Source organism: Lynx canadensis, chromosome A1, assembly GCF_007474595.2.
Source record: "Lynx canadensis isolate LIC74 chromosome A1, mLynCan4.pri.v2, whole genome shotgun sequence".
NCBI classification, from domain to species: domain Eukaryota; kingdom Metazoa; phylum Chordata; class Mammalia; order Carnivora; family Felidae; genus Lynx; species Lynx canadensis.
The window spans coordinates 196,275,467-196,381,939 of NC_044303.2; the positions used below are offsets into that span (position 1 = coordinate 196,275,467).

Genomic DNA, 106,473 nt, shown 5'->3' on the forward strand with positions numbered 1-106,473 from the left:
TCCCCAATATGGGGAACTTGGAAGGAAGTTGTGGTAGCCATAGGCCCTGAGAGGAAAGGGGAATTGTCTCTGAACTAGAGGTTGGGAAGTTTCAGCCATAACTGGACTGAGGGTAATAGCAGAAGGTCTGGCCAAGTCCTGGGAGAAGAAAGAGGTGGGCAGGGAGGGCCCCGTGGATGGCAGCACAAACCACAAGGCTCTAAGGACAGGTCAACCAGCATCGAACTCCCCCGTGAGGGTTCGCCTAGAAATGATGAGAAATTCTGCTCTGGGAACCCCTTCCCCTTTGGCTAGTGGGGGAGGCAGCCTAAGTAGCTGGATACAGGGCGGGCTCTGGCATAACTGGAAGTTCTGTCTTGCCTTTGGAAGGATCCTACACCCATCCTCACACTGACCCTCTACCCTCTACCCTCACGTCATTGTTGTCTCCTTTCTTCCAGAGGCGCCGCAAACCAGATCAGCTACCCAGACCACAGCCACAGGAACTAGGTCCCCTCAATGGGGACACAGGTGAGTGGCCAGGCTATATATGCCCTCCCCACCATCCATGAGGTTCCTGCCTTATAACCAACAAAGGTGATATAGCTGTTTAATTATCTCATGAGACCTTAAGTCAGTACATTAATAGGAGTATCATGTCTAAAATGAGGGAGGTGGATAGTCCTGACCTGTACTGGCCTGTTCCTGGCTATTGATGCCATACCTAGAGTGCGGAGTTTATTTCTGGAAAGTACACTTTCAGAAGAATCCAGAAAAATTGGAGGGAGTACAGTGGAAGGCAGATCAGGCTGGTGAGGAATCTAGAAGCCACGGCCTATAAGGAGCAGTTAAAGGAGCAGAGGATGTTCTACCTGGAAAGAAGATACTGCAGTAAACACAACAGTTCTCTCCAAGTGTCTGAAGTGCCCTCACAGAGAAGAAAGATAAGCCTTGTTCAGTGTGACTCAGAGGTCAGTAGAAGGGCTTCAAGGCCGGCAGAAACAGGCAGGCAGAATTCAGCTCAATCTCAAAGGATTTTTTGTGTGATTGTTGTTTTAGAACCATCAGAGCTGCCTCGTAATGAAACGAGCTCTCGTCTCTGAAGTGTCCAGTTACAGGCTGAGACTGTCAGGGACATTATAGATGAAGTTTAAGTTCCAGATCAGCATGGGACCAGAATTCAGAGGTTCTGTAACCTGCCTGTGCCCAAGAATTACTTGGGGGAACATCAAAGATACAGATTCTGGGGCCCCGCCGCCCGACCAAGTAATTAAGAATCTCTGGGAGTGGGGCTGAAGACTATTGTTGGTGACGATATCTGTCTTATAAGCTTCTCCCTGGCTGGGGGCCAGGTTGTGGACCAAAGTCTGGGATGCTGAGCCAAATGGTTTGTTTTGAGTCTGGGGTTCTCTGTACTTGACCACTGCCATCCCCCAGGACTCAGGGCACTGACTCACTCCCCCAGTGCTGGCTTCCTGCCTGGAGCCCCATTCTCTCACCTTTCTCCCCGTGCCCTTTGCCACCCTGTCGATGGAGCTCTGTAATAATAATACTAACGTTAATAATAATACCCACCGCACCAGTAATGCCAGCCCTCTAATGCTTGTCATGAGCAATAATGAATATCCAGAGAACATTCCATAAACAATAAAGACATTTACTGAGCTACTTCTAAATGCCTGGCACTATGCTTCCTGCTCTTTGTGCATAAGCAGCAGGATAAGGTGGTAGTTAGGAGCGTTTGCCGTAGGGTCAGATGGTGTATTCACAGCCCTTCTCCCCGACTGTGAACTGGGTGATCCTAGACAAGTTGCATCACTTCTCTGTCTCTCAGTTTCCTCGTCTGTGAAATGGGGAGAGTGACAGTACCCACCACGTTTGGGTTGTTGCGGGGACTAGGCGAATAGTACCCATGAAGCACTTGGAACGGGACTGGCACATTCCCGGGCATGATATCTCTCCGTATTCCTTACCTTGCTACTAGTATTGCTGTTGCCATTGTTTCCTGATTTAATTATCTCAACAGCCCTGTGAGGTGGGTATTATTATTATCCTGATTTCACATATTGGGTACTGAGCACAGAGAGGATGGGTCATGCCCTAGGTCACACCCAGAGCCTACTGGACTCAGATCTGCGTGGGCAGGCGGGTTTTGGAGTTTCCCTAAGCAAGAGCGAAGCTTCCTGTTGGTGCCTCTTCCCCTCACGGCAGCCCCTCTGCCTCCAGCTGGGGGTGGGGCCTGCTAAAGGTCAGGGGTCACACACTCAGACACCTTCAGGCCCCAGCAGGTAAAGCAGGTGATGAGGCAGCCTCAGGAGAGAGAGGCAAGGCCTGGGGTAAATGGCAGAGCCACACCCCTGGACAAAGCAGGAGACAGGCCGGCCTCAGCTTCATACACTGCCAGTTCTCCTGCTCCTTGAAAACAAGTTGGACAGACATCTGTACATGAAGTAAAAGCTGCCCAGTTAGTAAACCTCAGCAACTAATTTTTTTAAAATGTTTATTTCCTTATTATTTTGAGAGAGAGGAGAGAGACAAGCGTGAGTGGGGAAGGGGCAGAGAGAGAGAGAGAGGGAGAGAGAGAGAATCCAAGCAGGCTCCGCATGGTCAGCACAGAGCTTGATGCAGGGGTTTGAACGCACGAACCACGAGATCATGACCTGAGCCGAAATCATGAGTCTGACGCTTACCCGACTAAAGCCGCCCAGGCACCCTGCAACTAATTATTTTTTAAATTTAGATATTAGCTAGAGCAAATTGCACCTTTACAGGGCTGAGTCTGGCCTGCAAGTTACCAGCTCTGCTGTAGATCCTAGAGGACAACAAAATGAGCCCACTGGCTCCTGCACTCAGGAGGGTCTCCCAGCCAGAGAGATGTGCGGGGTTGGGGGGCCTCTGGAGGTCGATCTCCCAACTGAAACCGTTCTTGAGGTGGACACTGGAGTTCTCATCCCTTAGCCCTGGCCTCCCACATCCTCTCTGCCGGACCCTGGCTTCTCCTCCGCTCTGTGCGCATTTTTTGCTTCCTCACTCACAGCCACAACTGTCCAGCTTGTGCGCATCTGAGGAGGCCGAGCGGTGCCAGAAGGATATAACCAGAATTCTCCAGCAACACGAAGAGGACAGGAAGAAATGGCACAACAGGTAAGTCCAGGTGACACAACCCCCCTGTGTTGAGCAGGAAACCTCCTGCTCAGCTAACCTTGCTAAGTCCCAGATTGAGGACCAACTTTGATTTGTTGTTGTAAGTATCTCTTACTCCATTACCAAGAAGGGAGTCCTTTATCTTTTGAATAAATATTTGTAACTGCTTGCATGTAAATTCATTATGTACATTATATGCAATGAAAGGTCGGGAAACACTCTGATGCAGTAGAAAGACTTCCTGCCTGGAGCGGGCATCAGGGTTGGAAGCCCCTACTTGCTTCCACCTAGACGGTTCTCTAGGAGCCCCCTTCCAAGCCCTAAAGAAGCAAGTCAGCCACATCTGCTGTGTCTTGGAGGCCTTGTGCCCTCTCTGAACTCAGATTGTCCCCATCACGTAGACGACAGGGTGGGACCTCTGATCACCAGCCTCTGCAAAGCTCCAGGGTTCCGGGAGTGGAATAAGCGAGGCTGTGCTGAACCTGCTCAATCTCACGCTGCTTACCACTTTCTGTCCCCAGGTGGAGAAGGAGAGGGAGCTGGAGCTTCGAGAGAAACTAGTATGAACAGCAAAGAGCCCTGGAGGGAGAGCATGAGGAGGCACTGCAAGGTAAGGATGGAAATGCTTCACTAGCATAGATGTAGAAGGGTCCTTCTTGCGCCCTCACCTCACCGAGTTCACAGGTGGTCTCCCACTGCCTCCTCCCTCCTGCCTCTAGCCCCTCCCCCCTGCCTGTAGCCCCTCCCTCCTGCCTATGGCCCCTCCCTTCTCTCACTGGCCCCTCCCTCCTGCCTCTGGTCCTTTCCTCCTACCTCTGGCTGTCCCCTCCTGCCTCTGGTCCACAAGCAGTTGGCTGCCTCCGCACTGGAGTCTTCAGGATCCTTGGACTTGTCCTTTCAGGAATGGCTTTAAAACTCTGACGCCATGCTTTGTTAACCTTAGTTGAGACGTTTTTTTTCCCTTAAAATTTTAAAAGCAATGCATATTCCTTAAAGGAAATTTGAAAAATCTAGACAAATAGGAGAATTTTTAAATATCCATATTCCTTCCCTACAATGATGACAGCTCTTAAATTTTATGGTTAGGTTATTTATATGGTTAGTTATTTTTTTCAAATAGCTTTCTTTCCTTTTATATGTGATGGTAACCATGATAGAAATTTAGAATCTATGGACTAAACAATACGATCTTATAGCATAGTGGTTAAGATCTCAGGCTCTGCAGCCACAGTCCCTGGGTTTGAATCCCAGCTTCCCCTCTTACTGGCTGTGCAACCTTGTAAGAATTTAGTTAATCTCATTCCTAGGGTGTTTATGAGAATTAAATGATTTGTTAGACAGATAGATGGATAGGTAAAATTTGAACAGTGCCTGATATTCATAAGATACTTAGCAAATAATGATTAGTACTTATTTATTATTGCAAAAATTAAAATTGTGTACAATTTCTACCCGAACCAGTCACTAGTCACTGTTACCCCCTTTAATATAGATCCCTTTCACTGTGTGTGTGTGTGTGTGTGTGTGTGTGTGTGTGTGTGTGTGTTTGTATACACCTGGGATATTCTTCTATACACACACACATACACTGGGGGGAGGAGATAAATTGATTTTTCTGTTTCAATGGTATTAACATCTTGTCATTTAACTTCTGTAATATAAGTTTTAGCAACTGCACAGCATTCCATGTGTACCCTTATTCATTGACTGAGCCCATTGGTTAGGCATTTAGGTAATTTCAAACTTTTGCCACTGTTTATAATAGCAATGATACTTACACAGTGAACTCTTTTGTAAATCTTTGCCACATTCATGATTTTATCTTTCAAAAAACATTCTGGTAGAGTTGGTGTGGCAAAGTATATATATATATATATATTATAATATATATATACACACACACACACACACACACATATATATACCCATATATATATATATATATGAGTAAAATACATACAAGACTTACCATTAGTGACATTTAGTACCTTCACAGTGCCCAGCAACCATCACCCCATCCCGTTCCATCCCGTTACCCTAAAAGTAAATCTCATACCCACCAAGCAGTCACTCCCTGCACCTCCCCAACCTCCTAGCCCCTGATCCACTGGCAGCCACTGAGCCACTCTCCGGTCATGGGTTTTGTCCATTCTAGATGCTCAATTAAATGGACATCATACCATCTCTGACCCCCATGTCTGGCTTTCTTCACCCAGCATAATGTCTCCGGGTGCATCCATGGTGCAACATTACATTTGCACTACATTTCTTTTTTCCCCTCCCATTTTAAAAGCTACTCCCTTCCTTTTATGGCTGAATAATATTCTATTATCATTGGCCTGGACACACCACATTTTGTTATCCATTCATTGGTTGACGCCCTTTGGCCACTGTGCATTGTGCCACTAGCAGACGCACCTGCTTGTACACCTGCTTTCAGTTTCCCTGGGTGTACGTCTGTCCAGAAGTAGAGTTAATGGGTCATACAGCACATCTATGCTTAACTTTTTGAGAAACCGCCAACCTGTTTTCCACAGCAGCTGCACCACTTTGCATTCCCACCAGCATTGCACGAGGGTTCCAATTGCACCACATCCTCGCCAACACTTGCTATTTTCCATTGTTGTTGCTGTTGTTATTATTGCTGTCCTAGTGAGGCGTGGAGTGGTATCTCATTGCGGTTTGATTTGCATTTCCCTAATGCCTAGTTTTGCTGAGCATCTTTACATGTGCTTTTGACCACTTGTGTATCTTCTTTGGCGAAGGTTGCGTGTATTTTTGACGCTATTGACACAGACCTAGAAAATGCTATACTGGTGTTTCTTTTATTCATCAGTATTTGCATGATCTTCCCCAGAACTCTCTTTAAAATACAGTTTAGGGGGCGCCTGGGTGCGCAGTCGGTTAAGCCTCTGAGTCTTGACCTCGGCTGAGGTCATGGTCTCACCGTTTTTGACTTCAAGCCCTGCATCAGGCTATGCACTGATATTGGGGTGCCTGGGTGGCTCAGTCAGTTAAGCGTTTGACTTCAGCTCAGGTCATGATCTCACAGTTTGTGGGTTTGAGCTCCACATTGGGCTCTGTGCTGACAGCTCAGAGCCTTGAGCCTGCTTTGGATTCTGTGTCTCTCTCTTTCTCTGCCCCTGCCCTGCTCATGCTCTCTGTCTCAAAAATAAATAAAGCATTAAAAAATACAGTTAGGATTATTTTGTATGTAAAATGTTAAGATCCTGTTCTTTCCATTTGACATTGTTTCCAGCATGTTTCCAATAATCATGGTGCTTCTAAACGTTTATAAAGGTTAGACCATGCATACATGGTTTTCCTTATTTCCCGTGAGTCTAGACATCTAGATTTTAACTACTGTAAGTAACACTGCACCAAAAGTCTTTTGCATAAATCTGTGCAGACATTTCATGTTATGTCCTTAGATTCCCAGAAATGGAATAACTAGAACAGAGGTCTGAACTTTTAAGATTCTTGAAACATATTGCAACATTAGCACAAAATGTTTTGAAATGGAATTGAAGCCCTCACCCTGGGAATTTGAAGAGTTATGTTTTAATTCCAATGTGCTATGTGACACTGGGCCTGTCACTCAACTTCAGTTCAGTTTCTACATCTCTAGAATCTACCTTGGATCTCAATTCATTTTCCATATCTCTACAGTGTACCTTCCCCACCTCATGGTGCTATTGTGGGAAAGCAGCTTTGCTGTCTGTGCATTGCTTTGATACTATTTTTTAGCATAATAGATAGGTTGATAAGAAAATGTTACTGTTGTAAAAACCCACAGAGGAGAAGGGACTGCCTATCTTGAATTCTTCCCATCAGTCAGAATTCTTTCTTAGTTATTTTCTAAATCACTTGGCTTATGTAAGGTGGTACATACATGTGTATCAAATGAATGAATAAAAGCATAGTGGGAGGGGAAATACAGGCATTCTATTTGTTTGGGGTGGGTATACAGATAACTGAGAGAAACAAGTGGTGTTTTTTTGTTTTTAATATTCTGTGTATATCTGAAGTTTTCTTTATTTTATTTTTATTTATTTTTAATGTTTTATTATTTGTTTGAGAAAGAGAGCAAGACAGAGTGCTGGAGCAGGGGAGGGGCAGAGAGAGGGAGACACAGAATCCGAAGCAGCTCCAAGCTCTGAGCTGTCAGCACAGAGTCCAATGCGGGGCTTGAAATCAGAACTGTGAGATCATGACCTGAGCTGAGTTGGATGCTTAACCGACTGAGCCACCTAGGTACCCCTGTTTTGTTTTGTTTTGTTTTGTTTTGTTTCATTTTCTTAACAATGTATGTTGCAAAGCAAAGCTTTTTAATTTTGATGAATTCCAATTTTCTTTTTCTGGTATTGATTATGCTTTTGGTGTTGTATCCTAAAATTCTATGCCAACCCCAGGTAACAAAGATCTTCTATGTTGTCTTCCAAAATATGTATGGTTTTTAAATTTTATGTTTAGATCTATGACCCCTATAATGGTGTTATTTTTCTTCTTTGGACTGTTAATATGGTGGATTACATTGATTTGAGTTTCTTTCTTTCTTTGGCTTTCTTTTGTCTTTCTTTCTTTCTTTCTTTCTTTCTTATCTTTCTTTCTCTCTTCCTTTCTTCCTTCCTTCCTTCAAAAGTGCACACACGTGAGTGGGGGAGGGGCAGAGAAAGAGAGAGAGAGAGGAGAGAGAGAGAGAGAGAGAGAATCTCAATCTCACAACTGTGAGCCGAAATCAGGAGTCAGACACTTTAACCAGCTGAGCCACCCAGGTGCCCCTGATTTGAGTTTCAAATATTGAACTAGCCTTGCCTTCCTGGCATAAGCCCTACTTGGTCATGCTGCTATTATTACTTTTTTATATGTTGCTGAATTTGATTTGCTATATTTTACTGAAGATGTTTGTGTCTGTGTACATGAGGGCAATTGTTCTGTACCATCTGCCCAGTTGAAGTTTTAAAGTATGACTTGCCTCATAGAATGAGTTATGTCCCATTTTCTTCCATTTATGGAAGAAATTATATAGAATTGGTATTATATCATTTTTAAATGTTCAGTCGAATTTGTGAATGAAATCATCTGTTCTCACACATTTGTTATCCAGAAAGTATTTAAGTACAAATTAAAATTCTTTAGCAGTAATAGGAATGCCCAGGTTATGCATTTTACCTTGGGTGAATTTTGGTAGTTTGTAGTTTTTTGGGGAATTGGTACATTTCATTTAAGTTGTCGAGTTTATATGCCTGGAATTGCTCGTAGTGGTCTCTTACTATTATTTTAAATATCTTCTGTGTCTTTGGTGGTATTCCCTCTTAATTTCTTGATATTGGTAGTTGTGTATTCTCTTTTTTCTTTGTCAGTCTTGCTTAAGGTTTATCAATTTATTAATCCTTTCCAGAAACCAGCTTTTGGGTTCATTGATTTCTTCCCCCTATTTTCAATTTCATTGATTTCTGTTTATTTCCTTCCTTTTTTTTTTTTTTTTTTTGCTTTATACTTAGCTCTTCTTTTTATGGTATCTTAAACTAAAAGCTTAGATTGTTGATTTGAGACCTTTCTCCTTTTCTAACATAAGGCTTTAGTGCTATAAATCACCCCCCACCCCAAGCACTGAATTATCTGCATCCCACAGATTGATGTTTTGTGTTTTTATTTTTGTTCAATTCAAAATATCTTCTGGTTTTCCTTGAGACTTCCTCTTTGGCTCATCAAAACTCATAAGTGTTTAGAGATTTATAGTCTCTTTCTGTGACTGATTTCCAGTTTGTTTTCATTATGGTCAGAGAACATGGTTTGTATTTTGCTCATTTGATAATTTGTTAAGGTTTGTTTTATGACTCGGGATATGGTCTATCTTGTGAATGTTTCATGTGCACTTGAATAAATGTGTATTCTGCTACTATCAGCTTGTAGTTTATAAATTAATTAAATCAGTGTGTTGACAGTGTTCAGTTCTTCTATATTGTTACTGATTTTATGCTTCTTTTTTCTAGTGAATACTGAAGAGCATAGAAGTCTCCAACTATAATTGTGTCTTTGTTGCTCATTTCAGTTCTGTTAGTTTTTGCTTCATATATTTCAAAGCTCCTTTGTTATGTATATAAACAGTTAGGATTACTATGCCTTCCTGGAGAATTGACCTCTTTATCATTATGTAATGACCTTCCTCATCCCTGTAATATTCCTTATTCTTACGTGTACTTCATCTGAAATGAATACAGCCACCGCAACTTTCCTTTGATTAATATTGCTTTTTCTACCTTTTACTTTTAATCTACCTATGACATATATTTAAAGTGGGTTTCTTTTAAATAGCACATAGTTGGGGGGAATTTTTTTTAAGATCCATTCTGACAATCCCTATCTTTTATTTAGGATGTTTAGATTATTTAGTTTAGTGTTGTTATTGATATGGTTGGATTTAGGTTGTCATTTTTGTATTTGTTTTCTGGTTGTTCTGTTTTTATCCTCTACTTTCCTTTCCCTGCTTTATTTTGGAGTATTCGAATGTTTTTAGTATTCCACTTTAACTTGTCTATGGTCTTTTAATTATATCTCCTGTATAGTTCTTTTTTTTTTAATTCTTTGCTCTAAGAATTACAAAATACTTAAGAGACAACTTAGAATTAATATTTTAAGATTTTTTAATTTTTATTTATTTTTGAGAGACAGAGAGAGCACAGGCAGGTGAAGGGCAGAGAGAGGGAGACAGAATCCAAAGCAGGCTCTAGGCTCTGAGCTGTCAGCACAGAGCCGGACGCAGGGCTTGAACCCATGAACCATGAGACCATGACTTGAGCAGAAGTCAAACGCTTAATCGACTGAGCCACCCAGGTGCCCCCAGAATTAATATTTTGCCATGTCGAGTGGAATGCAGAAAGTTTACTATTGCGTAAGTCCCAATCCTCTCTCCTTTTTGTTGTGTTTGTCTTAGGTATTACATCTGCATACACTGAATGCCCCACCAGATAATGTTACACTGTTTACATTGATTTACCACCAATAGTAGTTTAAAGAGCACAAGGAAGAAGAGGAAGAAGAATATTACCCAGGCGTTTACCACTTTGGTTGCTCTTCCTATAGTCCTGAAGTTTCAAGTTTTCCTCTGGTATCATTTGCTTTCTGTCTGAAGCATTTCCTTAAGCGATTCTTTTAGAAGGTCTGCAGGTGAGGAATTATTTTAGTATTTTTTCATCTGAGAATGTCTTTATTTCACCTTCTTTCCTGAGGATATTTTCACTGGCTATCAGTTCTTTTATTTCAGCCGTTTTTATTTCTTATTTACGTTCTTACTTTTTCTCCTCTCCAAGGTTTCTGATAAGAAATCCACAGTCATTCTCCCTGTTGTTTTCTCTAAGTAATGCACTGTTTTTCTCTGCTTCTGTTCCAGATTTTTTCTTGGTTATTAGTTTTCAAAAATGATGTGCCTGGGTGTGGATTACTTTCAGTTTGCTTTCTTTGGGGCTCAGGGAGTGTCTTCGATCTGTAGGTTTACATTTTGCCACATGTGGGAAGCACTCAAACCATCCTTTCTTCAAACACAGTTTGTGTACTACGCTCTCTCTCTTCTCTTTCTGAGACTCTGATGCACGAATGTTAGACATTTCCGGATTGTATTATGGGTCCCTGAGGCTTTGTTCATTGTTTTCCAATCGTTTTATCTCTCTGTTGTTCAGACTAGATAATCTCTATTGATCTATATTCAAGTTCACTGGCTTTTACCTATGTCATCTCTGTTCTGCTACTGAGCCCACCCAGGAAATTTTTAAATTTCATTTATCACATTTTTAGTTCTAAAATTTCCTTTTGGTTCTTTTTAATAGCTTCTATGTGTTTGCTCAGGCTTTCTATCTTTCCATGCTTTTCAAGACTATTCACCCTTACTTCATGAAGCATTTTTTTATATTAAAAAAAATTTTTTTTAATGTTTATTTTTGAGAGTGAGAGAGAGACAGAGTGTGAGAGGGGGAGGGGCAGAGAGAGAGGGAGACACAGAATCCAAAGCAGGCTCCGGGCTCTGAGCTGTCAGCACAGAGCCCGACACGGGGCTTGAACTCACGGACCGTGAGACCATACCTGAGCTGAAGACGGACGACCAACCGACTGAGCCACCCAGGCACCCAGATCATGAAGCATTTTTGTATCGGGTGCCTTAAAGTCTCTGTTAATAATTCCAACATCTGTAGCATCACAGTGTTGACATCTGCTGAATATCTTTCCTCAGCCAAGTTAAGATTTTCCTGCTTTTGCCGTTTGGATTCGTATGCTGAGTAATTTTGTATTATTCTGAAATGATGTGAATACATACGATTCTGAGTCTTGTTTCAGACTATCGGTTCCGTGGTACTTTGAATTCTGGTCTTCTTCCCCCCTCTGCCTGCTACCATTTACCTTTCGCAGTCTGCAAATAACTACTCTATTCAGTCTGTCTAGGTTTCATAGCTACATTCAGTGGGACAAACTATATGGAGTTTACATTTTCCATCTTACCTGGAATCAGAACCCGTCTTTTTTTTTTTAAGGTTTTTGGGTTTTTTTTTTAATTTTTTATTTATTTTTGAGACAGAGAGAGACAGAGCATGAATGGGGGAGGGACAGAGAGAGGGAGACACAGAATCGGAAGCAGGCTCCAGGCTCCGAGCCATCAGCCCAGAGCCTGACGCGGGGCTCAAACTCACGGACCGCGAGATCCTGACCTGAGCCAAAGTCGGACGCTTAACTGACTGAGCCACCCAGGTGCCCCCAGAACCCGTCTTAATAGGCAAATTAACAAATTAGGCCCATGATTTGGAAAAAGTTAGCCTGTAGGTTTCAAACAGCTGATCTTTTCCATTTTGACAGCTCTGACACATTTATGTCACTGAACACTGTTTTTGTGTGTGTGTCACTGCCCACTGTGATGCAGGCCCATGTATACCTGGGCCTTTGGTCATATGAAGCTCTTTTTTCCCTGTCCTCTCTGTCCTATTTCCCATCCCGCCCACTGGTTGGTCACTTCTCAGTTGTCTTCTTTCAGCGGAGACAAGGGTAGAATTTTCCATAAGGAGCTCTACAGAGGAGGAGGGATAATAAATACAACTATACTGGGGCACCTGGGTGGCTTAGTCTGACCAAGTCCAACTCTTGAGACCAGCTCAGGTCACAATCTCGTGAACCACGAGGTCACGCTCTGCACCTCCTGCTGACCACACCGGGCCTGCTTGGGGTTCTCTCTCCTCTCTTTCTCTGCTCGTCACACGCCTGCTCACACACGCATGCCACTCTCTAAATAAATAAATAAATAATAAATAAATAAAAACTATATTGATTTGGGGGAATCAATCAAGGGAAAGCCCTTGAGTGTCCTTTTCTCATGCCATCCTTCGGCCATCCCTTAGTGACAACTCACTTCACAGTTGAGGCAATGGGACTTTTAGGTATTCGAGGTGATCTTCGCAAGGTTTCTCAGTAGTGAAGAAGCAGAATCAGGGCAAGGTAGATTTCCTGGCCCCGGACCGAAAGGTACTGACTGCAGTTTTGTGCCAGTGGTTTGATGGGTGATGATTTAACGGTTTCAAAGTTTGGGTAACCCAGCTTGCAAAACATTGGCTCTGTGCACGGTCCATGGCGTGTGGTGAACAAAATGAACAAGGTGGCTGCAGGATCTTGGGGTCTTGGCCTCAGGAGGGCGTGGGTGGCGCCACAATCTGGTAGGGTTCACGGTTTCCTCTGAGGATATAATTTGTTTCCATTTCTATGAGCTTTTGTTAAATATCTCCTATATTTCTGGCACAGCTGCAGGCCAGTAACAAAGATGAATAAGGACCGTCCCCAGACCCCCGGCCCCTGGGGGCCCTGCTAATCACGGGGTTCTCCCGCCCTCATGGCACCTGCCAGAAAAGCTATAGGGTATCTGAGCTCACAGAGGTCTCCTTTCCCTGCAGTCCTCCGGGCCTCAACACGAGCAGGAGAAGGAAGCCCTCACCCACTCCTTCCAGGAGGCCAAGGCAACCCTGCAGGTGAGAAGAGCTGGCCATGGCAGACTCTGCCAGGGGAGGGGAGGGCCTGCGGGAAAACAGCACGGCCTCCACTTAAGGTGTGAGGGACAGGGACGAGTGTCTTCCGTGATATCCAGCCCCTCCATGTGGCGACTGGGCTATCAGCTCAAGAGGACTTGCTCTGAGATTAGGGTTGGCCTGTTTTTCTAAGGACTGTTGGAGGATCTTAGAGACCTCACGGACCGGGCACCCACAGTGTGACTGGGCTGGCAGGCGGAAGCACGAAGGAAGGTGTCTGAGCCAATTTGTCAGGTCAGGCACTTCCCAGAGGGATGAAATCTAGCTGGAACCTGAAGGATGGGTTGGAATTCTTCAAATGAAGAAGGGTAAGAAGGATGCCCTGGGCAGAAAACAAAACAAAACAAAACAAACAAACTGTGCTTAAAGACTTGGAGACGAGAGGGAAATATGGAGTACGTGTAGAACTGAAAGAAGTCCAAGATGCCTGGGGTGAAGGGTATGAGTGGGAGGGGAGCTGAGGTTGGACAGGAGGCGAGGGCCAAACTGTGGGGCCGGGGGCCATATCGAAGCCCTACTCTATCTGAAGGTAATGGGCAAGGTTGGGGTGCAGGAAACTCCTGACAAGGGAGAGTAGGAGGGCAGGAATGTACCCAGCAGCAGAAGGACTGGTGTGATGCCTGGCCGCAGGAGCAGCAAGAGGAAGACTGGGAAGTGCAGAGCCTGGTATGGTTGGGTTTTGAATGCCAAGCTAGCACAAGCCTCAAACACCGGGACATTGTCCCCAAGGGCATGGGGGAGCCATTAAGGCTCTATGACGAGAGATAGGCTGGCGTGTTTCAGGCAATGGTTGAAGCAAACCAAGCCTGCATTGTTGGGTAGGACAGAGTGAAGATAGATGGAAGAATCCTAAACTGACCCCTTTCCGGGATGCACAGAAGTCCACCTTCAGCCTTTATGAACCAGGCTTTGACCATCTCCCTCCCGCTCCCTTCTCCAGGAGACCATTGATGGACTGTCCTCACAGCTGGAGGTCTTCCAGGCCAAGATGAAGAGGGTAGAGAGAGTCCATTCTGAGCCGAGACTATAAGAAGCACATCCAGGTGGGTGGCAGAGAATACTTTTCCTTCTTGAATCTCCAGGGAGGTCAGGGTCTGGGCAGCAGGACAGGCCAGGCCTTCCTCAAGGCCAGGGCTCAGACCTGAGCCTGGAAGAAATAGGGTCCCCGTGTCACTGTGGGGAAAGAAAGACTTAGAGCACAGGGGGGATGGTAAAATGCTCAGTGTTCTGGATTCAGGAGGAACGAGGTGCAAAGAGCTGACCTACCACTTAGCGTGAGTGACTTACCCGCTCGGCATTGCGGTTCCTCAGCTGGGGTGGTAGTGGGGCCTGCCTCGAAGGGCATCATTAGGCTAGAATGAGATCACGTGTAGTAAGCACTTACCGTGAGCCAAGAGAAAGGAGGCGGCATGTGAGAGGCAAACAGTGATTTGGAGGCACAATGGGGGAAGAGGCAGTAGCCCCTGCCCCTCTCTCCCTGCTGGTCTGGTGAGATCACTTCGTGTCCCCATCTAGGATTACGGAAGCCCCAACCAGTTCTGGGAGCAGGAACTGGAGAGCTTACACTTTGTCATCGAGATGAAGAACGAGCGTATCCATGAGCTGGACAAGCGGCTGATCCTCATGGAAACAGTGGTGTGTGTGACTGAAGGGGGAGGGCTGGGAAGATACACCTCGGGCTTCTGTTTTCCGGGCATTTCCTCTGTAAAGTGTGTGGAGGGAATATAGTTTGAGGAGGCCCCAGCCTGGTCCACCCCAGCTTTGACCTGCCTTCCATGCTGGCCCTGGGGGACGGCTGTGGCCTGGTCTGTGGCCAGTATCGGGTCAAGCAGTGGCTCCTTCTCATAGGGCCTCCGTTGCTTTTCTTGACTTATTCATGTTTCTCTAGCTTGGGTGACACCAGGGCAGGTAACCTGGCTAATCAGGAGGGGCTGGCAGATGTCCCCTGTCAGGCAGGGGCCGGGGAAGAAGCCGAGGCTGAAAAAATCGGACCGAAGTAGGAGGCCACAGTGAGCGAGGACAGGCCTGGGGAGTGGTGGGCGTTGGGCACACAGATGGCTTTGTCTCCAGGAGAAGGGAGGCCTTGGGAACCCGGGGCTGAGTCCAAACAGGATGATGTTGCCTCTGAAGGAGTCCTCCCCACCCGCGCGTACCGCACAGCCTACATTCTAATCAGGCCCGTCTCAGAGAGTCCCTGGGAATTCTGTTCAACCACGCTTGTGGAATAGTATAACAGACACACGTAATTTTATTTATATAGATTATATCCTTTCTGACTTTGGGAAGAACCAAAAATATCCATTCTTCTTATGAACTGATGGAAATGTTATGTGGGAGTGGCTGTGTTCTTTTCCTACATCTCATGTGGCAAAATCGAAAGTTGGCAACCCTGTGTTCCCTCCTTAGTTACATACTTTTTTTTTAAGTAATCTGTTGTCTCACGAGATGTAACATCTAGTCCAGAATGAGTCGGTGTTTTCAGTGACCACAGATAAGAGGGGAGGTGACGAAACACACTGTGCCATGTGAGTCGGGTGGCTTTCTGAGCTCCTTCTGATGTGTTGCAGAAAGAAAAAATCTGATGTTGGAGGAAAAGATCACCACTTTGCAGCAGGAGAATGAGGAGCTCCAATGTCCGGGGCCGCAACCAGATGGGTATGTCAAGGTAAGCTGCCTCCCTGCCTCCTCTCCTCCCACCCCCACCCTTTTGGCCAAAATCTCTACTTAGGAGGGTCTCTGAGAAGCCTGGGAAATGGATTGGCAGGTAGGTCCAGGCCTTTCTGGGGAATGTCAAGAAATGGGAGTCAGAATCCCAAGGGGACCCAGCTCTGCCTAGAAACCTGTCTCAGTGCCCTGACTGCTATCCTGTCCCCATCCTGGCTGAGCAGGCTCCACGGCAAAGCCCAATACAGGAAGAGAGGACAGGAATTTCTAGCTGGAGGTGACCTAATGAATGAATGAATGTACATGAATGAATGAACTCATTCGAAAGGCTTAGAAAATGAGAGCCTGCCTCATGGGTCAGACATAATTCGTTGAATACTTTACATATGGTCTCACTAATCGTCATAATTACTCGAAGAGCTGAGTCCTCCTATGATCCAGTCCCATTGTACCCATGAGGACGCTGAAATTTGTCAAGAGTCAATAACTTGTCCAAGGTTACACAGCTAACTAGTGGGGCGGATCTGAACCAGAGCTGTCTGCCTGGGAGGGCCGGGCTCCACTGTCAGCCAATCGAATGAATGGCCTCCTGCACACAGGCAGACGACAGACGACAGGGCGGTGGGGGCCCTGGAGCGGGCTGGCGGCCCATCCGAGGAAGGCTCCAGAGGAATGGGTTGGTCTGTGCGGCAGCTGATGGGCTGCTTCCCCCTGGCGACGTCGGCCCATCTCATCCACAGGCAGCTCCGGAGGACCTGCTTCTCGCCCGCGAGGCCCTGGAGAAGGAGTGCCAGTTGCGGCGACAGCTCCAGCAGGAGAAGGAGGAGCTGCTATACCGGGTCCTCGGGGCCGATGCTTCCCCCGCCTTCCCTCTGTCCTCAGTCACCCCACCCGAGGTCTCCTTCCCTCGCCAGCTAGGACGCAGGGCCAGGACGCCTGTGGTCACAGCGCCCTCTTGAGGATTTACCAGAGAAGACAGCGGGGGCTCTCGTTCCATGCCCAGGAGGGGCGGAGGGCAGGAGCGAGAGGGCAGCCAGGGTGTGAGCCCAGGGAGCCTGAGGGCTTGGGCCGTGCAGGATACCCACCGGCTTTGAGGCCCCAGAAGCACCTCCCCTGAGTTGGCCAGGAAACAAGCAAGAGGAAGTCCTTCATCCCTCCCAGTTCTCTCCGTCCAAATCAGGGAAGTCCCGAGCTTTTCCCAGGGGCAGCCAGTGCCACTGAGGCCATCTGACGAAGAAGTGACAACCCACTGGTCCTGACTTGTCAGCTCCCCCCCTCCCCGAGATGTTCCCACCTCTGGTCGGGCCCTCCCTCAGCCTCAGGTTACCTCTCCTCTAAAACAGCCAGGGGAACCCAGCGAATGATACTTGAGTCACTACAGTGCCCCATTCTAGGATGGTGCGAGGCTCAGACCAGGGGCTGGGGGACTGGGAAGGAAGTGGCCCACACCCTGGGAATCAACAGGGAAAGGCGGGCCGCTGGTAAGGGGGTCACTGGAGGCCCTTGGGGCTGGGGCTGGGTATGGTGTGGGGCAGGCGACTGCTCCCGGTCCCGGAGTCTTGCTCAGCCCAGGGGTTAAGCCAGAGCAACTCCTCAGCCCTCCTGGTCCCTCAGTCTCAGTGACACCCGGGTACACGCAGAGCTGGGACCTCATCCCTATACCGACAAGGAAACCAAAGTGGGGAGTGGGGCCCCCAAAACAAGGACTAGGACCTCCTCGGTCATCCAGCTCTTCGTGTGTTGTGCTTGTTTTCTCCCCAGGCTCCGGAAGGATCAGATGTGTGACTTAGTCTTTCTCCTCTGACCTCTACCTGCCCCACTCACTTCCGGTCCCTCTCTTACTCCTCCCTATCTTGACTCCTTCTACCACCCCTAATGCCAGGCGCCAGGACCCCGGAATGTGGCCCTCAGCTTCCCCATCCGTGCAGAGGGGCAGCTAGAGTAACCAAACTCAGCATGCCTGTCCAGCCCAGACCGTCTGTGGGTTTACTGTTCTTCTCAGGAAGCTTCAGGTCATCTGGATGCCATCATGATAAGCCCTCCCCTGCACAGAGCATTTTAACTCAGTGCTCTCAGCTACACTTCCCTCCTCTCATCTGCCTAAGATTCTTGAAGCCGGTTCTCATCCCTCTTCAGCAGCAGAGCAAACAGATCACAGGAGCCAGAGGGCCTTGCCTGAGATCCCTCAGCAATAGCCCCACGCCCCAGGCCAGCAAGTAAGAAAAGACAATCCAGTAGAACGGAGGTTTCCTCCATCATCCCAGATCTCAGACTGCCTTCTTTATTCCCCTGGATATGGTCTGGTCTTTAGCCATGTGTAGTTCTGGGAGTTCAGATGCGACTGTTTCTCCATTCCTCCCCTAGTAGGGCTAGAGGAGTGCTGAGCTGTTTCTCCAGCCATAGGAAAACAAGTTATCTATCTGGGAGCCTTGGGAACAGCTCTGGAGAGAAGTGCACACATAGTTCTTCATGAAACTTTTCCCAAAGCTTGTCTGGGATACACTCATTCATTGCACATTAATAGGCATGACCAAGAAAAGAATCGATGGCCAAGTAATTTGAGAAACTCTAGATTCAGTCCAGTTAAACAGATCTGCAAAGTGCAGGACTTCTCAGAACCTTTAATATGGTAATGTGCACTACAAATTTCCAAGAAGGAAGCAGTGTCCAGCATTTTCTAAACCTCTGCGACCAATTTTCTACCCCAGCCTAAGCACTTCAGGCTGCAGAATGCACTTTAGAGAGCATGGTTTTAATTGAGAGGGGCCGGGCTGGAGAAGGGGCAAGTCATGGGGAGCAGGGTTTCCCTCAAGTAACCCATGGTGGATGCAAGGAGATAAACTGCAGTCATGGCCTCACACTGGGGCAGACAAGCCATGGAAATAATGGTATTGTGTTTATCTGGCCCCTGTGTTTTCCTGGAACGGGGAGGAGGTGGCTCCTCTCTAAGGACCTTTGCCAGTGGCAGGAATCATTGAGGAGTATGGTCTGGGCTTGGGTGACTCATCAGTGACTCTGTACTCCCTCCTGGACTTCTGGTACCCCACTGGCCCTAGCTTTGCCCAGCCTTGGAGTGGGGCCCGATGTTGGAGTGATAGCTGGCCATTAGAAGAGGTCATGGGTGGGCAGAGTCTCAGGGGTCAGTGCAAAGGCTCTTTCTGCTCTGCAGGGGACAACGGCTTGGCATAACAACACCAAGGTTCACACAGTTACCTACCCCTGTTTCTGCCCGCTGCTCCACACCAGGATGCCTGCAGCCAGGGACAGAGCTAGGAAGGGGCAGGGGACACATGAGAGCTTCTGGTTACACGGACGCGGGTGGTGGCAGTCCCCGTGCCCTGAAGGTTGGTAGCCCTGCAGGTGTAGATGCCAGAGTCCCCAGCCCGGGCCTCTTCCACATGCAGGGTACTCCCTGCCTCCTGCTGTACCTGGCCCTCTTGGCGAACGACACTGGCCCACTCGCTGACGTAGGGGGGTCGGCCCAGCTGCAGGGACAAAACATAACTGTCCATCAGCTACCCCAGGTGTCATCTCTGACTTAGGCACCAGCAGGCAAGTAAGAGGTACTGTGTCCCTTCAGGGAAAGGGAGAGTGACTCGCCCAAGGTCACACACATATATCAGAGCACCTGAAAGGCCAGGTTCTTTGTGGGAAATGTGGGCTTCTCAAGTCCCTGGGGAGAAGCTGGGGTCTCCTCTCCTACTCAAGGAGACACAGGAAGTGACTTGGCTGGGAGCAGCACCCCGCGGGTGGGTTTTGCGGCACTCTGGTTTTGTGGGGTTGTTAATGGGTGCTGCCTCCCCAGAGAAGGGGAGGTGGGGTTCTATTATGAAAATTGTTTTGAGAAACACTGAGTCAAGTAAAATTAAACTGGGGAGACTCCGGCCACTGAGTCTGTCACATGTGCATGTGAGTTTTGAATCTCCGAGGCAGGCGATGGTTATAAGAGGCAGTGTTTTCCTAAAAGCACTTTTTTGGGAGGTTGGGGCTGGACTTTCTGGTATGCTACCATTCCAAGGAACATGTTTGAGGAAATGCTAGCACAGTGAAGCCATGTCTCCCAACCATGAGTGTGTTCTTTACCGCTTGCTGGGTCTCAGTTTCCATTTTTGACAAATGGGAGGATTATCCCCCGTTCGTTCCCTCCTAAGGCCTCTGGGGAGCTCACCTTCACCTTGTCTTTGCTGGGTCCAGCCCACCCTCTGAGGCTCATGTCAAATCCCACTCTTCCAGGAAGGCTTTTTAAGAATTCCTGAAGTTTTCAGTGCTGGTGGATCTGCTTTTTGACCCAGGTGCTCCCCAGATGTTTGCAGGCTGTGGGGCTAAGTTCTCTGAGAGGAAGGAACATCACTATCACCTCTCCAACAACCCCTTAGGAAGGTCTGGCCCACGGCAGATGCCCAGGAGACAGTTGCTAATGTATTTTGTTCATCTCTTATTATACACACACTGGCCACAGGGACTGAGCACTTGCCTCGGCTCTGTTCTCATGAGATTTGGGCCAGTCTGGTCTCAACTCAAATGTCACCTCAGAGAAGACTCCTTGACTCTATCTTAAGGTGCTATCGCATCCGTCCTGTCGTATCCTCAGGGTAGCACTTAGTATTCTCTTGATGACCGTGTTCATTTGCCACTGTAAGCTTGCAGACAGCAGAAGCCATATCTCTTTTCGCCTCATCCTTGTGGTCTCAGCACTTAGCACAGTGTCTGGCCTGTGGTGGGTGCTCCGTAATTATTGGATAAATTAACAAAGGAACGAATTTTATACAGTAGCCTGAGAAGTAGCTCTATTTAACAAATGAGGAAATTGTGGCCCAGGAAAGGGAAGTGACTTGCCCAAGGTCACACAGAGAAGCAGTGTCAGGTTCCTCTGAATCTTAGTCAAGCAGTGGTTCCGCTCTGTCATGATCACTCCTGATCCTCCTCCTAATTCCTCACCCCCATGCTCCTGCCCAACACACCGTCAGCGCGCGCGCACATATGCACACACACACACACACACACACACACACGGCCTCCTCTTACCCTCGGCTTACCTTCTGCCCTGGATATTCCCAGATAAAGTCCACAGCAATGTCTGGCTCACCCAGAGCCGTGCAGGTCACACTGAAGTTCTCTCCCAGTTGGACTGATGTTGCTGAAGCTTGGATGGTGGGTTTGGGGGAGGATGACGGGTCTGCCATGGAGAAGACGGGAGAGAAATGGGAACAAACATGTTGAACTGATTGTTGGAACCACTGAATGAAATGAATGGGTGGAATGAGTAAGGTCCCAGAGGGGAATGGTTGGGGTGCTTGAATTGATAGGGGATGGGTAGATGATGGAACTGGTGATCTAATGGAGGATGGATGAATGGAATGGTTGGCTTGAGGGCAGATGGATGGATGGAATAGTGTGACATGATTGAGAATGAGTGGATGGACAGAAAGCCTGCACTGATGCAGTGTCGATCAATGGCTGGCTGACTGGCTGCCTGTCTGGACAAGATGGTTGACTACGTGGGGTGTTCTTGAAAGCTGGTTGGTTGTTCAGCGTTCCGTGATCCACAGAACTCAAATCTGAAGTCCCTAAGAGGTATCTCTCCCCATATCCTCCCTCGCCCCACCCACCCCAGCCCTAGGCCCACGCACACTTGATGTAGATCAGCATGTACTTGGTAGAGATTTGTCTCAAGCCACCCAGGCTGGCCAAGCAGAAGAGGGCTCCAGCCAAGGAAGCTCGGGGCCGGTGGATGGTGAAGCCCTTCTTACGTCAAAGGAGATTGTCTACTCCCATCCACTGGGACTTCCTCCGGGGGGAACTCCCGAGTGCAGTGTCACGTGGGCCAGAGGGTTGGTCACCTGGCAGGGAAGCAGGACTGGTTGATGGCTGTGCAACTGCACACTTATAATAATCCTCGGTGGGGACAAAGAGTTCCTCTGGGTCTGGGAAGGAAGGAGGGAGAGAGACGAATGAGCTTGGCACAGAGTAGTTGTTTCCTGATGCTCTACCACCGCCCATGAACATGAGGTCCGTCTCGGGGACTTCAAATCCCTCTTTCCCTGCCCATTCCTGCCCTGGGGTGCTTTTTCCTCTCTGGTAAGGGCTTCTAAGACTGACAGCTGAAGACCAGCCTGCTAGTTCCAGCTTTGTCATTTTGACTGACGTTCTTGGAGACCTGACTCCGGGGCACCTGTGAAGAAGATGAAGGTCTTTCCCTGGCGGGCCTCGCCTTCTGCGCCCTCGCCATCCTGGCAGTGCTGAGCCCAGCAGCTGTATTCCCCCGTGTCCGCGCCCGTGGAGTTGACCAGCTGCAGCTGGCTGTGACGGCTGAAGTGCTTGATTCTGAAAGACAGGTGTGGGGCTGGGCCAGGGTGAGGCAGGCAGGAGACAGGGATGGCCTGGGACACCTAGTGAGCAGCGTGGAGTCGTCTGAGAGTCCCCCTCCCCAGCTTTCATCACATGGCCCACTCAGTCTTCTCCCTTCCCCACTTAGGCTGTAAGGGTTTCTGATTGCTCGCCTGTCTCTCTGGCCTCATGCACATCTTCTGATTGGTCCATCTACCCCTCACAGACCTTGTCCTTGCGTCGCAAATGGCATCGCAAACGGCATCCCCCAAACTCCTTTGTTGTCCTTGGCTCCTTCCCTGTGTCTCGCTCTTCAGGCCAGTAAATGCCCTCTAAGCGACTCTACCCCCTAAAGGAGGCAGGGTTCCAGGAAATCTCACCCTAAGAGGCTGAATTGAGAGAAGGCGGACAAATCTCCTGAACCCTTTTATGTCCCAGCCTCTGCCTGATTTTCTTCTGGACCTGGGGTGAGCGATGCTGGTGGGGTCAACTCTGCCTTCATTTCTGCCTCCCCTATGATGTCGTCCCTGACATAAGGGCGTCTCAGCCCAACATTCCGGCACAGATAGGTCAGACAGCCTGTCCCCCGTACTACTGCCACCTTTCTCCCTGCAGGCACCATTTGCTGCCCCCAGAATTGACATCCCGGATTGTGGGAAGCCATGGCTCTCATTCTGTTAAACTGCTCCGCAACTGGTGGGTCTCGTGAGCCCATCTCACTGTTTCTTTCAGATGCCTGTAGTCAGAGGAGCTACTCCATCGCATACCTCAGGCGTTCCTTGCCCTCCTCTTCCAGGTATACAGGCACCCTCCAGTGGACCACCTTGCCCCGGCAGCGAAGCTCCAGGGGATCCCCAGCCCGCAGGCTGAGAGAGTCCCCCACCTTCTGGAAGCGGCCCCTCCCTAACACCAGGGTCAGAATGGAGGAGGCTGGGAGGCTTGGGGCTGCAGCCTCCATCTGTAGGGTCTTCTGGCTGAGGTCTGCTTTGGGTTTTTTCCCACCTGGGGCTCCTGGGGGCTTCACGTCTCCAGGGCTGGCTGCTTTGAAGGCTCTCTTTTTCTGAGCCTTGGGAGTTCTGCCATGCTCCTGGATTTCAGCTGTGGAGAGACAGGGTGGGTTTGGGGTCACCAGCCTTCACTGTTCATCGCAAATGGGGTCCTCTCCTCACCCCAGCAGTTGATAGAACCTCAGAGCTCTGTTACCCTTTATGCTTATTACTACTACAAAGGTAATCCTCACTCTGTGATAAAATACAGACAACCCTGAGAAACAGGGTTAAATTTGCCCCAAAACTTACCATCCAGAGATAACCACCATGAGTATTTAAAGCATAGTTTTCCAATTTTCCATTTTTAATGCACATATTTTGAAGAAATGGTCAAAAAATAGAATGGAACAGGATAACACATATTTTTAATAACCTACATTTTCACTTAGTAATATGTTGTGATTATCATTCCATGTCAATAAACATGTATACTAAAATATTCCAAACAATTTGCTTGGCATTTCATGGTAGGGATGTATGATGACTCATTTCTTCATTGTTGGGCATTTGGGGTTTTCTGCATTCTCAGCCAAAATAGTTCTGCAATAATCATCTTACACACCTTTGATCAGATTGCTTCCTTAGAATGAGTTCCTTCGAAATGGAACTGCGGGGAGTGGGGGGGCCATGGAGAGGAACTCACACACTTTCTTATCTAAGTGGCCACCAATATTTCAAACCCTTCTAGAGCATGCTCCAAAAGAGGTCACTTAATCCGCACTTAGGTATGTCTACTGATGGGGAGCTCAGTAGTTAGCATTATTAAATAATAAATAAATAAATAAATGCAGTCTGGCATCTAAAAACAAAGATTCCCTAGGGAGTTATGTAGGCCACTCCAGAGCTACCACTGATGGTGCCTGCAGTGTTTCTGGGATAGCACCTGTCCCTGTCTATATATATATTTTTTATTTCATCCTCTTAGTAAATGCAAAGTATTATTCTCATTTTACAGATGAGGACTTTGGGGCTCACAGAAGCTCACTTTCCCCCGGCACTGTGCCAAGGAGTGGAAGACCTGTAACTCTGACCCAGGTCAGTCTGGCTCCAGAACCCATGGTAGCTTCACCGGCAGCATATCTTTTTTTAAAAAAATTTTTTAATATGAAATTTATTGTCAAATTGGTTTCCATACAGCACCCAGTGCCCATCCCAACAGGTGCCTTCCTCAATGCCCATCACCCACTTTCCCCTCCCTCCCACTCCCCCTTAACATTTATTTATTATTGAGAGACAGAGACAGAGCATGAGCAGGGGAGGGGCAGAGAGAGGGGGAGACACAGAATCTGAAGCAGATTCCAGGCTCTGAGCTGTCAGCACAGAGTCCGACGCGGGGCTCGAACTCACGCACCGTGAGACCATGACCTGAGCTGAAATCGAACGAACGCTTGACCGACTGAGCCACCCAGGCACCCCCAGCAGCATATCTTAGGGCTGAATGGCTGTGACTGCTAAAAAGACCTTTCAGACCCACTATCTTCAGCTCTTACCACTGATCTAACTTTTCTTCCCTGTGGAAGAGGAAGCAGTCATGTCCTGTGCCTACCTTCTACCCCAGCACCCAACCATCTCTTCACACAGAGAGGGCTGTGCAATTCGTACCAAGTTCTGAGGCTCTTTACTCTCCGTCCTGATAGTTCCCAGACACAATCTCTCGTCGTGCCCACTGCTGTCACCACGCCGTCCAAATCCTGGTCAGACCTCATCTAGTCTGCTGATGTAGGAACCCAACCGGTCTTCTTGCTTCCAGTCTGACACACATCACACACCTCTTCTTAAACCATCACGGTCAGGGGCGCCTGGGCGGCTCAGCCGGGTAAGTGTCCAACTCTTGATTTCCGCTCAGGTCATGATCCCACACTTTGTGAGTTTGAGCCCTGCGTCAGGCTCTGTGCTGACAGTTCAGAGTCTACTGACCCGCTTGTGCTCTCTCTCTCTCTCTTTCTCTCAAAATAAATAAATAAACTTAAAAAACCTCCCACATGATGGGTTATTTCACCAGTTCCAAAAGCCTCAGGCTACCCCATCCATCATGGGGGAGCAGGGGACAGGGGCAAGTGGTGGATATAATGTTTGCACAGCAGCAACAGAGAAGATCCCAATGGAGTTTAGCGATTGTCTTTTTTTTTTTTTTTTTTTTTTTTTTTTTTTTTTTATGGCTCCAAACCACCATCATCAACACACACAGGTACCAATGGGTAAAAACAAGACAAGATAAAGAAAGAAACCAAACCACCACGTTTAAACCTGAGTCCTCTGTTTTTCACAACTGTTAAGAAAAAACTACACATCTCTTGTGTGTGTGTCATTTACGCTCACATGACTACCACACTCACAAGACTTCTGACACCAGATTGGGGGAGGGGGTTTCCACACCAAGCAGTTCTCCGAGACACCATCTGGGTATTGCACAACTTAACTCAGGTCTAACACTATTTGCCTGGAAAGAGCATCAGACCCCCCAGCTTAAGGTCCTCAAGACTGCCCTTCCCCCCGCATCAGATGCCAATCTCAAGTCCCAGGTTGTCACTCGTGCTTCTGACCAACCAGCTATAAGTCAGGGTGCCCACGACCCCCTTGGGGGTTTGATAATTTGCTACAATGGTTCACAGAACTCGGGGGAACACTTATGTTTACTGGTTTAATTATACAAGGGGATGACAAAGGGTAGAGATGAACATCCAGGTGGAAGGGGTTCGTAGGACAAGGGGTGCGGGAGGAGGCGTGGAGCTTTCATGGCCCCTCCCAGTGCACCAGTCTCCCAGAACCTCCACGTGTTCAGCAACCCGGAGGCTCTCCAAACCCCACCCTTTGGGGGTTTTTATGGAGGCTTCATCACAGAGGCACGATCCATCATCACCTCAGTTTCCAGACCCTCTCTCTCCCCCTTCTGGGGGATGCGAGGTGGCCCTGAAAGTTCCAAGCTTCTATTCATGGCTAGATCTTTCTGGTGTCCAGCCCCCACCCTGAAGCTCTCCAGGAGTCCACCGGCAGTCACCTCATTAGAACAAAAGCCATTCCTATCACCCAGGAAATTCCAACAGATTTAGGAACTCTGTGTCAGGAACCAGGGTCAAGGGCAAATATTAGAACAAAACATGTTCCTAGTGTTCTTACCACTTATGAAATTGCAAAGGTTTTAGGAGCCCTGTGCCAGGAACTAGGGGCGGAGATCAATATATTTATTTTCTATTATTTCACAACGATGTAAAAGGTCTCCCTGGTGGGAACATCTATCCTGGGGGCCTTGCCTGGCCCTGGAGGGATAGGGTACCGCAATGGTTTGGGGAAGTTGTGCTAGTTTGGCAGTAGGTTTATTCTTAATTTCTTACACGGGAGAGCACTTAGTTCACAGACAATTTTTCCAAGTCACTGTCTGGTTTAATCCTTGCTATAACCCAAAAAGTGTCCCCAGCAAGCATTATCATCCCCTTTTTACAGGTTGAGAAACTAAGCCTCAGAGAGAACAGCTAGGCTCAGTATATTAATGAGGTGACCTAGAACACTGCAGTCTGGCATCTAAAACAAAGATTCTCTAAGGAGTTATCTAGGCCACTCCAGACAAGGGGTGGGGAGCCTGGGTGAGTTCATAGAAGATGGACTTTAGAGCCAATGGTTTAGAGCTAGGCTTTGAATCTTTGCTCTACTACAAGCTAGCTGTGTGACCTTGGCCAAGTCATATAATTTCTCTGAGCCCCATTTTCTTCATTTAGGAAATGGGAACAAAAACACCTGCCTTGCAGGACTGTTATCATATTAAATGAGATAATATATGTGAAACACTGAGTGCAGTGCCTGGCTTATAACAGAAGCTCAATAAATTGCTGTTGTCAAGAATAGTGTATCATTTCCTATTGTCCCTGTAACAAATTACCACAGACTTAGTAGTTTAAAACAGCACAAATTTAGGGGCACCTGGGTGGCCTCAGACTGGGTGGCCTCAGTTGGTTATAACCAAAGCCTCAGACTTCAGCTCAGATCATGATCTCATGGTTTGTGAGTTCGAGCCCTGCATCAGGCGGTCTGCTGTCAGCACAGAACCCACTTCGGATCCTCTGTCGGTCTGTCTGTCTGTCTCTCTCTCTCCTCCTAGTCTGATCTCTCTCTCTCAAAAATAAATAAACATTTAAAAAAAAAAAACCCATCAATTTATCTATCGTCTTACGATTCTGAAGGTCAGAAGTCTAAAGTGGGTCTCGCTGGCTAAAATCAAGGTGTCTGCAGGATGCAGTCCTGCAGACTCTTAGAAAATCTGTTTCCTTGCCTTTTCTGGCTTCTAGAAGCTGCCCAGATTCCTTGGCTTATGGCCCCATTTATCCATCTTCAAAGCCAGCACTATTGGATGGAATCTTCCTCGAGCCAGCACCTCCGTGGCCCTGCCTCTTCCTCTGAGTTCCTCCTGTAGTTTCAAGGAAGCTTTTTTTTAAATTTTTTTTTTTTAATGTTTATTTATTTTTGAGACAGAGAGAGACACAGCATGAGGGGGAAGGGGCAGAGAGAGAGGGAGACACAGAATGTGAAGCAGGCTCCAGGCTCTGAGCTGTCAGCACAGAGCCCGACGCGGGGCTCGAACTCACGAACTGTGAGATCAGTGACCTGAGCCGAAGTCAGACGCTTAACTGACTGAGCCACCCAGGCGCCCCTTGGGATTACATTGGGCCACCTGAATGAATGGATAATCAGGACCACTTCCCTATTGTAAGGTCAATTGATTCGCAACCTTGATTCGGTTTCCAGCCTTAATGCCTCTTTGCCTTGTAAGGTTCTGGGGATAAGGACCGGAGACATCTCAGACATCTCGGGAGGCTGTTTTTTCTGCCTACCACAAATAGTAAACTTTTTCAAATGCGAATGTAAAGCCAAGGCTTTCAAAGCCAGACTTCCATAGATAGAGTCCTTCCAGGAAGCAGAAGCAAGCCAATCAGAGGGCAGGATAAGAGAGGGTGTGGGGTACCTGCTGGTTCTCTGATCTCCCTCATTGATAGGCTGTCGCTAGAGCAGCCGGCTGAGGTATCTCTGGGTTCTGTGTCTGGCATCCTATTTGATCTGGATGATCTGGAGTTGAAATCCAACCATGGGCTGGGTTAGAGTGCCCCCCGCCAGCTGGGGCTGTGCTGGCAGAATCAGGGCCCCAAAGGACCTCTGGGAGGGTGCTGCAAACACATCTTCCTCAGGAGAGGCTCCACCTCCCAGCATGAGCACCGCTGGGCTGTGGGGGAAGTGGCTCTCTGGGAGCCATCTAGACATCCTTAGCTTTGCAGCTTCTGGGTTTGCCAAGCCAACAAGTCACCCAGGAAAAGTCGTGAAGATGTCAAGTCTCATCTCGGGACCTGGGGGTGATGACAACGATCTGAGCTGAAAAGTAGCGGGCACCCGGGAGCTGTGCAGATTGTTTCCTGTAACTTAGGTCATGTAACACACAGGGGTGTGGAAGGGGTTTGCAAGATCACGCAGTCCATCCTTGTCATTGTGCAGATGGGGGAGCTGAGCTCAGAGAGGAGACCCTGCCGAGGTGGCACAGACAGCCCGTGGGATAAGCTGAGCTTAGGGGTTCCAGTGCTCACTGTCTCCGTCCCCACCATGCTGTGAACAGGGTACTCCTGGGAAAGGCAGAGACAAGGGGGGGGGGGGTCTCAGGACCCCTGGGGAATAAAAAGATTCGAGATTGATGTCCATACCTGAAATGACACAGATGAGCAGGCACCAGGACAGCCAGCAGCAGGCTCGGGGGACCATTGTGCAGAGAACTAGAGCCAAGGTGATTGTGGCACAGAGACTGCAGGGGAGAGACTGCTGGGGCCGTGTGAGCAGGGAAGTGGCCAGGGATGAGGGATGGGGGTGGGGGGGGCGGGGGGAGAAGCGAGGGGGCCTGATTTCAATGGTAAATCAAAGTCCTGGCTTCTCTAGGACTCCAAACAAAATTCCTTTCTCTGGGTTCCCCCGCCAAGGTGAATGGAGCTATTCAGAGCCCTGCTCAGGAAAAAAACAATTGTGCAGCCAGGAGGGGAGTGTCCTCAAGGGCAGACGGGGAGAGCTGGGAGGCAGCCGGAGGGGCCGCTGAAGGTCACAGAAGGGTCATGACAGGGCCTGAAGGACAGGACTACTTGAGGACACAGCAGGTGATGTGTGGCAAGGAGGGGGTGAGGCCTGAACCAGACCTAAAGCAGGGGCTGGCACGGCCAAAGCCGTGGGCTTGCAGCCCACTTCTCCACAGCCCTGAGCAAGAATGGCTTCACATTGAAAAAAATATACATATGGAACCCTTCACGAGTCCCAGTTTCAAGTGTACACGCAGCCAAAGTAGGCACTTCTCATTTTTAATGGCTGAAATCCATATTTGGCGATACACGGAAATGATATAAAAGTCAAATTTCAGTGTCCGTGAATCAAGCAGTATTGGAAAACGGCCACACTCACTCTGGTACGTACTGTCTGAGGCTGCTTTTACACCACCACCCAGCTGTGTACAGAGACGCGTGGCCCACAGAGCCCAAAATATTTACCACCTGGCCCGTTGCAGAAAACGTTGGTCAACTCTTGCTCTAAAGGTTGGTATTTATAAAAATAATTTTCTGGGGGCGTCTGGATGGCTTAGTCGGTTTATGCGTCCGACTTCGGCTCAGGTCATGATCTCACGGTCCGTGGGTTCGAGCCCCGCATCGGCTCTGTGCTGATGGCTCAGAGCCTGGAGCCTGCTTCAGATTCTGGTCTCCTTCTCTCTCTGCCCCTCCCCGGCTCGCACTCTGCCTCTCTCTCTCTCTCTCAAAAATTAATAAACATTAAAAAAATAATTTTCTGAACTAAATAAGATGTAAATAAGATTCATTCTCAAAAAATATTCCACGTGAGCCTAAGTTCCCTTTGACCCTCCTTCCCACTCCTCCCCCCCCCCCCCCGCTTTCCTCAGGGGTTACTGCCTGGGTGTGTGTTCTAGATCTTTTTCTGCATTGACATAAGCATATGTGTATCCACAGGGAAACAAAGGATTGTTTTGTGAATTTGTTTTTCTGTAGATGGTTTTACACCGCAAATAGTTTTCTTAAAATTGCTTTTTTCTGAACTCAACAATGTTCCGTGGCCACCTATATGGACCTACCTTTATACTTTTTAAAGCGCTACATAATATTCTATGGCTTGGCTCTCCTGTTTATTATTCCCTTAGGAGAGGACATGTAAACTGGTTCTATTTTTGCTGTTGGAAACAATGCTACAAAGAGCAAGAACTAGCCCTTCAAGGCTCAAATAGCTACATTTCCTTGAAGAAAATGCTTGTTAAATGAAAGAATGGTATGCAACGCAGGCATGTGACCGATGTACTCTCACTCATCCATGTTTGTGACTAAGTAAACACCACCAGGCAAGTCCCTCCAAATGTAGGCGTAAGCCTCTCGCTGAAGTTTTGTGTACCTGCTAATTACTGGTTGTAAGCAGGTGGAAAGCCTCCTGGCTTCTGGTTGAAACAGGATTCCCTCTGTACAAACTCAATGGGCATTCTTGGAAGGTAGTGTGATGGGTGGGAAGCAGCAGAGAATGGAGAGCCCGGGCACTTGCAGCCCCATTCTCACCTTGCCACTTGCTGTATGACCTTGATCAGCCTCTTCTCTTTGGGCCTCAGTTTCCCCATCCGTTTAAGGAAGGTGTTGGACCCTTGAGCTCTGGCCTCGCAGAGCCTAACCTCCTCTTTCAGTGACCGAGTACTTCAAGGAGTGGAAGGGTTCTGAGAAGTGATGGTGTTAGCTTCCAGCCACGTGGGCAGAGTGCTCTCAAGGGAGGTGTTGGGAGCAGGGCAGGGCCCCACCACTTTGAACCCAAGTTCTCACTGATTGTTCCCCAGGGGAGAGATTTCACAGAGTGTCCGTGCAGCCCAGCCCAAGGCCCTAGAGAATGCCCATGGCGGACTGGAACCCAACGTCCTGGGTTTGGACTGCTGGCTACCAGACGCTCTTGGAGCACCCCGTTCCCCTCTGTTCCACAGCACTTAACACAGGTTGTTATTTATGGGAATTTGTGTGATTGCGTCATGAATGTCTGGCTCCCACTCTGTAGGGCGAGAGCTCTGTGAAAGCTGGGACCAGGTCTGTATTGCTCAGCCCTTATCCCAGTCCCCTAGCACAGTGCCTGGTACTTTGTGGGCACTGGACAAACACCTGCTGAATGAATAAACGAGCTGCTCCAGCCTGGTTTCAGAAGCAGAGACAGCCTTCTCTTTAACCCAAGGGCCCAAAGGGGCAAATAAGGAGGAGTGGGGAGCAGAGGGGGCGCTGTGCAAACATGCCAGACAACATCACAGAATTAGAAAGGTCATTCCTTTCCTGGGTGTCAGCCCACCGGTGGGCTGGGGATGGGAGGTGGGGAGATTCTGGAATAGTAGGCCTTGGGGAATTGGTACTCACAGAAGCTCTGAACTGCAGTATTTATTCATTCATTCATCTGTTTCATCCATCAAATATTTACTGAGAATCTACTTTACCAAGCAATGGAGACAGATATTAGCCAAAATCACACAAATAATGATCTAACCACCAGTTAGGACAGTGTTGTGATGGGAAAGTAGGATCCTAGGAGAGATAATGGGGAGGGGTATATAAAGTGCACTGGAGGGGGTGCCTGGGTGGTTCAGTTGGCTGAACCTTGACTGTGCATCTGACTCTTGATTTTGGCTCAGGTCATGATCCCAGGGTGGTGGGATCAAGCCCCGCTTAGGGTTCTGAGCTGAGCACGGAGCCTGCTTAAGATCATTGCACCATCTCTCCCTCTGCCCCTCCCCTGCTTGTGCTCTCTCTCTCTAAAATAAATAAAAATAAATAAAATAAATAAATAAATAGAAAAGTGCTCTGGAGAAAGGATTAGGAAGGAATTTCTGAAGAAGTGCTATTTTAAGGAAAATCCACAAGAATAATGAGCTTCTATTAGTAAGCTTCCAGGCTTACAAGAAGAGCCTTCATTCCATGGAAATGGAATGTTTCAATAAAATTTTGAGTGAGTCACGGGATCTTGGAATCCTAGAAAGAGAATCTCAGAGTCACAGAATCTTAACCTCACAGAATCCTGAAACAAATACTTACAGATTCTTCAACAGTAAATGGAACCTTAGAATTCAATGTTAAAGACTCAGAATCTTCACATAGAAGAACAAAGGGAATCTTTTTTTTTGCAATTTTTTTTTTAATGTTTATTTCTTTTTGAGAGAGAGAGTATGAGCAGGAGAGAGGCAGAGAGAGAGAGAGGGAGGGAGACACAGAATCAGAAGCAGGATCCAGGCTCTGAGCTGTCAGCACAGAGCCCAACACGGGGCTCAAACCCACGAACCGTGAGATCATGACCTGAGCTGAAGTCACACGCTTATCCGACGGAGCCACCCAGGCGCCCCAAGAACAAAGGGAATCTTAAGAGATAATTTTACTTGCATCACCTTCTCTCTCCTATTGTACAGATAGTAACAGAACAAAACTAAAGAGTGCAGTCATAGAAGCCAGCCAGAACACTCACTTCTTATTATTAATAGATTAGGACTCCATACATTTAGTAAATAATAATAATAATAATAATAATAGCAACAATGGTTACATTTACTGTCTCATTACTATGTGCTAATTGCTGCTAAGTGATTTATATCCAACACCAAACTTGTGAAGTATATATTTTATAGTACCCACATATTATAACTAAGAAACAGAATCTCAGGGGAATAAAAATGGTTAATGGTCACTCAGCTAGAATGCGGTAGAAACAGAACCCTAGGGCGTTTTTGCTTATTTGCATTTTAATTAAAGACTGTGCTCTAATGCACGGTACTACACAGCTTTTTTTCTAATTACAGCTGTTTTCAAGCCTCTTCCCAGTGACCCCAGCTTTCCTGTAACTTTGCCCTTAGGAGTAAAAGTACTCTCTTGGCTTGAGTTTGCTGTGGGGTGATCAACTTCCTGGAAGATCTGTAATACACTCTCATGTCAAAGAAGCCTTCTGAAGACCTAAATGTGCTGTTAAGCCTAAAAGAAGTGAGTTTGTTTATGGGATCCAAGCGACAGTATGACATCAGGAAATTTAGTTCCCGTCTGAGGTCAGGCACTAAATAGCTATGTTTTGGCAGCTAAGTGATGGAGCCTCCCTAGGTCCCAGGTTCCACGTCTCTTAGATGAGCTTCTAGGGCCATGGAGAGATAATGCATGCAAACATGCTTTGTGACTTATGAAATAAATGTAAGGATCCTAAGGTTCAATGGTGTCTCTTCTACCTTGTGAGTGAGAGCGTGGTTGGATCTCCCTCAATGGAGGGCAATTTGGAAAGATGAGGAGCCTCAAAAAATATTCATTACTCTTTTATCTGGAATTCAAGTTTTAGGAAACAATCTCGGAGCCATGCTGAAAAATTCAGAATCAACCTAAATGTCTGACAAACAGGCGATTAGATAAATAACTTATACTATTACATATAATGGAATTTGATATAGTTACTTTAAATGTTTTGAAGAATATTTAATCACATAAAATATTGTTCATAACAAATTAAGGTATATCAGAGATAAAATAATATCAGAGTAAGTTCCAGGTTTTTACAAATGAAAGTATACATGAGTGGCACATAAGTGATCCATAAATGTTGCTATCATTATTATTATTGCTGTTGATGTTATGTAATAAAAGAATGATATTAATCATAGTGTTAATGTAGGCTGTCTTTGGATTATAGGATTATGGCTTTAAATTATTTTCATCTTTTGATGAACTATCTATCTTTTGATGAACTATCTATAATGAACGCCTAATATTTTTCCAGGAGAAAACAATAAAAATCATGAGGAAAAGTGATTCTGTGACTTTTAAGCCTATTTTTTGTTTGCACTCTATTTCTCTATCTCTCCACCCGCTAAGTGACCTCTGCCCCAAACTAAGTGTCCTCGCATCCCTGAGACCTATAGCCAAAAATAATCTGTTTTTGTGCCAAGTGGTTAGAAAGTCCTTGTGTCTTCCCCACACAGAGGGGCAATCCCCGTCTTTCGGGGGAATACCGGACACTGATATAGGCCTTCTCGTAGGGGAAGAGGGTTTTTTCTGGTGTTCATATGAACAGTCCCCCTGCCCTGGGACTCCTTCCTTTAACTAAACTTAAAGTGAACCCATCTTTGGGCACACTCTCTGATGGAGGCCGGCAGAACTGGAACCTGCCAGCAGGTGGCAGTATCTACCCACTTGCAGCTCTCCAGAGGGCCGCCCAGAGATTTTGAACTTTTCTCCTGAAATCAGAGAAACTACCGCCCAGAGAGAGGGGGAAGACGGTCTGAAATCCCAGTGCATTGTTCTACCCACATCTCCACACCACACTGTCTTCCTCTGTCACAAACATTTTGTAAGGACCACTCCATGTAGGAAGGGGCTTGGAACAGAACCAAAAAGATGAAGTCATGTCAGTGTGTTTCCTTCCCATATTTGCCTCCTTCCAGGCTTTGTTCCCACCAGTCAGTGACAGTGTGTGACATATGCTTACTTGCTTCCTCCACAGCCCCTGGATGTTTATGTTGTTTCCTTTCTGTGTTTAAAAAATATGGTGTAGGACCTAAAAAGCTTTCTCTGTAATTCAAATTATTTTTCTTAGGACTGATTCCTAGAAATAAGATGACCCGTCAAAGAAAATGAGCAGTATATTAGCCTTGTTTCTGCAGCTCAGGGAATAAGGCCCTGGGCCCAGGCAGTCAAGGGGACCAGCCTTTCAATCCTGCCTCAGTCATCTGGGCTGACTTTGGGCAAATGCTGTATTTTCTGAACTTCAGTAATCTTTACCCCAAATAAAGGATACTAAGAGCCCCTCCACTTGTATACTAGATACTATTCTCGCTCCAAATATCACTCCCCTCTCTCTTCCATTTCTTCACCCTCTATCTGGTCATTCCCATCAGCTCACAAATATGCTGTGATTTCACCAATCCTAAACAAAAAACAATCCAGAACTCTCCTTTTGATCCTCACCCCCCACCAGGGATGTCCCATTTCCTTTGCTGGCCTTTGTGACAAAACTCCTGGAATAAGTAGTTTGCACTTGTTATGCTAAGCCTGTTCCTCTAAGGCCCTTGTCCCCAACACTCTACAGAATCTGCTCTCCACGGGAAAAGTTGACCTTCATAATACTAAATACAGTGATGGATTCTTGGGTCTTGTCCTACTAGACCTAAGAGTAGCCTTTGGCACAACTGACCACTCCCTCCTCCTTGAAGCCCTTTCATTCACTTGGTTTCCAAAACACCACACTCCCTTGGGTTTCCTTGCACCTCACTGTGAGCTCTTTCCCAGATGCCTTTGCTGGTCCTTCTCCTCTTTCTGATTCTTACTGTAGGAGTGACCCTTGGTTCTCTTCCCCTTTGATGAGCTCATTGCTTCTCTGGCCTTGAACAGTATTTATATGCCTGTAACTTTCAAATTTGTATCCCCAGCCTGACCTCTTTCTTGAATGCCAGAGTTGTCTATCCAAATGGCTCTTAGACATCGCCTCTTGGATGTCTAATAGAAATCTTACCAAACTGAAGTCGATCTTTTTTCCCACTTTCACTCTCCAAATTTCTCCTCCTGCAATTTTGTACACCAGAGTTCAGAGTAACTCCATCCTTCCAGTGGCTCAGGCCAAGATCCTTGAAATCATTCCTGACTCTTTTTTTCTGTCACCTTATATCCAATCCTTCAGGAAATCATGTTAACTCCACCTTGAAATATATCCAGTCTCTAACCACTTCTCACCAACTCTATGCCATTTTGGCTGAGCCACCAGCATCTCTCACTCAGATTACTACACAAGCCTCCTAACAGATCCCCAGTGCCTACTCTTGCCCCCCCATTAGTATTCAGTATCCTTGACACAGAAATATATCAACTCCAGAATATATAAGAGCTCTTAAAACTGACCAGCAAAAAGACAACCCAATTAAAGACAAGCAAGGAAAAAAAAATTAAAATGGGCGAAGGACATGAATAGACATCTCTTCAAAGAGGATGTGTGTACAAATGGCCAATCAGCACACGAAAAGATGTTCAGCATCATTAGTCATTAGAGAAATGCAAATCAAATCATGAGATACCAAAAAAAGAAGGAAAAAAACAACTCAGGTACACTTCAGCTACAAAAAGAGAAAATAAAACCACAGATACCATTTCACACTGACTAGGACGGCATTAAACAAAAAATAAAAACCAGAAAATAACGAGGGTTGTCAAGGACATGGAGAACGCTTGTGCATTGCTGGTGGGGATATAAAGCGGTGCAGCTTCTGTGGAAACAGCTCAGCAGTTCCTCAAACAGTTAATACAGAATTACCATACGGACTAGCAATTCCACTCTTAGTAAATACATAAGAGGACTAAAAACAAGTACTCAAACAAGGGTTGGTACACAAATGTTTATAGCAGCACTACTCACAATGGCCGAAAAGAGGAAAAAAGCTAAATGCCCATCAGCTGATGAAAGGATAAGCAAAGTGTGATATATCCACACAATAAAATACTATTCAGCCATAAAAAGAATGAAGTGGGGCTACATGTTGCAGCATTTAGGAACCTCGAGGCCATTATTGTGATGGTTAGTTTTACATGTCAACTTGACTGGGCTAAGGGATGCCTGGAGAGCTGATAAAACATCACTTCTGGGTGTGTCTGTGATGGTTAGCAAATGAGTCACTGAGAGATTAGCATTTGGTGCAGTATACTGAGTAAGGAACTGCCCTCACCAATGTGGTCTGGTCGGGCATCATGCAGTCCATCGAGGGCCGAATGGAACAAATGACAAATGGCAAAGAAAAGGCAAATGCAGCTCTCTCTCTCTCTCTTAAGTTTATTTATTTTTGGAAGAGAGAGAGAGAGAGCAGAGGAGGGGCAGAGAGCACCCCAAGCAGGCTCTGTGTACTTTGCGCAGAGCCTGATGCAGGGCTCGAACTCAGGAACCGGGAGGGACGACCAGAGCCCAAATCAGGAGTTGGATGCCGAACCAACTGAGCCACCAGGCGCCCCGCAGCTCTCTTCTTGGGTTGGGACGTCTATCTTTTCCTGCCCTCAGACCACCCCTCCACCCCACCCCCATTCTCAGGCCTGCAGGCTCTAACTAAATCACACCACTGGCTTTTCTGGTTCTCCACTTTGCAGCCGGCAGTTTATGGGACTTGTCAGTTTCCACAACTGCCTGAGCCAATTCCTATAATAAACCTCCTCCTATATATATCTGTTTCTATATAGCCTGTTGGTTCTGTTTCTCTGGAGAACCCTAATACGATTCTGCTAAGTGAAAGAAGCCAGACACTAAAGGCCACACATAATACCATTCCGTTTATATGACCCACTCAGAATAGGCAAATCCATAGAGGCAGAAAGCAAACTGGTGGTTTCCAAGGATTGGGGGAGGGGACACTGGAGATTGTTTAACAGGTACGGGTTTTCTTTTAGGGGGATGAAACCGGCATGAAACTACGCAGAGCGGGTGGTTGCACAACAATGTGAAGGTACTAAATGTCACTAAATGGTTCCCTTTAAAATGGCTGATTTTATGATATGTGAATTTTACCTCCGAAGAAAGAAGAAAATAAACGTCCTGTCCCTCCTCTGTTCCACACCCTGCAACAGCTCCCCAAATGCCTCAGAGTAAAAGGCGAAGTCCTCACAAGGGCCCACAAGCCCCCTCCTCACCCCCATTTCATTGGGTCCCTCCTTATCTCTGCTCTCCTGATACTCCCCCTCCCCCTCCCTCCACTCCAGCCACACTGGCCTCCTTGCTGTTTCTGGAACATTCCAGGCCTACTGTTGCCTCCAAGCACTTGCTCCAGCTGTTTCCTCTGCCCGAAGACACTTTTCCTACAGCTTGGCTACCTTCCTTACCTCTTCCACGCTGTCGTTCACGCTGTTTGGCCCCTGCCGATATACCCTACAGAATACTGCAACTTCCTGTTATCCTGGGAACCTTCACCTGCTTTTCCTTCTTTTTGTCCACAGCACTTGTCACCCGCTAAGATACCGTCATGTCTGCTTATCGCGTATCTGTCTCCCCTCTGCTGGAACGCAGAGGCCAGGAGGGCAGAGATCTTCATTTTGTTTGCTGATAAAGCTCTGAAAATAGTACTTGGCCCATAGCAGGTGCTGAATGAGGATTTTCTAATGAATTGGGGAGATGAAATGTAACATCACAAGTAAAGCTCTTACAACACTGCCTGGCTCACCGAAAATGCTCAGTGAACGGCAGCTACTATTTATGATGCTTGAGGAACCCCAACCTCCACGCTGGGGCCAGCCCCTTTATAATCTGTCTAAGAAGGTATTGCCTCATCTACTAGAAGATCTGTTAAAAACAAAATCCAGACAGGTATATTTGAAGATCCAGTTGGCTTCATTAAATAACTCATGAATTGGGCAATGTCGCACGTAGGAGGCAGAGGGGAGCCTGGAAGAGTTGTACAAAATGGAAGGTTTTTATAGAAGGAGGGTGAGCAAGAAAGTTATTAGCAAAAGAAAAGGGGTGTTCCAGGCAAGGTGGCTTTTCCTTAGGGAGAAAAGCAAGGGGTCTTATCCTGTAGATCATCTCATCTTTCTTTGGGGGGTCTCCGTGGCAGATTCATTGGCACTGATTGAAAAATTCCTGACTGACCGGTGAAGCCTACATTTCTGGGGGAGGTTGAAACGGATTAGGTATTAATCCCCAAGCCATTGTTTGTGAATGTAGCCTCAATGACACCATGTTGGGCCTGTGGTTTTATTTTTAACAGATCTCATTATAAGGTAATTATTTTAATTTCTTCTTAGTCTCCCACGGGATTCTATTCATCTTTCTGGTCAACATCACTCTCACCTGGGTGCCTAGGTTGGGTCTATTTGCTGTGGGCCAGCATTGTATTTTATAGTTTACAGATCACAAGTGTCCAAACTTCTTTGTAACAATGACCTAACTGTCTTCTGTGAGAGTGGACGCTCCATGAGGGCAGGTCAGGGCCCCCACTTCCTATTTGCTCACTTCCATCTCCCAGCTCAGTACCTGGCATGCAGCAGGTACTCAATAAATGTTGTTGGGGGAACAAATATGTTGGGGAGGAAAAACATCCTCTGCCCTTCAAGATCCTTCTAGCTAGACTAAGAATCAAATTGACATGAGACAGATTAAAGGGAAAAAATCAAATTTAGTTTCATACATAAGGAATCCACATAAACATGGAAATCCCAAAGGCACTGAAGCTATGCAACACTTATATGAGCCTGTTATGAAGATAAGTTTCTTAGGCTAATTGGAATGTCTTGTTAAAAGCTCTCTTCTTGGTACAGGCTCTTTCCAGTGTAAATTTAGGCAGTTGAGGGGGAGGTGGAGAGCTTTCCTTGAATCTGCTGGGTATGGATTGCTTTTAACTCAAAATAATCTTTATGCCACAGTCACCCATCTTGGAGCAGCCTGCCCTTGGCGCCTACAAATAGATGGAAGGACATACTTTCCACCCAGGTCTCCTTGTAGAATTCTTAGAGGACTCTGAACTGGTGACAGATTGAGGACAACCATTGGAAAAAGCTTTTGGTCATCCTTATCTTTTGGATGAACAAATTGATTTTTAAAGCAATTACATGTCTTGTCCATGCAAACTCAGCAGGTGAGTGGGGAGCCCAGGGTTGCCATCTGTCCAATCTTTTCACCCAAGCAGAACTTTTTTTTCTTTTTAAAAATATTTTTTTAATGTTCATGTATTTTTGAGAGAGAGACAGAGTGTGAGCAGGAGAGGAGCAGAGAGAGAGGGAGACACAGAATCCGAAGCAGGCTCCAGACTCTGAGCTCTCAACATGGGGCTCGAACCCACGAACTGTGGGATCATGACCTGAGCTGAAGTGTGATGCATAACTGACTGAGCTACCCAGGCGCCCCCACCGAGGCAGATGTGTGGGGGATGGGAGATACTACTGAACTTTATTATAGGACCACCTCCTCCAGGAATTCTTTACAAATATCCTGGGGGAACAACATTCTCAATTTCCTCTGTATTCTCAGTTTATTGTTTTTTATGTTCTAGAATTTTCCACACAGCCCTGGATTTTAACAGCTGGTCTTTTTGCCTTTCCTGTGAACTATGCACTCCCCAGAGTCAAGCCCTAATAAATGTCCCTCTGGAGTCTCTGTGGCCACGTTCAAATCCCAGCTCCACAACTTACCGGCTGTGCCACGTTGGTCAAAGACCTGGACGTCTCTGGGCTCTCCTCCGAAAAGTGGGTAAGTAATGTCACGGGTATGATGGGGCTACTGAGGAATGTAATCTGACCAGGCAGATAAAGTGCATGGCCTCAATTTTGTCAAGTCTCAATGTTCGGTTTCTCAGCAAAGTTTTGGCAAGTAGTAGGCATTGGGGGGAGAAATATCCAGCTCAGGGAATCAGAAGCCCTGACTTCTGGCCTTGAGTAGCCTTGGCCAGATCCCCCTACTTTCTCCAGGTCTTCGCGGGGGTCTGAGCACTGACGTAGGTTCTCCGGGCTGTGGGGCTGGGCCGCTCGGGGCTGGTGACATTCTAAGATTCCAGGAGCGAATGAACTTGGGGGGTGGGGCTGGGGGAGAGGAGGCGGGGCGAGCCCGATTGGCCTTCGCGCGCCACGTGTCCTGCGGGGGAGCAGCCGCCCGCTGTCCTCCCGGCCCGCCCCGCGCTGCTGCTCCTGCTCGGCTAACGGGCTCCCACCCTGCGAGCTCCGCGTCGCGTCCGCGCGTCCGTCTCCCAGTCCGCTACAGGAAGCCTCCGCCGCGCGGTGAGTGGGTTGAGGCCGGAGAGGGGATCGCTTCGAGGGATTCCTCTTCCTGGGGGCTGCAGGGACGCGGGGACGAGCAATAAACGCCCAGTCATTGCTGACCTGTGCCTCCCGCGAGGCTCCTGGGAGGGGTGCGGGCAGGTGGAGGGCGCGGGCAGGTGGGGAGCGGCGGCGGGGCGGGAACGCGAGGGCGCGGTAACCCGGGAGGGTCGCGGGCTGAACGTGCCGGGGGGAACGCAGTGGAGCAAATTTAGAGCCTCGAGCGTAGAAGCAGAGGCGAAGGCGCTCTGGCTGGGGGAGGGGAGAGCAGGAGGGGAAAGGAGGGGAGGAGAGGGGCGGGCGGACCGACCTGCAGCGGGTGTGGTCCGGGGGCTGGGGGCAACCCGGCAGACGCAGAGCCGGGTGCTGGCCGCGCTTTGAGAGGGGGCGGGGGCTGGAGAGACTTAGAAGATCTAGGGTTGGGGACCGCTGGACGGGGGGTCTAAGGACCCGCAGGGAAGGGTGTGGCTGAGGCCAAATGGAGACTGAGGCTGCAGGAAGAGTCATATCGTCCAGCCGCTGGTGCAGCGGTTTGTGGGTGTTGTTGGAAAGAAGGCTCTGTGTGCAGACCGATGGGGGGGACTGGCTTGTTCACACCCCAGGGACCAGCCCGTCCCCTTTGGATCACCGCTGGCCTAAAGGAGACTTGGAGCCGGGCTCTAAGGACGGAGGCCCCACCCTTCTTTCTGCTCTCCGGAAGCCCATTTTAGGCCTAACCAAAGCTCTCGGGGCTTCAGATAACTCCCAAAATACCCGCATGGGACTGAAATACCCTGAATCCAATCCCAGCTTCACCATCAACTTTCAGTGTGACCTTGAATCCGTAGCTTTCCCTCTCTGAGCCTCAAGTTCCTTTTCCAACTCCAGAGCTGATAAACTCAGACCCTCTTGGTGGAAATGATGGCTATCGTTAAAATTGATTTGTCAGCTGCAAGGAATGATTGCAAGTTTGGGAAGTCTTGATTACAGGCTTGGGAAGCCTGGGCGACCCTTGTAAGCCCTGTAAGGGGAAGGGGTGGGGGTAGGGGTGGGGGCTTTTGCTAAGAGAATCCAGCCTTTGCTTCCTCCCTCCCCTTCCTTTTCTCTAAACCCCCTTGGGTCTTCCTGACAATTCCAAATTTGGCCATATGGCTCCCGGGTTGGTGAAAGGACTCTGGTTTCCTCCTTCAGCTCTTTTCCCTCACTTCCCCCGCCCCACCCAAAGCACACCTTAAATTGCTAGCCCACTGACCCAGGAGGGACATCCTGTCCTGCTTGGCCCTCCAGGTGAATGATCCATCCAGCTGCAGCTCCCGCAGACCTTGCCCTTCCAGCTGGCAGGCCTGTGCCATGCAGAGGGCATTGGCCTGGGAGTCGTGGAAAGCAGGGTTACAGTTCCAGGTGCTGGAGGGGTCCTTGGGCAAGGCCCTTCCCTCTCTGGGGCTTAGTTAACCATCCGTAGCAAAGGCTGCTCAACTGGCTGTCGCTTCCAGCGCTGGTGTTCTAGGATTCAACTGTTCTAGGACTTAGGATTCTGGGAGTTGGGTGGGGCCAGGGAGGGAGGCACAGGCCTGCATCCCCCTCTGCAGCTGTGACAGTCACTCATCCATCTTTCCTTGCCTTCCACCCTTTGTTCCCAAGGCACTGGCTGCTCAGATTCAGAAAATATTTGCGGTTTCTGAGTAAGGGCCATAGCTCTTGCTGGGGCAGAATGTGGACACCAGTGTGCAAAGGAGGGGGGCTGTCCTTTGGAAGTGCGGAACCTTGCCTATTGGAGCTGACCCCTGGGACGGGGCGGGGGAGTTCTGCAGTGTTGGGAAGCTGCCAGCCTCTGGAGCATCTGCAGTGCAGCACCCAGCAGGAGCCTTGGGCCACCAGGCTCCAGCCTCGGCCCCAGCCTCTGAGTAGCTGGGGCCCTGGGCACATCTACCCTTCTGGGCGTTAGTTCCTTCCTCTGTAGAGGGGTAAGAGATGTGTCCAGGGCATCCAGCTGGTAGAGTGGGTGCAGGCTGCATGACTCCTCATGTTGTATTATTCTAGGATTTTCTGGGGAGGCCCAGTGGTATCACTTAGCCTCACCCCACCCAGCTTCTCCAAGATACTTCCTGGGTGGGGACAAAGTGCAGGATGTGGTCTGTACCCTGATTTCTGAGCATGCAAGTCCGGGTCTTGTCCTCACACCCGCCCTCCCTGCACCTCTACAACGGAGGAGACGGAGTCTTTTTGGCGGGGGGGGGGGGGGGGACTGTTATGCTTATAAACTTCTTGGCTAGGCATCCAGCCACTGCATTTCCTTTCCTCCTGGGATTGAGAAGCTCCCACAGAGACTGGCTAGGGAGAAATGACTGTCTTTGGGTTCTTTGAGCTTCAGATTGCCCTCCTGTAAAATGAGGAGGAGGTTGATACCCTCCTGAGATTATAAGACAGCAGCTGTGAAAGCGCCTTGTAAACTGCAGAGTGCTGTGCCCAGAGAAGCAAGTGCTACCGTTGTCATCTCAGAAGGGTGTGGTGCTTGAGAAGTCAGGTGACCTGAGCCTCAGGTTCCTCATCTGTAAAACGGGTGTCCTGGTGCTTCTGAAATAATAATAAAATCGTAACCTGCATCGTTTATTGAACCCTTCCAACTTGTCAGGCTCTGGCCGAAGCCTTGATATATTACATGCTGTTACCATGCCTATTTTGCAGACCTGAGAAGTCAGCCCTCAGAAGTTTAGGGAAGAAATAATACTAATGGCTAACGTTGTGTTTCCTGTGTGTCAGGGCCACTTCGAGGCTCTAGATGTGTCTTCTTTCTGTCCTCGCCAGCACTCCTCTGAGCTGGGCACTCTTTTTATCCTGTTTTGCATACGAGGCTAAGTACTTGCCCAAGGCCAAACAGCTCCCAAAGTGCAGGTCAGGCTTCACTGTCAGGCAATGGGGCTCCAGCGTCTGTCCCATTAGACACTACACATTGCTGTCTCTCACAAAAGTGACCTGAACTGGGGTTCAAACCCAGGCCCATCCAATTCTAAACCTGGGGCAGCCCGAGGATCTCCTGGGGACTTGCCCAACCCTGAGATCAAGGGTTCTGGGTCAGGAGAGGGAGAGACACTGCTCTCTAAGAAACCCGAGTGCCTCCAGCTGGGGGGGTGTGCCCAGGCACAAGGCCAGGAATGGCATTTCCCCTGGCTTCATCAAAGGCTTGCTCCCCGAGGACTGTGGGGCTGATCCTGGTGTCTTCCTGCAGGCTGGGGGAGGAGCCATCAGGAAAAGGGGAAGGGAAGGATATCGATTTTATAGGCCAGGGGCCTCTGGAGTCGGGTGCACACATCCTGGGGGGCGCAAAGATGATTTTCTGGGGTACAGGAAGAGACAGGCCTCTTCTTACATATGCCTTTAATCTCATGCTTACAAAATATATTTTTATCGTGATGAATGCTCAATTTTTTGTTGTTGTTGTTTGTTACTGGTGGTATATGAGATCAAAACAATTGTGGATTACTGCACTGGATTGCCAGCTTTGTGTGGGTGGGAGACTCATCGGTCTCAGTTTTTATTCTACCCCCATCTCCAGCCAATGGACAAGCTCAGTAAATATTTTTTGAAAAATGAGCCCCTGCTTCATCACTAGTTTTCTTAGTGACCTTGGGCAAATAATACTTAACCCCTCAAGTTATTTCCTCTCCTGGCTATATAATGAGGAATTAAGCACAGTTTGAGGAATTAAGCACTAGCCTGGATGTCCTCTTACTGTATGATTTTTTTCCCCACAAGGGGGTCACTAAGAAAGTATTAAAACAGCTCAATGTATTTCACCCAACAATCCTTATGAGTCAAACCCTATGCTAAGGGGTACAGCAAAGAAGCAGGAACAGTCATTTTTAAGAAACAGTAAAATCATGATTCAAAAGATACAGAAATGGTCATGTGCCAAGATTTTATTCTACTAGCTTACTAATGACTGGACAGGCAGATGTTAAAACCAGCTTGAAAGAGAATCAGTAGACACTTTTTTTAAAAGGAATTTTCAAATGGAGGCAAACTGGTTTTTCCGGCAGAAGGAGAGGGGAATTAATTGGACCTTTATCAGATAGAATAGTATGAGGGTGTCTATAAGAATTATTTTATATTACCACCATTTACCTACAAATTACTGAGCTGTAAAATAACTCAAAGACAGACTGGAATCAGATAACCCGGAGGGTTTGAGGTAGATTTTTTTCCTAGAATACCTTGGAGGAAAGCAACCTCCCTCTATTTGAGGAGTGGTAAATCCAAATGGTTGACCCAAGCCAGTCTAATATAGGTGATTTCTGAGTACTATGGGGGGTTCAGAGGCAAGAGAAATCCCTCCTGGCTTCCTGGAAGAGTTGGAAGAATCACCTAGAAAAGTTTTTAAAAATTACCAAAGCCTACGCCTCACCCCAGAAACCAATGAGTCAGAATCTCTGGGCATTGACCTTACGCTTTGGTAAATTGGAAAAAGTCCCCAGGTGGCATTAATGAAGCCAGAATTGAAAAGCACTGGTTTTGATGCTAGAAGGCTGGATAGAAAATGCTGGTAGAAGGGGTTGTGTGGGCTTAGTGGGGAAGGAGTGTGGTGGTGGGTGAAGGAGAGAGAGGGGAAGACAAATCAGGAAGGATGTCGTGAGCCTTGGATGCTGAGCTAAGACGGCCTGCATTGAAAGGAATCCCTGGGGACAAGTGGGCAAGGAGTGACCTGGCCCAAGTTAGAGTCCCCAGGCCTTAGGGGCACAGAGGTCTGGCTGAGTGTGTGACCTTCCAAGTTATTTTTTTTAATATTTTTAATGTTTATTTATTTTTGAGAGACAGAGAGAGACAGCATGAGTGGGAGAGGGCAGAGAGAGAGAGAGAGAGAGAGGGAGACCCAGAATGTGAAGCAGGCTTCAGGCTCTGAGCTGTCAGCCCAGAGCCCGACGCGGGGCTCGAACTCACAGACCGCGAGATCATGACCTGAGCCGAAGTCAGAGGCTCAACTGACTGAGCCACCCAGGCACCCCCCAAGTTATTTTTTGATTATTCTCACATTTACTTCCCCCCACACACCTGGTTTTACCCCCTACGCTCAGCATTGCCACCCTCCCTGAAAGCGCTCTGTCTTCCTCCAAAGTAGGCAAGACACCTTTGGAGAACAGAAATGCTTTTTTCTTACGCTGGTGTTTCCGTTCAGTCTGACATCTCCTGTCCCCTCTATCTGCTTCATTCCCTTGAAGTCCAGACTCCTGATTGTGCACATCTATCAGCCTGAACCCCTAACATGCGTCTTATAACTGTATATATTTGGCACAAATGCAACAGAAAAGGACAAGGTAAAAAAAATTGAGAAAGTTGTAATGTTTTTGTCCTGCACCCCAGTGGCTTGTAGTGTACCCCACTTTGGAGACCACTGCTCTGCAACGGTGACCTTGATAACAGAAGCCACCACTTACTACACATTTAATGTGTTCCTGGCCATGCTGAGTATTTTACCCACCTTAATTTATAGAATTTTCACCAAAAACCTTAGGATATTAGCATTTCCCAGATGCAGAAACTGAGTCAGAATGACAGAACTTGCCCTAGGTCATGAGCTAGGAATTTTCTGGAATGTCTGGAGTTTTTTTCCCCTTTATAAATGTTGGTTTATTTATTTATCTATTTATTTATTTTTTTAATGTTTATCTTTGAGAGAAAGAGGCAAAGTGTGAGCCAGAGAGGAGCAGAGAGAGAGAGGGAGACGTAGAAACCAAAGCAGGCTCCAGGCTCTGAGCTGTCAGCACAGAGCCCAACACGGGGTTTGCACTCACGAACCCGTGACCTGAGCCAAAGTCAGACGCTTAGCCGACTGAGCCACCCAGGTGCCCCTGTTGTGTCTGGACTTGAACTGAGGCCATGCCTGCAAAGCCTGCATTCTTGATTACGATGCCACTCTGCTTCCACTGTAAATGTTTGGTTTTATCATAATAAAAGCTACCATTTATTGAGACTTTTTTCTGTAATAGGCACTGTGCTTAGGGCTCTTCATCTGCTATTTCATTTATTTACCAGTACTTGAAGATAAGTTTTACGTGCATTCTGCAGATATGGAAATTGAGATTCAGTTAAGGTAGTTTACCTAAATCACACACTGGGGGTGGAGCTGTGACTCCCAGCGAGGTCCTACCTGAAAGCCCACGCCTCTTGCATGATTTGGCAAGACCCTTCCCCTGTCCAGCTTGTGGTTTCCCAGGTCTTGCACTTGGGCAGTGGTAAGCCATAAGTCCTGCCAGCTCTGGTGTGTTCTCTACCCTAGAGCATTCCTCCTGGAATCAGTCTGGAGCTCCCAAAGGGGAAGGAAGGAAACTTGATTGCTTGCAGGCTAAAGGACTAAGGCAGGGGGGTAGCCAGAGTAGCAAAAAGCCACTGGGAGACTCTTGAATAGATTAAAAAAAAAAAAAAATTGGGGGGATACCTGGGTGGCTCAGTCGCTTAAGTGTCCGACTTTGGCTCAGGTCATGATCTCATGGTCTATGAGCTCAAGCCCAGCATCGGCCTCTGTGCTCACAGACCAGAGCCTGGAGCCTGCTTCAGATTCTGTGTCTCCCTCTCTCTGCTCCTCCCCAGCTTGTGCTCTATGTCTCTCAATAATTATTTAATTATTAAATAATAACTAATAATGTTTATTATTTATAATAAATATTTATATATCAATTATTAAATTAATTATTAAATTATTTGGATTAATAATTTAATTTGGGTTAATTATTTGGATAATTAATTTGGATTAATTATTTGGATAATAAAATTATTTGGATAATAATTATTAAATTAATTATTAAAATTATTATTATTAATAATAATATTTATTATTAATTAATAAACATTAATATTTATTATTAATATATTTAATATAATATATATTATATAATCACATAATTATCAGATAATATTTAATAATTAAATAATAATTAAAATAATTATTTTTTGAGAGAGAGAGAGGCATGCACCCACATAGCAGGGGAGGGGCAGAGAGAGGGAGGGAGAGAATCCCAAGCAAGCTCTGCAGTCAGCACAGAGCCTGACACAGGGCTCAACCTCACAAACTGTGAGATCACGACCTGAGCTCAAATCAAAAGTCAGATGTTTGACTGAGCCACCCAGGTGCCCACCCCCTGCCCCCCACCCTTGAATGGATTTCTGGAGTGATCAGTCATCATGAGCCCTGTTGCATATCTAGGTCAGAAGAGGTTCAGGGTTCCTGGGAGGAGAGAGGCACAGGTCTAGAATGGCCATACCTGCCAGTCTTGTGAAGCTATTTCAACCAGGATGATAAGACTTGCATATTAGGTAGGGGGGAGGCTTAGGGATAGAGAAGAATCCTGTGACCTGGGAGAGAAGCCCCTGAGACTAATATTCTAGATTTTGCTATGAAAATTCATGGTTGAAATCTATAAAAGCCTCTCTCATCCACTCTGGATTTTCCCAAAGAGAGAGTGATATTATCCCCATTTTACAGATGAAGAAACTGAGGTCCAGAATGGGAACCTGGCTTGTCTGAGGTTACAGACAGATTGAGAATCAGACCTAGGTCTTTTTCTTGGGCCTCTCCTAATATCCCATTGCAGCCAGGGTCCACAGTGGTGTAAGGGCTTATGACCTGGGGCTTGGAGGCACAGATATTGGCCATTGTCTGGGCCTTGGCAAGTTACTTACCCTCCCTGAAATGCCTTTACCTCATCTAGAAAATGAGGGGCCTGAAGTAGTGGATGGTTAAGAGCCCTCTGGGATTCTGAAATATTGTATATAACACATTCATTCAACCAATTTGAGAGGTACAGTCTGAGTTGCTCTGGGAGGGGTCAGAGACCCTTGTAAAGCCAAGGTAGATGGCGCCTCTGATTAGCACCAGGGCTTCCCTAAGCCCACAGAGGAGGGGCTGTTGGAGATTCAAACCCCTCCCCACCCCACAAATGGCCGTCTCAACCTCTAGTTCTGGAAGAAGTTTGCTTTTTGTGTAGACACAAGACATGCACTCACATGAAGCACACACAGACTGCTCTCTGAGCTGAGGATATTTTCCCAAAGACTTGGAGGCCCTTCCTCTAAGCCGTCTCTCCTTGGAAAGGGCTCTCGTCCAGATGGGCCTGGGCTACAGCCAGCAGCTGAAGTTTCCAGCAACAAGGCCAAAGGAAAATGCTTCCAGACTGGAGGTGCAGGTGACAGGCCTTAGCCCTGCCTGCCTCAGCGGACTTCCCAGGCCTCTTTCTGTCCATTTCTATGCTGGCCTTGGGGATCCCTCGCCCCCTGCCCACACCATGCCCCAGGCCTGGGAAACCCCTGAGCTGGCTCCCCCGCCAGGCCCTGGAGTAGACTTGGGCCCCCCTCCCCTGGGCGGGGGGGGGGGGGGGGGGGAGTTTCCATTTCCTGGTGAGAGTTGCATGTTTGTACAGAGGGGCCCCTGGTTGTCAGGGAAACAGCAGGGTTTCCTCAAGCTCTGCTGGGGTTGCAGACAGATCTCTGTCCTCTGCTGTTCACTCCCAGCCCCTCCTCCTGTCTGTCTGCTGACTGCAGTGTGGGGGACGCATGATCAGGCACTGGGGACACAGGCAAACACGACAAAGCCCCGTCAGAACTTCCCACCAGTGCAGTGAGTACCTGGCCTCCTGTGCTCTGCCCTTGACTTCAATTAAAATGTCTCCTCCTCCAACAGTCCTGCAAGGGAGCAAAGGGAAAGCCCCAGTTTTGTACTTGAGATGACCTTGAACTCAGAGATGAGCAATATGCTGAAGGGCACGTAGCTAATTAGTGACAATCCAGTTCTGTGCACCTGACTCCAAAACCTGTGTTCTCTCTACCGTGTCACACTGTCTCTAGTGCCCGAAGATGGGAGCAGGATTATGGACTGAGGTCAAGGGCTGACTTCCCCTAAGTTTTTGTTGTTGTTGTTTTTTGGGTTTTTCTTTTCTTTTGGTGGTGGTGGGCTACACGGAGAACGGGAAAGCCCTGAGCTAAAATGCCACCCTGGTTTCCGCTCTTCTAGTTCTGCTCCTTGTAGGAGCTGATCGAGGTTATTATTCTTACTTTTAAAAAGTAACACACAGGGGCGCCTGGGTGGCTCAGTCGGTTGAGCATCCGACTTCAGCTCGCGTCATGATCTCATGGTTCAGGAGTTCGAGCCCCGTGTCGGGCTCTGTGCTGACAGCTCAGAGCCTGGAGCCTGCTTCAGATTCTTTGACTCCCTCTCTCTCTCTGCCCCTCCCCTGCTCACCCTCTGGCTCTTTCTCAAAAATAAATAACTATGAAAAAAATCTTCAAAAGTAATACACAGACATGGTTTAAAAAGACCCAATCGTACGGTCCTGACTGAAACAGAATGGACCGGCCCTTCCTTCTCCTCTTGTCCCCGGAAAATTGCTTCACTTCCATCCCTGCCTTCCTGCTGAGAGTGCCCATTAGCCTGCCCCGCCCCTGTTTTTCCCATTTCCAAACCAGTTACAGCCCCTTTTTTATTTCTTTTTTAGGTAAGACATTTTTGTTCCTTATTTCTTCACTCTAGACGCTGTCTCCTACACCCCCTTTGATCAGATCATGTGTCCCATTTGTCCTATCAGCGAAAAGTCCTCAGTGCTGGTCCCCTGCCTCCACTCCCTGCTGCCACATTAGCCACAGTGGGTCCATTGACCACACTGCCCCCAGGGATCGGCATGGTTCTTGCGATCCTCTGATCACTCAGCCTAGGCTTGTACCCCGTGTCACTCTCTCCTGACCAAGTATTATCTTTTCTTCTTACTTTTTGCCATATGCATGTTATTCTTCCCCATTATGGAGTAAGCCACAGAAAAGCAGGGCTTTAAAAATCTCTTTTACGGATTGCTGTGTCATCAGTGCCTAGAGCAGTGCCTAATCAGAGTAGACGCTAAAGAAATGCTCACTGACTTCCACAGGAACGACAGCCCTTCAGATATTTGCAACAGGTGGCCCAGAGCCCTTTGAGCACTCTCATCTGTAGAACGTTAAGCCCTGGCCTCTGGAACCATTCTTGGTGACTTAGACATAGAACATGCGTGGTGCAGATAGCATAGACTCTGGAGTCTGGACTTTGTTGCATTCATCTTTAAGCTGTGTGACTTTGGGTAAATGGCGCAACCTCCCTGACTCCCCCCATCCTCCATTTCTTCCCCTGTGGAAAGGGAGAATCTGGTGCTGGGAAGTGATCGCTGTGAGGGTTAAGTGGGATACCTGGGCAAGTGCCCTGCACCGCCTGGGGGAGTCGTGCGGGTTGGTGGTCGCTCCCTGTCTCCTTCTGGGTTCCAAGTCTCTTTCCCATCCTGGTGTGAGTATCTGGACACAGGCTAGTCTGTTCATTGTCTTCTGAAAAAGGCATCTGGCCCTGAAGCAGGTCAGGGGGTAATCTAACCAAAAGGGCCGGACGCAGCTGGAAAACAGTAGGGGGAGCCTGCCTTCCCTTGGGAGGAAAGATGGGTGAGGAAATTGGGGGAAAGAATGGAGGGGACCAGATCTCACGGGTCTCTTTCTTCTCCACAGTGTTATCTGCTGCAGAACCTGATACCATGGCCAAACCAGCACAGGTAAGGAGCCTTTCCCCTCCTGAAGCCTGTGCTCTGCCTTTCCTGGGCTTCTAGAGTCACGAGGCCCACTCTGCAGATCCCTGGTACCTTCATCTAGAAAGGAGCAGGGGAGGTTCTCAGGCTTTGCTTGCTCCTGTTACAAATCACATCCTTTTTCATTGCAAGTGACCAATGACAGCATATAACATCCTAATCAGATGTATATTGGCTTATATGACTGAAAAGCCCAGAGCTTCAGGTTGGGCTGGTTCCAGGGACCCAAATGATATTGTCAGGATTCTGCCTCTGTGAACTAGAGTTCCTCTGCATGGCGTCATTCTTGGGCGGCTCTTCCCTGATTTGGTGCTCTAGACACCAGCTGTCCTAGGCTTCCATTCTGCTTCCTGGTGGGCAGCCTGGAGGAAACAGCCTAATTCATTCCCAGTGATTCCAGGAAAAGTCCTAGGTTTGGCTCTCATTGGCTGGGCCAATGGTAACTTGGATTCAGATGGTAGAGTTGGTCCTACCTGAACTACATGGCTTAAGTGGTTCCCCAGGGAGATGGCTACCGGGTAGGCAAAAGCATTAGAGGGTTCTCTCTGCTCTGGAGATGGAAGTGTCCCTTGTCACGTGCACCAAATGTCTCATGCTGCATGACCCCAATGTCTCATGCTGCATGACCACTTTGCTGGGCAGTAGAAGCTAAGGCGTGGTGGAGCTTTTACTCCTGGGCGTGGCCAGGATTGGGTTCCGTCCTTGGGCAGAGCTACGTGTCATTCTGTGCCACGGTTCACCTGAGAGTGACCCTTGTTGGCTAGCCTTAGAGAAGGAGATAGGGCCACTGCAATGATGATGACCAGGAAGGGAGAATAAAACCAAGGGGGCACCTGGGGCACCTGGGTGGCTCAGCAGGTTAAGCATCTGACCCTTGATTTTGGCTCAGGTCATGATCTCACAGTTTGTGAGTTCGAGCCCTGTGTCCGGCTCTGCATTGACAGTGCGGAGCCTGCTTGGGATGCTCTCTCTCCCTCTCTCTCTGCCCCTGCCCCACTCAAACACACACATAGGCGCTCTCTCTCAAAACAAATAAATGAAAACATTTAAAAAACACCCACAGGGGACACCTGACTTGGCCCCTTTTGCTCCTCACTTCAGTCACAGAGCTGCTGGCTATAGACCTAATACAGGAGCTTTGTGATCTTGGGGGAGTTCTGACTCTCTCTGGGCCTCCCAGCGAACAAGGGCCTTAAGGGTACCTATTCTTAAGGATATCTTCACAATTTTTGAAGAGCACAGTGTATCATGTGATATAGGAGCCATATTCAAAAAAGTCCTAGCTGTGACCTCCCTATCAGCCTCTGAGGAGTGCACTTGCACAAGTGGTCTCTCTGACCAGGAAGAGAAAGTGTTAGTGGTTATGGGCAGAGGTCCAAGGCATAACTTGCTGTTCCCCATTTCCCATATGTAGTCATGCCGGAGCTGTTTCTTGGGAGGCATTCAAACTGCAGGGTTCTGCATGACCCAAGGGGACTGCACAGATCCTGGGAGGTCAGAGGGGCCAGGACCTAGGGCACGGAACTTTGGAATCCTGTTCCAGTGCTGCCAGGCCACGCTTCTGCCTGGCTGACCTGTGGTTTCTTGTTGCCATGGACCAGGGGGCAGTAGACAGTCTGCAAGCAAGAGTCAATGGGTGGCAGGGCCTTAGAGGTCCCTCATCCCGTGAGATGAGCTGTTATCCCCCATTCATGGCACTCATGCTCTAGTGGAGGCATAAAGGAGCTCTGTGGGCACGCAGGTTGGGGAAACTGGGAAAGGTGCCTGGAGAGAGCTACTGGGTAGGAGCAAGGGGGCTGATGTGCTCCAGAGGGAGGGGACAGTGGAACAGAAGGCCAGAGAGAAGTTGATGTAGGGTGTGCAGAGCAGCAACAGTAATTTGGCACGCTTGGGGTGCAAGGGTTTGGGGAGGGAGAAGGTTGCCGAAGACAGTACCAGAAGGTCTGAGAAACCCTGCGCACACGTGCACAGAACCAGCCGCTCACTCTTTTATCTGGTCCAGATCACCCCCAGTGTTAATTGTGCTATTCTCCCAGTGTTTCCTTCTAGAAGTAGTGAACTTGAGGCCCAAAGATGTGAAGAAATAGCGTGGTGTCAGAAAGGCCCCAGATGCATGGCTCTGTGGCATCCATTTCACAGGGATGTTCTGGGTTTGAACTCGATGATGGGGGATGAGAACACTGAGGGCGGGGCAAAAGGGGCAGGTGCCGGTACCTGGAACTCTAGCAGCTGCAGAGATGAGGCCTGGGTCAGGTCTGGTCAAGGCTGCTCTGAGGTGGAGTCCTGGCCGGGCAGCCATCTCTCCGGGTGACATCAGCTCTGCTCCCGAGAGGCCTCAGGCTCCTACTCTAGCAGCAGTTGGGGTGGGTCCCGAGACCTCAGAGCCCCAGGGTCCAGGCTGCTCACCAGCTGGCAGGACCTGCTGAATATTTCAGGGTGGAAAGTCCCTTCTCTGTTCTCCCCTCCCCTTGGCCATGGGTGCTGGAGGCCAGAAACCTGTCTGCACGAGGAGTGACAGGCCATCTGGGTGAGGTGGAGAAGAGGGGACAGGTACACAGATGGCACCTAGAGATGCAGAATTCTTCAGGTTGGCGTGAGGATGACCAATGGTGGGAAACCAGGCCTGGGTGATTTGAAGGACTGTCTCCTGCTTCTAAATGTGACCAGTGCTAGGGCCCCCCATCATGTCCCCCTCTTCTAGTGGCTGTGATCCTGAGGGACCCTCCTGGGATAACTAAACTGGCCGCTGTCCCCTGGAAGAGTTTATTTCCTTGTGCAAAGACATACATGGGAAACTGGCCTTGCTCCTCACCAAGCCTGTCTTGAAGGGAACATTTCGATCGAGGTTCCTGTCCGTCTTTAGATGTCCCTTCCCCCAAGACATCCCTTCCCCCATGATGGCAGTGCCTCATCTTTCGTTTGCAGCCCTGTCCTCAACACCGCGCAGGGTAGAGGTGCAGGAACAGCAACAGGGCAGAGGGTCCTCGGCTTGCTGCCGTGACCCATGCCCTCCCACCTTCTCCTCTTCTCCTTCTTTGGTCCCATGGTCTTGGCGACTTTGGGCGTCTGAACTGAGCGCTGAAGAACCTGGGCCGCCTCCCTGAATGTTCTTGCTTGCCCTTGTGCCTGGGACTTTTCCATGCTGTTTCCTGTGCCAAGCCTTCCCCCTCTCTGCTTTTCCCGTCCCCTGCCCCCAGTCCTTGGGGCCGCTCTGTCACTCCTCCTTTAGGGCTGATTTTAGAACTCACATCCAGGAAGTCTTCTTGGATTTGCTCAGAATATATTCACAGTCATTCATCCATCCTCATGCCTATCCATCCAGGAAACAGATATTCAGTGAGTACTTAGTTGTGCCAGGCTCTGTGCTAGGTGCTGGGAATGCTCGGTGAGCAAAACACACACTGCTAGGGCTTTCTCAAGGGACTGTGTCTTTTCTGGTCCCAGGATTTGGCGTGTGTTACTAACTCTCCTTCTCTGCCCAGGGGTGTGATCAGGTTGCAGGGGATTCACGGGTGGCGGGAAGAAGGCCGTGTCCCTTTTCCGGTCACCGGCCCCCTGTCAGAACTTTAAATAGCAACCCTGCGCCCACGCATGCATACCTCAGAGGGGCAGCATCTGCAAACAAACCAAGGGGGCGTCCACACAGCTGGCCAGGTCCTTCAGGGTGGGCCCTGGGGGTGCAGGAGGCTGTCAGAGGCTCATTTTTGCCTTTGCTTCTTACTCCTTTTTCTTTTAATTAAAAGTTTTTTAACACTTATTTATTTTTGAGAGTGGGGGAGGGGCAGAGAGAGGCTCTGAAGCAGGCTCAGCGCTGTGATCGTGGAGCCCGAGGCAGGGCTCAAACCCATGAACCCTGAGATCATGACCTGAGCCAAAATCAAGTCAGTCTCTTCACCGGCTGAGCCATCCAGGCACCCCTGCTTCTTATTCCATTAAGGCATGGTGTTTGTGCACCCTTAACCCTTGCACAAAGCCTTTCCTGGTTCCCTCCCTCAGCTGGAACTGGCCTCCACTGTCTTCCCAAATTACTGTGCCTCTGTCCTAGGGTATTTATTACGAGCTCGTGCTGATTTGTGTGCATGTCTCTCTTCTGGGTCCGAAGCTCATGAAAGACAGGGTCAGGTGTTCTTTCTCCCCGAATCTTCAGCCCTTAACGTTGGCCCCGGCCCAGGCTTAAGTGCCCTGTCACCATGCCGTGTGCTCAGTGCCTTGGGCTGTGGCATCCCCAGCTCTCCCAGTTCTCGGCCACTCTCCTGGCCCCATACTTCTCTGGGGCCATGTAGCTGACCCACATCTGACTTCTCTGTGAACCAGCCCATTGTGCATTCAAGTTTGATGTCTAAGATCCTCTGGCTCTGCCTCTCCTCCCTTTTACCCCAAGGACCCAGCCAGCTTGTCCTCAGATGCCAGTTGCCAGCTCAGCTTACTGGGCCCAGAAGGGCGGCACCTTGTCTTGGCATCGATTCTGAGGGTGGCTCTGGGCTTCCCTTGGGCCACGACCTCCCCCTCAGAAGCTGGCAGCTGCAAGGTTTCTAGAGCTGGAGAGCAGAGGGGAACAGACCAGAGATCTGGGGTCTGTGGGATCCCCGGCAAGAGGCTTTCCTTCTTTGGGCTTGGTTTGTTTTCGTGATAACAGATCATCTTAAGTGCTCCTACGAGTTGGAAACACATGAGTGGAGGCAAAAGGGCCTTATAAACTGTAAAGTGCCGTGAAAATAGGCAGAGCTCTCATTACTCTTGTAGGGATCATCTCTACCCCTTGCACTCAGCCTGGCTTTTCTCCCTCCTGGGTTCTGGGAAGGTTGTGCAGTACTGTGGGCTCAACGGAGCCACCCTCCCATGGGGAAATGGCACTGTCCTTGGGGACAGGCTGTGGCAGGAGGTGTAGGGAGAGTCGTCCTACCCTTGCCCAGGCTTTCTGTGGCCAGCGCTTAATTTCAGAGGAAGGGAACTCAGCCTAGACTCTGACTGTGCTCGGGCTTGAGAGTGTGACCTGGGGTTGGGGCTGGGAACTCAAGGTCAGCAGTTTACGTTCCTTTCTCTCTCCACAGGGCACCAAGTACCGGGGCTCCATTCATGACTTTCCAGACTTTGACCCCAGCCGGGACGCCGAGGCTCTGTACACGGCCATGAAGGGCTTTGGTGGGTGCTCAGCTACCAGCAGGGGAGCCCTAGGAAGGGGAGCTTGGGGACGTTCCCACATGTGGGCACAGCCCACGCCCCTGCTGGGGGCAAGGGGGCCAGTGAAATGTTGAGACGTGCTCACTGATTCTTTTGTCTCCTCTTTGTATTATTCTTCATAATTTTATAATGAACTATTCCAGACCAACCAAAAGGTCTAAATAATAGAAGCTTCACCCACCAGCCTGCCACCCACCTTGAGGAATTGCACTTGCTTCCTCGTAGAGTTGAAACCTCCTTGATAGGTCCGCTCCTGAAGCATCACTCCTGCCTTTCCTCTTGGGGTAACCACTACCCTGAACTTGGTGCTGGTTATTCTCTTTTATTTTTCTCATTGTTGAAGGAACCCTGTCTTGGGTGTTAGGATACCTGTGTTTTTCTAAGCCAGGTCTCACTGTAAAAGCTTGGATGAGCCCTTGTTCCTCTCTGGACCTCAGTTTCATCATGGGTCTGATGAGGGGGCTGGATCACAGGTCCTCCGAGCTCAGAGACTGTGGGTGCTGTGATCCTTCTCAGTAGGGGCTTGATGGGTCCCCATAGATCCTCCCCCACCCATACCACTGCCTCATGAAGGCTGGTCCTGAAGACTGCAGGGAGTAGCCCTGGTGGGCTTCCTGGAGGCAGGTTGGGGTAGGGTAACAGGTGCCCTCCTGTCTTCCAGGCAGTGACAAGGAGGCCATATTGGAGCTAATCACTTCTCGGAGCAACAGGCAGAGGCAAGAGATCTGCCAGAGCTACAAGTCCCTCTATGGCAAGGTAACCATGGCAACTGGAGGGCAGGTGGGGTGGGGCTGGGGACCTGATTTCATATGCCTGTGTGTTCATTCAGGGTCTTTCCTCTTTTATTCCAGCTCAGCCTCTGTGCTGACCGTTCTGCTTTCCTTTCTCTTCAGCCACAGATACATCTCCAACACTTGCTACATGCTTGGGCACTGTGCTCGGTGTTAGGGCTACACAGGGGAAGGAGACCTGTGAGGTGTCAGCCCTGTGGACTCACAGATAGTGGGAGACACACCCAGTGAACAAGTAAACAGACAATGCTGGGGAAGAGACACGGTGCCATGGACTTGAATCCTGCACCGCCATTTGCTAGCTGCATGATTTGGGGCAAGTTACCCGACGTCTCTAAGCCCGTGTCTTAGGGTTGATGATAGCACACGCCTCCAAAAGTGACAATTCCATGCGCTTACGTAGCCTGGTGCCTTACAGCGTAGGTGCTCATTAAATGTGATTCTTATCATAAGTGCTCCTCCCCTTCCTCCTCCGTCTCGTCCTCCCTCCCTTCCCCTGACCCTAAACACAGGACCTCATTGCTGACTTGAAGTATGAGCTGACGGGGAAGTTTGAACGACTGATTGTGGGTCTCATGAGGCCACTTGCCTATTGCGATGCCAAAGAAATTAAAGATGCCATCTCGGTAAGAAGCGTGGGTCTGTGTATGTGTGTTGCAGGCGGGGGTGTGATTAGTGGGAGGATTCTGGTCCCTGCAGCACGTACTCCATGAGCCCTGTACCCGCCAGCAGGGTGCCCTGCTGCAGGAGACAGCTTGCTCAAACCCCATCCCAGAGGGGCACCACAGTCTCCTCCAGATGGACAGAGTGGGACAGATGTCGGTGGGAGGCAGACCTCGTCAGGCGGGCCCTTGGCCCGGGCCCCAACCCAGCAGCTTACAGCCCGAGGAAGCAGGATACAGGGACATGAAGACAAATTACACTCAATACCCAAAGGCCAGGAGAATACTAAGGGAGGTCAGGAGGGCAGGCCCAGGGTGACTTGAGGGGGCGTCACAGAAAATGAGAGATCAAGTTGTGCCCAGAAGCCTGGGGAGGATTTGGTTGATTGGAGTGAGAAGGTCCTTCCGGGCCGGGTAAGAAACGTCAGGAGCGGTGGCGGAGGTGTGTTCAGGATGGGAGGGGCAGCTCGGTGTGGTCGAAGGAGCAGGTAGCCCCCCAGCAAGCAGGGAAGGATCAAAGGTACACCCTTAAGTGCACCTGGCACTTTACAGCGTGTAAAGCGCTGTCATCTTTGCCTCGGATGAGCTATCCAGCATGAATGCACTTCATATGTTGGTAAGTTCAGCGATGTGAGAGATGGCCTTCAATGTCCCGAGGAGTTTGGCAGAGCACCTGGCGTCTTTTCCATTTTACAGATGGGAAAACCGAGGCCCAGAAAGACAGTTTCTTAATGAGAGGTCACAAAGCAAGCTGCTGGCAGAGGCAGGACTAGAATCTATGTCTTTTGATGCTCAGGGCAGCAAGCGGCTCCAGTCTGGTGACCAAGAGCTATGGTAGGACCACCCTGACATTCCCTGCTGGGAACGTCATAGCTCTGGCCACTCCAGAAACCCAGCCCATGGCTGGTGGTGGCCTCCCATCCCAGCCCTGGCGCCTGTGTCCCTTCTCTTCTCCCGGGGCATCGGTACTGACGAGAAGTGCCCAGCCCCGACGCCTGTGTCCCTTCTCTTCTCCCAGGGCATCGGCACTGACGAGAAGTGCCTCATTGAGATCTTGGCTTCTCGGACCAATGAGCAGATCCACCAGCTGGTGGCAGCATACAAAGATGGTGAGATGGGCCGAAGGGGCCGTTCAGCACTTTCAGATAGGCAGTGAGGGTAATTGGAAGGGTGGGGCCCTAAGACTCTCCATCCACCTGCTTTCCTCCTTCCCTCTGATCTGTCCATCATCTCACCCGCTCATAAATAGCTGCCCTGTGCAGCACTGCTCTAGGTTCTCAGGATATGGTGGGAGGGCAAAACCCATGTCATCCTTGCCCCCTAGAACTCGCAGACTAACAAGGTGACAAGGGATACAGACGAGACGCAGGTAAACACGGTGATGACACATTGTGGTTAAGTGTTATGAAGGAAACAAACAAGGTAACAAGAATCAGACTTTAATTGGGGAGGACCTGCTCCAGACAAGTGGTCAGGGAAAGCGTGTCTTGGGAGGAAATGAGAAAGAAGGAACCTGTTGTGGAAGGAGTGGGGAGAAGATCCTGCAGGCAAAGGGAAAAGCAAGTCCAAAGGCCCTGGGGCAGAATTAATTCTGGTAGCCGGTGTGAGGCCAGAAGGGTCGAGAGCAGGACAGGGTCACATGGGGCCTTGCAGGCCAAGAGGAGGCAGTGTTTTATTCCAAGATTAGCGGGAAGCAGGGGAGCTCATGATCAGAGAGGGCTTCAAGAGTCACCTTTGTTGCTGTGGATTGGAGGGCGAGGGGAGCAGAAGCAGGAGGGAACAGTTAGAAGGCCGTAGCCACCGTCCAGGTGAGCAGCCATGGTACCCTGGGTAGATGGCACAGGTGGGGATAAGGGAAGTGGGCAGATTCCATCTCAGTGTGTCAGGGTCAGTACAAAGCACTGTGAAAGATACATCCTGGGTCTTTCCCCGGCCATCATGGAGACTGGGTTTTGGGATTTGTAACAAATATCTGATCATCTTGGATAATGGATCCCTGAGGTCTCATGGGGATGGGACTAGAACTTGTGTTCCTTCCCTGCAGCCTATGAGCGAGACCTGGAGGCTGACATCCTTGGCGACACCTCTGGCCACTTCCAGAAGATGCTCGTGGTCCTGCTCCAGGTTGGTCTACGTGGGGGCCCTCCCTGGAGCTCTCTACCAGAGTGCGGGCAGAGGGCTGTGGGCACCTTCTGCCTGTTGTCCCAGACAGGGTGGTCTGTGAGGGGCTCCTCGGTGGCTCCTCAGGTATAAAGTCCTCGCAAGCTGTGGCCGCTCCCTCCCCCAGCTGCCCTTTTATCCTCGAATTTGAGATGGGTTCTCTCTGGCTCATGTGGGTATAGAATCTGAGCATCCAGGGGACTGCTCTGTTGTCCTCGGTTTGTAGAAGCGAGAAGACGACCCGCATTTCTCTGTCTCACGTCCCTTCTCTTTTGTGCCCAGGAATATTCTCTCCTATGGCCTTCCTCTCCCCACCCTCTCTCTCGCCCCTCCCACTCCTCTCCAGGCCTCTCTCCTGCCATTGTTTTCCCAGCCCGTGTTTGACACGGCTGGCACGTCCCTGTGTCGCCAGCAGAGATGTGGCCTTTCTGGGGCTGCCTGCATTGCATCTCCCACAGCCAACCCCCGCCACCCCTGCCTCCCACCCACGGGTACTTAAAAAGGGACCGTGAAGAGGCTGCAGATGGTGTCCACAGCCCACTTCAATCTGCCAAGTTTTTTTTTTCTGTTGGTTTTCCCATACAATGTGTTTAAAAATTTTTTTAAATGTTTATTCATTTTGAGAGAGAGAGGGAGAGAGAGTGGGAGGGGCAGAGAGAGAGGGAGACACAGAATCCGAAGCAGGTTGCAGGCTCTCAGCTGTCAGCACAGAGCCAGATGCGGGGCTCAAACTCACGGACTGTGAGATCATGACCTGAGCTGAAGTCGGACGCTCAACCGACTGGGCCACCCAGGCGCCCCCACAATGTGTTTTTTTTTTTTTTTTTTTAAATGCTTTGAGTTAGTTGCTAACATTTAAAAATAGAGAGCTTTTGCTCAAAAGCCAGATTTCTACACTCTTTTGAATACCTGAAAGTTCTGGCAATAGCAGGCTTGTGTTCTCTGTGACGGCAGGGGGCTAGAAAACATGTCCCGCTCCACTGCCCCACCTTCACCTGCCCGGCTGCCCAGAAGTCTCTGTGACCACAGGCTCTGTGGGGACAGGTATTGAGAAGTTTGAAGCCCAGCTCCAAGGACCAAACTTTTAGGAAGTTTTATATAGAAATTCGGCCACTTCTTTGTTTCTTTCACCTCGTCCCTTCCCGTAACACATTCTACCACGGCTGCCACCAGGCTTTTTCTCCGTTGCCATAGCAATCCGTATCCCATATGAAGCAGCTGGGGAATGGTCAGGAACATCAGGAGTAGGAAAGTGTGACCTTTGCCCCCATGTTCAAAGCCACTTGTTCTGGAGAGGAGAGCTCCAACTCCTCCCCAGCATCTAACAGCCGGTGGGCAGTGTCGCGGCATGGATTGTAAATGTGGGTGCTCTGTCTTCTTAAGCTCAGTCCCCAAGAGAAGCAAGGGCTTTGGGATCCTGAGATGCACAATCCAGGGGGGACGAGGAGTTAAGCGGTAGGTCTGACCTGTGCCCACGTAACTAAGATGTCCAGTAAGGCTGGGCCCTGTCCCCTGGGAGTATTGTCCTTTTTCAGATGGGACACAGAGCATGGGCAGAGCAGCAGAAGCACCAGTAGGATTTGGTGCCTTCACTGCTTCTGAGCTCGGATCTCAGGGTCCAAGTCTCAGATCCTCACTGGTGAGTTCTTTGGGTTAAGTTATGGGAGCCCTCAGTAGATTGCAGACGTGCAGACTCTTTACCCCTGCAGTATCATTGTTGGAGGGCATCGTGAGCCATACCGCGACTTGTGTGGGGTCCTGTTCTCAGTACAGGCCCTTGCTTGCTCTGGGATGGGCACCTGGAGGGACCTTGGTCATTGCCCAGACTCTCCTCTTCCATCCCAGCTCTGAGGATAAAGGGAAAAGCCAGTGGGCGGGACCCTACGATTCCCTTTCACCCAGTAGGTGCTTTGGCTTTGATGTAGTGGCAGCCGTAAGTTACTGCTCCAGGACACTTCTGGGCCACCACCCTCCCTGTTTCCACCCCTGGCATCCAGGCCTTCCCCTCCCCGCCGCCCCTGGCTCTGGTATTTGAACCTCATGTCCCCGTGTCTCTGCCCAGGGAACCAGGGAGGCGGACGATGTGGTGAGCGAGGATTTGGTGCAACAGGATGTCCAGGTAAACCAGCACCAAGGGAGGCACAGCAAGGGAGCCCCGAGAGAGGGGAGGTTGGGAATCCGGGGAAGGGTCCCAGGTGAAGCAATGTGCATGAAACACCAGAAATAACCAGTTCATGGCCAGCATTTTTACAGCACGTTGTTGAAGAAAGGATTTATTATCTTTCAAAGGCACACAACGTATACAAAGTTGGTGAGATATATTTTGGAGCTTTTGTCATTCATTCATTCATTCATTTGTTCAGTTAATTAATATTTATTGAACACCTACTATGTGTCAGACACTCGGCCAAGCACTGGGGAATCACTAGTGAACAAAATCAGACAGTGTTGGGAGAGACAGGCATACAAACACCTTCTCTATGGATGTATCATTGCCTATATATCATTATAATACACAGTGGAGCAAAGCTATAGAGAAGCAGAAAACTGTAGGAGCCTAGAAGTGAGAAGGAGGGGAGGAAAGAGAACTCTGCTTTGGGGACATCAGGAAGTACTTTGAGAACAAATGGGACATTTACTCTGGGCCTTGAAGGTTGAGTAGGAGTTTCCCCAGAAAGAGAAGAAGGTATACAGGTGTATGCAAAGGTCCTGAGGCTACCAATTACTGGTATGATCAGGGATCCAGCAGCAGTTGATTGGCTTGGCCAGGGAGTTCTCTCCTCTTTCAATGAAGCCCTTCCTCTTTCCTTTCAGGACCTGTACGAGGCAGGGGAACTGAAATGGGGAACAGATGAAGCCCAGTTCATTTACATTTTGGGAAATCGCAGCAAGCAGCATCTTCGTTTGGGTAAGTTCCAGAGAAGAAAGACCTACAGCTGGTCCCTTAGGGTTGTGCCTGGAATTCCATTCTTTTTTCCTTTTCTCCTAATAGAGCACGATAGCTACTTCATCTACAACTCAAGTACTAGTCCCAGTTTTATTAGATGGTGGTCTGTACAAAGTCCTTAACAGGACACTCAACCTTTCCTTCTGAGTACCAATCCTGTCCTCATGCTGGAGTGAAGTATATGTAGTCTCACCTCATACACGGCATGGGAGCACAGTGGCTGGTGGTGTGCCAGGCCTCCTGCCAGCTAGCTCCTCAGATACCAGCCCTACCTTCATGTTGGGCACTCTAGTCCTGGCCACAGCGCCCTCCCCTCCTGAGGTCTTGGGTTCTTCTCAGTGTTATGGGAAACTCTCAACATCCTTGTCTCTCTGACTCAGTGTTTGATGAGTATCTAAAGACCACGGGGAAGCCGATTGAAGCCAGCATCCGAGGGGAGCTGTCCGGGGACTTTGAGAAGCTGATGCTGGCTGTGGGTACGTCCTGACCTTGCATTCCTAGGGGCTTTGCTGGATTCTGGGATTCTGGCCCAGGAACAGGGGGCCAAGAATGAAAAAGGGGGGTTATGTGGTATGGAGGCAGGGAGGAGAAAGTCGGATGGGCGATGGATTCTGAAGGCTGGCCAGAGCTCATGGAGGCAGGGAGGGGAGCCTCAGGCCCGGACTTCCTGCCACTCCGTCCCCCGGTGTGTGTGGGAGGGTGAGAGAGAGCGCTGAGCCTGGGGAAATAACCAGCGGGAGAGCGGACTTGGCATAGAGCATATACGGTGTGCTGGGCGCTGCACTGAGTGTTTAATCTTGAAGAAAGACCCAGGAGTGGGCATTATCTCCATTTCACAAATGAGGAAACCACATCTCACGGAGGCCGTGTCACTTGCCAGAGAGTGGTTTTGTAATGACTTGGGGGGTACTCTGAGCATGGGGCGTGCCAGGAGCTGACTAGTTGGTGGTGGAGTCAGGGTTCAAACCCAGGGGCTTCTCCCAGATCTGCCGTTGACTTGGAGCAAGTCACTGTCCTCTCTGGGTGTCAGTGTCCTCATCTGATAAATGGGGGCAGGGAGGATGGACTGCCTGACCCAGAGGCCCTTAGAAGCTGGACATTGCAGGAGTCGCTATGTCTGCACCTAGGGTAGGTAGTATGTGCGTTTTGGGGGGGGGGGAGAGCTGTATCCCCAGGCTATCCTCTTGCACAGAGCTGCCCCTACCAAGTCTGTTTCAGGCAGTCAGCCTCTAGCCTGCCCTGTCAGTAAGATCCAAAGTGATGTAGCTGCCAGTACCTCTCTGCAGCGGAGGCTAAAGAAACATCTTTCCCAGTTCCACCCCAGATGCTACCCCCCCCCCCCCCCCACCTGGCTCAGTTTGCCTGCAAAACCCCAGAGGACTAGAAAGATGAAGTGGGTTTTTGAGATGCACATTCCACGTTTCAACAGCCCCTATTTCCTGATTTCGTTATGCTCTGGGTTTGCGTTAAAAGTGGGTGGGGCCTCAGGTTATCAGGAGCCTGGTTCTTCCTGGGTTTGCACTTGGGAGTCCCCAGGGAGTAAAAACAAAGAGGGGGTCAGGCCACCCTGACCCGGAGACCGCCAGAATAACTCTGCCTCTTCCTCCCTCCTCTCAGTGAAGTGTATCCGGAGCACCCCAGAGTATTTTGCTGAAAGGCTATTCAAGGCCATGAAGGTGTGTGGTGGGGTTGGTGGGAACCAGCTGGGGTGGGGGTGGGGGGGGGTCTATACCCATCCCCATGGGACTGTAGAGATTCTTTGACAAGTCTTTGGGGCCCACTGGCCAAGGAGCCCTCAGGGGATTGGCCACTGGAGAGAGTGATGGGCACTCTTCCCAGGTGAGATCCCGAACCTCGGATGCTGTCCGGTCGTACACCTTCCCACCCAAATACCTACTCTAACTTCCTGATTGACCACAGGGTGTCATGACAGCCTGCACATGATCCATCAGCCAGATGGGCTGGAAACCCACACTCTGAAAAAATCTTAATTAACCAGAATGACTAATTAACCAGTGTACGTAGGCTAGACCACTCTGGAAGATACTTGTTCTTGTCTGCTAAGGCTCGTGATGTTTATCCCAGTGACCCAGCAATTCTACTCTGGATGTGTACCTGAGAACAGTGATTCCCACGAGTTTGTGCAGAGGACACACAGCAACTGATGACAATTCCATAGCACAACAGGGTACATGAATATAGTCATTTGTGGCCAGATGCCACAGACCCAAGGCCCCGGGAACTCAGGCCTTCCTGGCCCTGTGTGTCCAGCCCACAAGGGCAAGTGAACTGTAGCCCGTTCACTGTCTTTCACTGTGCCAGAGTAAAGCCTAGCAGCTCAGCCGGGGAGAGATGGCTCCTGTGTGCATGCATTCATGAGACTGTTCGTGGCAGTACTGGCCATATTAGGAAAGAATGAGAAACAACCCAGTGTCCGTCAGGAGTACCAGGAGAAATGAATGGACAGTGGTGTATTTACATAGTTCCGAGATGTACAGACCTAAACAGTATATGCTTAGAGTTGCAAAGTTATGGTAAAATGATAAGGAAAACCAAGAATGGGGCTGATGTTTGAATGGGGAGGGAACATCGAAGCAGGAGGGACACGTGGGGAGCTTCAGGGAGAGTGGCAATATTTTGCTTCTTTTGTTCTTCCTTTTAATGTCTCATCATGACCATGGTATTTTCACCTAAGCTGGGGGCTGTTTGCACTTGAGCCTCCGCTCACATCCCTGTCCCCCAAACCCATTTGTTTTCCAGGGCCTGGGGACCCGGGACAACACCCTGATCCGCATCATGGTCTCCCGTAGTGAGTTAGACATGCTGGACATTCGGGAGATATTCCGGACCAAGTACGAAAAGTCCCTGTATAGCATGATCAAGGTGAGCGGAGCTAACGGGGGGTACGGAGAGGAGCAGAGGGCTTGAGAGCCACTCCCAGGAGAAAAGAGCCGTCCCAGAGAGCTAGGAGTCTCTTGGGGATTCCAGGAGCCCCTGCCTCGTGGCGCATTCAGGGAATGGAAAACAATTCGATAGAGAAGCAAGCGTCTGGTGGTACTTGAGTCCCAAAGCTCCAGAGGAAGGCGGGACTGGGTCAGGAAGGGCATGCAGGCTGAATTAAGGGTGAGGACTCTATCCCAAAGGTAGGGAGAGGTCAGGCTCCAAGGGGGAGAACGCTTGGCCCCAGGCCAGGTGATTTATAGTGACTGGGGGGGGTCTAGCCCATGAGACTTGGCCAAGAGACAGAGAGAGAGAGAGAGAGAGAGAGAGCTGGGTTGTTTTCTTTTTGTGGACGAGTGAGATCAAGCTTTTATGAGGTCCAGCTACGTTCCCCAAAGTATATTTCCAAAGAGGAGTTTTATAGGTATTACGTGCAAAAATGTGCCATGAGAAATGTTTGGAAAAAACTAGTTTAAGTAAAGATAAGCACGTTGGTTTATTTTAGAACTTCTCACGGCCTTTACCCTGTCAAGTCCCGTTATGAAGCTCCAGGAGGGATATAAAATAGGCTACATCTATTTGTTCAGTTTTGGCATTTCCCGGTGTTTTTGCTCATAGAGCCCTATTTTCTTGGAGTATTTCAGTTGGAAGGGCTGGGCTGGGGATTATCTGGGGATAGTGGGGCTCTGGGGCTGGCTTTCACCGGCTTGGGAGAGCAGCGAGCATCTTCACGTTCAGTGAAATCTGCTGATGGCTCGAAAGCATCCCTTGTTGGAAGTATTTACACCACAGAAATTGGCAGTTGTTACAAATCGGGGCTTTTTTGCTTTTGTTCCCAGAGACTAGGTTGTTAAATACGTGCCAGCATTACCACTGTTTGGTGGTCTTAGCCACCACCCCCGGACAGGGGGAGAGTCGGGGCTGCTATGAATAAATGTTCACCTTCCCCTATCCGGGCCTGTGTAGAACCTTCCCTCCTAGTCCGAGGGGAGCCCAGGAGTGAGTGAGAGGTAACCTTTGTCTCTTTCTCCCCAGAACGATACCTCTGGCGAGTACAAGAGGGCTCTGCTGAAGCTATGTGGGGGTGACGATGAGTAAGTGTCTCCTTGGCCCCAGGCTGGAGGGAGTGGCCTCGGGGGGTGGCAGGCCTGGACTCCCCAGCCCTCATCCTGATGGATGGATGGATTGGATGAGCTTGGGGCTTCCTCGGTGCCGGGAACAGCGCACAGGTGAAAGTCTGTCTGTGTGTGTGAACGTGAATGTACTCTCCCAGACGTGGAGATGTCTGCTCTTGTGACCTTGGAAAGTCAGTCTGGGGGTGTGGACTGGAAGCCAGAATGTGAGGGTCCAGGCCCTGCTACTTCATAGCTGCCTTTCTGTTTCATCAGCTGTTAAATGGAAAACATACAGGTGCCTGCTCTGCGTACTCATTTGTTCATCGTACTTGTGACAAGTACCCTCTGTGAGCAGGCATTGCGGGGAAGGACCGGTGAGGCCCACAGCCCGGCGACGTACACAGACCAGTGCAGGGTGGTCTCGGGATGGGGAAAGTATACATGTCTATGAATGCACAGATCAGGGCACTAGCCCATCCTGGGGGAGGCTCCTGGAGGTAATGAGGCAGAGAGGCCCAAGGAGGAAGGTGAGGAAGAGGAGGAGGTGAAGACAGGGTCTGAAGGAGAGTGGGTGGAGGAAAGGCCTAGTGATGTGCAGGGGTAGCCTGGTTCGTTTCTGTAACCGAGGCCACACTTTTGCAGAGTGCCAGGGAAGAGAAGAGGCTGAGAGGTGGGCGGGACCTGTGGGCCTCCTCCTGGCATAGGAACCTCTCCCCGGGGTGGTGGGAGCCATTGAAGAGATTAAGTTGGGCTTGACTTGACCAGATTTGTGTGCTAGGAAGGGAGCTGTAGGTAGTCTGATTTTCCCTCCCAGGGCTTATAAGGATCCAGTTAAGTAAGGAATAGGAGAACCTCCTGTTAACCTCTGACAAGTGCCTTGGGGGTTGATTTCAGTTCAACAGACATTTACTGAGCCCTTGATATACCCAGGTGCTTTACAGGAGGCGATAAAGAGGTGACACGGCCATAAGCTGGTCATGGACTTGTTTGAAAGGGGAGACTTGGACAGAAATCACTCAAGTTATAAGGAAGAAAGGGGAGGTCAGAGGATTCGAGAAATCCCATCCTGCTGGGAACTTGGGGCCAGGAAGGCTGCTGGGCAGAACCAGCATTGCAGGGGGTCTCAAGAGAGGGTAGAAGGTTTTCAGAAATGGGGGAGAGGACTCTGAATGGATGAGGCTAGAGAGAAGGTGGAGCCAAACAGATTTACTTAAAGCCTGTGTCGGCGTATGTGTGTGTACGTGGCTGTGTGTTGTGTGTGTGGAGCCTTGCCCACGATGACGTTCCCTCCTGTCCTCTCCCCAACCCCCTCCATTCCAGTGCTGCTGGCCAGTTCTTCCCGGAGGCAGCGCAGGTGGCCTATCAGATGTGGGAGCTTAGTGCAGTGGCCCGAGTAGAGGTCAGACCCTCCCCACCTCCTGCTTGACCTCTTGACCACAAGCTTGGACTCTTCTGCTCGCACCTTCCTGCTGCTCTGTTTGGCACCCAGCCGCCCCCTGGTGGCCAACCTGAGACATTGGTTTCCCACATCTGAAGCTTCCTTGTCTTCTAGGAGTGATGAGTTTCTGGTGTGGGCATCTGATTCCTGCATTAACTTCTAACACACTGGGAAGCGTTGTGGCCCACTAACTACTAACAGGGCTTGCTGAATGGAGACATGTCTGGTTGTGTGGAGAGGCCTGTCTCATCCTGGGGCAGACAGTTGGCCTTTGGAGGCATGAAAACAGAACAGAGGGGCACCCGGAGGGGCACAGGACGATTCGAGGTTGTTCTGACCACCCGGAGTCCCAAGGTCCACAGAAGTACTTGGGGCAAACCGTTCCAGGCCCTGGTAACACTTGGTCCACATGAAAACGTTTGGAACCTTGCAATCTGTTACTCACTTACCAAGCCCCCTCTTTCTGGGCCTCTGTCTCCATGTTTAGAATGAGGTGTTAGACACAGCAAGCTCAGTGCCTTCCCAGGGCTCTTGGGCTCTGATGCTCTAGAACAGCATTTCCCAAATTACAAGGCAAGAGCTGTCATTGCAGATGACCTTAAATTATATAAGAAATGAATTAGTGTGGAGGTGGGGAGCCTCCGCGGCATTAAATAAGACTGAACCTCACGGAGTGAGAGCATTACTCCTTTTCGATTTCATCAACGCAACTCATTTTGTCAGAGAGGCCCCATTGGGTGCCACGCTCCCCAGCTTTCCTTTTTCACAAACAACTTAGCCGGCTTCAAGTTCAGAGTTTTTGGCGAGCAACGGCGTCTCGTTAAATTTGGTGATGTTTGACAACGTTGTGGTTTTCTCTTTCTTACATTTATTTTCATGGCTTATCATCTGTTTATGGCACATCATACCAATTTCCTCTTCATGAGAGCGGTGTAAAGTTATTTTCATTCATTCAGCAAATATTTTTTGAGTGCTTACTTCTGTTGTGGATACTTCGGATATCTCCAAGAACAAAATGAACAAAACTCCTTGCCCTTTAGGAGTATTTCAATGTACTTAAAAATGAACGCATTTAAGTAAAACAGAAAAGTTGAATTACATAAAAATATGAAGAAATAACATAGGATGTATGCAAATATGACATCAGGAACCTCACTTAGGAGTGACTGAAATTTGGGAGATTCTGTTCTGGTATTTCAGGATATTTTGGTTGCCTTTTCACAGGGAGGGACTCTTGAAGAGGCAGGAGGGCCTTGGGGACAGGGCACAGTTCTAAGGGACTGGGGAGGCCCCAGTGGAGCTAGGACAGAGCTGACTTCCTGGGGCAGGAAGCTGGCCACTTTTCCCTTGACCAGCACTTGCCCTGCTCCCAGGCCTGGGTCTGTCTCTCTTCCTCTCTCTTTCTCAGCTGTAGGGCAGGGGCCTGTCTGCTGTGCCTTCACCCCTGCCTCTCTCCCCCCAAGCTGCTTGGTTTGGGGCTCGTGGGGAAAGCCTCCCTTCCCTTGCATGCTCCTCTAGTGGCTTGGCCCCCAGGGGGGCCTGCAGGCACCTGCTGAGTCTCTTTCTGCTTCTTGCAGCTGAAGGGAACTGTGCGTCCAGCCGATAACTTCAGCCCTGATGCAGATGCCAAAGCGCTGCGGAAGGCCATGAAGGGACTTGGTAAGGGGACACGAAGGGGGCAGGCTGGCCTCTGGGGCAGAGGGCACGGCAGGTTTGGCAGCGGGCCAGGCAGGAGTAAGAGCTCAGGCCTCAAAGGAGGGTCCATAGAATGAGGCAAATTTTAACATAAGTCTCTAACCTCCAGAGGAGACTCCTGGCTCCCTGAGTATAGGGAGCAGGGGAGTGAGGAGGTTTGTAAGGAACTTGGCACAAGCCCTTTCTAGTGCAGAAGAAAGTACGAGGTTATAAAGCCTGGGTTCTCCCACTGGCTTTGCCTTAGACTCACTCTGTAACTTTAGGCAAGTCCTTCAACCCCTCCAAGTGTCCACCCCCTCCCTGCCATGTGTAAAAGAAGAGATGCGGACCCATTGATCCAAGAGTCCCAGTTCCGGGCTGAGAGCACCCTCTGCTGGTTATCACATCGCATTCTCCATTGGAACGCGTGGGAAGAACCACTCTAGACAGATGCCCTGTTCTCAGAAAGGCCAGCAGGCACAGAGCATCCAGAATCTGGCTACTGTCGTCCTTTCTCCCCCCAGTCCGTCTAACGGCACCTCCCAGGGGCCTTGGCTTAAGTTCTCTCCCTTCTGGGCCTCATCTTCATTTGTTTCCTGGGAATGATAATATCTACCGAGCACAGCTAGGACTGTAAGATGACAGGTATAAAAGCACTTGTGAAAGGTAGAGTCCTGTGCCAGGTCTGAGGTCCAAGGCATTAATCTGAGAGGCTGGAGGTGGTATCCTGATGTCTCCCAGAGTCAACTTGCTGTGGTTAGAAGGACTTGGGCTCCAGTTTCCAGGGAGTTGAAGAGGAGGGACACGGGGTCCCCGTGGGATTTAGATTGCCAGGCTAGAAGGATCCCCTAGTAACTACTCCGGGCTCTTCAGGGGGTAGGTGTGGAAATTGAGCCTCAGAAAGGGGCCAGGACCTGCTCAGCCGTTGCCAGAACCAGGGCTGGAACTTGGAGGCCCTGCCTCTCAACCCAGGGCTCCCTGCTCCTCTGGGGGTCTTTTTCTCAGCCAGTGAGCAGACAGATGGAAGTGCCAGGAGGAACCTTGGGGCAGTCAGTGGCTTGGGCCAGAGGCAGGCTTCCTGCAGATGCTCAGGGGCCCTAGCCAGGCTTCTACCCTGCCTAAGATTGGGACAGCCCATCCATGGGGGGACGTGGGGAAGCTGGGCCACGGGCCTCCCTCTGAGCCGTGTGGCTTTGGTGATTCAGGAACTGATGAGGACACCATCATCGACATCATCACGCACCGCAGCAACGCCCAGCGGCAGCAGATCCGCCAGACCTTCAAGTCACACTTTGGCCGGGTGAGGCTTCAGCCGGGGGCCCGGGCCCCGCACCCTCCCTCCTCCCGGGGGCGTGGCCTGTCACTGCCAGCTCTGCACAGTTGGGCACCTGGGTCTTCATGGCACTGGGGCTCCTGTGGCTCCCTGTGGCTCCCGTGTTCTTGGAGTATCTCCCACATCGGTTTCGGGCTGCCTGCAACACGTTCTCTCCATCCCCCGCTTCCTTGTGATCAGTACCTGGGGGCAGAGATGAAGGACATGAGTTGTTTTCATGTAGCATTTTCTGGATCTCGGAGCTCCAGAGGCTTCTAGGCCCCAAGGCTGAGTGTCAGTGATTATTGTGCCTTGGTGTCATGCTGGCAACTTTCCCCCGGGGTGGAAACGATGTCCTTTGGCATGTCCCTTTCCTTGCCCGCCTCCTTGCCTCCAAGGAGAGTGGGTCTTCCTGCTGGTTTTTTTTTTTTTTTTATCCCGCCCTCTTTAGCGTCCTCTAAATAGTAAACAAAGACAAACAACAGCAAAGACAGACACAGTCTCCCTCTATCCCCTGCATTCACATGGAGCCCCCATTTCCTCATTCCATATCTCCTCCCTATCCTGGGTCACATGTGAGCAAGTGCTGATGTTGGCATGACCTCAGCCCTGCCTTTTGTAGGACTTGATGGCTGACCTGAAGTCGGAGATCTCTGGAGACCTGGCGAGGCTGATTCTGGGGCTCATGATGCCACCGGCCCATTACGATGCCAAGCAGTTGAAGAAGGCCATGGAGGTATGGTGTGCGCATCGACGGGATGGGGTCTAGTCTGCAGGTGGTGGGGGGACACAGGTGCTCCTCACAAGCCCAAATGGCTTGGCTATAGCTCCTTGGCTGAGCCCTTCCCACGCCCGGTTCAAACTAGCATGAACACCAAAGGGGGTGTTGGCTCCTATAACTGAAAGATAGAGGCCTCCCATCTGGTTTTAGACATGGCTGAGTCCAGGGACTCAAATAATGGTATGTGGCCTCTTATCTCTGCCCACCTTGGTTGTCTATCCTCTGTGGTAGCTTCACTCTCAGAGACCGTTTCTCCTCGTCATAGACAGTAGGACGGCTGGTGTCTGTCCTACCAGCTAGCACCTCTGTTCCTTCTTCCTAGGTGTTCCGCCAAAATCTTGGCTTCTACTCTGGTTGATGCAAGTGAGGTCACATGCCCAGTGATCGGTGGTGTCACTGGGATCTCAGGGAGCAGTAGAGGAAGCAGAATGGATCTGGAAGGAAAACAACAGCAGTTGGATTCTGTATTCTAGTCCGGCCTCACCACTAACTTACTGTGTGATGTTGGGCCACTTGCACTAAGTTTCTATGCCTTCAGCTGTGAAATGGGAGCAGTCATCCCTGCCCTTCAGACATTAGAGTGGGTCAAGCAAGGTCATGGGCATGGAGGGCACTATTAACTCTGAAGACCTGCCCTTGTGATTGGTTAGCAAGAAAGGGCATTATGTCCTGGCGCAGCTGTTTCTGTAGCTGCTTTTCTTCCCGAGGCAGCAGCTGTACCCGGGACTGGTCTCCTTTCTAGGAGCATCCAGTAACCTGTCCCTGGCTCCATATACTAGCTCAGCTGCTTGTCTCAACCCACAAGGCAAGGCTTTTACTTTGTCCCCGTTTTACAAGTGAGGAAACTCATGTTCAGAGGCCAAATTACTTGATCAAAGTCACAGCATTATGAAATCACAGGGCGGGGATTCAGAACAACTCTGTCTGACTCTAGAGCCTGACCCAACAACCACATGAAACCACTAGGGCTTTTGGCCCGTTGAGGATTAAGAGAAGAAAACAGACATTCCCTGGGCAAAGCAAATCGAGATTATTGTCCATTTAAAATGCCCCGACAAAAAAGCAAATGATTGGAGAACACGGAGTTTAGAAGTTGAAGGGACCAGTGAGCTAACCTGACCTAACGCTTTCCATTCCCACAGTTTACAAATGGGAAACTGAGGGAGGCCCAGCACATCTGTGAGCTCGGGGAAGGGAAGGGTGGGGCTAGACCCTGGGTCTTAGGATGCTCTGAGGATCAGGCTGTCTTCCCCACGTGCTTGCTTTTAATAAAGAGCCTGTTAAGATCTCAGTCAGCCTCAGTCTGCTTGAGGTCAGAGAACCCACGGACTGGCCGACCAGCAGGCAGTAACCTCCAAGGGCGGTGAACGCTCCTTACTTTTTTTTTTTTATAGTTGTGGCCGCAGCAGCTTGTTCAGTGACTGGCACATTGCAGGTTTTTAACAGATATTTGAATCTATCGATCGATCTGTCTTGTTCACCTCCCTCCCTTCCCCCAAAGTGGGGACCTTTGAGTAGCACATCCCCCCCAAGCCACCTTAATCCAGAGGGCCTAATGTATCTGTCCATAGATCACTCATCAAATCCAAATATAAACAAATACGGCATGTTTTTTTCCTTAAAGCACAAAAATTTCTTCTTCTGGCAAAATAACATGTGAGAAAATACAGAGCAAAAAAAGAAGAAACTAGAAATCACCTGTGAGCCTTTGCCCACCCAGAGACCATAATCACTATTATACTGTGATGCATTACTTCTAATTCTTTTTATACCCTTATGTATAAATATTTATAGTCAGAGACATATGTGTATATGCCTTTTTATATGCACATACCCATATACCACATACTCTTTTCTTTTAAATTTTTGGCCCAAAGCACTTCTCATGGAAGGTTCTGGAAATCTTGACAAGCTGGCATGTTCCATCGTGATTGTGCTATCTCTGGTCTGGGGGTAAGGAGAAAATCCAGGAAGGCTTGGTGGTCTGTGTGATTGCCTCCTGGGTGGTTTCTTGGACCAGGGACCTCCTTGGCCGGGGCCCCTCAGGCCTCTGATGGGGGTCAGGGCTGTGGCTTAAGTGTTCTTCATCTTCACATTCTAGGGAGCTGGCACAGATGAAAAGGCTCTCATCGAAATCCTCGCTACTCGGACCAATGCGGAAATCCGGGCCATCTGTGAGGCCTATAAGGAAGGTGAGTGTGGGAAGCCTTGGGCCCAGTGCCGCTGGGAGGTGGTGGGAGAAGAGTGACCTCTCCAGCTCTGACGTCACCCCACTGCTCTGCCCCATCTCCCCTCACTCAGGCACGAGGCTGTGATAAGCCCCTGGGTGTGCCCAGCCCTGTGTCTGAGGAAAGGGTGCCCCAGGCAGAGAGTCGCAGCTCCACGAAGGCCTGGAGGAAACAGTGAGAGGAGAGAATGTCCAGGCCTCTGGGGGACAGGAGGGCAGCGTCCTGGGTGGGCGGCCTGTGCAGTCACTCCGAGCCCTCATCCAGAAGGCCTGTGCTTGGTCACAATATTATTTTAAAGAATCTTGAGTACCCATCAAAAACGTTGAAACTTTCCCCTTATAAGCGGCTTTAAAGCGGTAGACCTTTTGAGCAGGGGAGTGACACGGCCTGAGCCCTGCTCGTGGGTCTGACACCTGTCCTGCAGGAGGGAAGACAGGGAGGCTATGAAGCAGGAGAGGCAGGATTCCCAGAGTCCTCAGCTGGGACAGGGGGAGGGAGGTGATGGACTGGGGGCATCAGCGTCGCAATCCACAGTTCCGTGGCTGGAGGCTCCCAAGAACCAACCACAAACTCCTTCATCCCCACCACTCCTGCCAATGCGCTCTGGCTCAAGTCTGAGGTTCTAGAAGCAGCCCCCCATCCTTGCCCAGCAGCTGCCCACACACCCTCTCTCTGTCTCAGACTATCACAAGTCCCTTGAGGATGCTCTGAGCTCAGATACGTCTGGACACTTCAAGAGGATCCTCATCTCTCTGGCCACGGTGAGTGAGTTCACGGCCCCCCCCTGGGGGCCCGGGATGATGGCAGGGAGCTAGGAGCCCAGTCCTGATGAAGAAAGGGTGTCTTCCCCACCCACGTGCCTTCTCAGTCCCACTGCTGAGACCATGACTGCCTCATGTAAGGCCTTCTCCCACTGTTCACTTTCTTTTTTTTTTTTTTTTTTTTAAAGTTTATTTATTTAGAGAGAGCACACAAGCAGAAGAGGGGCAGAGAGAGAGGGAGAGAGAGAATCCCAGGTAGGCTCTGCACTGTTAGTTCAGAGGCTGACGTGTGGCTTGATCCCATGAACTTTGAGATCATGACCTGAGCCACCAAGAGCCAGACACTTAACTGATTGAGCCGCCCAGGAACCCCTCACTGTTCAGTTTTCAAAGCTGGCTTGGTGCCACCTTCTCCCAGCAGGCCCTCCCCAGTGACCCTCAGCCCAGCTTTTTGGGCCCCCAGCTCATAGGGCAAAGCCACGTGGGTGACCTGCATATGACCCACAAGCTTCCTTCACCATCGCCTGACTTCCTGCAACCCGGTCGCCAGGCCCCGACACACAGCACTGCAAGCTCATTATGTCCGAGTCGCCCTGAGCTAAGTGCCTTCAGGTTTAACGTTCACAACAGCCTCGCTCTGAGGGCAGGATTATTGCCCCCATGTGAAAGCTGAGAGAAAGGGTTCGGAGAGCCAGAGTAGCTGAGCCAACGTCCTGTGGCCGCTGAGGGGCAAAGAGGGTGGATGTGTGGGGACTGATCTTTCTCACTGGTCCTGCTGCAGGGGAACCGTGAGGAGGGAGGAGAAGACCGGGACCAGGCCCGGGAAGATGCCCAGGTGAGAACCCCCCAAGTGGCTCTAGCTGACATCCGTCCGTGCCAGACCCTGGCTGTCTGGGAGTGGGGAAGGCTCCTGGCAGGGACATGGCTGACCCTGGATATTTAGACTCATGGACCCCTTGCACCTCTCTACCCCTTAGAAGCAAGACTTTGAGTGTTTTCACAACTTCCAGAAAGATTCTCACGACTGTGGTGCTGGTCCTACTGGCATTTCCTGGGTGAAGAGTAGGCTGAGAGCCCTCAGACCTTCAGAGCTGAGAGGGCCTTATAGATCATCTGGGTCAAACTCCTCATGTTACAGTGAGAAAATGGAGGCCCAGGGAGGATGAATAACTTCTGAAAGTCACACAGCAAATCAATGGCCCAGGTAGAATTGACCCAGAGGGAGCAGGTCCAGAAGCTTGCTGGGAAGGGGTCCTAAGTGCTAATGGTCTCGAGTTTATTATTTATGAAATGGAACCAAGATTGAAGGAAGTGTCCTGGGAAAACCTAGAAAATGAGTTCATCCGGGGCTGGGATCTTTATCCTGCTCACTGATGTATCCAAAGTGGCACATGGTCAGAGCTCAGTAAATATTTAATATTAAATGAATAATGGAGTCAAGGGCTCTCTTAGGTCTCTTAGCTGCTCTGCTTCTGTCCTGCTCCTTAGGCTGGGGCGCGTGAGGTCTGGAGGCTGGACAACCCCAAATCCATTATCCCTGAGAGTCCTTATGGTTGGGCAGTCCCTCCTGAGGCCGTGTGCACTGTCCCCACTCACCTGTGCCTTGCTCCCAGTACCCTCTGGCCTGACCCAGGTCCAGGCATTGGGCACAGACACCACAGACTGGGATCTGGCCCCGCTTCCTTTACAGTTGGTGGGTTGAAAAGAACCCTGATGGATTGGGGGTGGAGGCACCAGCTCCGACCCCTGCTCCGCCAACAGAGAAGTGGGGAGTGTTATACCAGCATCTGAGCTGCGAGAATCCTTAGCTATAACCCAATGGTTACGAAACTATAAAATGCATACCAATACAAAGCATGATGCTAAGACTGTTTTATACTTTATCATATTCCCTTTTTTACGGGAGGAAAATGAAGCTCCTATCCAAGGGTTTGGTTTCTAAGTGGCTGTGGTGTGACTTGAATCCAGGCCTGCCTGACTCCAAAGTTTATGCTAATACAGGACCCAGTATGGCAATTTCCCTGCAGCTTCCAGACCAGGTGGCTGCTGCTTTCCAGTTGTGCGGCCCTTGGTTTGGGATGCAGGTGTCAGAAGCTGCAGGGCTCCGTTTAAATGTGGTTTTCCAGCTGCATGTGGGCGTATTTATGGGGGCTAGCCTGGGAACCCAGCCCCTGGGGCGGCCTGTTGAGGCCACATTTCGTTCGCTTATTCAACATATGTGTATTAAGTACTACTACGAACAGTCTCATTGTGCCCTTGAGGGTATTTGAACGTGGCTTCCTCCTTAGAGCTCACCCCAAATCCATCCTCCACCCTGAAATTCATCCTCTAGGGAATGAGTCCACCTGGGGCCTACCTATGGGGCTGTGCTTCCAGTTGTGGCCAGCAGGGGACAGTGGTGGGCCACACTGGCTAACAGTGCAAGGACGAAGGGGTGAGAGAGAACCTGGGTGGAAACACAGAGGCCTGCCCAACTTAGCTGCCCGTCCAGATTCACAGATGCTAGACCCTGATTAGTCTTCATGTGGGCTCATTTTCTTCGAGCCAGAATACTTGGTTTCAAAAGTAATACATATTCCTCTGTAGAGCCTCTAGAAAATAGAGACGAGCCAAAATAAAGAAAGAAATCCATAACCTACTAGTAATAGCCATTGCTCGTATTTTGGAATATATCACTTTAGTTGTCTTTTTATGTGTATATAAAAATGCATTCCTGATGTATAACAGTTAAAAATTAATATTCTGTGAGTACTGTTCCTATTGTTTTTAAAAACTGACATCCCTTCATGGCCATGTACTATTCCATTTAAGAAGCTACCAAGCTTTCTTTAGCCAACCCTCTTCCTGCTCACCAACTCTTCCATCATATGCAGGAATGTTTTCCTTAAATAGGTTTCTAGAGGCGAAATGGGAAAGCCAGAGGAAAATGTATACAAAAATTGAAGGCGTTTGGTCTGTAGAGGGGCACCTGGGTGGCTCAGTCAGTTGAGCGTCTGACTCTTGGTTTTGGCTCAGGTCATGATCTCACAGTTCATGAGATCGAGCCCTGCATCAGGCTCTGTGCTGACAGCACAGAACCTGCTTGGGATTCTCTATGTCCCTCTTTCTCTGCCTCTTCCCCGCTCATGCCCTTTCTCTCTCTCTCTCTCTCTCTCTCTCTCTCTCTCTCTCTCAAAAGAAACATTTAAAAACAACAAAAACAAAAATTGAAGGCATTTGGTCTGCAGAGCCAGGTTCCTCCTAGAAAGATAATGCATATCAGTACTTGGCACTGTTTGTTTTACACCTTCTCCTTCCCACACTCTACCCTGGGTTTCTAAAACACCCCTGAGCTCTCAGAAGTCCGGGTCTGTTATTACAGTGTGTGTGTGTGTGTGTGTGTGTGTGTGTGTGTGTGTGCGCGCGCGCGTGTGTGTGTGCGCACGCGCGCACGCAGTGTTCACCTGTTGCCCCATAGGGATTGCTGATAGCTTCCTTTCCATCCTCCCCATGTTCCAGTTTGAGCAACAAATAATATAGGCAATCTAATTACTGGAGACTCAGAGTGAAGAATTGGTGCCAGTTTGGGATACCTCAATCCCCAGGCTATTATTGTTAATATAACAGTTCTATTGAAATATAATTCGTATACCATACTGTTGACCCACTTAAAGCCTCTACTTCAGTGACTTTTAGCATCTTCACAGATTGAATGCAACCATCACCACCATCAATTTTAGGACATTTCATCACCCCCCAAAGAAACTCTGTACATGTTGTACTTATTTCTCATTTCCTCCCAACCCTCCAGCCCTGAGTCACCACTAACTTACTTTCTGTTTCTATAGATTCACCCATTCTACACATTTCATATAAGTGGTGCCATACAATATGTGGCCCTTTGTGACTGGTGTCTTTCACTTAGAATGTTCAGTGTTCATCCACGTTTATCATATATCAGTACTTTATTCCTTCCCACTGCCAAATAATGTTTCATTGTATGTATATATCACCTTTTTTTTAAGTTTATTCATTTTGAGAGAGGGAGAGAAAAAGAGCACATGTTTGGGGGGGGGGGGGAAGGATGGGGGCGGAGAGAGAAAGAGAGAATCCCAAGCAGGCTCCGAGTTGCACAGACCCTGATCTCGAGAACTGAGAGATCATGACCTGACCCGAAATCCAGAGTCAGACGCTTAACTAACTAAACCATCTAGGCACCCCTTTTTTTTTTTTTTAATCCATTCATCAGCTAACTGACATTTGGGTTATTTCCACTTTGGGGCTATGCAGAATAATGCTGCTTGCTATAAACACATGTATGTGTTTGCTTTAGAAAATTTTTTTAATGTTTGTTTATTTTTGAGAGACAGAGACAGAGCACGAGCGGGGGAGGGGCAGAGAGAAGGGAGACACAGAATCCCAAGAGGCTCCAGGCCCTGAGTTGTCAGCCCAGAGCTCAACGCAAGGCTCGAACTCATGAATCATGAGATCATGACCTGAGCTGAAGTTGGGCACTTAACCAACTGAGTCACCCAGATGCCCCACATGTATACATGTTTGTGTGTGCACATATTTTCATGTCTCTTAGGTACATAGGAGTGGAATTGCTGGGTCCTATGATAGCTGTATGTTTAACTTTTGGAGGAACTTCCCAGATTGATTTTTGCCCGAAGTAGCTAGGCTAATAAGGAAAAGCCTTTGTGTCAAATGTTTGGAAAATTATTTTAGCATCCCACTGCATTTTTCATATTACACATATTACTGTCTTAAAGATGCTTTGAAAAAACAAATATGTCTGGGGTCCTCTGGCTCAAATAAATGAAAAATGACACGTCAGATTCTTTTGAAAAGAATGCTAGCATTTTTAGCACCACTTTTTAAAAATTGTGGTGAGAAGCACATAACACATAATAAAACATGACACATAGTAAAAGTTGCCATCTCAACCATTTTTAAGTATACAGTTCAGTGACGTCAAGGACATCCACGGTGTTGTGCAGCCATCACCACCAGCCCTCTCCAGAACCCTTTTCAACTTGTAAAACTGAAACTGTGTGCTCATTAAACAGTAACTGCCCATCCCCCTCCCCCTGCCCCGGCAACCACCATCATACCCTCTGTCCCTGTGAATCGCACTACACTGGGGACCGCGTGCAATTGCAGTCAAACAGCATTTCCCTGTTTGTAACTGGCTTATGTCACTTTCCGTAATGTCCTCATGTTTCAGCCAAGTTTTTAATATCAAAAGGGGTGAATAAAAGCCAAAAGGATCCCATAATCCCAGTAGCCCCAACAACACCTATCTGACATTAAAACATAAAAAGAACGCATTTGCACATTGAGAAGATGTGAACATAAAATCTCCAGAAAAATAAAATGCACAAGCTTTCCCAGCCCTTCTCTTCAAAGGTAACCACTGTTCATCTTGACTTGTGCCTCTAGCTTGGCTTACCACCAAATACGTAAGTGTGACTGTGCATTTACCTTTCCTTAGCTAAACTTTTTTTTTTTCCTAAAGATTGGCTTTCCAGGCCTTTTTTCCCCTAAGTTTATTTGCTTATTTTGAGAGAGACAGAGAGAGAGCACAAGAGGAAGAGAAGCAGAGAGGGAGAGGGAGAGAGAGGATCCCAAGCAGGTTCCTCGTTGTCAGTGCAGAGGCCAATGCGGGGCTCGATCCCACAAACTGAGATCACAACCTGAGCCGAAACCAAGAGTCGGACACCTAACCACCTGAACCATCCAGGCACCCCGTCCCCAGCCTTTTCTTAGCTAGATAAAAGGAACATTATTATACACATATGCTATCCTTAATTTTTTTGCTTAATTTAAAGGGAAACTCTCCTTATCAGTCTACTGTGCTGATGAGAGTTTCCCTTTAAATAATATTCTTTTTAATAGTCGCATGGATTTCCATTATTGGGTAGCCATAGTGTGCTTATCAAATCATCGGGCTATTAGTAGTTTCCAGTTTTTCTCTGTCACAAAGTTATACTGCAGTGAACACCTTGTATTATATCTTGAATGGCTTTGGCCAATCTATTGATAAAGGCACACTCCTAGCCACGTAACCGCTTGATCAAATGGCAGGTGCATTTAAAATTCTGAAAGACGTTGCCCATTTATATACCGGAAAGAGTGAAGGCTATTGTGAAGTTTATAAAGAGGATGGTTTTGGTTTGCCCAATAGAAAAAAGTGGTTGGCAGAGTTTCAGGGAAACAGGCAAGGGCAAAACCCAGTCTAGGGAATACAGGGCTGGCTGTATTTTGTTCCCAGGCACTCCAGGGCGCTGCTGCTTGCCTAACAAAATAGTGCCCTAATGACTCAGCGTAGCACAGTGATTAAAAGTCACCCTTGTAAAATGACTGGACAGCTGGCATCGTCCCACCTGATTTTGGCTTTGTGCCCTTCTCCCACAAGTCCCCTCCCTTCCTGACCTCAGCTTTCCTGTCTCTCCTGCTGTAACTTGAGGGGGTGAAATGACAGGTCTCAGACCCCCTTGTGGTAAAGGGTGTGGGGAATTCAGCACTTCTCTTCCTCTAACTTCTGGGCGGCTCTGTGGAGACAGGCGAGCTGAGGGCTGGAGTTGCCCTAGGTGGCTGGGGGTGCCAGGTAGAGTGCCCCGTTCTGTGTCTGCCCCGACCCCTCAGGTGAATACTTCAGAGTTAACTCCCAGTCCTCTCCCCCTTGTGGGCTCTGGCCCAAAGATCAGGGAAAGGTGTTTTCCCTCTGCCCTGCCCCTGCCCCCAGGGCCCCAGAGCCCCTGAGCCACCCTCTCCCAGCCTCCTCTGACTCAAGCCTTCCCTCTCTCCCTCCTCTCTCTCCTCCCTGCTCTCAGGTGGCTGCTGAGATCTTGGTGAGTGTCCTGTTCTTCGCGGGGATTTTCATGGCTTCTCTGAGCGAAGGCTGAGTGACTGTGCCTCTGGAAGGGCCAAGCGGCCAGTCAGGCAGTGGTTGGGGCTGCCCCCAGGTTCTCTCTCCCCCCTTCAGGGCCTCTTAAGAACCCCACTGGGTAAAAAATGGGCCAGGCAAGTGTTTCCCGCATTTCAGCCGCTCGCCTGCCACATGAGTTGTGCCACACGCCATCAGCCGTGGGTAGTTTTCTTTAAAGGGGCCCTTTTGAAATCTGAGATGAACTCTTAAAGGGAAATTTAATGTCAATACAAATGGAACTAGTGGCTGGCTGGAATACTATTGTGGAAGCATGTATATGTGGTGTGTCAAAATACATGTGTCCATTTACCGCACTTGGCTAAACACTGGCTAGGCTGTTTTCTTTGCACATGGACAGACACACTTTCCCAGAGGGGCTTTCAGAAGGGCTTAAGGACAGAAGAACTCTGAGTCCCCGTGCCCGGTACCTATTTGCCCTCCCCTGGGTCCCAGTCTCGAGGTCCTGAGGCCAGAGTGGAAATGCCTGGTGCTAAGCCCCTCTGTGTCAGTCCGGAGGGTTCCTGGGAACTGGCGGTGGGGAACGTGGAGGCTGAGGAAGGAAGAAGGGGCCAATGTCAGCCTCCTTAGGTAGTTGCCCTCAGCCTAGGCAAAGACATGAAAGTGAATAACCAAGGCCTTCTGGTGTCTTCCCTCCCAACTCCTTGCCCCCACCTGGGCTCTGCAGGAGATAGCAGACACACCCAGTGGAGACAAAACTTCCCTGGAGACACGTTTCATGACGATCCTGTGCACACGTAGCTATCAGCATCTCCGGAGAGGTGAGGTGTCAGTCCCTTCCCTTCCCAATGTAGCAGGAAGCTCCCCAGATCTGATGGGAAGCTCCCCATTCTCTCTGACAAGAGGAGCCGGTTGCCCACTCCTTACCCCAGAATATTGTAGCTGGTGCCGAGTCAAGTCCTGGCTCTACCACTAACGTTCAGCCCCGGACCAACCCCCTTCACCTCCTTAGGGAAGCAGGTGGGATGCCTGAGATAAGGGATGGCAGGTGGCTTCCGCCTCCAAGGCCACTTCAGTAGATTGATAGTGGCTGCCTAGAATATTGTGTTGAAGATTCGAAGGTTCAGTGTCATGAACCTTTGCTGATGTCTGCCGGGAACAAGGCAATGAGGGGTGCTAATGGCACAAGGACCGCCTGCACCTCTTTGAGCCCCAGGCTGTCACATGCACAGGGCACACCAGTACATGGTGGCCCTGACATTAGGTGCTCAGTGAAGCACCCTGTCCACTAAGACATTTTTCTTTTAACGTGCATTTGCCTGGCACTCAAGGTGCTCTAGCTTAGTGGCTAAAAGAATGGACTTGGGAGCCAGATTGCCTCGATTTGAATCTCCCACTTACCAGCTGTGTGACCTTGGGCGAGGTAGTGAATATCTGTGCCTTAACTCCCTCATCTATAAGTTGTGATTTTACACGGTTACACGATTGTTGTCAGGATACGAAAAATATAATGCGTGAAAAGCCCTTTGGGCGATGCCTGGCACTTAGTAACTTCCTCAGGGTCATCATGATGATTACTTACATTAATCTCTATCCCAACTTGACACAGGAGGAAAGGGAGGCCTAGAAGGGGGAAGGGGAATTACCCAAGGTCATTCAGTGAGCTCAGGGCAGACCTTTGCTAGGACCCAAGCTCCTTTTGCTATCCCAGCCTGGGTAGAACTGGTCTCAGGCTCTGGAGCCGTGTCTGACGTGACACAGATTTGGCTCTGAGCCCAAGGAGGCTCAGTGAGTCCTGCCCAGTGAGTGCACTTAGGCCTGGGCTGTGGCCATACCTGCTGCCCCTTCCCCCTTTCCTGGGGCATGGCCTGGGGGGGAGAGGAAGGGTGATCTCTCCCCTCCCTCTGAACTGAAGTTCACCCACTCTCTTCTCTTGGGGCCAGTCTTCCAGGAGTTTGTCAAGATGACCAACTACGACGTGGAGCACACCATCAAGAAGGAGATGTCAGGGGATGTCAGGGACGTGTTTGTGGCCATTGGTAACTATTGGGGACCAAAGGAAGGGGATGGACGTCCTGGGGAGGCTCTGGGGACACTGGGAACGTGGCCAGATTCCCTGGACAAGTGTGGCCATGGCAACTTCCTAAGCTACTATTACTGGAAAATAACCCCTGCTGCTGCGGGGGTCCTGCCAGTGTGTGGTTGGTGGGGTAGCGTGAGGATTTGTTCCAGGCTGCAGGGCAGGATGACGGAACAGCTTTCCCTGGGGACGTAATGGGGGGCGGGGGGAGGCATGGCAACATCGGGTAGGGGCACAGTGTCCTGCAAGACTAGGGTGTGCACACGCATACTATACATGAGGAGTTGGGAAGGTTAGTGTACAATGCGATCTTTCCCCTGGGTTCCTGAGCCAGTGCATGGCCACATCTTGGGTGACCATGCCCTTGGGGTATGCAACTCCAGCCCCTTGCCCCCTGCCCTCCTCCCAGAGATACCTTTATATCCAGAGTCGTTCTGGCTTTCTGGCACTAGGGTCTGATTCCCTCTCCCTGAGCTGCCTGAGACACCCTTGTGTGGGCTCTGGGGCCTTGAAATCCAGCAGCTGCTGAGGGCTGGAGACCCCCTGGGCCTTGAGAAAGGGCAGGGACCGGCAGAGCCAGGCAGACGTTATCTGGGGTGGTGACGGGTGGGGGGCAGGGGCTGCCAGTGAGGCTAGAGGGTGTGGGCTCTGGGGCAAGAGTCAGCCCCTGGGATTCACAGTTAGGCCAATAGACACCCATTCTCTGGCATAATATTCCTCCAAATCAGTAGTTCTCAAACAGTGGGCTGCACCAGAGTAGGGAAGCCAACCATTCTGATTTGCACTAAAACCCCGAATGTCCCGGGCAAAGTGGGTTACCTCCCTTCAGAGTGGCGTTCTCAGCCCATCTGGGGAGGGCCGTGAGAATTTGCATTTCCACCAAGTTCCCAGATGCTGCTGCTGTAGCTGTCCAGGAACCATCCTTTGAGAATCGCCACTCAAAATATTTCTTGAATGAGTCTGTAAGGGTGGAGCCTAGAACCCAAGTTTTCAACAAGCTCTCCAGTGATTCTGATGCACTTAGAAGTTGGAGGTCCTGTGCCTTGGGCTTCTGAGGGTTTCTTCCCTTTGTGTCCTCCACTCACCTTGGTTAGCTGCAGGCACCTCAGCAGGATTGAGCTGCACCCCAGTGAGAGCCAGGTCTAGGATGAGCGGGAGGAGGGGCTTCGGGAAGGGGGAGGGAAGGTGTCAGGCCCTGAGGACGAGCCCAGGGTTGGCAATGCCCTGCAGGCCCAGGCGGGGGGGAGAGGAGGTGGGCAGATACAGCCGGGGCCCATAGTCTGGGCACGCCACCTCTGACCAAGTTTCCTGCGTCTCTCTCCTCTTCCTACCAGTTCAAAGTGTCAAGAACAAGCCTCTCTTCTTTGCCGACAAACTGTACAAATCCATGAAGGTAAACTTGCGTGTTTGTTCCTTTCCCTTCCTGCCCTTGTACTCACCCGCAAACATGGGTGTGTGCAGTTCCCCGGGTCAGGACTCGTGGCAACTGTGTCCCCCCACTTGGTATTTACCAGCATCTGCCTCATGTCTGGCTCCACGATAGTAGCTCTCAAGTAGGGGTGATTTTTGTCCCCAGGGGAACATTTGGCAATGTTCAGACGCAACCTGGGGAGTGTTGCTGTCCTCTGATGGGATGGGAGCGGGGATGCCGCTCAGTAGCCTGTAATGCACAGGACAGATCCCGCAATGGAGAATGACACGGCCCCAAAGGCCAAGGTTGAGAAACTTGCTCTGGGGACATAGGGCTGAGTAAGGCTCAATCTCTGCCCTCTTGGAACTCACGTTCCAGTAGGTGACACAGTGTCACCTCCTATGATGAATGATCACAGAAGTAGCAAGTGCTGGGCTCTGGGACTAGCTCCGGCTTCCTGAAAACCCCAGCCACTCTGGCCACCTTCTCAGCCCAGCAAAGGGACTGCCCTTGGCTGCTCACAGAGCCTGGGCAGGCTGTTTGGTGGGAATGAGCCTGAGACCCCTCTCGGCCTACAGTCCCCAAACATCATGGCCATTTATTGAGCGCTCACCACGTCCAGCTTTGACCCCCAAGTTGGTGTTCCTGAGCTGCGTGGGGGCAGAAGTGGGCCGTGGCTGCCCACACATCCCATGTCATGTGCCTGCTGCACGGGCCCCCTGTTAATTTCCCAGGGCTCCTTTATCAAATCACCACAAATTGACAACAGAGATTTTATTTTTTTGTGGTTCAAGAGGCCAGCAGTGAAAAATGAGGGTGTTAGGTTCCTTCTAGGTGCTCTGAGGGGAAAACTCTCCCATGCGCCTCTCCTAGCGCCTGGTGGTTGCCAGGAATCCTGGTGTTTCCTGGCTTCTGGATGCCTCCGTCAGACTCTGCCTTATCTTCACATGGCCTTCTCTGTGTGTATGTCCATGTGTCCTCTCTTACAAGGACTCGAGCTGTTGGATCTAATCCTGCCCTAATCCAATATGACCTCAACTCATTATATGTGCAAAGACCCTATTTCCAAATTAGGTCACATTGTGAGATTCCAGGTGGATCTGAATTTGGGGGGCATACTATTCAGTTCATACAGGTTGGTTTTGCCTGTCTGGCCAGTCCCAGGCACAAGGGAAGCAGGGTCAGGACTACTTGTGGAAGACAGAGGCGGAATACCCCAGCCTGGTTTGGAGGGAAAAGAGAGACAGGCAGACAGACACCCATGAGCTCTTGTCTGACCTGACCCTGTTTCTTCTCCTGCCCTGTGTCTCCTTCTCACCTGGCTCCACCAGGGTGCTGGCACAGATGAGAAGACCCTCACCAGGATCATGATCTCCCGGAGTGAGATTGACCTGCTCAACATCCGGCGGGAGTTCATCGAGAAATACGACAAGTCTCTCCACCAAGCCATTGAAGTAAGGGGGAGGGGTTAGAGGTCAGTGGGGCAGGGGGCGTGAGTGTCAGATCCCTGACCATGAGAGTACAAGTCCTTTCTCTTCCCATAGTCTTTTTCTCAAGGAGTTCCCAGTCAGGACATTGATAAATGAAAGACCTACTTCATCGTGTATACCAAAATAAATTCCAGATGGCTCGAAGGTTTATAAGGAAGATTTCCAGATAAAATAGCCTATTTTGTTTTTTGAAGATGACTTTATTGAAATATTATTTATAGACCATAAAGTGCACCTGTTTTAAATGTTTATTTATTTTTGAGAGAGAGAGAGATCGTGAGCAGGGGAGACATAGAGAGAGAGGGGGACAGAGGATCCAAAGCAGGCTCTGTGCCGGCAGCAGAAAGCCCACTGCGGGGCTCCAACTCACAGACTGTAAGATTGTGACCTGAGCCAAAGTTAGACTCTCAACCAATGGAGCCACCTAGGTGACCCAGTATTTTTTTTAACAAACTTAATGAGTTGTGCACCATCGCCACAATCCAGTTTTAGAACATTTCCGTCACCCCACTAAGATCCCTTGTACCTTCTTACTTATTCCCACCCCTGCCCGCCAAGCAACTTTGTGTCTCTATAGATTTGCCTTTTCTGGCTATTTCATAGAAATAGAACCATGTGATGTGAGATCTTTTGTATCTGACTTTTCACTTACAGAGCCCATTTTTTTGGCTTCGAGGTTGGCCAAGATCTTAAAGTTTGATACTGGGCTTGGCCGACAAGACTGGGAAATGTTATAGCAGCTTCACACAGATTTGGTGGGGAGGATGTACATTGTTAGCACATCTTTGAAGAGTAGTCTGGCAGTTTTCAAAATGTTAAATGCATACACTTTGGACTTGCTGCTTCTGTATGTGGGAATTGATCCTATAGACCTAGCTACACATGTTCCCAAAGATGTGTAAGAGAATATTTATGTACCAAAATATTGGAAGTCCTCTGTACAGAGCTGGTTAAAGAAAGTATGGTACACCTATATGATAGAGCACGATACAACCATGAAAAAGCTTGAGGCTCTATCTGCTGATTTCGGATCTCCTCTAAGCCAAAAAAAGTATGCCCAGAATAGTGTGAGTGCTATGTGTCCATTTGTGTAGAAAAGGGACATTCTACACATATACATATTAGCATATGCTCAGATTGTTGCTGGGAACCCACACAAGACAACAGTAATCGTAGCTCTCTCTTGATTTGGGGAAAGAGAAGTCAGGAATGGGAGATTTTTATTGTATCATCTTTCCTTTGACTTACATCGTTATTTATAATGATGGTTTTTTAAAATGATGATGATTTGATATAATGATGAGTTTACCAAAAAAAGGGAAAAAAAGCATATATCATAAAAATAAAAATGACAGGAGCCACTCTAAAAAGAGGGAGAGTCTGGCCTCCCACAGTTCTGCTGGAGGCCAGATATTATGTGTCAAAAACACAATGACATTCACATAAATTCCTGCAAGGGCCTGGTACTCAGTAAGTGCTCCACAGTGTCTGTTCAAATAAGGAATCTCATTTGCGCATGTGTTAATGGCTGTGGGAGGAGGAAGGGAAGAACAGAGGGCAGGAACACTTCACAGAAGAAGGGGCATCAGAGGCCAGGCAGGATTTGGGAGTGGTGCAGAGGGCATGCTGGACACAGGAGTGGTAAGCATTAAAGTAGGAAGATGAACCTAGATGGTCCCAGAAGTGGGGGAGGGGGGTGAAGCCACCAAGCTTCATGGGGGTCAGACCACAAAAGGCCTTGAGGCCAGGCTGAGAGCTTGGACATTTTCCTGAGGGTAGTGGGGAGCCACAGAAGGGACATAGTCACATTTGTGTGTTTGGGAGACATTAGGCTGACAACAGCTGGGAGGAAGGGGCATTGAGGCCATCAGGATTGTTTTAACTCATTGCTCTTCCTCTGCTCCTGCCAGGGTGACACCTCTGGAGACTTCCTGAAGGCCCTGCTGGCTATCTGTGGAGGCGAGGACTAGGGCGACCAGCTTTGGCCGGCACCTGTGCCGAGAAATGGTCAGCAGCACCAGCCGCCATGACCGAGCCTAACTGCTCCAGCTCCAGAGACTAAGGAAGGGACAGGGGTGGGGGGAGGGGGTCAGGGGTGGGCTTTTGTCTTCAGCTGGGGTTTAGGAAAGGCTCCCACTCCCACAGGCCACTGAAGGCCCAGCACGGTCACTTCTGCTCACATGTGAGCAACTGAAGAGCCGTAGCCACAAATCCCGTCCACCTCCACTCCCCATCTTCCTCTTCAGCCCTTCCCAGCTTCCATCCCTTACGGCAGCCCTTGCCCTGCTTTGGGCTTTGTCAAATCCAAAAACATACTGAGCCTCTGTCTGTGAAATGAGTGAAGCGTGTGCTTTGAATGGCAGCGTGTGGTGGCAGGTGCCGATTAAGTGTCCTGGGGGAGAGAAGGGTCGGGTCAATGCCTTCCAGCCAATTGCCAGTCCCCCCACTGTTTCACCACTTGCCCCCATCCAGAGAGATGGAACCGGGAGTCTGGCTACCTGGGTTCAAATTTGCATCTGCCACGTGTATGCATTCTAGCTTCAGGCCAACCTCTGTCCCTGCCTGAGTCTCTACTCTCTTATCTACAAAGTAGGAGAGTTGGATGAAAGGATGTTGGCTTTCTCTAACATTGACAGTGTAAGATGTGCCCCCAAGTCATTCCCTTTCCACTTTCCTCTCTAACTAGAAACAGACATACAGACACATAAACATATTTCCCACGGGGTCTGTGTTTTTGACCTAGACCTGCCGCTGGATTGTCCTTGTGACAGCCTGAGGTATTCACCCACCCAGGAGTAAGTTCTACCCTCATGCTCTTGACTGGGAATCCGAGTGAGAGTCTGAGCTAACATCTAGCCTGGAAAGGCTGCCTCAGTCCCCACCAGGTCTCAGATACTCCCTCCTCCCTCTGCTGCCTGGACGTGTCTCTGTGCATTCTTCATTCATTACAACCAAACCAAAACTTCCTCTTTTGAGCTCTTCAGGGGCACCAGATGTGATCGTGATCTGGGGAGGCCCGCGGAAAGTTTCTACTTTGTGAAGATCACTGATAAGCAGCAGCTTCTCCGTCTCCCTTCCATCGGATGTGTTTCTGCTCTGAGACTTGGGTCTGAAGTTGTCTGGTGACGGTGACAGAGGTGCGAGGGCGCCTGCTGACTGGGGGGCCCTGCTCCCTATCCTGACTGGCCTGACCTACTTTGACAAATCAAGTGTGTCTGCTATAGTAGCTGTGCAGGGAGCACGGGGTTTGGGAAACTTGAGTGACCTTGGGCCCGCCACTGCCCTTACTGGGCCTCAGTTTCTACGTTTGTACAGTGAGGGGTTGGATCCAACAATTTTTTTTTAAATTTTTTTAAATGTTTATTTGTTTTTGAGAGAGAGAGACAGAGCGTGAGCAGGGGAGGGGCAGATTGGGAGACACAGAATCCAAAGCAGGCTCCCGGCTCTGAGCTGTCAGCACAGAGCCCAACTTGGGGCTCGAACCCACAAACCATGAGATCATGACCTGAGCCAAAGTCGGACGCTTAACTGACTCAGCCACCCAGGCGCCCCTGGACCCAGTGGTTTGAAAGAGTCCTATCTTCATCTCTGCCATAATGAGGCTGAAAGCAAGATGGTTTATCTTGTTCTGTCCTCCACTTTCTTCCCTCCACCAGGCTGGGAACCCACATCCCAGGAGAGTCAGCTGAGAGCTTTTTTGGGTATTTACCCAACTTACTGCAACTATTATCAAAAGACAAATTAACAAAGTAGTTAAAAGCTGTGGAGTCAGGCCCTTGCCGCTAACTGACCGTGAGCATCGCATTTCTGAGCCTCAGTTTCCTCATCTAGAGAACAGGGCGTCCAGTTCCACCCATCTCTTAGCCTTTGAGGAGGAAATGAGGTAATGCAGGGAAGTACTCGGCAGGGGCCTGCCTTGCCCGGAGTCAGCTGTCGGGCACCACCTGCCCAGAGCCAGGCCCCGTTGTAGGAGGCTGGTAAGTGGATCCCAAGATGTTTTCTGATTCTGCTATCAAGTCAACTGCAGATCACAGAGGCACCCAAAAACAAACATGAAAGCACCTTAAAAACATGTGCCGAGGGAAGAACAGTTCTGGGAGTGGCAAGGAACGAGTGATGGAATCGGAGGGAATAGAAGGGGGAGGCCCTCTGAGGCCAAGGGGAACACACAAGCAGAGAGGCCAGGAAAGTCTCGAATTCCCAGAAACCAGGAATGAGGATAGCTGAAACTGATCACTCGCAATGTACAAGCCTGTTGTAGTTCCTCAAGGTGCAATTTTCACTTGCTTTTCAGTTAAGGTGGGTTGCATTCTGGGATTGGTCTCTAGTAGGAGGGAGACCCTTAGGGCTTGTGGGATGAGGCAGACGGCATTAGAAATGGGAGTGTGCACCCAACTATGGGGGAATGTCAGGATTTTATGTTACACCACAGGGGAGCCTTTGGAGGTTCTTAGAGGGAAGGTATGCATCTAGCCACACACTTGAGAAAAACCAACCGTGTGAGGGAAGGGTGGCCAGTTGGAAGGCTAGTTGGACAGGTGCCTGCAGAGCAAATCACATTTTTTTTTCCCTTGGAGCTGTGGCAGAGGAGGCAGCAGCCACTATTCAGAATCCCTGCACTTCATTCATTCGTTCTTTCGTTCATTCATTCACTCTTGCAGCTTACACTTCTGGAATGCCTCCTGTATGCTGTGCCATATGTGGTGGATACTAAAGATATCAAAACTTAAGACTGTTGCCTCCTAATCCTTGAGAGCGGACATTTGAGTGTCCCTGTCACCCAGCTTACTCCAAAATACGCTGTTAAATGACACCGGAGATTGCTTCTGTGGCCAAAGTTCAATGGAGAGAAGTGGTGGGGGACTAAATTAAAACTAAAAGGAAAGAGAAAGCAGAAGCCCAAACCACTGCTGTCTCAAAATGGGAGAAAAGGAGGATGGTGGTGATGTTCTAAGTGTGGAAGGGGCCCTCGGAAAGTCTCACCTCCCTCTCCCTCTCACAGACAACTGTCCCAAGGGCACTTAGCGTTTCTGCGGCGGGCAGAACTGGAACCCTGCAGTCCTGCCCCATCTGGTGCTCTTGGACCCCCGCCCGTGTCTTCTCCCACTGTCTTCCTTCTTCCCCCTTCTGCCACGGGGCTTCTCTCTCAGCCTCTCCCCAGCTCCGCCCCTTGCTCTTCACCCGGCCTCCTGCCTCCAGCCCTGCATTTTCCGTTCAGAGCGAACCCTTCTCAGAAGCTCCAGACTGGGAAGCTCCAACCTCGCTCTTTGGGGCCACAGGGAAATATCTGAAGTGACTGGCCGGAAGGCAGTTGCCCTTCTAACCCGAGCAGAGAGCCGCTATTTGAGAACTGCCACCGCCACATTTCCAGCTGTTGGACAGCGGTGTGGGAACTGCTGGCTATCTGGAACGCCCTGATGTTTACTGTGCCCCAGCTTTGCTGAGAATAATGGGTAATCCCTCGGGAGGAGGGCAAGGGTGATCACCCTTACTCTAATGAGGAAACCAAGGGTCCAAGCGGTCAAACAAACTGCCTGAAGGTACAGGACACATGTGGATTGAGCTGGAAATGGTCTTGCAGCTCATCCAAACCAACGCTCTTGTTTCAGGAGTTCAAAAATCAAGACCCAGTGACCATGGTCTTACTAAAGGCTAGGTCTGGGGTTAGCACCTGGGTCTCCTGATTCCTGCTCTGCTCACTACTCACAGGTCTTCCTCCTCTTGGTTACGGAAGCCAGGCTGAGCTGAGAATGGGAGGGAGAAGTGTCAAGTTGCCCAACCCGAATTTCAGAACCCAAAAGCAGCACATCGGTGTTCTAACAGGCCTCTTAGACCTCAAGTTTCCCCAGGCAGACTTCCTCACTTTACAGTTGGGTTAGGCAAGCAGGAAATTCTAGTTCTTAACTGAGCCCTCTACTCAGAGGTTAACCTATGGAGGCAGGCAGGCTGGCTGGATCAAATCCCAGTCAGCCACTTAGAAGTAGATAAGTCACTTGGCCTCCCTATGCCTTGATTTCCTCATCTGTAAAATGGGAATGACAAAGGTCACTATTTCACAAGGTTGTTGTGAATCAAAGAAGCCAATGTATGCACATCTCTGAGCACGCTATCTGGGACATAATAAGAACTCAATAAATATCAGCTCTTTGGTATTAATAAGTAGGCTAGGTTCCATTTCATAAAGGAGAAGAACCCAGAAGGGGAGTCTAGGCTAAAGTGTGGACCTTACCCTCCAGGCCTTGGCCAGCCCCAAAGGTGCAAGGGACAGGAGTAGAGATGTCCTTTAGAAAGACATCTCTGTGGCCAGTGTGAAGAAGGAAACGGGCTGGGAGACCATTGGACTGGCTTGCAGTGTTCCTCCGATATAGAAGGATGAGGACAGGAGCCAGGGCAGGAAAGCAGACATGGAGAAAAGAGCCTTAAGAAAAACATGGGGGTGTGAGAAACCAAGGAAACTGCCCAATCTGCCATGGGGGATTAGAGAGGGAGGGAGATACAAAGCCAGAGGTAATGTCATTACCCGGGAACCCAGAGGCAGCAGGTGCTTTTACAAGCAGCATGTGAGGCCGGAGACCTCCAGTGCAGGCCATCTCACTGCCCACCTCTCAGGTGAGAACTGGAGAAGCCATACGGGAGCTGTCTGGCAATGGCCCCTTCCCCTGGGCCAGCTGTTGTAGCAGTTTGCAGAACATGCATTTCCTTCTGTGGGACAGTCTCCCCCCCCCCCCCCCAGCTACCCCCATCTGCCTAGTGTGCTGCCAGCTGCAGCCAGAACCACCTAGTGGCTACCTCATTGGGATGGCCTTGGACCTTGACCTGGAGATAGCCATGGGCGGGGCTGGGAGGGCCTGATAGGTGAGCAGGGAGGGTGGGGAATGGATCTAGAGATCCCAAGTCTGTGCTGGGCTAGTGATTTTTTTTTTTTTAATTTTTTTTTTCAACGTTTATTTATTTTTGGGACAGAGAGAGGCAGAGCATGAACGGGGGAGGGGCAGAGAGAGAGGGAGACACAGAATCGGAAACAGGCTCCAGGCTCCGAACCATCATGGGCTAGTGATTTCTGTTCTCCCACACGGCTGGTGTCCACTCAAAGCCCCCAAATCCCATTTATCACACACACAGAATTCCACATCACTGCCAGTCATACCCATGGGGACACACCATGTATATCCCAGAATCAGAAGCACACTGCTGGTAATACACACACAGAAATGCACACTGTGGACCACACGGGAAGATAAAATGATTAGGCCCACAAATACGCCGCTCAGAAATACAGATACTGTTGTCCATATGCGTACTACACAAAACTCCTCACACAAGTACCTAGACTCGCCTTTCACACGCACTCACCAGAGCATGTATGCACTCATACTTTCCTTGGCACACAGCCTTAGTGTGTGGCACACAACTCCGGGAATCACTGACCTGCCTGCTCTCGGGTATGTTCTTCGACAGCAGAACAAACAACCAGGCTCTGTGGAGAGCAAACTTTGCGCCCAAATGCTCTGGACTTGAGCTCTGCTCCTGTTTGCAGCCCTGCTCTGGGGGAGGCAAGACCAGCTCCTTGGAGAACCAGGCAGTAAGCGGGATCCACCTTTGAGAGGAACGAAATCCCCAGGGAAGTCTTTGTGGAGTAGTGAGGCTCAACTGAGTGAAATGTAAAGAGGCAGGAGGGAGAGATTTGCTGTCAACAGCCCCCGTCCCGACTCAGTCCACTTTTCAAGGAGTGTTCTAGAAGCTGGCGGTGAAAGGGTTAACAGTGCCACTGCTGCACACCCCACCTTCGGGCTTTGGAAAACCTGAGTGCAGGGATTTGCCCAAGCGGAGTCAGGGTCCCTACGTCCCCGCTTGCCTTTTAGCTGTCCCCAGGACAAAAGTCCCCAGGTGAGTGAGATGGAAACCCAAAATGAAACTTTGCTAGGCTTCTCCCACTCGAGCCTTGTCACTGTCACTCTGGTCAGCGGCAACAGCAGCGGCTCCAACTCCACCCTCGGCATTGCTCTCCAAGGCCTGGTGTCCCCTTGGGGGTGCACTGCGTTCTCTGGGGCAGACCTGCCTTCCCTTCACTGGGCCTCAGCCCCCCCTGCCGCCACACCCCCCGCTTTCCTACCTAGGTGGCTGTTCTGGGGACAAGATGAGACACAGCACAGGAGGAGCCTAGCACAGTGCTGTCTCCCTTTGCCCCTCTGCCGTTCTGGGGTCCAGGTTAATTGGAGTGCATCATTTGCATAGACATGAGACCTCACCCCGGGGAAATTCCCCCTGGTGACCAGGCTTCCTTTCTGAGGTCAGGCCACATCATCAGACTCAGCTCCTTCCTCTCCAGCTCACCCCAGCCTCTTACTGGCTTTGGCCCCTGGTATCTGGCAGGTGGAGATCCAAGTTCCCAGATTGAGTCCTATCTTGTGACTGGGGATGCTGTCCAAGAGAATGTGAGGGTGGAGGGTGGGCTAGGGGCCTGGAGCAAAATCAGAAGTGGTCGTGACCCGTGCTCAAGGGCTAGAAGAAAGGCAGCAGGCAGGAGGTGGTTGAGAAGCCTAGTAACGCCAGCTTGTCAGGAACTCCCAGCCTGGCCTTGGGCACAGGCCTTCCCCTCCCCGAGCCTTAGTTTCCCCTTCTGTCCAGCCAGGGGAGTGGCCAAGATAATCTGTAAGCTTTGTTCCAGATCAAATGAGCTAAGAAGCCACTTCCTTTAGCAGCACAGTCTTGCAACATTCGTCCTTGGATCTTCTTCCTTTGACAAGAACCTTGCAACATACTGCCCTATATCTGTTTTTCTTTCCTTTCCTTGGAAAGCACAATTTTGCAAAATGCATTCCTGAATCCCACTTTCCAGATGCCGACAGAATCAACATGTACCTCATCTCCTCGGAGCGACTTGGTTTGAGGTTTAATTTTTCCTTTCACATCCACTATGTAGAATGCCGTGTGACCACAAAAAGTGGAACAGAGCTCCCTTTTCTCCAGATTCTAAGATCAGTTGTCCTCTTGGTCTCTGACCCTGGTACCGAGAAGGCACTTTCCCTGGAACAAAAAGGGGGAACAATGAGGTCCTGGGACAACCTGCATCAGAACCAACTCTTAGAAAGGCAGCTTTGAGAGAGGGAGTCACAACTTTGAATCACCTGGGGAGCTTTTAAATACCCGTCCCAGGCCACCCCCCACCCAAGATTCTGATATAATTAGTCTGGAGTCGGGTCTGGGCATCTGTGTTTTTTTAATGCATTTAAAATTTTTTATTTTAGAGAGAGTGCAAGCAGGGGAGAGGGGCAGAGGGAGCAAATCTCAAGCAGGCTCCATACCCAGCACAGAGCCTGACTAGGGGCTCAATCCCAAGACCCTGGGATCATGACCTGAGCTGAAATCAAGAGTCAGACGCTCAACTGACTGAGCGACCCAGGTGCCCCGAGCATCTGTATTTTTACAAAGCTCTTCAGGTGATTCTAATGTCCAGCCAGGATCAAGAGCCACTGATCTAAGGCCCTACCCAAGACCAAATCTGGCAGATGCTAAAGTTGATGAACCCCTGACCTATGATATTCTTTATGAAATTATCCTATCTATTTATTTAGTTTTAATTTTTTGAGAGAGAGACAGAGCGTGAGCAGGGGAGGGGCAGAGAGAGGGTGAGACAAAATCCGAAGCAGGCCCCAGGCTCTGAGCTGTCAGGACAGAGCCCGACGCTGGGCTCAAACCCAAGAACGCGAGATCATGACCTGAGCTGAAGTTGGACGCTCAACCGACTGAGCCACCCAGGTGCCCCTGAAATTATCTTAATGGGCATTTCTTCTATGCACACAGGTATTCCCAGGATTATGCATGGACAAAAAGAATTGACTCCCTTTCACAGATGAGGAATATAAAGGACAGAGAGAAGAAATTGCTGCTCAGGTCATACAGGGTTAGTAGTGGTCCTGGCACCTAGTGGAAGCTTATAGACTCAAAGTATTTTGGGGGGCACCTGGGTGGCTCAGTCAGTTAAGCGTCCAACTCTTGATTTCGGCTCAGGTCATGATCTCACAGTTTCTGAGTGCAAGCCCCACATCAGGTTCCACACTGACAGTATGGAGCCTGCTTAGGATTCTCTCTCTCACCCTTTCTGTCTCTGCCCCTCCCATGTTCGTTCTCTCTTGCTCTCTCTCAAAAATAAGTAAAAAACAAAACCAAAACAATAAAAAAACTTTTAAAAATTTATTAATTTTTTTTTTTTTTTTTTTGCAAAAGTCACGGATTTGTTACATGGGTGACCCAGAGAAGTATTAGCAGGTTAGTCCCACTGGTCTGTGACAGTGAGTTCTTGGCTGCCTTTCTATGAGCAGATAATTCTTACTTTGGAGTTAGAAGACCCAGTTAGGGATCTTTGACCTTTCAAACTACTAACTACTGAGATAACCCCTGGGAGCTTACTAAAAATGCTTCCACTAGGGCCCTGTCCCCCAGAGAATATGATTTCTTAGGTCTGTGGTGGGACCCAGAGGTCGGCTCAGAGTCCTGGGCTAGGTCCCAATGGTACAAGGATTTCCCATCCCTGAGGAGCATTCAACAGACTTGGTCAATCAGGAAACCCAAGGAGTCAAATTTAACATTTGCTAAATAAATATCGACTGACTATTGTGAGACTGGCCCAGTGCTGTTCCCACAACATCAATAAGACCAGAGACGTCAGGGTTAGAGAGGTGGGATTGGGTGATTAGGTATCAAAGGAGAGGGGCCTGTGCATATGCCAATTTCACCCATCTTTTGAGGTCTGGCACAGGCCTTGTCCCCTTCAGGTGACCTCTGCAGATATGACCTGAGTTTTAACTCCAGCTGTGCCATGTGTTAGCTGTTGGCTTAAACCACTATGAAGCTGAGTTTCCTCATCCAAAACACAGTGGTACCAATCTCACAGGGTTCTGATGAGGAATGCATGAAAACAGTCTACTTAAGAGCCTTTAGCATCAGGTCAGGTACATGTTCATCTTAAATATTAGCTATTACTGCTATTATTTCCTGATAGTCTTGGCCAGCCCTGATTTCTCCTTTCTCTGAACTTTTGGACTTCCTTACGGTGTCAAAATGGAAGGTCCCTTAGTGATCATCTTGTCTGATTCCTTCACAGTCTAGAAGGGGAAGCTGAGTATCAGAGAAGGGAAGGGACTTGCCCAGAGCCACACAGCAGAGCCAGGACTCAAACTTAGCTCCGCTAATGCCCAGTCCAAGGGCCTCTTCTTTCTTGATGTTCTTCCCGTGGCCTGAACAAAGAAGGCAATTTCAGAAAATCCGTGGCTGGACAAAGAAGAGGTGAGAGAGAAGACAGGGGAAGTTAAGTGTGTTCAGCATTCCAGTAAGGAGAGCCCAGAGCTAATCTTCCCCCAGGATGTGCAAGCCGTGTTCCTAACTGAAGATTCTAGTTCATATGGGTCTACCTCCTTGAGCCTCCTTAGCCCTTCAAGGTCCTGCCACCATTTATGACGCCATGAGCAGGAACCGGTCCAAGCAAGGCTTTGTGAACTCACAGAGGATCTATGACTATTGTGGCCTGTGGAGAGAAAATATTATGTTTAGAGGGAACACTGCAATCCAGGAATGTCAGGGCTGAATGACACACAATACCGATGAGGAATCTGAAACCAGAATTCCTCAAGGAAGGGACATTCCTCAATTTCACAGAAGGCTCTGGCTGACCCAGATGGCTGGTCACAGGTCACCAGGAGGCTTCTCAAAGGGAGCCAGGGACACGATCTCTCTCTCTGATGCTGAGTCCTGCCACCATCCTAAGTCCCAGTTGGGGACATAGGTGAGGGAGGCCCTGCAAGTTGGTATCAGAAGACAGAGAGGGGAGCATCTGACAGCCTCAGTGTGAAGTGTATTTTTACTCCCTGCAGAGAAAAGGGTCTATGTGCAGGAGTGTGTATTATCCTTTGCACCTGGTCTAGCTCAGGGATTGGTGTTATTCGTCCTATGGAACTTTCTGTGATGATGGAAACATCTGCACAGTCTGGTATGGTAGCCACTTGGCCACATGTGGCTGTTGAACACTTAAAAAGTGGCCAGTGAGACCAAGGGACTGAGTGCAGTGTGGGAAACGGCACTAGACTAGGAGTCAGGAAGTCCCTTCATTTACTCACTTGGAAAGTCACTTCCCCTGTCTGGCCTTCACTTCCTTATCTGTAAAGTGAGGCTGTTGGGCCAGGAGGTGCCCCTAGCATTCCCCATGGGATTCCAATCTGAGGAACACAGAAGCAGCAGAAAACTGGATTCAGTGGACTCTCTCCCTCCCTCACCCCCTACCCTCCATTTCTCATCCCCCTGCTCAGGCTGTACGTGGCCCCATGTGACTTGGCCCTGTTTATTTCTCCAGGCCCAACTCTGTTACTTCCCCCTTGCCTGCTTCAAACTCCATGCTCCACTCAGAGTGAACAATTTTCAGTTCCCTGAATGTATTCTCTCTTTGCATATTCTATTCCCTTTCCTAAGAACACCCTTCCTTGTGCTCTTGCTTTGGCCATTTTCAGGCCTCAGCTGACATGTCACTTCCTCCAGGAAGACATCCCAGATCCCCCAATCCTGACTAGATGCTCCCCTGTCCAGGCTCCTGTAGTTCCCTGTATTTCTCCTGCCAAAACACATCTCTACCACACTTTGTTATAATGATCTATTAGCCTCCAGCCCCCAGAGCAATGCTATCTGATAGAACTTTCTGTGATGATGGAAATGTTCTATACATGTGCAGTCTACCGTGACAGCCACATGTGGTTGGCTGCTGAGTGTCTGAAATGTGGCTAGTGCTCCTGAGGAACTGAGTTATTAACTTACTTAATTTTAACCAATTTATATTCAAATAGCCATGTATGGCTAACAGCTACTGTACTGGACAGGGCAGCCCCAGAGTCTGTGACCTCTGAGTAGGCAGGAAGTGGGTCTGACTGGTCCATTCTTGTATCCTCAGTGGTCTATAATGTTGCTGTTAAGAATAAAGAAACTCTGGAACCTGAAGTGATCAAGAAACCTGAAATGATCCAGAGCCAACCCATCCCCTCTGAAAGCATCTTTTCAGTGGATAATGAACTGAGATCTTATGTTTGTAAAGTACTTGAGAGTTTACAAAGGATGTCAGCAAACCATTTTATTTCAATTACCTTCACAGGCGGCAGGCCCAGCAGGACTCATTACCCCCATTTCACAGCAGGGGATCACTGAGGCTCCGGATGGGGAAGTGAGGCTCAGGAGAACGAGCTGGTTAGTGTAGAGCTGGGCTGCTCCGTGGTGGGTAGGTCCCTAAGGCCCCACTTGACATCGAAATGAGACCCAGCACAGAGGGAAGGAGTGAGCTTTTCCTTCCCTGTGGAGAGTCCACAGACAATGAATGGAAACAGACGGAAAAGGAATGGGAGGGGGGAAGGAGAAAGTGGGCTGGGCATCTGGAGGTTTCCTGAGGCCCTTGGGGGCTGGAATCCCCCACCTCAGGCAAAGGAGGAATTAGCAGTCCAAGGGAGAACCCAGGGGTGGGGTAGGTGGGCAGACCAGGTCGCCCCTGCCCCCCTGCCAGTTCCTGGTCCAGCCACAGAATCATCAGGCCCCCAGCTCCTCCCCAGAACTCCCTCCCCTCCCTGGAATGCTTGGCAAGTGATAGCCAGTCTGGGAAGCGACAGGTGGGGAACCGACAAAGAAGGGCCCTGTGCTCTGCCAGGGGGCAGGATGGGGCCTCAGCTGGGCCTTGTGGGGCTGCCTGGCGGCTGGCTCCTCCGTCTCGGGGAATTCCCCTCCTGCCTAAAAGTCAACCCAGCCCAGCCCTCCTTCCTGCAGAAGCACAGCGAGCAGAGAAGCCTTCACAGGGCGGCAGCCCCCGCTGCACCCACCCTCGTCTTCTCCTGCCCCAGGTGAGTGACCCAGCCTGGGCGTCCATGAGCCAGGACAGGGGTGAGGGCTCACTGCACAAGGGTGCCGGGGCCACCAGATCACCCCCCAGCTCTGCGCCAAGAGCCACCTGGCCTCCTACTCTCCTGCCAGCTGGGTTTGGCTGGTCCCCTGTGCCAGCTCCCCCCCCCCCCCCCCCCCCCCCACCCGACCCAGGGCTTGGGCTCTGGGCCTCTCTGCCTCCTTGCCTGGCCTCATTCTCCTCTTGCTGCTCTCCCTCCATTTCTTATTTCCTCTTCCTGTCCCCCTCTTCTTGCCCCCTCCTCAGCCAGTGTTTTTCTCTCTAGTCGCTGCCAGTTCTTCCAAAGGGAAGGAAAAGAAAAGTCACTTTTTGTCTTACCCTTCCCTGAAGGAAAGGGATTGGGCTTACCAGTGTGAATGTGGATTTGTGTCGGTGTTGAGAATGTGTGTCCATGTTTGTGAGCATGTGTCAGATCTATGGAGGTATATATGCATGGGCCTGAGCGCAAGTTCACAAGCATGTCTGTGTTGGGGAGTGTCTGGGTCATTATGTGAATGTGTGTGTGAATGTGAGCTTTGGAGGGTGAGTGTGTGCGTGTGTATCAGGCACTTTAGTGGTCTACAGCGAGGTAGGAAGAGACCAGGTGGGAGTCTAGCCCTGCCTTCCTTGGGAACACGATGGAAGGCTGGGACCCTCCTTAGTGCTGGGGCAAATGAATCTCTGGAGGGCTCTCTCACCTACTTTCTCCCTAGGGCTGGCTGGATCCTTCTGCGGTTGAACCTTTAACAGAGGGCCTCAGGCACTGGGAGTGGGTGAGAGCTGGCAGGCAGTGGTGATACGGCCTCCTCTTTAAACCCCAAGCAGTCCAGATTTTCCAGAGCTGGTCAGAGGCCCAACCCAGGGAAGTCCCTTGCTAGGAGGAGCAAGAAGCAGAGACCAAGTCCCTGTCACAGCTGCTTCTGGGCTGGAGAACAATGGAGGGGGAAGCAGGAGGGACCCTGGGAGAGGGAGAATGAGAGAGGACACGGGGTGAGGCTGAAGGAGGATGGCTCTCTGGGCCCTGTCAGGGCTTCCCAGGATTAGGAAATGTCTGGTTCCCATGGGGCTGCCTCCCTCAGGGGATGGGCTTGGCTGGCCTCTCCCCGCTTCTAGGAGGGTGACAAGGAGCAAACTTGGATCCGAACCCAGATCTGGCTTGACATGCTGACCTGAAGACAGGGAGGCCCAAGGGAGAGGAGGTGGACCAGGGGAAGCCTGGGGCTCCCAGGAACTGTGGGAGGTGCCTGGTTAGGCCACATATGCTCCGAGGCCGGGAATTTCCCCCAGAGTCACTTGGCTCTTTCCTCTCCGCCAGTGGCGTCCTAGAAACCCTAGTGTGACTGGCAGGCCCAGGGCCGCAGCGGAAACAGCTGGGAGGGAGAAAGAGGAAAACAGGAAAGACCCTGGAGAAAAAGTCAAGAGAAATGCCTTCTAGGCCTGGTGCTTCCCAGAACGCTTTGTGAGGTCTAGGTCAAGTTCATCCTCAGCTCTGGGCCCTGGGCATCGCTGCCTTTAACTCACCCTGGGCCCCGTGGCATCTCGTTATTTCTCTACCCTATGCATCAGACTCTACACTTCAGGTTATTGGTGAGGAAACAGGCAGAGGGCGATCATGAAGTGTAAGGGCAGGGCTGGGACCTAAACCCAGGTCTGTCTGACTCCAGAGCCCACACCCTAACCCTTGCATGGCATGCATGCTCTTGGAGGAGGGGGAAATCATGAATATGAGATGCTTTAGTTCACCTTAAGGTGCATAATGAATGTGAAAAGTTATGGATATCTTAAAGCCATCCTATCCATCCCTCTGGCAGTTATTGGGAGATAGACAGAATTAAAAATGCTTCTTAGGCCGAGGGTGGGAAACAGAGACTATAGGTACTGCCCACTTATTTATTTCTTACCAAAAAATATGATTACCTACGACAATTTCAGTCAACATCATGTGCTCGATGTGCATTTCTCATTTAGCTATCACTAAAATCTCTCTCTCGTGTGCACACACCCAATACCAAAAAGCACCTAGAATCCACCGTGGGTTTCATATTCCCAAGATTGCCCTGGGCTATGGAGACAGGAGCCCGGATGGAAGGAGGGGACCCAGACCCAGGATTGCTCTTTTCCTAGTTCATTAGCTGCTCACCTTGACTTTCATTCACCTCTAGTCAACACCCCAACTCACAAACTCACCTAATAGAGTGAGGCCGAGTTTGTTGGTTTTAGAAGCTTCACTTCCCATCGGTGGGGTGTGTGAAAATAGGACTGCTCTAGGAGCAGGAGCTGTGGGTCCTAGCCCTGAATGTGAACCACAGACTTGCTGTAAGACCTCCAGCAAGTTCCTACCCTTCTCTGGCCCTCAGAAGCTTCATCCCTATGAGAAAAAGGCTGGGTCTGATCCTTTCGAAACAACCCTTTAAGGACTGGCATTTTGAGCTCTGTCTTAGTAGCTGCCAAGCCTCTGGCATAATGCTCAAGAGCATTAAGCGGTCAGGAGTCTGGATCTTCAGGCTCCAGTTACCTGTTGCTGTGTAAGACCTTGCACAAGTCATCTAACACCTCAAAGCCCCAGTTTCATCTGTGAAGTGGGGATGGCAGTGGTAATAACCTCATGGTGGCTGGGAGATACCCTGTTATGTTAAAGTGCAGACCTAGCACATAGCAAACACTCCATAAATGATACCTCTTAACGTTTTTAATATGCTACCTCCACTCTTCTTTAGAAACTTGATTTGGAGCTTAATCAGGTATGGGTGAGTTTGGGGGTATGTCTTTTGTTTCCCTCAAACGTGGGCTTAGATCTTCCTTCGGGGCAGCCTTACTGGAAGTGGTGCAAGGGTAGGGAGTGGCAGGAAGGAGATTGGGAAGTTTCATGTTTTAAAACAAAACAAAATAAAACACAGGCCTTTGATTCTCCTCTGAGGTAGAGCTTTGTGCCCATGGTTGTTGTCACTCTGGAAGAGCAAGAGGTTTCCAGCTGCCTGGGTCACTCAGCTTCCGGCTTGGACATCTCCTTCTAGATCTGAGGGTGGCAGGGGGTGCCAGGCGAGGGGTGCTGTTTCCCACTCCACCTGGGGGCTAGGGTCCCATAGAGGATGTGGATGGTGACATGGAACTTGGGGAGGATGCATTCCTGGGTTTAACAGTGAAGTTCTGTCCAGTGCTGGCAATCCATGTTTAGATGCCACTATCATTTTTTTTTTTACTTTAAAAAATGTTTATTTATGTATTTTGGGAGAAATAGAGAGAGGGAGAGAGAATGAGTGGGGGAGGGGCAGAGAGAGAGAGGGAGAGAGAGAATCCCAAGCAGACTCCTTGCTCAGCACAGAGCTGACTCGGGGCTCGATCTCATGACTGTGGGGTCATGACCTGAGCCAAAATCAAGTTGAGTCAGATGCTCAACCAACTGAGCCACCCAGGTGCCCCAATTTTGCTTTCTGTAAAATTGCCACTATCATTTCTTGAGTGCCTACTGGGTGCCAAGCTTTGGGCTTTACTTGCATTATCTCACTTATCTTGATGATCACCTTAGGGGTAAGGTACAATTATTTTCTCCATTTTATTAGGGAGGGACTGAGGCTTAGGGAGGCCACCCAGGTAGCAAGTGGTTGAGTAGGGGTTAGAACCCAATTAGTTAAATTCATAGCCTATGGTCATAATGAATGTTGAGTTTGTGTAAGAAAAATCATGATACTGGGAAAACAACATGGTACAGTGGAAAGAGTACACATGACTGGAAATCAAGGTCATGGTTTCCAACCGTGAAGGCATCACTCAATGTATGTGGCCCTGAACAAGTCCTTTACCACACTGAGGTCTCGGTTTCCCTACCTATCAAATAGGGGATTGTGAACAATGGTCTCCATGGCTAATGTGGTGGGATGCTCTGAATTCAAACTAAGACTTAAAAGGAAGGATGGGTGTGCTCATGACCTTGAAGAGGTAAGTTTTCTCACATATTGTAAGTGTGAAAAACTATCCCAAGATTGGAAACCAGGCAAAAAAATGACCATATGACTTTTTTATGTAGTACCAGAGCACTGTCCAACAAGTCCACCTAGGGGTCATCAGACGCTTTAAGGCATGAAACTATTTGTCTAACTCTCTAAGGTCAGATATTTTACAAAAACAGTTGAAATGGTTTGGAAACAAAACGCAAATAGTTGGAGACTCTTCGTTTTTTAAAGTAAATTTCGGTGTTCATGAGAAGACTTAAGTTGAGAGTAGGAAGACAGCATTCCAGGAGGAGGCAAATTGGGAAGTGTAGACAAATAGCAAGAAGAAAACCATTTTGGGGAAGCCTAATGGGTGGTGGTGATGCCTGAGAGCTGCTTATAAACCGTGGGTTGGAGATTCTAATCCCCCTGTACCCCACCCCCCATTGGTGACACTCAGCGGTGCTTTGCTTGGCCTTTGCATTCCCTCCCCCCACCTCTTTAAAAATCAGAGTATCTGAGTACTTATCTTCGTAAGTAAAATGAACCAGAATATTGTTTTGAGAATTTGATAACACTTTCGAAGTAACTTAAAGCATCCCATTATTTGGAAACGTCTTTGAGGTAACAGAACTTACAAAGCTACAAAGGAGACTCCTTGGATTGGGTCTATATTTGGGTAGGCGTGTGTGTGTTTATGTGTATGTTCACACAGTCACAGTTGATTGACAGATCTCTCCTTCCCTAAAATGAGGGCCTGTATGAAATACCTCCCCAAATCCTTTCTGAGGATGAGGGCCTGTCAATGACTAAGTTTTCATCAGTTCCGGAGAAAAGGGTCTTTTGCAATCGATTTTTCATAAAGCTATATTTACCCCATGAAAAGAGCTGTCCTTTATTCCAAGTTCAGGTCCTTCCACTTTTTGAAATTAAAACTCTCTTTTAAATAAAATGACGGGCTTAAAAAGAAACAACAACAAAAAAGAGTTCCCACCGTTAAACCAAGCCGCTTCTTAAGGGTCTGGGAAATCCCACAGCTCTTCAGGGGATCTGGCCCACTTATATGTAGGCACAGTGGGAGGCGGGCTCTGGATTTGCCCACTTGGGTTTGAATCTTGGTTCAGCCACTTACTATCATCTAACCTCTCTGTGCCTGTGAATTTATTTACGGTAAACAAGGGGATAAAACCCATCTCACTAGGGTGGCGTGCGAAAGAAATCACGTAATTAATGCATGCAAAGTGCTTACAATGT

General features: G+C 49.5%; 3 protein-coding genes across 4 annotated transcripts; 2 read left to right on the forward strand and 1 right to left on the reverse strand.

Moving 5' to 3' along the window:
• The first annotated feature begins 3,111 nt into the window (after nucleotides 1-3,111).
• Nucleotides 3,112-23,658, forward strand: CCDC69 (coiled-coil domain containing 69). Its single transcript, XM_030327009.1, is given in 10 exon segments — nucleotides 3,112-3,123; nucleotides 3,645-3,683; nucleotides 3,685-3,733; nucleotides 13,050-13,063; nucleotides 13,065-13,124; nucleotides 14,122-14,184; nucleotides 14,186-14,224; nucleotides 14,697-14,816; nucleotides 15,749-15,846; nucleotides 16,586-23,658. Coding segments are annotated over 9 exon segments (411 nt in total). The 3' UTR covers nucleotides 15,764-15,846; nucleotides 16,586-23,658.
• On the reverse strand, nucleotides 21,597-28,957 carry LOC115521689 (platelet-derived growth factor receptor-like protein). Its single transcript, XM_030327124.1, has 4 exons — nucleotides 28,900-28,957; nucleotides 22,940-23,270; nucleotides 22,018-22,169; nucleotides 21,597-21,769 (listed from the first exon to the last, which is right to left on the reverse strand). The coding sequence occupies exons 1-4, from the start codon at nucleotides 28,955-28,957 to the stop codon at nucleotides 21,597-21,599; spliced, it is 714 nt and encodes a 237-aa protein (XP_030182984.1).
• An 11,888-nt stretch (nucleotides 28,958-40,845) lies between these two features.
• ANXA6 (annexin A6) lies at nucleotides 40,846-92,117 on the forward strand. Of its 2 annotated transcripts, XM_030329017.1 has the most exons (26): nucleotides 40,846-40,950; nucleotides 51,472-51,515; nucleotides 56,600-56,690; nucleotides 57,391-57,485; nucleotides 58,033-58,146; nucleotides 59,201-59,291; nucleotides 60,227-60,306; nucleotides 62,405-62,461; nucleotides 63,157-63,250; nucleotides 63,670-63,765; nucleotides 64,907-64,965; nucleotides 66,050-66,172; nucleotides 67,265-67,323; nucleotides 68,665-68,743; nucleotides 70,360-70,441; nucleotides 71,662-71,756; nucleotides 72,391-72,504; nucleotides 74,651-74,741; nucleotides 75,459-75,538; nucleotides 76,320-76,373; nucleotides 82,354-82,371; nucleotides 83,134-83,227; nucleotides 84,350-84,445; nucleotides 85,821-85,879; nucleotides 87,229-87,351; nucleotides 89,298-89,749. In XM_030329017.1, the coding sequence occupies exons 2-26, from the start codon at nucleotides 51,498-51,500 to the stop codon at nucleotides 89,355-89,357; spliced, it is 2,022 nt and encodes a 673-aa protein (XP_030184877.1). In that variant the 5' UTR covers nucleotides 40,846-40,950; nucleotides 51,472-51,497; the 3' UTR covers nucleotides 89,358-89,749. The 2 variants fall into 2 exon arrangements, with proteins under 2 accessions (XP_030184877.1, XP_030184886.1); XM_030329026.2 differs by lacking the exon at nucleotides 82,354-82,371 and having other exon boundaries at nucleotides 89,298-92,117.
• Nucleotides 92,118-106,473: the final 14,356 nt, after the last annotated feature.

What these genes read in the sequence shown, in the direction of transcription:
- LOC115521689 (XM_030327124.1), bottom strand. Translation starts at nt 28,957, where the DNA reads ATGGTCCCCCGAGCCTGCTGCTGGCTGTCCTGGTGCCTGCTCATCTGT. An exon ending in GCTCATCTGTGTCATTTCAG is followed by an intron (nt 23,271 to 28,899) that starts GTATGGACATCA and finishes GTCTCTCCACAG; the next exon opens with CTGAAATCCAGGAGCATGGC. An exon ending in GAGGGCAAGGAACGCCTGAG is followed by an intron (nt 22,170 to 22,939) that starts GTATGCGATGGA and finishes CCTGTCTTTCAG; the next exon opens with AATCAAGCACTTCAGCCGTC.
- ANXA6 (XM_030329017.1), top strand. An exon ending in CACGGCCATGAAGGGCTTTG is followed by an intron (nt 56,691 to 57,390) that starts GTGGGTGCTCAG and finishes CCTGTCTTCCAG; the next exon opens with GCAGTGACAAGGAGGCCATA. An exon ending in GGTGGCAGCATACAAAGATG is followed by an intron (nt 59,292 to 60,226) that starts GTGAGATGGGCC and finishes CCTTCCCTGCAG; the next exon opens with CCTATGAGCGAGACCTGGAG.